At 38.4% G+C, this 144179-nt stretch overlaps 1 protein-coding gene across 1 annotated transcript; it reads right to left on the minus strand.

The window, feature by feature from the left end:
* Positions 1-7335: 7335 nt before the first annotated feature.
* On the minus strand, positions 7336-86570 carry LOC103122510 (protein mono-ADP-ribosyltransferase PARP14-like). Its single transcript, XM_007533125.2, has 15 exons — positions 86328-86570; positions 82900-83136; positions 72321-72775; positions 70362-72149; positions 67545-67781; positions 66555-66773; positions 31756-31834; positions 29885-30034; positions 29494-29556; positions 28656-28823; positions 26479-26685; positions 21025-21618; positions 19084-19217; positions 10209-10383; positions 7336-7695 (listed from the first exon to the last, which is right to left on the minus strand). The coding sequence occupies exons 1-15, from the start codon at positions 86434-86436 to the stop codon at positions 7406-7408; spliced, it is 4905 nt and encodes a 1634-aa protein (XP_007533187.2). The 5' UTR covers positions 86437-86570; the 3' UTR covers positions 7336-7405.
* Positions 86571-144179: the final 57609 nt, after the last annotated feature.

The following is a 144179-nucleotide window of genomic DNA, read 5'->3' on the forward strand; positions in this document are numbered from 1 at the left end:
AACAGAGCATAAAAATAAAAGAAACACATAAATAAAAAAAATGGGTAGATCAAAAACAAATAAAACTGCTATTCCAATGAATGAAGACAAGAGCCCAGAAGAAACTAAAAATAAGCCAGAAGTAACGATAAGAAAAGTATGCAAGCAATAATAAACTTATTCTTCTTCTAGCGTTTGCCCTTCTTCCGTAGCCAGTCAACAGCGTCAGGTTGAGCCTGATGTAAAGTTTCGAGACCTCCTTTGAATCTGGAGAGGTGGCAGTCGTTATCACAGAAATGAAAACAACATTGGAGGAAAGGAATGGCAGTATTAGGGAAACAACAGTTGAGACTCCCAAGGAAAATACTGGTTATCTTAAGGCAATTAGAGAACTGAAAGCTGAAATAGCTGTAATGAAGAAAGAAGCTGAGGCAAGGGAAAACAGACTAACAGAAGCAGAAAACAGAATTAGTCAGAAAGAAGATAAGTTAGAGAAAACTAAGAAAGAGGTGAAAGAGCTCAAAAAGATATTGAGAGACACTGAAAACAACAACAGAGACATATGGGATGATCTCAAAAGAAGTAACATTCATATAATTGGCCTGCCAGTGGAAGAAAGAGAGGAAGGGGAAGCAAACATTTTGGAAATAATAGAAGAAAACTTCCCAGACCTGAGTAACAAAAAGGACATCAAGATTCAAGAGGCCCAGAGAGTTCCAAACAGAATCAATCCAGACCTGAAGACACCAAGACACATCATAGTCACAATAAGAAAAAGAAAGGATCCTAAAGGCTGCAAGGGAGAAACAAAAAGTCACATACAGGGGAAAACCCATAAGATTATCTGCAGACTTCTCCACTCAAACTCTAAAAGCCAGAAGAGAATGGCAAGATATCTATCGAGCCCTGAATGAAAAAAGGTTTCAACCAAGGATAATGTATCCTGCTAGGCTTTCATTCAAACTAGATGGAGGGACTAAAACCTTCTTAGACAAACAACAGTTAAAGGAAGCAACCATCACCAAACCAGCCCTGAAAGAGGTTCTAAAAGACCTCTTATAAACAAGAACATCACTATAATACTTGCAATATATCAGAGCAAACAAAAATTTATTTTGAACAATGGCACTACAGTACATTAAATCCATAATATCAATAAATATCAATGGCTTAAATTCACCCATCAAAAGGCACAGAGTGGGGGGATGGATCAGAAAACATAACCCAACCATATGCTACTTGCAAGAATCCCATCTCTCACAACAAGATAAACACAGACTTAAAGTGAAAGGATGGAAAACTATCATGCAGGCTAACAGACCACAAAAAAGGGCAGGAACAGCCTTATCATCTCAGACATGATAGATTTTAAATTAAATAAAGTAATAAAAGATAGGCAAGGACATTATATAATGATTAGAGGGTCAATCAGCCAAGAAGACTTAACAATTATTAACATCTATGCTCCCAATGAGGGACCATCTAAATATGTCAAGCACTTACTGAAAGAATTCCAAAAATACATCAATAATAGTGGGAGACTTCAATACCCCACTCTCACACTTAGACAGATAAAAAAGGCAGAGAACCAACAATAATACAAGAGAATTGGATGAAGAGATTGACAGACTAGACCTCTTGGATATTTTCAGAGTCCTTCACCCCAAAAAACTGGAATATACCTTCTTTTCAAATCCACATAACACATACTCAAGGATAGACCACATGTTAGGCCACAAAGACAGCATCAATAAATTCAAGAGCATTGAAATCATACCAAGTATCTTCTCAGACCACAGTGGAGTAAAACTAACATTTAACAACAAACAGAAAATTATTAAAAGTCACAGAATTTGGAATCTAAACAACATGCTCCTTAAGAACCAATGGGTCAGAGAGTCACTCAAGCAGGAAATTCAAATGTTCCTGGAAACAAATGAAAATGAAGACACAACCTATCAAAATATTTGGGGCACAGCTAAAGCAGTACTAGAGGGAAACTTATAGACATACAATCATATATTAAACAACAAGAAAAAGCTGAAATGAACGACCTTACTGCACATATAAAGGACTTAGAGGAAGAGGAACAAAGGAACCCTAAAGCAACCAGAAGGACAGAAATCACTAAAATTAGAGCAGAAATAAACTACATTGAAAATAAAAGAACCATACAAAAGATCAATGAAGCCAAATCTTGGTTCTTTGAAAGATTAAATAAAATTGACAAATCCCTAGCCAGTCTCACCAAACAAAAGAGAGAAAAGACTCAAATTAATAGAATTGTAAACGATGGAGGAGATATCACAACTGACACCACAGAAATCCAGAGAATCCTGCGAAACTTCTATAAAGAACTATACGCCACCAAGCTAGAGAATCTGGAAGAAATGGAAAAATTCCTAGAAGCATATGCCCTTCCAAAACTGAACCAAGAAGAACTACAAAATCTAAATGCACCAATCACAGACAAAGAAATTGAAACTGTTGTTAAGAATCTCCCCAACAACAAAAGTCCTGGACCAGATGGCTTCACAAACGATTTCTACAAAACTTTCAGGAAACAGTTAGTACCCATACTTCTTAAGCTTTTCCATAAGATTGAAAACAGGAATACTCCCTTCCACCTCTATGAAGCCAACATCACCCTGATAACAAAAGGTGATAGGGACAGAACAAAAAAGGAAAACTACAGACCAATATCTCTGATGAACATAGATGCCAAAATATTAAACAAGATCTTGCCCAACCCGATACAGCAACATGTCAAAAAGATTGTTCATCACGACCAAGTGGGATTCACCCCAGGTATGCAAGGCTGGTTAAACATCCGTAAGTCAATCAATGTCATTCACCACATCAATAAAAACAAAGCCAAAAACCACATGATTATCTCAATAGATGCAAAGAAAGCCTTTGACAAAATCCAACACCCATTCATGCTCAAAACTCTACAAAAAAAGGGAATAGATGGGAAATTCCTCAAGATAGTGGAGTCTATATATAGCAAACCTACAGCCAACATCATACTCAATGGACAGAAGCTGAAAGCATTCCCCCTCAGATTGGGGACTAGACAGGGCTGTCCACTGTCACCATTACTCTTCAACATAGTATTGGAAGTTCTTGCCATAGCAATCAGGCCAGAGAAAGGAATCAAAGGAATACAGATTGGAAGGGAAGAAGTCAAGCTCTCACTATTTGCAAATGATATGATAGTATACATAGAAAAACCTAAAGAATCCAGCAGAAAACTACTGGAAGTTATTAGGCAATATAGCAAGGTATCAGGCTACAAAATCAATGTACAAAAATCAGTGGCATTTCTTTATGCAAACACTAAATCTGAAGAAGAAGACATCCAGAAATCACTCCCATTTACTGTTTCAGCAAAATCAATCAAATACCTAGCAATAAAGTTGACCAAAGAAGTGAAAGACTTGTATACTGAAAACTATGAGTCCCTACTCAAGGAAATAGAAACTGATACCAAGAAATGGAAAAATATCCCATGCTCATGGATTGGAAGAATAAATATCATCAAAATGAATATTCTCCCCAGAGCCACATACAAATATAATGCAATACCCATCAAAGTTCCATCAAACTTCTTTAAGAGAATAGAACAAACACTACAAGCATTTATCTGGAACCTGAAAACACCTAGAATTGCCAAAACCATCTTGAGGAAAAGAAACAGAAATGGAGGCATCACACTCCAAGACCTTAAACTATATTATAAAGCCATCATCATCAAAACAGCATGGTACTGGAACAAAAATAGGCACACAGACCAGTGGAACAGAATTGAAAGCCCAGAAATAAATCCCCACACCTATGGACATCTAATCTTTGATAATGGTGCCCAAAGCATTAAATGGAAGAAGGAGGTAAATGGTGCTGGGAAAACTGGATTGTAACATGCAGAAGAATGAAACTGAACCACTTATCTCACCAGAAACAACAATCAACTCCAAATGGATCAAAGACCTGGATGTCAGACCAGAAACAATCAAATACTTAGTGGAAAACATTGGTAAAACATTGGAAAGTTCCGACCTACACCTCAAGGACATCTTTGATGAATCAAACCCAATTACAAGGAAGACTAAAGCAGAAACAAACCAATGGGACTATATCAAATTGAAAAGCTTCTGCATAATCCAAAGAAACTATTAAACAAACAAAGAGAGCCCTCACAGAATGGGAGAAGATCTTCACATGCCAGACATCAGACAAGAAACTAATCACCAAAATATATAAAGAGCTCAGCAAACTTAGCACCAAAAAAGCAAATGATCCCATCCAAAAATGGGCAGAGGATATGAACAAAACATTCACTACAGAGGAGATCCAAAAGGCTAACAAACATATGAAAAACTGCTCCAGGTCACTGATTGTCAGAGAAATGCAAATAAAGACAACATTGAGATACCACCTCAGTCCTGTAAGAATGGCATACATCAAAAAGGAAAGCAGCAACAAATGCTGGAGAGGTTGTGGGGACAGAGGAACCCTTTTACATTGCTGGTGGGAATGTAAATTGGTACAGCCTCTGTGGAGAGCAGTTTGGAAAACTCTCACAAACTAGACATGGACCTTCCATATGATCCAGTAATTCCTCTCCTGGGGTTATACCCCAAAGATTCCATAACACCCAACCAAAAAGAGGTATGTACTCCTATGTTCATAGCAGCACAATTCATAATAGCTAAAACCTGGAAGCAACCCAGATACCCAACAACAGATGAGTGGCTGAGAAAGCTGTGGTATATATACACAATGGAATACTATGCAGCTATCAAGAACAATGAACCCACCTTCTCTGACCCATCTTGGACACAGCTAGATGGAATTATTTTAAGTGAGCTAAGTCATAAAGATAAAGATGACTATGGGATGATCTCACTCATCAACATAAGTTGAGGAAGAAGATCTGAAAGGGAAACTAAAAGCAGGACCTGACCAAATTGTAAGTAGGGCACCAAAGTAAAAACCCTGTGGTGAGGGGTAGACATTCAGCTTCCTGGGACAGTGGGGGGTGGGATTGGCTGGGATGGATGGGTCACAGTCTTTTGGTAGTGGGAATGGTGTTTATGTACACTCCTAGTAAAATGTAGTCATATAAAACACTAGTTAATTAATATGAGAGGGGGAAAATTAATTGTATTTCTCGTAGTTTTTTAAAACACAGACTGAATCTTTTTAATATATAGGCTGTGTATTTGATATGCGGACTCTCTCAAAAGCCTAGACCAAGTAGATCAGAAGCAACCAATAGCACAGCTATATACAAGATACTCAGTACTGTACAGCAAACCATAACAAAAGGACTTTTCAAAGTTAACCCAATTACCAAATAATGTAATTAACTATCGATTGTCTTTTTGAACCCTAAGACAGCAGGAACCTCACATCTCCACTATAGAGCATCTACTTCCTCCAGTCCTGGAACCCTTGGATAGGGCCCACTTTCCTGTATGCCTCTCCCAATCCATATAAAATAATATTGCATCTACTGATCACAACCTAATCAACGCAACGATGGCAACCTCAACATGCTTCACTTCAGACTGTGTCCAGAGACTTCACGTGTGGAATGACAACCCTTCAGCTTCATTACTGGAGTGAGACCTTTCCTTTCATAGTATACTCTAATTCCATCTCAGGTGGTTCACTTTCTAACAAAGTCCCAAAACCTAGATATACACCAGTTTCTGTGAGAGAGAGCATATGTTCACACGTATCCATAAACTACTGCAAAATATATACCTGAAAGCAGAAGTACACTAGAGTTTGCAGTGAGTATCCCCCTAACACTTCCTCTCCACTATTCCAATCTTTGGGTCCATGATTGCTCAACAATGTTTGGCTTTGTATGTTAACTCTCCTCTCAGTCACCAGGGTCCAGATGTCATCAGGATGCCGGCCAGGCTTCCCTGGACTGAAGACCCCACCAATGTGTCCTGGAGCTCTGCTTCCCCGGAGACCCATCCTACTAGGGAAAGAGAAAGGCGGACTGGGAGTATGGACCGACCAGTCAACGCCCACGTTCAGCGGGGAAGCAATTACAGAAGCCAGACCTTCCACCTTCTACAACCCACAATGACCCTGGGTTCATGCTCCCAGAGGGATAGAGAGTGGGAAAGCTATCAGGGGAGGGGGTGGGATGTGGAGACTGGGTGGTGGGAATTGTGTGGAATTGTACCCCTCCTACCCTATGGTTTTTTTAATTTATCCTTTCTTAAATAAAAAATATAAAAAAATATTTAGTATTCTATATGTATACTGAGTAAATTGGACTCCTTCATGGAAGAAAGATAAAGAAAACAGACAAGTTACTGCCAAGACTCAGAGTCAAATTTGAATTCTAAGAGAATAAAACATAATGCTTATTTTAAAACAAAAGTCTGAAGGTAAAGAGTGATATATGAGAGGCACCTTTCTACCATCCATATAGTGCCCTTTGTGCTGTCCATGCTGCTCCCATATGGTGCCAGAGATCAAGCCAGTACTTCACACAGTAAGGTGGGCACTATACCCACTGTACCAGCACATAAGCCCCTTTAAAAATAAGTGTTACTCCTGATTTTTATATTTACAGAGTCTCTCTTGAAACTTGTTGGTTAATTTTTCTTATATAGCAGGATTAGTTTATTTTATATGTTATCATTTATGTAGTCTGTGCTTTGTTGGTGAATGTTTGGTGATTTTTCAGGTTTTTTCCTTGAAGGGCATACAGTGGACTCTGGTGATGGCATATAGAGTCTTTTCCTTGACTAGGGACATCAGCAGAATTGTGTTGAGCCTGACCTGCTCTGCCATATGTTGCATATGTTGCATATGTTGTAGTCCCCTTCCACACCATCTGAACTGGAAATGTCTATTTCTTGCTTCCAGTTGTCCTTATTCCTTGATGAAATCTTGGGTCTTGCTTACACATATTTTTATTCACATGCTTATCTGTAAATATTTATTTCTCCTCCTTTTTACAGAAATGGTAAACAATATTGTTAGCACCTTTTAAAAATAACAATAATACTATGAAATTATGTAATGGCACAGATAAATCTTCAGATGAATGAGTGTTATATTTGTTTATATTAAACATAACTATAAAATTTACTGATGAGAACTTTACATTGTCTCTGGTGTGATTCATTCCAGTTATGAAAGAAGCTAAAGATTTCGGTGACAAATATCCTTTGATGTGAAAGAAGAATGTGCTGAAGTTTCCAATACAGGGGGTGGGACATAGAACTCTGATGGTGGGAATTGTATCTTTATTATCTTACAATTTTGTAAAGCATTGTTAATTCTCTCATAAAAATAAAATAAAGTGCTTATAAAGTGAGAAAAAGCTAAAACTTGTTTTTCAACTAGGTATTTTCAGTGGGTTATGCATTCTGCAAAGGATATTGAAATGTTACTGCCTAAATGTGATGAGATACTCTGGGTAAGAGTGACAATCATAAAATACCACAAATAAATTAGGATTTTGTACATTATCTGTGACAGTGTCATACAGGTCAGTAGGATTTTGAGGGTTCTTTGGAGGAGGCACAAGTAATGACTGATGTCCAAGTGTGAACATTCCAGTAAGTACTCGTACATAATACACACGCTTTTTCCCATTTTTGTCTGGTTTGGAGTATATATCACTTGATGAATATCTGGCATTAACAGCAAAATAGGTTCCTTTTCCATACATTGCAGCTGTGAAGAGGAAACAAAATATTTTCACTTAATATTTTTAAGGTAGAGAACTGCTTATCTCTGGCATATGGTAGTGCTGAAGATTGAACCTGGGCTATTTCTTTGCATAACTACACTCTCTCTCCAGCCTGAAAGTGAAATACTTTAAAAAATGGCAATTTCATCTATAATTTAAGCGACTGATCTGATATGTCAAATATTGTTAAAATAATGTTCCTATGGCCACGAGGATGAAATAGATGGAGAGCATGCTTTATATGCCTAAGGCCTCAGGTCAATCACTGGCCGGTCATATGATCCAGTAATGTTCTGGTTTCACGCTCTCTCATAATATGCATCTGTTAAAACTAATGTTCTGTTTTCCTCTCTAAATTCTCATTTAAAATAAAATAAAATATTATTGACTTATCCCTGACTTACAATACCAGAAAATGTTCATGTAAAGCACAGCTTCACACCTCTATATGTAAGTCTGACTGTACCTGCCCTTGCCAATCAAAGTTCTAGTTCTTTATTAGATTGATTTTCCTATACCAGTATATATATCTCATCAGCATTCCTCTCCTCCTCTAGTTTTTTCAAAGCCTAAGGATTATTTTTCTCTGTCTTTTCAGCACATTACTTTGGTTGTTTATAGTCCACATATAAAAGAAAGTATCTAGTCATTGCCATTCACTTTCTGACTTATCTGAATTAGTATAATCACATCAAGCTTTGCCCACACTTTCAAAAGAGAGAAAAGTTTATCTTTCATAATATTTGAGTAGTATTACATTGATTATACATACCACAATTTCTTTAGGCAGTTATCCATGTACGAACATCTAGGTGGTTCTATATTTTCTCTATTGTTAATACTGTTGTTCTGAACATAAGGATGTGTCTATCTTTTTTAATTAATTATTTAATTAATTAATTATTGGATAGAGACAGAGATTGAGAGGGGAGGGGTAGAAAGGGGGACAGAGAAACACCTGCAGCCCTGCTTCACCACCTGTGAAGCTTTCTCCCTGAAGGTGGGGACTGGGGGCTTGAACCCAGGTCCTCGTACACTATAATGTGAGCATTTAACCAGGTGCATCACTGCCTGGACCCCCATTTGCCTTTTTTTTTTTAAATTGGCTCCAGTTGTTACTGGGAGTTGGTGTCTACACAGTGAATTTTTGGTGGCCATTTTAGCAATTTTTTTTACCTATTATTTTATAGGACATAGAAAAATAGTAAGAGGAGGTTGAGAGGGAGAGGGGAAAGAGGAGAGAAAGAGGGACATTGCTTCATTGCTTGTGTAGCTTTCCTCCAGAAGGTGGGGTCCAGAGGCTTGAACCTGGGTGTTAGCACATGGTAACATGTGTGCTTTGACTTAATTTAGTTCCAGGCATGAAGGTCTGGTGAATAGACCGCTATGATATATCCCTGACTCAATTTTCAGTATTTTAAGCAATATTCACATTATTTTCCATAGATACTGAACCAATTTACATTTCCACAAAGTTTACTTTTTTCCATACCATCACCAACACTTTTTCTTTTTTAATATATAACAGTATCACAAGTGTATGGGTTTATTTCCTAGTGGTTTTGATTGCATTTCCTAATAATTAATGACATAATTTTTCTTGTACTTATTAACATGTATGCATTCCTATACATATTCTTTTTGGATGTGTCTATTTCTAATCTTCTGCTTATCTTTTTTAGAGTCATGTAGTGTTCTGTTGTGTGGCTTTTTCAAATATTTTGGCTGCCTTGTTTAATGTATGATGTACAAATAATTTCTTCTAGACAGTGGATTGCTTTTTTGTTTATTGTGGTGTTTTGCTGTATAAAAGCCTTTTAATTTGATGTAGTCCCACTTATTTTATTTTAGTTGTGTTTTCTTTGCCATTGCAGATAACTCCCAACAGACATTTTCACTTGATGTTCATTAGTGTACCACATTCTTTCTTCTACATATTTTTTAATCTCAGGTCTTATAACCTTTAATCTATTTGGAGACCACTTTTGTTAAATAATAACCTAATTTATCTCATTTTTCCTTGCATTTAGCTATACAAGTTTCTCAACAACATTTGTTGCAGAATTCCCTTTTCCCATCTACCTAACTCACCTCCCTCTGCCTTTCTGTGCCTAGATACCCATATTAAAAAATTAAAGTGCATTGACTGAACAAGTAAAATTTGGTAATAAACTAATGACAGTTGCATGAGACATTTAGTAACTTTGTGATTGTTTTAAGGGGTTTCTTTTACCTCTCCGCAGTTTGTGTTTGTGTTGTGTTTTCTCAGTGTATCCTTCTTCAAAACCTCTTATTAATATGACTGTGATTAATTATAAAAAATAATTCATCCACTTCAGAATTCATGCCCTTTGGAACGAAATATGTTGAATGCGACTCTGAATCTGGCTTTAATATGCTCACCAACCACAAGGAAATACAATATAATCCAGTTGCTTCTATTTGGGTGCCCATGATAAATACTTGATTTGAAGCAGGTAGATGATTGCTTCCTTACCATTCCTTCCAGCATAACTGCGGTTAAAGCCGTTTGTGTTGATATATGGCACTGAGTCAGCGTCTGTCCCATGGAAGAGCAGCTTCTCATTTGCCATTTGGCCATTCTTGGCATCCATAGCTCTTTTCTTTACCTGGTAACTGTTCCAGAGAACTGTATTTTGGATTCTCTCGATCTGCAAATCAGTCAGGAGATACAATGTACCAGTGCCAAGATCAGATATAAGAGAAAAATGATTCACTAATGGGGGCCAGGTGGTAGCTCACCGGATTAAGCGCACATGGAGTGGAGCTCAAGGACCACGCTAATGATCCGGGTTTGAGCCCCCTGTAGGGTGGTCCCCACCTGTAGGGTGGTTCCCTCAGGGGCGGTGAAGCAGGTCTGCAGATGTCTATCTTTCTCCCTGTCTTCCCCTTCTCTCTCTATTTCTCTCTGTCCTATCCAGCAATAACGACAAGAGCAATACAATGGAGAAAATGGCCTCCACGAACAGTGAATTTGTAGTGCAGGCACAGAGCCCCAGAAATAATCCTGGAGGCAAAGAAAAAAATCCACTAATTTCATAAAAACAAATTACAATAACTGCATTCTATGCAAAACGGCAGGGTTTTTTTGTATTTAGAAATATTTCAGGTCTACAATTTCATAAAACAGACCCTAGGTAGAATGTTAATCTAACTTTAAATTCCATCTGAAGTAAATTTATGTAATTCCATCTGAAATAAATTTGTTTAGTATGTTTATTACATAAATTTGACTAATAAAGTCTCTCCAGATTCTATTTTCTACTTTAATTCTGAGAACTGTCACTGTTCTTGTCTAGTTCACTTTCTTACTCAAATATCTCCTCCATTCTCCTGGAATACTACCTTGCCTAATCATGTTCTAACAATGGGAGAAGTACTAGGCTGTCTTGGAACGAAAGGGAATTATGTATGAAAATTCATCTCTAGCTCAGTAAGGATTAAATCCTAGTGTGAAAGGATTTAACTACAGACCAGTGTTTACACTCTGACCAGTCCCTAGATAGTGACCTCCAAGGTGTGGAGGAATCTCCTTGGCTCCTGGATCGTAGCACCTAAAACGAATCAGACAAATCTAGAATCTATTAGAAAACTGACTGTTTGCCAATGTTATGAAAGTATATATAGAAAATCCAAAAGAACCTACCAGAAAACTTCTAGAATTTCTTGGGCAATATAGTAAAGTGGCAGGCTACAAATTTAATATACAAAAGTCAGTGACTTTCTTCTATGAAAATAGCAAACCAGAAGAAATACAGAAATCAATCTCTTTTACAATACTCACAAAAGTAATTAGGTATCTAGGATTAAATTTAACAAAGCATGTGAAAGATCTGTACACTGAAAATTATGAATCTCTCTTAAAATAAATAAAAAAACTCACAAATAAATGGAATGTTCATGGATTGGAAGAACTAAAGAACAGGAAAGCCTTCAAGGGAGGGGATTGAATACAGGGTTCTGGCGGTGATAATTGTGTGGAAATGTACCACTTTTTCCTATAGTGTTGTCAATATTTCCTTTTTATAAAAAAAATTTAAAGAGAAAATAAAAAGAAAAGTTTGGAATCACAGTAGAAACAGAATTGTAAAAAACTCATGAAAAATTAATAAGAATGGAAGCATCAAAAAAAAAGAAAGAAACAGAAGGATGAGTATGGGAAGATAGATAAGATCAGAAGAGAAAACACTAAGCTGAACTTTGACTGGAGTTGGTGTGTTGCACCAAAGTAAAAGACTGTGGTGGGTTGGGGGGCAGGGGAGGGAGAGTTCAGGTCCTGGAACAGGATGCCAGAGGACCTAGTGGGGGTTGTATTGTTGTGTGGAAACCTGGGAAATGTTATGCATGTACATACTATTGTATTTACTGTCAACTCTAAAACGTTAATTCCCCAATAAAGAAATAAAAACTTTAAAAAAAAAAAAGAATGGAAGCATCACCTGACTTCAAAGTATATTACAGAACTTTAAGAATCAAATGTGAAGCAGGGGAGACAGCATAATAATTATGCAAAAGACTTTAATTCTTGAAGCTCTGTGATCTTAGGGTAAATCCCCAACACCACCATAAGCCAGAGTTGAGCAGTGCTCTGGTCATTCTCTCTACCTCTCTGTCTCTGTATCTCTCTCCTTCTCTCTTCTCTCTCATTAAAAATAAACATAGTGTATTGAACCAAAGTAAAAGACTCTGAGGGCAGTGGTGGAGGGGAGGGTTCAGGTGCTGGAACATGATGGCAGAGGAGGACCTAGTGGGGGTTGAAATGTTATGTGAAAAACTGGGAAATGCTATGCATGTACAAACTATTGTGTTTTGCTGTTAACTGTAAACCATTATCCCCCAATAAATAAAGTAAATAAAATATTTTAAATAAAGCAATCAAATGTGGTACTAGAACAAAAATAGGCACACAAATAAATGCAATAAAATTGAAATGCCAGTAATAAGTCTTCATACATATGGTCAATTTACAACAAAGTTGCTCAGAACATAAAGTGGAAAAAAGGAGAGTCTTTTAAAAATGGTGTTGAGGAAAGTAGGTGTCTACATGAAGAAGAATGGAACTGGATCACCACATGCACAAAAGTCAACTCAGAATGGATTAATGATTTGCGTAGGATTCAGAAAATATAGAAAAAGATGTTGACTTAATATTCTATGATGTCTGCTTCAGAAATGTCTTTGAAGATTTGAAGTTCACAATAGCAAAAACTTGGAAACAACCAAAATATCCTTCAACAAATGACTGGATAAAAATGTTATGGGATATATACTTAACAGAGTATTATTCAGTGATAAAAAAAATGATATTGTGTCCTTTGGGATAAAGTGGATGGAATTAGAGACTATGCTTAGTGAAGCAAGTAAGGAGGTGAAAGACAACTACAGAATTGTTTCACTCATACACAGAATATAGTGGCAAAAAAACAAACAAACAGACATGGACCTTCCATACTCCTCTCCTGGGGATATACCCCAAGAATTCCATAACACCCAGACAAATGATATGTGTACACCTATGTTCATAGCAGCACAATTCATAATAGCTAAAACTTGGAAGCAACCCAGGTGTCCAACAACAGATGAGTGGCTGAGAAAGCTGTGGTATATACACAATAGAATACTATACAGCTATTAAGAATAATGAACCCACCTTCTCTGGCCCATCTTGGAAATAACTAGAAGGAATTATGTTAAGTGAACTAAGTCAGAAAGATAAAGATGAGTATGGGATGATCCCACTCATCAACAGAAATTGAGAAAGAATAACAGAAAGGGAAACTCAAAGCAGGATTAGACTGAATTTGGAGTAGGGCACCGAAGTAAAAACCCTGGATTGAGGGTGAGGGTGGATGTTCAACTTCATGCAGCAGAGGTGGGGGATGGTATGGGACACAGTCTTTTGGTGGTGGGAATGGTGTTTATGTACATGCCTATTAATTTTTAGCCATATAAGTCACTATTTAATTAATATGAGAGGAAAAAATTGATTGTATGTCTCAAACTTTTAAAAACATAAACTGAGTCTTTTTAATACATAGGCTGAGTCTTTGATATGTTGACTCTCTTAAAAGCCTAGACCAGGGAGAACAGAAGCAACCGGTGGGTGGCACAGCTATATACAAATAATGTCAAAGGACATAAAGTATTGTGATGTTGTATATAATACAGCAAATCCTAACAAAGGGATATTTCAAAGTTAACCCAGTTGCCAAATAATTTAATTATAGCAATAACTGTCTATTGTCTTCTTAAACCCTAAGACAGCAGGAACCTCCTGCTTTCTCTTTAGAGCCTATATTTCCCCCAGTCCTGGAACCTCTAGGGTGGGGCTCACTTTCCTGCATGCTTCTCTCACTTCATACCAAATGATATTCCATCTGCTGATCCCAACCTAATCAATGCAATGAGTACCACTTCAGCATACTTCACTTCAGACTGTGTCCAGAGATGTCAGGCATGGAGTGCCAACCCTTCACCCTCATCACTCAGATGAGACCTTTCCTTTCATAGTATTCTCTAATTCCATTCCAGGTCGTTCAATTCCTAACAAAGTCCCCAAACATAGATAGACCAGGTCCTGTGAGATAGAGCCTATGTTCACATGTATCCATAAAGTAGGGCAAGATATATACCTGAAAGCAAAAGTACAGAATAGTCTGCAGTGAGTCTGTATAAAATTCCTAATGAAATAGTGTCTACTTAGACTTAGATACCCTCCTCACCTACTTCCTATTACACTTCCTTCACTCACTCCAAAGTTAACCTTATCAAAGCAAGGACTGCAAAAGCTGAAAAGGGCAAGAGACTGGCATACTTTAATGATGACTCTTTAGTCACTATCAGGCCACCCCATCAGCTGGGGCCCTAGTCGGAGATTCTGGAGATTCCCATATAGACATGATGGGCCTTGACCTCAAATAAATCCCTCTCTCCATTATTACCGGTCATCTCTATCAGGAACAACAAAATAGACCTCTTTGTGGACCCCCATAGGACCTTGCCCTCAACTTGGATCAACAACAGTAGAGAATGTTCCATCTTCTGAAGGGAGTATGGACAACATAATCTATGCTATACCTGAGGAAGATGGGTCCTGATACCGGGGCAGCTTGGAACATTCCTACTCATGACCACAGAATGTGAGCTCAGATCTATAGGCATGCAGAGGTCACATAGGCTCCTAAGCTGAATATGGGTCCCAGACCACATCAAATCGATGGGGTTTATAGACAACAATATTTATACCCCTTTCCTATATTGGGAAGCTACTCTCTTCCCTGATCCAGCTTTCCGGTCCTTTTTCTAGCCATGACATCATCTACCCAGACCATAACTTGGATCCACCTGCATATCAGATTTCAGGCTCTGGGAAAGAAAAAACACTAGTATAGCCACAGGCCCTTTGGAATATAACTACAATAGGTCTATTAGCTATCTATATTAGAAAGACTCCTCAACTCTTCATCTGCACTATTCCAGCCTTTAGGTTCATGATTGGTTAACAATTTGCTTGGCTTTTTATGTAACTCTCTTTCCAGCCACTAGGTTCCAGATGCTAGCATGATGCCGACCAGACTTCCCTGCACAGACAATCCCACCAATGTGTCCTGGAGCTCCATTTCCCCAGAGCCCTACCCCACTAGGGAAAGAGAGAGACAGGCTATGGATCAAGATGTCAACACCCATGTTCAACAGGGAAGCAATTACAGAAGCCAGACCTTCCACATCCTGCATTCCACAATGACCCTGTGTCCATACTCCCTGAGGTTAAAGAATAGGACAGCTATCAGGGGAGGGGATGGGATACAGAGTTCTGGTGGTGGAAATTGTGTGGAGTTGTACCCCTCTTATCCTATGGTTTAGACAATGTTCCCTTTTTATAAAAAACAGGGGGGGGGAATATCAACCTATTTCTAAGACTATGGGAGAATTATAGTGGTTATCTGTGGGGGTGGAGATTAGGACACAGACCCATGGTGAAGGGTGTGGTAAACAAAAGAAAGAAAAAAATGAAGGAAGGAAGGAAGGAATGAACGAACGAACTTAAGTGAGATAATACAGAAAGAAAAGAACGAATATGAGATGATCTCACTCATAGACTGAATTGAGAAATAAGAACAGAAGGGGAAACACAAAACAGAACTTGGGCTAGGTTTGGGGTATTGCACCCAAGTAAAGGAGAGGTGTGTGCTTTCAGGTCCTGGTTCACAATGATGGAGAAGAACCTCGGCTGGGGGTGAGTGTTTTTTGCAGAGAACTGTATTTACTACTAGCTGTAAACCATCAATCCTTATAGTAGAGAAAGAAAAAAAACTAAACAAAACCAGCTAGTTTAAGAAGAAACATACGATACCGTTAATTTATAATTGATATCACAATGCCATTTTTTTTACTTTCTATATATCTCATTCAATGAGTTTAATATACTATAGAAAACTAAGGTAAAATAATATTTTGTTAATAAAATTACATTCTAAGTTTAAAAGAGAGGGACCTTTGAGTACAGTAACATGGATTTAAAAAAAGCAAACATAAAACAAGACTGAAATAAGCTGAAAAGCTTCTGCAAAGCAAAATAAACCATCACCCATAACAACAACAACAAAAACATGAAGAAGATACTTTACACTATATATCAGATTAAGGATTAGTAGTCATATATATAGAACTCAAAAAATTCAGCAACTAAAAACAACACTATTATTAAATGATTAACAAATATTAGTAAATGAAGAGAGCTAAATTGAGTCTTTACCAGATAAGAGATTTGGCATATGGGAAAGTACTCAGAGATTCTAATCATCAAAGAAGCCAAGTCAAAACAAGTAGATGCCACCTCACCCCTGTGAGAATGCTCCCAGAGGGATAAAGAATAGGAAAGCTTCCAGTGGAGGAGATGAGATGTGTAACTCTGGTGAACGGAATTGTGTAGAATTGTACCCCTCTGATCAAATATACTTGTTTATCATAACTAAATTAATAAAAATATTTAAAAGAAACAAGTGTTTGTGGGCAATCAAGAAAAGGAACCATTTGCACAGTTGACAGGAATGTAAACGATCCAAATCCTGTGGATAACAGTATGGAATTTACACAAAATTTTTAAGAATGTACTCACCATATGATCCATCAATTCCTACTTTCAATATCTAGTAAGATAAAGTGAAAACACCAATCCAAAGAGATTTATGCACATCTATGTTCACTGCAGTGGTATTTGTAATAACCAAAATATGGAAACTGCTAGCACTCAAAGATGACTCGATAAGGAAGCTGTCATATAGACAATTCAGTGGACTACTACTCAACTGTAACAAAAGATTACATCTTCTCTTTTGCTATGACATAGATAAAACTAGATTCAAGTTAACTGAAATAAGGCAGAAGGAGAAGGAATAGATACCAGGTAATCTCACTCATAGGTATAATCTAAGAAAAACAAAATGGAAAATATAGGGTGACACTTTAATAAATAACTAATTTTTAATAAATAAGTTAATAAGTAAATAAACTGGAATATTTCCACACATAGGAAATATGAAACTACTTCTAAGATGGCAATAGCCTTGTAAGTAATCATTTTATTAGTAAAGTAACTGGGGGGATGAAGCATCCAAGCAGTAGTGCACACAAATTAAAAGAGAATATTATTTCAAAAACCAAAATTAATGTTTAACAGTAAATATATTAAAATAAGTGAATTGAACTAGAAAAGCACTGTTGGGTTTATCAAGGAAGTAAAGTCTTCAAGTATGAATTATGAATCAGAATAAATAATCGTAATATCAAGGGTCTTCAAATCTCTTTATAATGGTTGCTTCAAATCCCTATTGTTGGTTTTTTTATTATCTTGCCTCACAAAGCAAATATGTGTCATTGTCATACTAATATTCTATTGCAGTTTAAAAATATGCTATACCATTAACTATAAACCCCATTGATTTGAGCTGGGGCTTATATTCGGTGCAGGACCCTGTGTAACCTCTGCATACCTGTAGGTCTGAGCTCACATTCTTTGTTCATAATTAGGAACATTCTAGGTTGCACCCATTACCAGACTCATCTTCCTCAAATGGTGGAGGATTTTGGTCCAACTTCCATTCCAAGAATGGGGCAGTCCCTACCATTGCTGATCCACAGTGAGTGCAAGGTCCTATAGGGGCTGACATAGGGATCCATTTATGTTGTTCCTGATGGAGATGATCAGTGACAGTGGAGAGAGGGATCTATTAGAGGTCTAGGCCCATCATGACTGTGTGGGAATGCCAGGATTCCCTGACTAGAGTCCCGGGAAATGAGGTGGACTGGTAGTAAGCCAAAGAGCTTACTAAGCTTCAAGTCTGCCAGTCTCTTGCCCTTATCTAGCTTTTGTAACCCTTACTTTGTCTGACAAGGTTAGCCTTAGAGTGATTGAGAGAAGTGATATAAGAAATAGGTATTTATATACATTTCCCAGATTTGGGAGTTTCTCTCTGCCCTGATCCAGCTTTCTAATCCTATTCCCAACCCTGCCACCATCTCCCCAGATAATACCTTTAGCCCACCTGCATGTTAGCTGTTAGGCTCAGGCAAAAATTAGTAAGGCCATGGGCCCTTGGAATATACCTAAAATAGACCTACTAACTTTTTCCAAAATGGAAACCTCAAATCTCATCTGCTATATTCTTGCCTTTAGGTTCCAGATTATTAAACAATTTGTTCTTCTTTATATCTTAATGCTTTTTCAGACACCAAGTTGCAGATGCTACCATGACACCAGTCTGACTCCCCTGGGGCAGATGAACTCACCAGTGTACCCTGGAACCCCATCTCTCAAGATTCCTGCCCCACTAGGCAAAGACAGAAACATCCTGGGAGTATGGATTGACCTGCCAATACCCAGGTCCAGTGGAGAAGCAATTACAGAATCCAGACCTTCCACATTTTTCACCCCATAATGATCTTGGGTCCATACTCCCAGAGAGATAAAGAATAGGAAAGCTTCCAGTGGAGGGGATAGGATATGGAACTCTGAAGCTGGAAAATGTGTGGAATTTTACACCTCTTATCCTATGGTTTTTGTCTATATTTTCTAATTTTTATTTTATAAACAAATTAATGTTATAACAAAAAATTTAAGTGCCCCCCAAAAAACTATGCTATAATAAGTAGCATTAAAATTAAATCTGAATGTCTTAATAATTATGATGATGTGATTAGATTCTACCATCTAATTATCTGTAATATTTTAAATTAAATTTTGTAGTAAATATATGTTGGAGAAAGAATATATATACATATACTGGAAAGTGAATCTGCCCAGGCCCACTGATTTCCACCAGTGAGAATATCCATGGGAGCAGGAGACTTACCTTCTTTATTTTGAAGTTTGCACAGGTCTGGTTAAACTTGTTTGCCACAGCCATGTACTCTGGATCCGAAGGCTGAAGTGCCACCACAAGGACATTCTGCTGCCTCATGTCACTCCAGTGTGCAGGGATTTCAACTGCAAGGCAGACATTTGAGAGATCCTTGCATCTGGGAACTCATCTACACATTCCATGTTACAAGCAAGCTTTGAACAACTGAATACCATTGTGTTCTTAAATAATTCCACGTGCTCAAGAGGTTCTTGTATAAGAAAACGTCTCTAACATACGGACCACAAACAACCCACATCAAAGTCTATCCTAGAGTTTGTTTAAAACAAAACAAAACAAAAACCTGAGCCCAGTCGGTAGCACACTTGGTAGCACACACATTACAGTGCACAAGGAACCAGGTTCAAACCCAGGTCCTGATCTGCAGGGGCAAGGTTTCATGAGTGGTGAAGCAGTGTTCTCTCTTTCTCTCTCCCTCTCCATCTCTTCCTTCCCTATATATTTCTTTCTGACTCTATCCAGTAAGTGAATAAATATATATTGGGCTCAGGCAGTGGTTTACTAGTTGAGTACACACATTACAATGCACAGGACCCAGGTTCAAACCCCTAGAACCCATTTGCAGGGAAGCAGATTCACCAACAGTGAAGCCAGGATACAAATCTCTCTCTCTCCTCTCTCTCTCTCTCCCTCCCTCCCTCCCTCTCTCTCCCCCTCTCCCCATCCCCTCCCCCTCTTCCTCTCCCTCTTACTCTCTTTTTCTCTCTTTCCTTCCTTCCTTCTCCCCTTCCCTTCCCTCACCCTCCTCACCCTCTCTTCCTCTTCCCCTTCCTTTTTCACTCTTCTTCTCCTCCTTCTTTTATGCCTATCTCTCCTTCCCTCTGAATTTATATCCTGTCAAAAAGTAAATAAAATAACCACAAAACTCCATAGATGTACTAAATCAAAATCTCTAAATGATGGAGCCTTTGTTCTTGCATCTTAACAAGATTTCATCATGCTCAGATTTGAGAATTGCCAGTGTAGGTAACTGCTATATAGTCTACTGAGACTCTCACATCCTATTTTAGTAATGTACTAATAAATTGCTTCTCTACAATGCTTTGAATTAGATATTATTGTCTTTGTCCCAAATGTGTGGACTTTGCTAGAACTTATCACCTTCACAAGGTCATTCTTCTCAATAGTGGCCTTCTGAATGGGATAGGTGGCAGCTTTTGCCCTAGATGGTTATGGTGACAGTCTACTTTTCTACTAAATGGAATGTCACATAGATTTGTCATTTCTTCATAGCTGCAAAACTCTGGGGATTAACTCACACTGATCTCACAAGAGATGAAAACACTGCATGAGGAGCCTATTTACTACAATAGTTTTCAGTGGGGACTTCTGTGGCTGGAAGGGGAAATAACTGTCTACGCAGACAAGCATCCCCTTCTCAGGGAGTAGATCCACCAGAGAATCTGAGTGCTGCTTCCTGATGTCTGTGTGTCAAGGAGCATTATGTTCAGGACAGAGGAAGAAATGATTCCAGGAGAAGTCAGAGTCCAGATCTTCTGGGTTATCAGGCACAGAGAGAGCTCAATCACACCAGCCTGTCTTCTACCTTTTGTTGTAGAAAACTTAGACCACTTTTTTCTATAGATTTCATGGTTATTCCTCTTTTACTCAAAGCAACATTAGCTCCCCAACAGAACAGGCTCTGGGACTTTTGAAAACTGTGGGGATGGTCACAAGTTTGGCTATTGTTACATTAAGATGATCTCCTCAGACTGTTTTCTGAGTCCCAGATGTATTTTCCTAGTCCTCATGTAAAGCCTTCAATTTAGGGTTAGTTATTTTATGTATCTATAGCATGTGTATATGCATAAAATGTATTAAACTCAAAGCAGGTATAAAATAACGAATAACAAGTATAACACTTTGACTCACCTTCAGATTTTGTAAGGCGTTTAACCTGCAGTGTGTGTCCCTGTGCATTTGTAGCAGTGTATGTGTTCAAGTCCACTTTGTAGGTCTGATGATTAATTTGAACCTCAATTGCCTTTCTGTTTGCTTTCCTTGCCTCCTCCAACAGCAGATTTGTTATTTTGCCAAAACAATGAAACTTGTTATTTTCATTATATTGCCATTCTATAAATTCACTGATCCAATCTGCTTGTAATTCCTGTTCTTTGGCTCTAACTCTTTTGATCATTTCCTCAATTTTATTTTTAGCATGTGTAACATCTCCAGTTCCCAACACCTCTATTGAAGACTTTTTAGTATCCAAGGAAATAGCAACACTCAAATTCTTCTGCAGCTCATTCAATTCCTGATACTCTTTTTCATCAAAGTTTTTGATACACTCATCTTTATTGGTATAACAGGACTGCTTACTTTCAATCAGTTTCTGTATATAGAAAAGGGCACCTTCCAAAAGTTCTACATTTTCACCATATGCCAGAAAAACCGTTGATTCTTTTTTCTCTTCCAAAACCAAAAGATTCTGTTGCTTAGATGATTGACTTAAAGGGCTCAGAAATGCTAAAAAAAAAAAAAAAAAAAAAAAAAAAAGAAAAGAAAGAAAGAAAGAAAGAAAAAGATTATCTATTTCTCTTCTTTTACCAAGTTGTACATTATCCTAAAGATTGGTTTATTTACAATAGTTTCTGGACAAAACCACTTTCACCCCCCTTTACTCACCATCACACATTTTATGGGATTTTACACTTGGAAGTCATCAATATGTTCATTATGCCTCAGGTTTTTTTTTTAACTTGTCCATATAAGTAAAATAGTACAGTATTTAGTGTTCTCCATTTGACTTATTTCAAGCATCTACCATGTTATCATAATTGGGAGGAGTTCCTCTCTTACAGCTTAATAATATTCCAGAGTGTACATGTGTATATATTAGATTTATGTACATGTGCAGTATATTAGGCTTTTGTTTCCTTGACAACTGTAAATACTTCTCAATTAATATACAGATACAGACATTTTTTTGACAGAGTGATATTGTTTTCCTTTGGGAAAATACTCAGAGTAGGTGGCCCAGCAGTGGAGTAACCGATAAGTGCAAGGACCCAGCTTTGAGCCTATGCTTCCCACCTGCAGCAGGAATACTTCACAAGCAGTGAAGCAGGCATGCAGGTGTTTCTTCTCTCTCTCTCTGCATATATATATATGAAATATATATATGCATATATACATATATATATTTCCTCCTATCTCAATTTCTCTCTGTTCTATATAATAAAATAGAGGGAGAGAAAAAGAACGGCTGCCAGGAGTGGTGGATTCATAGTGTGGGCAGCAAACCCCAGCAGTAACCCTGGAGGAAAAATAAAATACTCAGAGTAGAATTGTGGGATCAACTTTTAACTTTTACAGGCATCATCATAACCATGGATTATAAACATCTATACAATTTACATTCACATGAATTGTACAAGGCCTCTTTTCTCTCCATATTGCCAACACTTTGAATATCTTGTCTGATAATAGCCTTTATATTGGATAGTATGTATCTTCATATGGTTTTTAAAGTATTATTCATTTATGAACTTATTTGTTTATTTTAGATAGAGACAAAGAAATTTAGAGACTAGGGGGAGATAAAGAAGGAGAAGCAAAGAGAAAAACACAACTGCAGCAGTGTCTCACTAGTCATGAAACTTCTTCCCTGCTGCTAGGGACCACCAGGTCTTTAAATCGAGGTACTTATGCACTGTAGTGTGCCCACTCTACCAGGTGCACCACCACCTGACCCCTATCTTCTTATGGTTTTTGACTCATTTCCCTGAAGATTTGTGATGTTGAAATGGTCATGTACCTACTGATCATATATATATTTCATTTGAAAATATATATTCATATTTTCTGCTCAATTTCCAATTGAATTGTTATATCTTGGGGGCTGCAAGAGTTCTTCTATAGTTTGACTATTAACCCCTTACCATTTGTAAATACCTGCCCTCATTTTTAGGTTGCCTTCCCATTTTTTGATGGTTTTCTTTGCTGTGTGGAAATACTTTTTGTTTGATGTATTATCCCCCCTTTTTTGCCTTTGCCTTTGGTGTCACACTAAAAAAAAAAAAGTGAAGGTATAGGTTGTACTTTTTTTTTTTCCAGGGTTATCACTGGAGCTGGGTGCCTGCACTATGAATCCACTGCTCCTGGAGGTCATTCTTCCCATTTTGTTGCCCTGTTGTTGTTATTGTCGCCATTGCTGTTGTTCTTGGATAGGACAGAGAGAAATTGAGATAAAAGGGGAAGATAAAGACACCTACAGACCTGCTTCACCTCCCCCCCCAATAGGTGGGGAGCTGGGGGCTCAAACTGGGATCTTTACCCTGGTCCTTGTGCTTCGCCCCATGTGTGCTTAACCTACTGTGCTACCACCCAGTCCCCAGGTTGTACTTGTTTGTCTTCTTCTAGAGCTTAGTGATTTTAGGACTCATATTCAACTTTTTATTCCATTTTGAGTGACTCAGTTTAATTCTTTTGCATATGAATGTCCAATTTTCACAACACCATTCATTGAAGAGGCTATACAGGAGGGCGGAACTAAGATGGTGACTTGGAGACAACACATGGTGTGAGCTCCAAAGAGAAGCAGCTTACAACCTGGGATTCTCTGGAGAGGGTAGAATATCTGGGCCATCCATGAAAGGGTGAATAAGAGGGGCACAGGGTGACACCAAAAAAAGAGTCCTATAACCCACTTTTGGGCTGGCAAACAGAGGCCAAAAGGACAAAGAAAGGAAAATCTTTGGCTTGACTATTCCTGAACTAACCCTCCCCCCCCCACCACCACCCTAAAACCAGCCCCCATGGGCTGGCCAGATGCTCCTAGCAGGCTTCTTGTGGAGCTATTTTCTTTACCAAGATTCCTGGCTCAGCAGGGGTGTCATTGCAAGCCTTTTCCTTTTCTTTTTTGAAGGGGGCTGGAGTTCTTTTTGAGTGACAGAATACCTGACCAGTCAAGGCTTCTGCCCTGTCTGGGAAAGACTAACTGGAGGTTTTTGTTGTTGTTGTTGTTGTTTTTTATATACTTCTTATAATTAGTTGTCTTTGCTTGGTTTAGGAGGGGGACCAGGCTGAGTGCAGCCAATCTGGAGTGGTCCAAGCAGACTGACTGTTAGGGTTTTTTACTCTATTTTATTTTATTATTACTATTATTATATATGTGTGTCCCTTTTCCCTCCTCTTCAGGTTGACCAAAATTAACTGTTGTTGCTTTTTCCATTGATAAGTGACTGTGTGTCCTATCCATTGTGGAGAAACTTGTTTCTCTCTCCCTCTTCCCTCTACAGTCCTTTTTCTCTCCTTGCTAATTCAAAAACAACAACAACAACAACAACCCTTGCTTTCACTGCTCCTTTTTTTTTCTTCCTTCTTTTGCTTTCTGAATTCACAGACACTCATTTGTGAATTATTTTGTAGGAGAAATCTGACTCAGAGTGGTCTCTCTGTGTGTGTGTGTGTGTGTGTGTGTGTGTAGTTCTCTTTTGTACTTTCCTTTATCCTCTTGCTATCCTTAGAATTTATAGTGACAGTATATTTGCATAATTGTCTATTCTTGCTTTGCCTTTTTTCCTTTCTCTTCTTTTTCTTTTTTTGGACTGGAGGTGTTGTTTGGTTAGCTGGTATTGTTTGAACAGCATCAGTCCTTGCTTCAGCTGCTATTGCAATTTCTGAGGTCTGTGACTGCATTTGTGAAAAGATTTTAGTATATCGTGGCTTGTAGTCAAAACACAACAACTGAAGAATGAAAGTACAGAAAAATACAAACCACATCAATATAAAACATGGTCAAATCAAGAGCAAATAAAACTGCTACCACAATGAATCAGGACAGGAGCCCAGAAGAAACTCCAAGTCAGTCAGAAGTAACCAAAGCTAAGAAAACTATGCAAGCAATAATAAACCTAATAATCACAAACTGAAGACAACTATGGAGGAAAGTGATATCAGAAATAAGGAATCAGGAAGTCAGGCAGTAGCACAGAGTGTTAAGCACACGTGGCGCAAAGTGCAAGGACCAGAATAAGGATCCTGGTTAGAGCCACTGGCTCCCCACCTGCAGGAGGTAAAGCAGGTCTGCAGGTGTCTACATTTCACTTCCCATCTCTTTCTTCCGCTTCTTTTTCCATTTCTCTCTGTCCTAACAATGACATCAATAGCAATAATAACTATAACCACAATAAAAAACGAGGGCAATGACAGGGAAAATAAATAAATTAATTAAATTTAATTAATTAAAAAAAAGAAATATGGAAACAACAGATGATACCCTCAAGGAAAATATGAGGAGGTACCTCAAGGTAATTAGAACTGAAAGCTGAAATAGCTGAGTTAAAAGGCCAATTAGTAGAACAAGCTAATACTATAACTGAGCTGAAGAAGGAGGCTGAGGGAAGGGAATGCAGATTAACAGAAGCAGAAAACAGAATTAGACAGACAGAGGATGAGCTAGAGAAAACTAAGAAAGAGGTAGAAGAGGCTGTCCTTGCTCCATTGTATATTGCTGATATTTTGCTATATATAATTGAGCTTACATGTATGCATTTGTTTCTGTACTACCTCTATTGTTCCACTGATCTATGTGATTTTTTATGCCAATACCATATATTTTATAATGTAGTATGAAGTTTTAAAATGGGTTGATTCAATTTTGTTCTTTCTCAAGACTATTATGCATGTTGAGGAACTTTTATATCCCATAAACTTTTGGACTGTTTATTCTGTTCCTGAAAAAAAAAAAATTCCAATGGAATTTTGACAGTATGGATTGGTTTTGCTAGTATTGACATTTAAAACAATATTAATTCTTCCACATAATTAGAATTGCTGGAAAATTGTGCAGATGCAGTCACATATGCCATGTTGTGCCCTCAGGGCATTGCCAATTCCCCACGATAGTTGGAGTGCTTTGGTTACTCCTCCCCCTTCCCATTCTCATGAGAGATATTCCCATAAAATCCCTCCTTCTTCTGCCCCTCTTTCTCTTGCCCGCCTTTCACTTCAGTGATTAGACGCAGAGAAGGTTGCTGCACGAGGCTACCTCCACATGGCCCAAACTGCTGCTCTCTCACCCAACTCTGAGGTGTCAGTGCAAATAAAAGATTGTGTTCCCTTTCTGCTCCAAACTTCCCGTCGCTGCCGCAAGTGACAAGAATAGAATATCTTTCCATTTATTAGTGTGTTCAGTTTCTTTCTTCACTCTCTCACATGTTTCAGGGCGTATCTTTCCCATCCTCATATTTATTCCTAAGTATTTGTATGCACTATGTGTAGATAATTTTCTTAGTTTCTCTTACTGATAGTTTGGGAAGATTATCTATTTCTCTTGTGGCACTTATATTAGAAATGTGCATTTCATAAAAATGAATAACTCACATGGAGTTTCTGATATCAAAGACTGTTGGTGAGAATCATGTGAACCTTCTCTTTTTTTCATTTTCTCATAAAACACACTTAGTAATTGATGCTGAAAGATAACAACTTTGACTGTTCTCACAGACTGGATGCATCCTTTCTGGATAAAATCTTCAATAGCATTAATTATGGCATCAGCAACTTTATGTGGATTTTGTCTGGCATGTCCTAGAAATTCAAATAATGCAAATCACTAGAAATGAAACACCAGATGGAAGAGCTTGAAATGCATGAAAATTCTAATGTTAAGAAAATAAATAACTCCTCTACAAATCTTTCATAGCCACAGATTTTAAGGATTTATTTTAAATTTATTCCATATGAGAGGGAGTATTTCCCTTGAGATAAACATACTGAGAGATATATAGAAAGATGAAGAGACACAGGTAGAGGTACAAGTAGAGATACAGATAGGGAGAGAAGTCAGAACACTATTCTGGTATATGTGGTACCAGGGATCAACTCAGTAACCACCAGCACACAAGTCCTGTGATCTGTCAGTAGAGATACATTTTGGCTGCACTGTGAACTTGTCTAAAACTACATCAACAAATACTTTTAAAATTCTAGGTTCAATAGCAAGTTTTTTGTTCCAAGATATAAAAAAGTAACAATTCTACAATGAACAAAGAATCCCAGAAAAAAATACCATTTAGTGTCTGATATTCATATTCGCTTTCTTCAACTGATTCTAAGTTACTGTAACCATGAGATTTATTAAGTATAAGAAACCTTTCATGTTTCACTAGTGTCCTCAAAATACATGTAGAGAACAAAAGATGCTAATTTATGTTGGAACATCATATTTCACAGAGGAAAAAAATTTGGTCCCTGTTATCACTTGATTTTATGCAGGTATCTATATTTCCCCATTATCTTGTAGGACTAAGCTAAATTTAAGATGACAAGAGCTATCAGATGTCTATTATAGTCTGTAATTTTTGCAAATAATTTATCCCAAGCCCTCTAAGAGCTTGTCTTGGCACTTTAAGAGATTTTAATGGACTAACTATAAGGTTCAAGTTTGCTGCCTGAAGTGATTTTACTTTTTTCAGCATGCACCATAGCTTATTTCAAAGCTAATTCCTAGGGAGAAACTTCTGGAGGTGTGTCCAGGGAGTAGCAGCTGCTTCAAAGCTAATTCCAAGTAGGATCATAAAAACCCCCATGATGTTAGCATGGTCAAATACGGGGGTGTAGATAAAAAGGAAACAAGAAACTCAAAAAAGAGACATTGTGACTGAAAACGAAGAATTTCTGACCAATTAGAACACATTGTTCTGGTAACTGAGAAGTTCTTTTACAGAGAGGTCCTAAGGTCCACTCACACAGCCTCCTGTTGAAGAGGTGAGAAAAGAAGGTTAAGAAAGCCCTTGGGTTGGGTGCATAAAAGTTATGCAAACAGGCAGTCATGTCTGAAGCTACAAGGTCCTAGGTTCAATCCCCCACACCACCATAAACCGGAGCTGAGCAGTGCTCTAGTAAAAGAAAGAAAGAAAGGGAGGAAGGAAGAAAAGAAGAAATAAAGGACAGAAGAAAGAAACAAATCAAGAAAAAGAGAGAGAGAGAGAGAGAGAGAGAAAGGAAGGAAGAAAGAAAGAAAGAAAGAAAGAAAGAAAGAAAGAAAGAAAGAAAGAAAGAAAGAAAGAAAGAGAAAGTCCTTGGGTCTATGGCTATACCACCCTGAACACATCCAATCTTATATGGGAAAGTTCTGGGAATCAGCTACAGGAATGTAGAAGCTCTTCACTAATGTTTTCCATGGAAAAACTGAGAACAAGAGGGGGCTGACATGGAAAGAAATTGAAGAAGGAAGAGAAGGAGGAGGAGGAGGAGGACTGATTAATTGATGGACTTCATTTCTCCTTTTTAGGTTCCTCCCTCCCTTTTTATCCCCTACTCACTTCACCCTTTTCATTACCCTATTTTTTATCTTCCATTACATATAAGAAAGCAAATATCACTCTAGGTTTCAACACTGTATTCATCATTCATTTCAGGTTCATTCCCTTGGGGGCTATATTGAGGATAAAAAAAGCTGTCTCACTTAGGCCCATCTCCCTACATAAACAGTCAGCTCCAATATAAGGGAATGTGGGAGTCTTGGGATTTGACTTAATCATGAAGATTCTACAGACCTGTCCCAATGGCTGGAAGACAAATGGAAGAATAATTGCGGTTTTCACACTCTTGTAAAACACTGGTAACTGATTTCTTGACATCATTATCACCAATGACATGAATAATCTTCTTAGACTTCAATAATCCACTGTCAGTAACAATATAACCACTGTTACCCTGCTGAGCTGGGAAACACAAGAAAAAGGACATAAAAGTAAGTGTAGCTCTCTCTCACTCTTTATTTACAAAGAAACACACTTACTTTGGTAAGTAAAACGTGAATATGAGACTACAGACATGCTACCTTTGTAGAATCTTTGATTAACTTTTCTGTTTTTCTATGAAGTTACTATTCAGTTATAAATATCTACAATAAAATTTGTTTTTAGATTAATATTTTGTCTCTCCTACCTACATTCTTTCTTCTGCCTTTATGTAGCCTCCAATAGTCAGCATCCTTTCACTTTTTTTCCCTTTATTTATTTATTTATTTATTTATTTATTTATTTATTTTTCCACCAAAGTTATTGCTGGGGCTCAATGCCTGCATTAGTGCATCATTGTTTCCCATTGGTCATTTTCCTTTCTTTCTTCCTTCCTTCCTTCCTTCCTACCTTCCTTGCTTCCTTCCTTTCTTTCTTGATAGAAGGTGAGAGGCAGAGAGATAGAGAAGGAAAGAGAAAGAAAGAGACACTTGCAGCACTGCTTCATCACTCATGAAATGTTCTTCCTATAGGGCTAGATAGGGGGCTCGAACCCAGGTCTTCACCCATGGTAACATCTACTGGATGCACCACAACCTACACAGATTAAAAAAAAAAAAAAAAAGGATTAAAAAACAGCACTATCCCTTACCTAGAAGAGAAAATTGCTTTTTTATGTTTTTCCCAGCACCTTCTAAAATGGCTTTGGAAAGTCCTATATGAAAAAGTCAAAAAAGTTACAAACATGAGTAAAAAATCAGTAGATTTTTACATACAAATCCCAATGAGTTCTCATTATTTCAATTTACCTATCATCAAAGAAATTCTGTATTATGGTATATATAATACTTTTACAATTTCATAAAATAACTGATACCAATTATTAAGACAAAGACAAAATTTAAATTGCTAATCAGCATCAATAAGCCAAAGTTGCAAATATCACATTGACTATAGCAACTATAATGCAACATGACTAGAGAAACCTCCTCATAGGATCTACTATGATGATTTTACTAGTTGAAATTCTATGAGTAACATACCTGTTTTAAAATCAAATGTATTTGATGTTGAATTCACAATCACATCTGCCACTTCATTAGTGATATCTCCAATAGATACCTGGAAGGTGATGGGACCAATCTTCATTTCATACACATTAATGGTAGGACTAGAAACAGCTCCATAGACTCCTGAAAAGTAAAGAAAATGAGACAAAGTCATGCTGATAATAGCAAGAATGACTCAGATCAGAAGTTCCTCACAAGTGCCCTATCATTAATAAGTCTTCCTTCTCTGTGGTATATGGCCTTGAGTCTAGTGATACTCTTTCTGATAGTAGTATAAAATATAATACATATTAAATGTGGGTTTCTAGTGCTGATCAAGAGAGATCTAGGCTACTCAAGCGTGTTTCATCCAATGATTAAAACTAGCACATGTAAAAAAAACACCAAAAAAAGTCATTAACTGAGACAAAATGTATAAAATAACACACAAAATTGGGAAGAGGATCAAAATATGAAGTAACAACCTGTACTTGGGGGCATATCCCATTTTGTTTAGTTTTGAAATGTGTCTTCTTTTTCTCCAGTTTTGACCTAATGTGGTCTAGATGAACAGTACTCAGTGAATACAGTATTGCATCAGAGCAAAAGACTGGGAAAGAAGGGGAGAGGAAGAGGTGAAGAGTGTTAGGGTCCTGGTGTATGATAGTGGGAAAGGACCTATGTTAGGGGGGTGGCTGGTTAGAGTGTTCTTCAAACACATTTAGCGGGGGGCATGATAAGATTGTATCCATGTCCCAACAACACTACTGTGAATTAACCCTTCAATAAAATGAAAAAAAGAAAAGGATCAAGAGACCCAACATATAATCCAAAATTGTTTGTCACACAAAAAACCAAGGAAAATAAGGTCAATTTTCATGGATGAAGACAATCAGCAGGTATTAACTCAAAATTATCCAGAATTTAGAATTATCAAATGCTTTAAGATACCTTCTATAATTACATTACTGAAGTGAAGGTGCCCATTTGAATAACAGGAATAATTCGGGGTGAATAGGAATTTACAGTTTTTCCTCAGAAAAGTGTAAATGATAAAATAAGTATCAAATGGGCATTCAATAATTAAAGAATGGATTACTTGAAATTTTAGAAATTACTAGATAGACAAGCATTATTATAGACAAGTTGAGCTTGGAGAAAATCAGTAAAATTACCAATTTGAAACAGGAAAGAAAGAGAAAAAAATAACTGATACTAGGGGACTTCATATACTATCAAAAACTTAACATTCAAGTCAGAAGAAATGAACAGTGCCTAAAATATATTTGTAGAAATGACTAGAAACCACCAATTTGGTGGTAGACAAATATTTATATCCAAGCAGTTGTACCAAACTTCTAATAAAATTAACTTGGATATAGCAACAGCAAATCAGACAGGAAAGTAATGTTTCATTTGAATAATTTCTTTAAATGTTTTTAATCTGAAAACATGTTTGTATAACTCCTATAAAGTAGTAGCTCATCTGAGATGGAAATAGCATAATGGCCATGGAAAAAGGCTTCCATGCCATGGGTTCTGAGTCCAATTTCAATTCCTAGTACCATAATAAGCCAATGCTTAGTAGTGCTTTAGTAAAGAAAAAAAAAAAGGTAATCACTCATCACTATTTAAATACACCTGTATAAATTGACAACTTCTCAAGGTCCTCTTTTGCTCCAGATCATGTTAATATGATCAGCTTCTTCTGTGTTCACATGGAATATAATTTAATATACATCTAATAGTATAATGGAATGTGATTTAATATATATAATCCTAAATTGCTTTTTTTAAATAAAATGAGAACTTCCATTTTTCACTTGTCAACTAAAAAGAACTACAATTTAAAACCATTACTTAACCTTGTGTATCTACAAGCTGGGAAATTTTGTCCCTGGAGAAATTTCCATTAGTCCTTTGGGCAAATTCATCTGAGAATGCCTGAAAATACAAAGACAGTTGTGACCACCAATAGGTTAAGTGAGTGAATTTTATTTACTAGGGTTTGATCCAACAAGCAAAAACACACTTAAAAGTAAAAGTCCAGATGGCACTTGAGTTTTGGGAGGGTTACTGACTCTCTCCATTCTGCGTTACTAGAATACTGCTTCATAGAAACACCTTTTCTTTTAATATTAGAAAGAGAATATGGAAATAAGGGACTAAGAGCAGCAGCAGATGTGTTTCTCTCCTCTCCTCTCCCGGATCAACTAGGAATACCAAAGGAGACCATCTGGGACCTAAACAAGACAGGTCTAGCACAACTTCAGGAACCCACCAAATCACCGGTGAGTGCAAACACGTGTGGCTGGTGGGCAGAGAGAAGCCTAGGTAAAGAATAAGTGGATGGTAACAGTCTGGCAGTTTATCAATTGAGAAACCACCTCCAGTCTGTTTCACCAACAAGGGGACAGCTGAAGGGAGGAGAGGACTCCCCTGAGACTCACAAAGTGCGACTAACTGTGACTCTCCATTGCTACTGCCCTCAGAATCTGGAGTAGCAGCAGGGAGGCTGTGTGCTGACACCAGGGAACAGAGAACTAACCAGGAAACCCAGGAGAAGACTTGTACCTCCTTGGCATAGCTGTGGGGCTGTGAAAGTCTCTTTGCATAACCACTGGATTATCTCTGCCCCACACTGCTTCTTCTCTTGGTCAGCAGTCAGTGATTAAGCTAAGAAGCCTACTTATAGTTTAAAATACCTCAGGCTCCAATAGCCTACAGGGAATAAAAATCACAAAAGAGGCTTTTAAGCCACTGAGCTCCAACACAAGGATTAAATTAATATTGAAACAACTGTTAATTCCCTTTAATTACTTTACTTAGACACAAGTCAATCCAGGAAATAGTGATCAGTAATTTGAAAAGTACTGAGAGAGGGACTTCATAACATTATTATGGTTAAACCAACAAGAAGAAATATTGGAGAAATGAACCAGGACAAGAGTCCAGATAAAAGCCCCCCAGAGGTTGAAGCACAAAATAATGGGGTCAACATCCAAACACTAGCTAAGGAAATAATCACAGAAGTGAGTAAAGAGTTTGAAAGAATTGTCATCAGAAATGCAGAAACAACAAATGAGACTCTGGAAGAAAACACTATCTCAAGGTTATTAGAGAACTGAAAACTGAAATAGCTGAGCTAAGAACACAACTAGCTGAACAAAATAAAACAGTATCAGAACAGGGTAACCAAATAGATGACTGCAGAAAACAGTAGAGGGGAGAGAGAATAGAATAAATGAGGCTGAAGACAGAATTAGCAAGATTGAGGACAAATTAGAAACAACTAAAAAAGAAGTAAGAGATCTCAAAAAGAGATTAAGAGATACTGAAAACAACAACAGAGACCTATGGGATGACTTCAAAAGAAACAATATACGCATTATTGGCTTACCAGAGGAATAAAGAGAGGGAGAGGAAGAAAGCATTCTTCAGGCCATAATAGCTGAAAACTTCTCTAGTCTAGACAACATCAGAGACATAAAGCTTCAAGAAGTCCAGAGAGTCCCAAACAGAATTAACCCAGACTTAAAGACACCAAGACACATAATATTTAGAATGGAAAGGAATAAGGATAAAGAAAGGATCCTGAAGGCTGCAAGAAAAAAACAGAGTCACCTACAGAGGAAAACCCATAAGACTAGCAGCAGACTTCTTCACACAAACACTACAGGCCAGAAGAGAATGGCAAGATATCTATCAAGTGCTCAATGAGAAAGACTTTCAACCAAGAACATTGTATCCTGCTAGAATGTCATTCAGACTAGATGGAAGCATCAAAACCTTCTCAGACAAGCAACAGTTGAAGGAAGCAACCATCACCAAGCCTGCCCTTGAAAAAGTTCTGAAAGGTCTCCTATAAACAGTCAGATAACCATAAATAGGCCATATATCAAACACTCTAAAACTCTACAAGAATGTCATTAAAATATCTTCAATCTTTGATATCAATAAATGTCAATGGCCTGAATTCATCTATTAAAAGGCACAGAGTAGAAAGATGGATCAGAAAACACAACCCAACAATAAGCTGTTTACAGGAGACCCACCTAACTCAACAAGACAAACACAGACTCAAACTGAAAGGATGGAAAATTATCATACTAGTCAATGGATCACAAAAAGGGGCAGGAACAGCTATTCTCATATCCAACATGATAGACATTAAAATAAATAAAATTTTAAAAGATAGGGATTGACATTACTTAATGATCAGAGGATCCTTCAATTAAGAGGTCTTAACAATTCTTAAAATCTATGCACCCAATGAGTAGCCCTCTAAATACATCAAACATCTACTGAAAGAGATACAACAATATATTAACAGAAACACAGTCATAGTAGGGGACTTCAACACCCCATTCTCTCAACTTGACAGATCATCCAGGCAGAAAATCAATAAAGACATAAGGGAGCTAAATGACGAGATAAATAAACTATAACTATTGGACATTTTCAGAGTCATTCATCCCAAGAAACTGGAATACACATTTTACTCAAGTCCACAAGGGTCATTCTCAAGGATAGACCATATGTTAGGCCACAAAGAAAGCATCAGAAAATTCAAAAGCATTGAAATCATCCCAAACATCTTGTCAGACCACAATGTAATTAAATTAACACTGAACAATCAGCAAAAGATTAATAATATTCCCAAAATGTGCAAGAACAACAGTATACTACTTAACAACTACTGAGTCAAAGAGGAAATAAAGGAAGAAATTAAAATATTTTGAGAGTTCAATGAAAATGAAGACACAAACTACCAAAATATTTGGGACACTGCTAAGGCAGTACTGAGAGGGAAGTTCATAGTTATAAAAGTACACATTAGGAAACAAGAAAAAGCACAAGTAAACAAGCTGACTTCACACATTAAAGACCTAGTAGAAGACAAAGGAACTCTAAAGCAACCAGAAGGACAGAAATCACTAAAGTGAGGGCAGAAATAAATAACATTGAAAATAAGAAAACAATACAAAATATCAATGAAAGTAAAAGCTGGTTCTTCGAAAAAGTGAACAAAATCAATAAACCTTTAGGCAGACTCACAAAACAAAAAAGGAAGAACCAAATAAATCAGATAGTAAATGAAAGAGGAGCTATCACAACAGACACCACAGAAATTCAACATAACATGCGAGGCTTCTATGAACAACTATATGCCACCAAGCTAGAGAACCTGGAAGAAATGGACAATGTCCTAGATACCTACCAACTTCCAAAACTAAGTAAAGAGGAACTAGATAACATGAACAGGCCAATCACAACTAATGAAATTGAAACAGTTATCAAAAATCTTCCCCAAAATAAAATTCCTGGACCAGATGGTTTTACAAATGAATTCTACAAAACCTTAAAAGAAGAACTAATACCTCTACTTTTAAAACCAGAAAAGACCTAGAATTGCCAAAACAATCTTGGAAGAAAGAACAAAACTGGAGGTATCACACTCCCAGATCTCAAATTGTATTATAGGGCCATTGTCATCAAAACTGCTTAGTACTGGAACATGAGTAGGCACACTGACCTTTGGAATAGAATTGAAAGCCCAGAAGTAAGCCCCCACACCTAGGGACATCTAATCTTTGACAGAGGTTCCCAGACTATTAAATAGGTAAAGCAGAGTCTCTTCTACAAATGGTGTTTGTTGTATGCTTTACATTGGGTTCTAGTTCTCCCCTGCCAAGAGAATTGCATCAGTCCTGTTAATTTCACGGGCCCGCTTGGCCCCGCCCCAAGGGACCCTGGGAGAGGGTTCCTGAGTTCGAGAGTGCCAGAGTTTCAGAGGGTTCCCCAGTAAGAGAGTTCCAGAGTTCTAGAGTGAGAGAGTTTGAGGGTTCCTGAGTTCGAGAGTAAAAGAAAGAGTGCTTGCGCCGCCGCAAAGAGACAGCAGAGTTCTGTTTGGTGATTAGTTTGTCTTAGTTTATGAATCGTTGTTCCTGAATAAAGAAATACAGCTTCCCTGCCCAGCCGTTGTCTCCGCGTCTCTGTTACCCGCCGTGAAGCTAGACCGGCCGGCAAGAGCCTCCGAAATTTTAACAACAGGTGTTGGAAAAAAATGGGTTGAAACATGCATATGAATGAAACTGAACCACTATATTTCACCAAATACAAAAGTAAATTCCAAGTGGATCAAAGATTTGGATGTTAGACCAGAAACTATCAGATACTTAGAGGAAAATATAGGCAGAACTCTTTTCCACAACAATTTCAAAGACATCTTCAATGAAACAAATCTAATTACAAAGAAGACTAAGGCAAGCATAATCTTATGGGACTACATCAAATTAAAAAGCTTCTGCACAGCTAAAGAAACTACTACAAACCAAGAGACCCCTCACAGAATGGGAGAATATTCACATGCCATACATCAGACAAGAGGCTAATAACCAGAATATACAAAGAACTTGCAAATGTCAGCAACAAGAAAATAAATAACCCCATCAAAAAATGGGGGGAGAACACGGACAGAATATTTACCACAGAAGAGATCCAAAAGGCCAAGAAACACATGAAAAGTGTTCCAAGTCTCTGATTGTCAGATAAATGCAAATAAAGGCAACAACAAGATATCACATCACTCCTGTGAGAATGTCATACATTAGAAAAGGTAACAGCAGCAAATGCTGGAGAGGTTGTGGGGTCAAAGAACCCTCCTGCACTGCTGATGGGAATGTAAAATGGTCCAACCTCTGTGGAGAACAGTCTGGAGAACTCTCAGAAGGCTAGAAATGGATCTACCCTATGATCCTGCAATTCCTCTCCTGGGGAGATATCCTAAGGAAACCAACACACCCATCCAAAAATATCTGTGTACACATTTGTTCTTAGCAGCACAATTTGTAATAACCAAAACCTGGAAGTAACCCAGGTGTCCATCAACAGATGAGTGGCTCATCAAGTTGTGGTATATATACACAATGGAATACTTCTCAGCTATTAAAAATGGTGACTTCACTGTTTTCAGCCGATCTTGGATGGACCTTGAAAATTTCATGTTAAGTGAAATAAGTCAGAAACAGGAGGATGAATATGGGATGATCTCACTCTCAGGCAGAAGTTGAAAAACAAGATCAGAAAAGAAAACACAAGTAGAACCTGAAATGGAGTTAGTGTATTGCACCAAAGTAAAAGACTCTGGGGTGGCTAGGTGGATAGAATACATATCCAAGAAGGATGACAGAGGACCTAGTGATGGTTGTAATTTTTTATGGAAAACTGGGAAATGTTATGCAAGTATAAACTATTGTATTTACTGTTGGATGTAATGTTGGTATGCTTCTAAATTCTGCTTATAAGACCTTCTGTTTTGATCATCACATTAGATTCACTTGTATTGCTTAACTCTGTGGTCTATTTACATAATCATTGTTTTCATTGTTTTAATCCCCACTGGTTCATGCACTTTTTCCTTCTCCCCAACCCCTATCCTACGTACTTCCTCTTCCTGACACTTCCGCCTCAGGAGATATATATAGGACAAGATTGTGATTAGAGACAGCTAGATCGAACTGCATTCCTACTCAATAAAGATCGAACTGCATTCCCAGATCAGCCATGAGTCCCTGGCCGTCTCCCGCCCGCGAACCTAGCCCAGTATCTGGCACCTCGAACTGGCACCGGCAATGTAAAACATTAATACCCCAATAAAGAATTTTTTTTAAAGTAAAAAATGCAGCTTTTCCCCTGGTGGGCTGAGTCAAGATGGCTGCATAAAGATAGCACCTATCATACACTAGAGTTTGCAGTGAGTACCTCCCTAACACTTCCTCTCCACTATTCCAAGCTTGGGATCCATGATTGCTCAACAAATTGTTTGGCTTCATATGTTAACTCTCTTTTCAATCACCAGGTTCCAGATGCCACCAGGATGCTGGCCAGGCTTCCCTGGATTGAAGACCCCACCAATGTGTCCTGGAGCTCAGCTTCCCCAGAGACACACCTTACTAGGGAAAGAGAGAGGCAGACTGGGAGTATGGACCGACCAGTCAACGCCCATGTTCAGCAGGGAAGCAATTACAGAAGCCAGACCTTCTACCTTCTGCAACCCTCAATGACCCTGGGTCCATGCTCCCAGAGGGCTAGAGAATGGGAAAGCTATCATGGGAGGGGGTGGGTTATGGGGATTGGGTGGTGGGAATTGTGTGGAGTTGTACCCCTCCTACCTTATGTTTTGTTCATTAATCCTTTCTTAAATAAAAATTTTTTTAAAAAAGTAAAAAATGCAGCTTTTCCCCTGGTGGGTTGAGTCAAGATGGCTGCATGAAGATAGCACCTAGGCTGACTCTCCCCCCCCCCACAAAAAAATGCATCAAATCCTTGGGATTCTGAGTAGGAGCAGGATTTCCAGGCCAGTAAGAGAGAAACTAGAGAAAGAGACAATAAAAGAACCATGGTAGAATATTATAACTCATCTACAAATTGACAAAAAGGTGCTGAAAAGGAGAGCTGAGTGGTGAATTTCCTATTGCACCCCCCCCAAACTCATCCCCTAGGCCAGAAGTGACTTATTTGGAAAATATTGATCCAGAGACTAAGAATCCCCCCTTTGTCAAGTCAAAACCATCAAATAAGATTCCAAGGTTGAACCTTTTATCAGAATTCCAGGGGCAACCATCTGAGCCTGCCTGACTGGTTCTGAGCTCCAGACAATCCCAAGCAAGGTGACAGGCTTTTAAGTCTGCCCTCTGAAAAAAAAAAAAGAGCATATATCTATTCTGTTAATCTTTCTGTACTTCTATATTTACTCCCTCTGTTGACTGTGGCTGGCTGTTCTTTTCCTTTTTCTTCTTTCTTTTTTCTTCTATCTCTCTAGTGTATGTTTGATAGTTGCTGTTTTTAAAAAATTCTCTTTATTGTGGGATTAATGTTTTACATTTGACAGTAAATACAATAGTTTGTACATAACATTTCTCAGTTTTCCACATAACAATACAACCCCTACTAGGTCCTCTGTCATTTGGACCTGTACTCCACCCCCCCAACCCACCCCTAGAGTCTTTTACTTTGGTGCAATACACCAACTCCAGTTTAGGTTCTACTTGTGCATAGTTGCTTTTTGCAACTGTTTGTTTTATCTTTGTTTGGGGGGGGGGGTGAGTTTCTTGTTTGGTTGATTTGATGGACAAGCTGTTTATCTATTAGGTGTTTTTTGTTTGTTTTTTAACCTAGTTATTTCTGGCTTCTATTCCCCACTTCAACATTAATCTATACTATGGACAGCCACAATTTGTCAGGCTGGTAGGTCTGCTCACTGAAGCAAACAGACAAACCTTCAAGTCTGTTAATTTCTTCTCTGGCTCTCAGTCTGTACTCCTTATGTTGGCTACAGCTGACTGGTTTTTTGTTTGTTTGTTGTTTTTCTTTTCTCTGGTTTGATCAATCTTTGGCTTTGTTGTTGTATTTCCTGGTATTTGTCTGTGTTTTCTTTTGTGGGAGGAGTTTGGTTTGGATAGGTTTTGCTGCCTCCCCCTTTATTTTTGAGGATGTTTTAGTCATCTATCCACTACTTCAGTTTGAACACAAAAGACACTTCATCTCATCATCTAAAGACAGTGGTAGTGGTGTCACATTAGAACAATAGCTACAGCCACTCCAGAAACAGACCATAAGGTGACTGGCTTCAGTTGTCTAGAGACAGACCAAAGGTCACCCCACAGCATATCAGTATTCAAATTACAAAAGACACTAAAAATAATTGTTAAAAAAATAATAATGATCTAGGGAGTTGGGCAGTAGTGCAGCAGATTAAGTGCACATGGCACAAAGCTCAAGGACTGGCATAAGGATCCTGGTTTGAGCCCCCAGCTCCCCATCTGCAGGGGAGTCACTTCACTAGCAATGAAGCAGGTCTGCAGGTCTCTCTCTCTCTCTCTCTCCCTATTTTCCCCTCCTTGCTCCATTTCTCTCTGTTCTATCCAATGACAACAACAACAATAGCAACAACAACAACAATAAGAACAACAAGGGGAACAAAAGGGAAAATAAATAAATAGTCAAAAAATAATGATGATGCTCCACTACAACAATGAACCATAACAGGAGCCCAGAAAAAAAGACCCAGTAAGCCAGAAGCAACTAAGAATGAGGTAAGTATTCAAACATTAACTGATGCCTTTAATCACAAGAGTGAGGAAAGTTTTTGAGGGATATAATATCAGAAATATAGAAATAACAAATGAGACCCTGAAAGAAAACAGGAGCTATCTCAAGGTAGTCAGAGAACTGAAAGCTGAAATAGCTGAGCTAAGAGACCAACTAGCAGAACAACCTAATATTATAACTGAACATGGAGAAAAAATATATAGCTGAACTGAAGAATGAAGCTGAGGGAAGGGCGAGTAGAATAAGAAAAACAAAAAACAGAATTAGCCTGATCAAGGATGAGTTAGAGAAAACTAAGAAAGAACTAAAAGAGCTAAAAGAGTGAGAGAGAGATTTAGAGACACCAAAAACAATAACTACAAGAATCCAAAGTATCTTGCAAAGCTTCTTTGAACAACTATATGCCACCAAGCTAGAGAACCCAGAAGAAATAGAATAATTCCTAGAAACATATTACCTTCCAAAGCTGAACCAGGAGGAACTACAAGACATAAACAGACCAATCACAGCCAAAGAAATTGAAATAGTTATCAAGAACCTTTCCAACAATAAAAGTCCAGAGCCAGATGGTTTTACAAATGAATTCTATAAAACCTTCAGGAAAAAGCTAATACCTATATTTTTAAAACTCTTCCATAAACTTGATGACACAGTAATATTACCTACCACCTTCTATAAAGCCAACATCATTCTAATACCAAGAGCAGATAGGGACACAGCAAAAAAGGAAAACTACAGGCCAATATCTCTGATGAACATAGATGCTAAAATACTGAACAAAATTCTAGACAACTTGGTACAGTAGTATATTAAAAATATTGTTCATCATGACCAAATGGGATGTATCCCAGGAATGAAAGGCTGGTTCAATATAAATAAATAAATCAATTTTATCCACAATATCAATAAAAGCAAAACCAAAAATCACATGATTACTTCGATAGATGCAAAGAAATCCTTTCACAAAACCCAACATCTGTTCATGATCAAAACACTGCAAAAAAATGGGAATAGATAGTGAAATCCATATAGAGCAAATGCTGCAGTTTGTGGGGACAAAGGATTCCTCTGCACTGTTGGTGGAAATGTAAATTGGTTCAACAGCTGTAGAGGGAAGCCTGGAAAACCATCACAAGCCTAGAAATGGACCTACCTTATGACCCAGTAATTCCTTTCCTGGAGATATAGCCTAAGGAACCCAACACACCCATCCAAAAAGATATGTGTATACCTATGTTTATAGCAGCAAAATTTGTAATATCCAAATGCTGAAAGCAACCTAACTGTCCAAACAGATGAGTGGCTGATAAATTTGTGAAATATATATATTCTGAATTTTGTATTTAAAAAAAAATACTGCTGAAAGAGGAGAGAATTCCCTAAGGCTCACCAACTGCATCTGTGAATGTCCATTGATACCACCCCTCAGAGGCTGGAACAGCAGCAGGGAGGCCCTTTGCTGACATCTAGGGGGCAGAAAACTGACCATGTGGTCAGCCATATTTGCACAAATGGCCCACTTGTTTCTCTTGTGCAATCCTTTTCCTTTTCTGATTAAAAGTTTAAAATATCCAAGGGGTATGAAGGAACCTTGTGAGGAATACTTAGAGTTAGGAGGGAAAAAACAATGGAATAAATGTCACTTAATAAGGAAAATAAAAAGCCCTAAGAAGTACCTAACCTGATCGACAGTTCTGCCTCCACAAAAGATCTGGCCCCAGAGACAAGACAAAGATACATACATGGCTTAATGTGGTAACCCCTTCTCTTTAACTAATTATAACCTTTGTTTCTGTAAGCATGCTTCCTGCTAAGCCCAAAAACTCTCCTGTGATTAATGGCCTAGCTATTTTTTGCTTTTGTATTTCCTCCTTTTTGTGTCTGTTCCTACTGTAGATTTAAAAATTCTAACCCTGCATTTAGGAGGTAATCAAGCACTAATTAGAAGGGACATATATATGCTAAACAACCACAACATCACTATAAACATTCCATATATCAGAACATTCTAAAAATTTTAAATAATGGCAGTAAAATAACTTAAATCTATAATATAAATAAATGTCAATGACCTGAATTCACCCATTAAAAGGCATAGAGTAGGAAGATGGATCAGAAAACACAATCCAACCATATACTGTCTGCAGGAAATCCACCTAACTCAACAAGACAAACACAGACTCCAAGTGAAAGGATGGGAAACTATCATACAAGCCAATGTCCCACAAAAAAGGGCAGGGACAACTATTCTCATATCTGACACAATAGACTTTAAAATAAATAAAATTTAAAAGATAGGGGTGAACATTACTTAATGCTCAGAGGATTAGTCAATCAAGAGGACTTAATGATCATTAACATCTATGCACAAAGTTGAGAGGCTATCTAAATACATCAAACATCTACTGAAGGACCTACAGCAATATATTAACAGCAACATAGTAATAGTAGGGGACTTCAACACCACTCTCTCATTTTGACAGATCATCTTAGCAGAAAATCAATAAAGAAATGAGGGAGCTAAAGGAAGATATAAATAAACTAGAACTATTGGACATTATTTTCAGAGTCATTTGTCTTAAGAAACTAGAATATACAGAAATAATTATAGGCATAAAAATTTTTGATGCTCTGAGAACTTTCAGAGGTGTGCCTATAAAGTAACAGCTGTCTCATTTTGCTTCCCTGATAACTAGAAAAAGCAACAACAGAAAAATCACCTGAAGAGTCAACAAAATATAACCGTGATTTCTTCAGAAACTCACTAAGCCGCAGGTGCGTGCAGACATATGTGGTTAGTGGATAGAAAATATATACCTGAAAGCAAAAGTGCACAATAGTCTGCAGTGAATCAGTATATTCAGCAAGCAAGTAGAAAGCCCTAAAAAGACACCTTAAAGTACCTAATGAAATAGTGTCTACTTAGACTTAGATACCCTCCTCACCTACTTCCTATTACACTTCCTTCAGTCACTCCAAAACTAACCTTATCAAAATAAGGACTACAAAAACTGAATAAGGGCAAGAGACTGACATACTTTAATGATGACTCCTTAGTCACTCTCAGGACACCCCATCAGCTGGGGCCCTAGTCCTGAGATTTCCAAACAGACATGATGGGCCTAGACCTCGAATAGATCCCTCTCTCCATTGTTATTGGTCATCTCTATCAGGATCAACAACATAGACCCCTCTGTGGGCCCCCATAGAACCTTGCCCCCAACGTGGATCAACAACGAAGAGAGGTTGGACAACATACTCTATGTTCCACCTGAGGAAAATGGGTCCTGAAGTTGGGGCAGCTTGTAACATTCCTACTCATGACCACAGAATGTGAGCTCAGATCTATAGGCATGCAGAGGTCACATAGGCTCCTAAGCTGAATATAGGGCCCAGATCACATCAAATTGATGGGGTTTATAGTCAACAGTATTTATACACCTTTCTCATATTTGGGAGCTACTCTCTTCCCTGATCCAGCTTTTTGATCCTTTTTATAGCCATGACATCATCTCCTCAGACAATAACTTGGATCTACCTGCATATAAGATGTCAATCTCAGGGAAAAAAATAAATAAATAAGAAAGAAAAAGAAAAAAACTAGAATAGTCATGGGCTTTTTGTAATATAGCTAAAGTAGGACTACTAACTACCTATAAAATGGAGACTCCCCCAACTTTTCATATGAACTCTTCATGATGAGTCAATAATTTGTTTGGCCCTATATGTTCACTCTTTTTTCAGCCACCAGGTTCCCGATGCTAACATGACATTAATCTGACTTCCCTAGACAGATGACTCCACCAATGTGTCCTGGAGCCCCACATCCCCAGAACCCCACCCCACTAGGGAAAGAGAGAGGCAGGCTGGGAGCATGGACCAACCAGCAATGCCCATGTTCAGTGGGAAAGCAATTACAGAAGCCAGACCTTCCACCATCCGCACCCCATAATGACCCTGGGTCCATATTCCTAGAGGGATAAAGAATAGGAAAGTTATCAGGGGGAGGGGATGTGATATGGAGTTCTGGTGGTGGGAATTGTGTGAAGTTGTACCCCTCTTATCCTATGGTTTTTGTCAGTGTTTCCTTTTTATAAATACAATTTTAAAAAAATTACCAAATTCACCAACTAACAACTATGACTTCTTAGTTAGCTCATTTAGCCACAAGTGGGTGCAGGCAAACATGGTTAGGAGTGAGAAAGAGGTTCTTAAATCTTTTTTTTTCCTTTTTTTTTTTATTTAAGAAAGGACCAATCAACAAAACCATAGGGTAGGAGGGGTACAACTCCACACAATACCCACCACCCAATCTCCACATCCCACCCCCTCCCCTGATATCCCTCCCACTCTCCATCCCTCTGGAAGCATGGACCCAGGGTTATTGTGGGTTGCAGAAGGTAGAAGATCTGGCTTCTGTAATTGCTTCCACGCTGAACATGGGCATTGACTGGTCAGTGCATACTCCCAGTCCGCCTCTCTCTTTCCCTAGTAGGATGGGTCTCTGGGGAAACTGAGCTCCAGGACACTTCTGTCCGTTGAGTATAATGTTGGCTGTAGGTTTGCTATATATAGATTCCACTATCTTGAGGAATTTCTCATCTATTCCCATTTTCTGTAGTTTTGAGCATGAATGGGTGTTGGATTTTGTCAAAGGCTTTCTCTGCATCTATTGGGATAATCATGTGGTTTTTGGCTTTGCTTTTATTGATGTGGTGAATGATATTGATTAACTTATGGATGTAGAACCAGCCTTGCATTCCTGGGATGAATCCCACTTGGTCATGATGAACAATCTTTTTGATGTGCTGCTGTATCCGGTTGGCCAAGATCTTGTTTAATATTTTGGCATCTATGTTCATCAGAGATATTGGTCTGTAGTTTTTCTTTTTTGTTGTGTCCCTATCTGCTTTTGGTATCAGGCTGATGTTGGCTTCATAGAAGGTGGAAGGGAGTATTCCTGTTTCTTCAATCTTATGAAAAAGCTTAAGAAGTATAGATACTGTTTCCTGAAAGTTTTGTAGAATTCATTTGTGAAGCCATCTGGTCCAGGACTTTTGTTGTTGGGGAGGTGCTTAATAACGGTTTCAATTTCTTTATCTGTGGTTGGTGCACTTAGATTTTGTAGTTCTTCTTGGTTCAGTTTTGGAAGGGCATATGATTCTAGGAATTGTTCCATTTCTTCCAGATTCTCTAGCTTGGTGGCATATAGTTCTTTATAGAAGTTTTGCAGGATTCTCTGGATTTCTGTGGTGTCAGTTGTGATGTCTCCTCCATCGTTTACAATTCTATTAATTTGAATCTTCTCTCTTTTTTGTTTGGTGAGTCTGGCTAGGGGTTTGTCAATTTTGTTTAATCTTTCAAACAACCAACATTTGGCTTCATTGATCTTTTGTATGGTTCTTTTATTTTCGATGTTGTTTATTTCTGCTTGAACTTTAGTGATTTCTGTCCTTCTGGATGCTTTAGGGTTCCTTTGTTCCTCTTCCTCTAAGTCATTGAGGTGTGCAGTAAGGCCGTTCATTTAAGCTTCTTCTTGGTGTTTAATATGTGATTGTATGGCTATAAGTTTCCCTCTCAGTACTGCTTTAGCTGTGCCCCAAATATTTTGATAGGTTGTGTCTTCATTTTCATTTGTTTCCAGGAACATTTGAATTTCCTGCTTGAGTGAATCTCTGACTAACTGGTTCTTAAGGAGTATGTTGTTTAGTTTCCAAATTCTGTGACTTTTAATAATTGTCTGTCTGTTGTTAAATGTTAGTTTTACTCCACTGTGGTCTGAGAAGATACTTGGGATGATTTCAATGTTCATTAATTTTTTGATGCTGTCTTTGTGGCTTAACATGTGGTCTATCCTTGTGTATGTGTTATGTGGATTTGAAAAGAAGGTCTATTCCAGTTTTTTGGGGTGAAGGAATCTGAAAACGTCCAATGCTCTAGTGTGTTGATCTCTTCATTCAATTTTCTTGTATCTTTATTGGTTCTCTGCTTTGTTGATCTGTCTAAGTGTGAGAGTGGTGTATTGAAGTCTCCCACTATTATTGTATTACTATTGATGTATTTTTTAAATTCTTTCAGTAAGTGCTTGACGTATTTAGATGGTCCCTAATTGGGTGCATAGATGTTCATGATTGTTAAGTCTTCATGGCTGATTGATCCTCTAATTATTATGTAATGTCCTTGCCTATCTTTTATTACTTTATTTACTTTAAAATCTATCGTGTCTGAGATGAGAATGGCTGTTCCTGCCCTTTTTTGTGGTCCGTTAGCCTGTATGATAGTTTTCCACCCTTTCACTTTAAGTCTGTGTTTATCTTGTTGTGACAAATGGGATTCTTGCAAGCAGCATATGGTTGGATTATGTTTTCTGATCCACCCCCCCACTCTGTGCCTTTTGATGGGTGAGTTTAAGCCATTGACAGTTACCGATATTATGGATTTAATGTATTGTAGTGCCATTGTTCAAAACAATTTTTTTTTGTTTGCTCTGATATATTGTCAGTATTGTAGTGATGTTCTTGTTTATAAGAGGTCTTTCAGAACCTCTTTCAGGGCCGGTTTGGTGATGGTTGCCTCCTTTTACTGTTGTTTGTCTAAGAAGGTTTTGATCCCTCCATCTAGTTTGAATGAAAGTATAGCAGGATATATTATCCTTGGTTGAAACCCTTTTTCATTCAGGGCTCGATAGATATCTTGCCATTCTCTTATGGCTTTTAGAGTTTGAGTGGAGAAGTCTGCAGATAATCTTATGGGTTTTCCCTTGTATGTGACTTTTTGTTTCTCTCTTGCTGCCTTTAGGATCCTTTCTTTATCCTTACTTTTTCTTATTGTGACTATGATGTGTCTTGGTGTCTTCAGGTCTGGGTTGATTCTGTTTGGTACTCTCTGGGCCTCTTGAATCTTGATGTCCTTTCTGTTATTCAGGCCTGGGAAGTTTTCTTCTATTATTTCCTCTAGAATGTTTGCTTCCCCTTCCTGTCTTTCTTCCGCTAGCAGGCCAATTATGCTAATGTTACTTCTTTTGAGATCATCCTATATGTCTCTGTTGTTGTTTTCAGTGTCTCTCAATATCTTTTTAAGCTCTTTCACCTCTTTCTTTGTTTTCTCTAACTCATCCTCTGTCTGACTAATTCTGTTTTCTGCTTCTGTTAGTCTGCTTTCCCTTCCCTCAGCTTCTTTCCTCAGTTCAGCTATTTCAGCTTTCAGTTCTCTAATTGCCTCAAGGTAATCAGTATTTTCCTTGGGGGTCTCAACTGTTGTTTCCCTAATACTGCCATTCCTTTCCTCCAATGTTGTTTTCATTTCTGTGATTTTAAGTTTATTATTGCTTGCATACTTTTCTTATCTGTGGTTACTTCTGGCTGATTTGTAGTTTCTTCTGGGCTCTTGTCTTCATTCATTGGAGTAGCAGTTTTATTTGTTTATGATCTACCCATTTTTTTTATTTATGTGTTTTTTTTTTTTTTGCTCTCTTGTTCCTCAGCTGTTGTGTCTTTAGTACAAGCAACACTGTACTAAATACCTTTATGAGAATTGCACTCACCAACCTCAGGAATTACAGTAGCAACTGAAGCAAATATTGAAGCAGTTTAATCACTACCAGTTAGCCAAACAATTTCTCCAGTCTGTGAAAAAATAGTAACCAAATCCCAGTGAAGAAGAAAGAGAGAAGAAAGAAAGGATAGCAAGAATAGACAGTTATGCAAATCTACTATCCACTGTATATTCTAGGGGTAGCAAGAGGGGAAAGGGAACTAGAGCAGAGATACACACATAGAGAGTCCACTCTGAGTCAGATTTCTTCCCCAAAATAATTCACAAATTCAGAAAGGCAAAGAAGAAGGAAGAAGTGTATGACAAGATAAAAAAAAAACAGCAAACTTAGCTGCAAAAAAGCAAATGACCCCATCCAAAAATGGGCAGAGGAAATGAACAAAACATTCACCACAGAGGAGATCCAAAAGGCTAACAAACATATGAAAAACTGCTCTAGGTCACTGATTGTCAGAGAAATGAAAATTAAGACAACACTAAGATACCACCTCACTCCTGTAAGAATGGCATACATCAAAAAGGACAGCACCAACAAATGCTGGAGAGGATGTGGAGACAGAGGAACCCTTTTACATTGCTGGTGGGAATGTAAATTGGTACAGCCTCTGTGGAGAGCAGTCTGGAAAACTCTCAGAATGCTAGACATGGACCTTCCATATGATCCGGTAATTCCTCTCCTGGGGTTATACCCCAAGGACTCCATAGCACCCAAACAAAAAGAGGTGTGTACTCCTATGTTCATAGCAGCACAATTCATAATAGCTAAAACCTGGAAGCAACCCAGGTGCCCAACAACAGATGAGTGGCTGAGAAAACTGTGGTATATATACACAATGGAATACTATGCAGCTATCAAGAACAATGAACCCACCTTCTCTGACCCATCTTGGACAGAGCTAGAAGGAATTATGTTAAGTGAACTAAGTCAGAAAGATAAAGATGAGTATGGGATGATCCCACTCATCAACAGAAGCTGACTAAGAAGATCTGAAAGGGAAACTAAAAGCAGGACCTGATCAAATTGTAAGTAGGGCACCAAAGTAAAAACCCAGTGGTGAGGGGTAGACATGTAGCTTCCTGGGCCAGTGGGGGGTGGGAGTGGGCGGGAGGGATGGGTCACAGTCATTTGGTGGTGGGAATGGTGTTTATGTACACTCCTAGCAAAATGTAGACATATAAATCTGTAGTTAATTAATATGAGAGGGGGAAATCAATTGTATGTCTCAAAGTTTCTCAAAAGACAAACTGAATCTTTTTAATATATAGGCTATGTATTTGATATGCGGACTCTCTCAAAAGCCTAGACCAAGTAGATTAGAAGCATCCAATAGCACAGCTATATACAAGATACCAGCAACTGTACAGCAAACCATAACAAAGGGACTTTTCAAAGTTAACCCAATTAACAAATAATGTGATGATAATATTAACTATCGATTGTATTTTTGAACCCTAAGACAGCAGGAACCTCACATCTTCACTATAGAGCCCCTACTTCCCCCAGTCCTGGAACCCTTGGATAGGGCCCACTTTCCCGTATGCATCTCCCAATCCAAACCAAATAATATTGCATCCGCCGATCACAACCTAACCAAAGCAATGATTGCCACCTCAACATGCTTCACCTCAGACTGTATCCAGAGACTTCACGTGTGGAATGACAACCCTTCAACTTCATTACTCGGGTGAGACCTTTCCTTTTATAGTACACTCTAATTTCATCTCAGGTAGTTCACTTTCTAACAAAGTACCATAATCTAGATATATAAACCAGTTTTTGTGAGAGACAGCTTATGTGCACACGTATCCATAAACTACTGCAAAATATATACCTGAAAGCAGTAGTACACTAGAGTTTGCAGTGAGTACCTCCCTAACACTTCCTCTCCACTATTCCAAGCTTGGGATCCATGATTGCTCAACAAATTGTTTGGCTTCATATGTTAACTCTCTTTTCAATCACCAGGTTCCAGATGCCACCAGGATGCTGGCTAGGCTTCCCTGGATTGAAGACCCCACCAATGTGTCCTGGAGCTCTGCTTCCCCAGAGACACACCTTACTAGGGAAAGAGAGAGGCAGACTGGGGGTATGGACTGACCAGTCAATGCCCATGTTCAGCGGGGAAGCAATTACAGAAGCCAGACCTTCTACCTTCTGCAACCCTCAACGACCCTGGGTCCATGCTCCCAGAGGGCTAGAGAATGGGAAAGCTACCATGGGAGGGGGTGGGTTATGGGGATTGGGTGTTGGGAATTGTGTGGAGTTGTACCCCTCCTACCTTATGTTTTTGTTCACTACTCCTCTCTTAAATAAAAAATTAAAAAAAAAAGAAAAAGAAAAAAGAGACAAGTGGGAGAAAAGGGAAAAGATAAGAAAAAGAGCTGTAATTAAAGAGCAGTGAAAGGAAAGGGTTTTTTTATTACTTTATTTTTAATTTAATTTAATTTAATTTTTTTTATTATCTAGGAGGCAGAGGGAGGGGAGAGCCAGTAGATAAGATGCCCACTACCCTAGCAATGATGCCCACTACCCTAACAATGAAATATACCCTAAGAGTTAATTCTGATCAACGTAAAGGGTGAGAAGATATATGTCTTTATATAATATTAATAATAAAATAGAGCAGGGTAAAAAAAAAAAAACCCTTTCCCAGATTACCTTAAACCTTGTGATCAGAGGCAGCTGATTGTTAAGAATGAGAAAAAAAAAGAAACACCTCAGGACTAGACAAGGATAGCTGAAATAGACAGTTATGCAAATCTACTATTGACTGTATATTCTAGGGGTGGCTAAAGGAGGAAGGGAATTTGAGCAGAGATACTTGCAGTGAGAGTCCACACTGAGTCAGAATTCTTCCCCAAAATAATTCCCAAATATGTATCAGTGAATTCAAAAAAGCACACTGTTTGGTGGTGTGGGGACTGGGGCCTGTAGCTTTGGAAGCTGTAGGATTAAGGAAGAAAGGATGACAAGAATAAGAAAAGGAAAAAAAAGAAAGAGAGAAAAAAGAAAAAGATAAGAAAAAAAACAGTCATAAAAGAGCGGTGAAAGGAAAGAGTTTTTATTTATTTATTTATTTTTAGTTATTTAATTAGCTATGTGGGGTGGGGTGGGGGGGTTGGCTACTTAGAAAGAAAAAAGGCCAGAGGTTTCAGAAGGGTATAGACTTAGAATGAATGATACTCCCTGGTGGGACAGGAATCCTGGTAAAGAAAGAAGCTCAGCAGGGGAGCCTGCTAGGAGCTGGTCCCCAGGGACTGGTTAAGAGGGGGGAAGGGGGAGGAATTGTGATTTATAATTAAATGGAAAAAAAATTTCCCCCTTTTTTTCTACTCTAATTTTTAACCCAAATTAATTTATAGTCACCTCCTTGGTGTCACCGCTAGGACCCCTTATTGACTGGCCTACTAAAGGCAGAAAATCCTACCGTTTCCAGAAGATGTGATCAGAGCTCAAGCCACTAGCAGTTTCTCAGTCCGCCATCTTCTGGGAACCTCAAGGTTCTTAAATCTTAAGAAGTCCTGCTCAGTGGTAGCTGGCACCATTTTGGTACTTACAAAATGGAACACATGATCAGAGGAAGGAAGGGAGGGAATTGGGGGGATGGTAAACTCAAAACTCAGGCATATTGACTACTTATAAGGATCACCAGGATTTAAGGCAAAAAATATGACTGATAATTAATCCTGCATGGGCTACACAGACACTGACAGCAAGCATGATAAATAAATCCTGTTTTTTCTTTGAACACTCAGGAGAAAGGAATTCACATATGCTGTTACACCCCAGAGGCTGAACTCCAGAAGGGAGACTCTATATTGACATCATAGACACTAAACTAGCCTGGTGACACAGGACATAATTCCCACCATCACCACCACCACCAAGATATATAAACAGGAAAATCCAACACCTTAGCCACAATGCCTCATGCTAGCACAAGAACAATAGCCCCACTAAGTGCAGAAACTGAGAAATGCATGAACAGCAATGAAAGAAGCTCCAAATGACCAGACAGACTCGTATATAGAAAAAAAAACAGAGTTCAGAAAAGTCATTATAAAATCAATTCAAAAAACTAAACAACATACAGACACAAATTCAAGAACTCAGAGACCATTTTACAAATAATTGTAAAAGAGAGAAAAAAGCTCCAAATAGAGCTGCAGGATATGATGGATACTTGATCTGATGTTCCAGTTGAGGAAAAAGGCCCAAAAAGTAAAGTAAATCAGGTAGAGGAGAGAATATCAATGCTAGAAAATATAACCACTGTGCTCTGTGAATTTAAAGCTGTTGTAAAGGAAAAGATTGGGGAAAATGAATCACTTTTTCATGAAATACCATACTCCACCATAAATACAAATGTGAGAGCTATATGGATCCCTAAGAAAAATGAGAGGAGAGAACATATTCAAAGAATTTATAGCAGAAAAATTTCCACACTGAAAATACAGGAAGCTGAATGCACATCTAAATTTCTGAATCCAAAATTGCACACAAGACACATCATAGTAAAACTGTACAAAACAAAGGACAAAGAAAAATATTGCAGGCTTCTAGGGAAAGGAAGATAGTCACATACAGAAGCAGAACCATCAGTTTCTCATCATAAATCTTAGAAGCAAAGAGAGAGTAGAATGGCATGTCATATCCAAAGTGTTAGAGGATAATAATTACCTGTCATGAATACTGTATCCTGTCAAATTATCTTTCAAGTATAAGGGAGAAGTAAATATTATTTTTCAAACATTCAGAAACTGAAAGAATTTTCCAGTATTGACCCTGGCTTACAATAATTACTGAGATGAGTTCCACATGAAAAAGAAGAAGCAAAGTTATTCCAAATTTTAATTAGATGATCAGTTTTAGAAGAGAAGCAGAAACACAACAGGGATAAACAGACACAGGAAAAGAGAGCAAAATAGACTGAATGATATAGTCCAATGTTGGTGAGCCATGGTCAACTTAAAAAAGAATGTAATAATGTTGTTTTAACCGAGCTGGCTTCATAGGCGGGTAACAGAGATGACACGCGGCTGGACCGGGAAGCTGTATTTCTTTATTCATGAACAACGATTCATAAACTAACCCAAACTAGAAATGGTACTGGGAAGATGGCGGACTGAGAAGCTGCTATCAGCGTGTGCTCTGATCACATCTGGAAAAGGTAGGATTTTCTGCCTTTAGAAGGCCAGTCAATAATTATAGTCACCAGAGAGGTGACTATAATTTAATTTGGGTTGGTTAAGAATTAGAGTAAAGGTGGCACAGACTAGCGGGCGGCCTGCTCCAGACTTCCCAGGCGGTGACGGGCAAGGCGGGTGCGCCAGGAAGGCGGCTCCTCTGCCGGTTACAGAGCGCTGCTGGGCGGCCGGCAGAGGAGTCCGGAGGGAACACTGTAGCTTGGGGGCTTTTTCTTGGGAGTCTCCAGGGACCACTGCGACCCTGAGGGCGGATCCAAAGACCTCTTAAGTACAGCTCTCATTGGATCAAAGGACTTGGAGCTAGTTTTCATTTTCGAGAAATCCTTTAAAAAAGTCTGGGGGGGGGGTTTCCCGGAAGATGGCGGACTGAGAAGCTGCTAGCTGCTGAGTTCCGAACACATCCCCTGGAAACAATAGGATTTTCTGCCTTTAGCAGGCCAGCCAATAAGGTGTCATAGCGGTGACAAGGAGATGACTATAACTTAATTTGGGTTAAGAATTAGAGTAGGGGAAAAATTCTTTTTTCTTCCATTTAATTTTCAAGCATACCTCCTCCCCCCCACTCCCCACCATAAACAGTCCCTGGGGACCAGCTCCTAGCAGGATACCCCACACCACCAAACAGGGTGCTTTTTTGAATTCACTGATACATATTTGGGAAGTTCCTAGCAATGCTCTTTAATTACAACTCTTTTTCTTATCTTCTCCCTTTTCTCTCTCTTGTCTCTCTCTCTCTCTCTTTTTTTTTTTAATCTTGTCATACACTTCTTCCTTCTTCTTTGCCTTTCTGAATTTGTGAATTACTTTGGGGAAGAAATCTGACTCAGAGCGGAATCTCTATGTGTGTATCTCTGCTCTAGTTCCCTTTCCCCTCATGTTACCCCTAGAATATACGGTGGATAGTAGATTTGCATAACCGTCTATTCTTGCTATCCTCTCTTTCTTTTCTCTTTCTTCACTGGGATTTGGTTACTATTTTTTCACGGACTGGAGAAATTGTTTGGCTAACTGGTAATGATTAAACTACTTCAATACTTATTTCAGTTGCTACTGTAATTCCTGAGGTTGGTGAGTGCAATTGTCATAAAGGTATTTAGTACAGTGTTACTTGTACTCAAGACACAACAAATGAGGAACAACAGAGCATAAAAAAAAGAAGAAACACATAAATAAAAAAATGGGTAGATCAAAAACAAATAAAACTGCTACGCCAATGAATGAAGACAAGAGCCCAGAAGAAACTACAAATCAGCCAGAAGTAACCATAGATAAGAAAAGTATGCAAGCAATAATAAACTTATTAATCACAGAAATGAACACAACATTGGAGGAAAGGAATGGCAGTATTAGGGAAACAACAGTTGAGACCCCCCAAGGAAAATACTGATTATCTTGAGGCAAATAGAGAAATGAAAGCTGAAATAGCTGTAATGAAGAAAGAAGCTGAGGCAAGGGAAAGCAGACTAACAGAAGCAGAAAACAGAATTAGTCAGACAGAGGATGAGTTAGAAAAAACAAAGGAAGAGGTGAAAGAGCTTAAAAAGAGATTGAGAGACACTGAAAACAACAACAGAGACATATGGGATGATCTCAAAAGAAGTAACATTCGTATAATTGGTCTGCCAGAGGAAGAAAGAGAGGAAGGGGAAGCAAACATTCTAGAGGAAATAATAGAATAAAACTTCCCAGGCCTGAATAACAGAAAGGATATCAAGGTTCAAGAGGCCCAGAGAGTACCAAACAGAATCAACCCAGACCTGAAGACACCAAGACACATCATAGTCACAATAAGAAAAAGTAAGGATAAAGAAAGGATCCTAAAGGCTGCAAGAGAGAAACAAAAAGTCACATACAAGGGAAAACCCATAAGATTATCTGCAGACTTCTCCACTCAAACTCTAAAAGCCAGAAGGGAGTGGCAAGATATCTATCGAGCGCTGAATTAAAAAGGGTTTCAACCAAGGATAATATATCCTGCTAGACTTTCATTCAAACTAGATGGAGGGATCAAAACCTTCTTAGATAAACAACAGATAAAGGAGGCAACCATCACCAAGCCGGCCCTGAAAGAGGTACTAAAAGACCTCTTATAAACAAGAACATCACTATAATACTTAAAATATATCAGAGCAAACAAATTCTTTTTTAGAACAATGGCACTACAATACATTAAATCCATAATATCGGTAACTGTCAATGGCTTAAACTCACCCATCAAAAGGCACAGGGTGGGGGGATTGATCAGAAAACATAATCCAACCATATGCTGCTTGCAAGAATCCCAGCTGTCACAACAAGATAAACACAGACTTAAAGTGAAAGGATGGAAAACTATCATACAGGCTAACGGACCACAAAAAAGGGCAGGAACAGCCATTCTCATCTCAGACATGATAGATTTTAAATTAAATAAAGTAATAAAAGATAGGCAAGGACATTACATAATGATTAGAGGATCAATCAGCCAAGAAGACGTAACAATTATTAACATCTATGCACCCAACGAGGGACCATCTAAATACATTAAGCACCTACTGAAAGAATTTCAAAAATACATCAATAGTAATACAATAATAGTGGGAGACTTCAATACACCACTCTCACACTTAGACAGATCAACAAAGCAGAGAACCAATAAAGATACAAGAGAATTAAATGAAGAGATCGACACACTAGACCTCTTGGACATTTTCAGACTCCTCTACCCCAAAAAACTGGAATACACCTTCTTTTCAAATCCACATAACACATACTCAAGGATAGACCACATGTTAGGCCACAAAGACAGCATCAATAAATTCAAGAGCATTGATATAATCCCAAGTATCTTCTCAGACCACAGTGGAGTAAAACTAACATTTAACAACAAACAGAAAATTATTAAAAGACACAGAATTTGGAAACTAAACAACATGCTCCTTAAGAACCACTGGGTCAGAGACTCACTCAAGCAGGAAATTCAAATGTTCCTGGAAACAAATGAAAATGAAGACACAACCTATCAAAATATTTGGGACACAGCTAAAGCAGTACTGAGAGGGAAACTTATAGCCATACAATCACATATTAAACAACAAGAAAAAGCTCAAATGAACAACCTTACTGCACACCTCAAGGACTTAGAGGAAGAGAAACAAAGGAACCCTAAAACAATCAGAAGGACAGAAATCACTAAAGTTCGAGCAGAAATAAACAACATCGAAAATAAAAGAACCATACAAAAGATCAATGAAGCCAAATGTTGGTTGTTTGAAACATTAAACAAAATTGACAAACCCCTAGCCAGACTCACCAAACAAAAAAGAGAGAAGACTCAAATTAATAGAATTGTAAACGATAGAGGAGACATCACAACTGACACCACAGAAATCCAGAGAATCCTGCGAAACTTCTATAAAGAACTATATGCCACCAAGCTAGAGAATCTGGAAGAAATGGAACAATTCCTAGAAACCTATGCACTTCCAAAACTGAACCAAGAAGAACTACAAAATCTAAATGCACCAATCACAGACAAAGAAATTGAAACCGTTATTAAGAATCTCCCCAACAACAAAAGTCCTGGACCAGATGGCTTCACAAACGAATTCTACAAAACTTTCAGGAAATAGTTAATACCCATACTTCTTAAGCTTTTCCATAAGATTGAAGAAACAGGAATACTCCCTTCCACCTTTTAGGAAGCCAACATCACTCTGATACCAAAAGCTGATAGGGACAGAACAAAAAAGGAAAACTACAGACCAATATCTCTGATGAACATAGATGCCAAAATATTAAACAAGATCTTGGCCAACCAGATATAGCAACACATCAAAAAGATTGTTCATCATGACCAAGTGGGATTCATCCCAGGAATGCAAGGCTGGTTCAACATCCATAAGTCAATCAATGTCATTCACCACATCAATAAAAGCAAAGCCAAAAACCACATGATTATCTCAATAGATGCAGAGAAAGCCTTTGACAAAATCCAACACCCGTTCATGCTCAAAACTCTACAAAAAATGGGAATAGATGGGAAATTCCTCAAGATAGTGGAGTCTATATATAGCAAACCTACAGCCAACATCATACTCAATGGACAGAAGCTGAAAGCATTCCCCCTCAGATCGGGGACTAGACAGGGCTGTCCACTGTCACCATTACTATTCAACATAGTATTGGAAGTTCTTGCCATAGCAATCAGGCAAGAGAAAGAAATCAAAGGAATACAGATTGGAAGGGAAGAAGTCAAGCTCTCACTATTTGCAGATGATATTATAGTATACATAGAAAGACCTAAAGAATCCAGTAGAAAATTACTGGAAGTTATTAGGCAATATAGCAAGGTATCAGGCTACAAAATCAATGTACAAAAATCAGTGGCATTTCTTTATGCAAACACTAAATCTGAAGAAGACATCCAGAAATCACTCCCATTTACTGTTTCAGCAAAATCAATCAAATACCTAGGAATAAAGTTTACCAAATAAGTGAAAGACTTGTATGCTGGAAAGAATGAGTCACTACTCAAGGAAATAGAAACTGATACCAAGAAATGGAAAGATATCCCATGCTCATGGATTGGAAGAATAAATATCATCAAAATGAATATTCTCACCAGAGCCATATACAAATTTAATGCAATACCCATCAAAGTTCCACCAAGCTTCTTTAAGAGAATAGAACAAACACTACAATCATTTATCTGGAACCTGAAAACACCTAGAATTGCCAAAACCATCTTAAGGAAAAGAAACTAACCCAAACTAATCACCAAACAGAACTCTCCTGCATCCTTCTCACATGGCGGCACCAAGAAGTCTCAAACTCTGTCAGGGTTCTTTGGGGCGGGGACAAGCGGGCTGCAAAACTAGCAGGACTAAACCAATTTTCCTGGCAGGGGGAGAGCTAGACCAAACCAATGTAAAGCAAACAACATAATAATATAATATCTATATTGTAAGGTAGATGTGATGCTAACAGTAAAGTAACAGGATAAAAAATCAACTCACATAAATTTTTGGCATTTTTTATACAAATAAGGAGTCAGATGAAAGAGAAATAAGACTCAATCACATTTACAATTTAGACTTTTTGGTGAATCTCATGAAGGAGGTCCTTTACAATGAAAACTATAGAACATTGTTAAAAAATAAAAAAGGACATACAGATATGGAATAGTATGCTTTGATCCTAGATTGGAAGAATAAATGATACTGAAGTGGCCATTCAGCCAAAAGCAATCTACAATTTCAGTGCAATAATATTCCACTGGCATTTTCCATGCAAACTGAACAATTGTCAAAAAATTTGTGGGGGACCACAAAGAGCCATGAATAGCCAAAGTGCTTCTGAGAAAAAGGAAAAATATGAAGGTACCATGCTCTCCAACTTCAGTTTATACTACAAAGCAATAGTAGTCAAAACAGCATAGTACTGGGATAAAAATGGACAGTTGGATCATTGAAGCAGAGTCAAAAGCCCAGAAATTAACCCACAAATCTAGAACCACCTTATATATGACAAAGGGGCCAAATACATTAAATGGGATAATGAAGGTCTTTTCAACATATGTTACTGGGAAAGTTGAACAGCCACATGTATAAAAGTAAAATTAGACCACCACTTAACACCTATACATCAAAGTCAAGTCAAAATGAGTCAAAGACATGTATATTATATCAAGAACTCTAAAATTCATAGAAGAAAACAATGGTGAAACTTTGCAGGATTTTTACATCAAAGATACATTTGGACCCAACCCTATGAGAATGGGAAGTGAAAAGAAGAGTAAACAAATTACATGAAACTTAAAAGCTTTTACACATTGAAAGCAAACTACAGAAGAATAGTCAGCAACCTATTAAATGGGAGAAAATATTTACATATCACACAACTGACAAGTGACTGGTAACATATATACAGAATTGGTACAGATATACAAAAGAAAAATAGGCCAAATAATGGAATGGTTCTCTAAGGAAGATATACACATGACCACAGACACTTGAATAACTGCTCCAGTTCACTTATCTTTAGAGAAATGAAAATTAAAATTACACTGAGATAACATCTCACACCTGTGAAAATAGCTTACTTAAATAAAATGTGAAATGACAGGTGTTGGAAAGTTATGGAGGAAAAGGAACTCTTTTTTACTGCTGGTGGGAATGCAAACTAGTATAGCCCCTCTGGAAGACTGTGTGGAAAGTCCTTAAACAATTGTAAATGGAATTTCATTAGCAACAACAACAAAATGACCCCATACAAAAATGGGGAGAGAATATGAACAGAATATTCACTACAGAAGAGATATAAAAGGCCAACAAACATTAAAAAAATATTCCAAGTCACTGATTATCAGAGAAATTTAAATGCAGACAACAATGAGATACCAACAGCCCATATTCATCCTACTATTTCTAATATAACTCACTTAACAGGATTCATTCAAGCTCCATTCAAAATGAGGTCAAGAAAGTGAATTCATCATTTTAATAGCTGAGTTAGTAGTCCACTGTGTATATATGGCACAATTTACTCAACCACTCATATATTGTTTGACACCTGGGTTACTTCCAGGTTTTGGTTATTACAAATTGTGCTGCTATGAACACAGGCATACACAAATCTTTTTAGCAAATCAGTCTTCCAAAGGGGCTATACTAGTTTGCATTCCCACCAGCAGTGAAGAAGAGTTCCTTTTCCTCCACAACTCTCCAACACCTGTCATTTCATATTTTATTTAAAACACAAAACATTTTTATGTAAATATTTTCTCCCATTTAATAGACTGCTGGCTGTAAGAATGCCATACATCAGAAAACAGCAGCAACAAATGTTGGAGAGGTTGTAGGGACAAAGAAATGCTCCTGCAATGTTAGTGGGAATGTAAATTGATCCAAACCCTGTGAAGAACAGTTTGGATACTCTCAGAAAGCTAGAAGTGTCCCAGACCTGAATAATAGAAAGGACATTAAGATTCAAGAGGCCCAGAGAGTTCCAAACAGAATCAACCCAGACCTGAAGACACCAAGACACATCATAGTCACAATGAGAAGAAGTAAGGACAAAGAAAGGATCCTAAAGGCTGCAAGAGAGAAACAAAAAGTCACATAAAGGGGGAAACCCATAAGACTATTAGTAGACTTCTCCACTCAAACTCTAAAAGCCAGAAGAGAATGGCAAGATATCTATCAAGCCCTGAATGAAAAAGGGTTTCAACCAAGGATAATATATCCTGCTAGACTTTCATTCAAACTAGATCAAAACCTTCTTAGACAAACAATAGTTAAAGGAGGCAACCATCACCAAACCGGCCCTGAAAGAGGTTCTAAAAGACCTCCTATAAACAAGAACATCACTATAATACTTGAAATATATCAGAGCAAACAAAAATTTGTTGAACAATAGCACTAAAATATATTAAATACATAATATCAATAAATGTCAATGGCTTAAACTCACCCATCAAAAGGCACAGAGTGGGGGGATGGATCAGAAAACATAATCCAACCATATGCTGCTTGCAAGAATCCCATCTGATACAAAAAGATAAACACAGACTTAGAGTGAAAGAATGGAAAACTATCGTACAGGCTAACGGACCACAAAAAAGGGCAGGAACAGCCATTCTCATCTCAGACACAATAGATTTTCAATTAAATAAAGTAATAAAAGATAGGCAAGGACATTACATAATGATTAGAGGATCAATCAGCCAAGAGGACTGAACATGCACCCAATGAGGGATCATCTAAATACATCAAGCACCTACCGAAAAAACTTCAAAAATACATCAATAGTAATACAGTAATAGTGGGAGACTTTAACACACCACTCTCACACTTTGACAGATCAACAAAGCAGAGAATCAACAAAGATACAAGAGAAATGAATGAAGAGATTGACAGACTAGACCTCTTGGGCATTTTCAGAGTCCTTCACCCCAAAAAACTGGAATACACCTTCTTTTCAAATCCACATAACACATACTCAAGGATAGACCACATGTTAGGCCACAAAGACAACATCAATAAATTCAAGTGCACTTAAATCATCCCAAGTATCATCTCAGACCACAGTGGAGTAAAACTAAGATTTAACAACAAACAGAAAATTATTAAAAGTCACAGAATTTGGAAACTAAACAACATACTACTTAAGAACCACTGGGTCAGAGAGTCACTCAAGGAGGAAATTCAAATGTTCCTGGAAACAAATGAAAATGAAGACACAACCTATCAAAATATTTGGGACACAGCTAAAGCAGTACTGAGAGTCAAATTTATAGCCATACAATCACATATTAAACAACAAGAAAAAGCTCAAATGAAGGACCTTACTGCACACCTCAAGAACTTAGATGAAGAGGAACAAAGGAACCCTAAAGCAACCAGAAGGACAGAAATCAATAAAATTAGAGCAGAAATGAACAACATCAAAAATAAGAGAACCATACAAAAGATCAATGAAGCCAAATGTTGGTCCTTTGAAAGATTAAACAGAATTGACAAACCCCTAGCCAGAATCATTAAACAAAAAAGAGAGAAGACTCAAATTAATATAATTATAAACAATAGAGGAGATATCACAACTGACACCACAGAAATCCAGAAAATCATGCGAAACTTCTATAAAGAACTATACGCCACCAAGCTAGAGAATCTGGAAGAAATGGAACAATTCCTAGAAACTTGCCCTTCCAAAACTGAACCAAGAAGAACTACAAAATCTAAATGCACCAATCACAGACAAAGAAATTAAAACCATTATGAAGAATCTCCCCAACAACAAAAGTCCTGGACCAGATGGCTTCACAAACGATTTCTACAAAACTTTCAGCAAACAGTTAGTACCCATACTTCTTAAGCTTTTCCATAAGATTGAAGAAACAGGAATACTCCCTTCCACCTTCTATGAAGCCAACATCAGCCTGATACCAAAAGCAGATAGGGACACAAATAAAAAGGAAAACTATGGCAGTCGGGCTGTAACACAGCAGGTTAAGCGCAGGTGGCGCAAAGCACAAGGACCAGCATAAGGATCCCGGTTCGAACCCCGGCTCCCCACTTGCAGGGGAGTCGCTTCACAGGTGGTGAGGGAGGTCTTCAGGTGTCTATCTTTCTCTCCTCCTCTCTGTCTTCCCTTCCTCTCTCCATTTCTCTCTGTCCTATCCAACAACGACAACAACAATAATAACTACAACAATAAAACAACAAGGGCAACAAAAGGGAATAAATAAATAAATAAAATAAATATTTTAAAAAAAGGAAAACTACAGACCAATATCTCTGATGAACATAGATGCCAAAATATTAAACAAGATCTTGGCCAACCGGATACAGCAACACATCAAAAAGATTGTTCATCATGATAAAGTGGGATTCATCCCAGGAATGCAAGGCTGGTTCAACATCCATAAGTCAATCAATGTCATTCACCATATCAATAAAAGCAAAGCCAAAAACCACATGATTATCTCAATAGATGCAGAGAAAGCCTTTGACAAAATCCAACACCCATTCATGCTCAAAACTCTACAAAAAATGGGAATAGATGGGAAATTCCTCAAGATAGTGGAGTCTATATATAGCAAACCTACAGCCAACATCATACTCAATGGACAGAAGCTGAAAGCATCCCCCCTCAGATCGGGGACTAGACAGGGCTGTCCACTGTCACCGTTACTATTCAACATAGTATTGGAAGTTCTTGCCATAGCAATCAGGCAAGAGAAAGAAATCAAAGGAATACAGATTGGAAGGGAAGAAGTCAAGCTCTCACTATTTGCAGATGATATTATAGTATACATAGAAAAACCTAAAGAATCCAGCAGAAAACTACTGGAAGTTATTAGGAAATATAGCAAGGTTTTAGGCAAGTTATTAGGCAATATAGCAAAGTCAGGCTACAAAATCAATGTACAAAAATCAGTGGCATTTCTTTATGCAAACACTAAATCTGAAGAAGAAGACATCCAGAAATCACTCCCATTTACTGTTTCAGCAAAGTCAATAAAATACCTAGGAATAAAGTTTACCAAATAAGTGAAAGACTTGTATGCTGGAAAGAATGAGTCACTACTCAAGGAAATAGAAACTGATACCAAGAAATGGACAGACATCCCATGCTCATGGATTGGAAGAATAAATATCATCAAAATGAATATTCTCCCCAGAGCCATATACAAATTTAATGCAGTACCCATCAAAGTTCCACCAAACTTCTTTAAGAGAATAGAACAAATACTACAATCATTTATCTGGAACCTGAAAACACCTAGAATTGCCAAAACAATCTTGAGGAAAAGAAACATAAGTGGAGGCATCACACTTCCAGATCTCAAACTATATTACAAAGCCAGCATCATCAAAACAGTGTGATAGTGGAACAAAAATAGGCACATAGACCAGTAGAACAGAATTGAAAGCCCAGAAATAAATCCCCACACCTATGGACATCTAATCTTTGATAAGGGTGCTCAAAGCATTAAATGGAAGAAGGAGGCTCTCTTCAATAAATGGTGCTGGGGAAACTGGATTGTAACATGCAGAAGAATGAAACTGAACCACTTTATCTCACCAGAAACTAAAATCAACTCCAAATGGATCAAAGACCTGGATGTTAGACCAGAAACAATCAAATACTTAGAGGAAAACATTGGTAAAACACTTTCCCACATACACCTCAAGGACATCTTTGATGAAATAAACCCAATTGCAAGAAAGACTAAAGCAGAAACAAACCAATGGCACTACATCAAATTGAAAAGCTTCTGCACAGCCAAAGAAACTATTAAACAAACAAAGAGACCCCTCACAGAAATGGAGAAGATATTCACATGCCATACATCAGACAAGAAACTAATCACCAAAATATATAAAGAGCTCAGCAAACTTAGCACCAAAAAAGCAAATGACCACATCAAAAAATGGGCAGAGAATATGAACAGAACATTCACCTCAGAGGAGATCCAAAAGGCTAAAAAACATATGAAAAACTGCTCCAGGTCACTGATTGTCAGAGAAATGCAAATTAAGACAACATTGAGATACCACCTCACTCCTGTAAGAATGGCATACATCAAAAATGACAGCAGCAACAAATTTTGGAGAGGCTGTGGGGACAGAACCGTTTTGCATTGCTGGTGGGAATGTAAATTGGCCTAGCCTCTGTGGAAAGCAGTCTGGAAAACGCTCACAAGGCTAGACATGGACCTTCCATATGATCCAGTAATTTCTCTCCTGGGGTTATACTCCAAGGACTCCATAACATCCAACAAAAAAGAGGTGTGTACTCCTATGTTCATAGCAGCACAATTCATAATAGCTAAAACCTGGAAGCAATCCAGGTGCCCAACAACAGATGAGTGGCTGAGAAAGCTGTGTATACAATGGAATACTATACAGCTATCAAGAACAATGAACTCACCTTCTGTGACCCATCTTGGACAGAGCTAGAAGGAATTATTTTAAGTGAGCTAAGTCAGAAAGATAAAGATGAGTATGGGATGATCCCACTCATCAACATAAGTTGAGCAAGAAGATCAGAAAGGGAAACTAAAAGCAGGATTTGACTAAATTGAAAGTAGGGCACCAAAGTAAAAACCCTGTGGTGAAGGGTAGACATGCGGCTTCCTGGGCTGGTGGGGGTTGGGGGGGTGGGTGGGATGGGACATAGTCTTTGGGTTGTGGGAATGGTGTTTATGTACACTCCTAGTAAAGTGTAGTCATATAAATCACTAGTTAATTAATATGAGAGGGGGAAAATTAATTGTATGTCTTGAAGTTTTTAAAACATAGAATGAGTCTTCTTAATATATAGGCTGTGTATTTGATAGGCGGACTCGCTCAAAAGCCTAGACCAAGTAGATCAGAAGCAACCAATAGCACAGCTATATACAAGATACTGGGTACTATACAGCAAACCCTAACAAAAGGACTTTTCAAAGTTAACCCAATTACCAAATAATGTGATGATAACATTAACTATCCATTGTCTTTTTGAACCCTAAGACAGCAGGAACTATCTCCACTATAGAGCCTATATTTCCCCCAGTCCTGGAACCTTAGGATAGGGCCCACTTTCCCTCATGCCTCCCCCAATCCATATCAAACCATATTGCATCAGCCGATTACAACCTAATCAACGCAACGAATGCCACCTCAACATGCTTCAGCTTAGACTGTGTCCAGAGACTTCACGTGTGGAATGACAACCCTTCAGCTTCATTACTGGGGTGAGACCTTTCCTTTCATAGTATACTCTAATTCCATCTCAGGTGGTTCACTTTCTAACAAAGACCCAAAACCTAGATATACACCAGTTTCTGTGAGAGAGAACATATCTTCACACGTATCCATAAACTAGTGCAAAATATATACCTGAAAGCAGATATACACTAGAGTTTGCAGTGAGTACCCCCTCCCAACACTTCCTCTCCACTATTCCAACCTTTGGGTCCATGATTGCTCAACAATTTGTTTGGCTTTGTATGTTAACTCTCTTTTCAGCTACCAGGTTCCAGATGCCATCAGGATGCCGGCCAGGCTTCCCTGGACTGAAGACCCCCACCAATGTGTCCTGGAGCTCTGCTTCCCCAGAGACCTACCCTACTAGGGAAAGAAAGAGGCAGACTGGGAGTATGGACTGACCAGTCAACGTCCATGTTCAGCGGGGAAGCAATTACAGAAGCCAGAACTTCCACCTTCTGCAACCCACAACCTTCCCCCTTCTGCAACCCACAACCTTCTCCCTTCTGCAACCCTGGGTCCATGCTCCCAGAGGAATAGAGAATGGGAAAGCTATTGGGGAGGGGATGAGATATGGAGATTGGGTGGTAGGAATTGTGTGGAGTTGTACCCCTCCTACCCTATGGTTTTGTTAATTTATCCTTTCTTAAATAAAAAATAAATTAAAAAAAAAAAGCTAGAAGTGGACCTATTCTATGACCTTGCAATTCTTCTCCTGGAGATATATCCCAAAGAACCAAACATACCTATCCAAAAAGATTTTTGTATACCTATGTATGTAGCACAATTTGTAATAGCCAAATCCTGGAAGTAACCCAGGTGTCAAACAACATATGAGTGGTTGAGTAAGTTGTGCTATATACACACAATAGACTACTACTCAACTTCTAAAATGGTGAATTCACCTTCTTGACCTCATTTTGGATGGACCTTGAATGAATCTGTTAAGTGAGATAAATTAGAAATTGTAGGATGAATATGGAATGATCTCACTCATAGACAAAAGTTGAAAATTAAGAACCAAAGAGAAAACACAAAGCAGAACTTGGACTGGATTTGGATTATTGCACTAAAGTAAAAGCCTCTGGGTGGGGGAGGAAAGGGCTCAGTTCCTGGAACATGATGGCAGATGAGGACCTAGTGGGGGTTGAATAGAAATGTGGAATGCTGAGAAATATTGCACATGTATAAATTATTGTATTTTACTATTGACTGTAAACCATTAATCCCCCAATAAAGGAATTTAAAAAATGAAATTACCTTATGATCCAGAAATGCCACTCTTAGGCATTTATCCAAAGGATACTCAATGAACATTCATTATACTATTTTGTCTATATTCCCTTGTTCAATTTTTAATAGAAGTTTGGATATTATTCCATATCCACAAATTTGCTTGAAATTTTCCATGCTGTAACTAGTCTATACTTTATACCTTTACTTTTTCTATATGATAAATACATGAGATAATCAACTCATTAGTCAAAAAATACATTTGAACACATAGGACCCAGCTAACAACATAACCAGAATTAAGTGAAGCTGTGTACCTGGATAGTCCCATGATCATCTGGGTGCAGCACAAGTTGAACTTCTTGTATATTTGTTTGACACTCACTACTGAATTTGAACACCTGTGAAATTATTAATCCAGCAAAAATAGATTTTGGAAATTGCAAAGTTCCTGTTCCAATTGCTGGAAATGTAACTGACTTTAAAGATAAACTCTCAGTGATGTCCAGACATTCTCTGATTATGGCTTCCATGATCTGAAAAGCACACAAAACATATCTTTACACATGTTAGACGTAGTTTAAATAATAAGCACAAATATTTAGAATTTCTGTAATATATGCTTATTCCTTTTTAATTTCAACCAAAATTAAAGGCCATCAAATGGAGAATAACAAATATAGAAGTAGATGAGGAAAAGGAGAAAAAAATATCAAAGATCTTCCAGGAGTTTTAAACTCACTAAGCAATGAAAGGAGAAAAAAAAAAAAAAAAAGGAAAGCAGTTACTATTCTAATACTATACCCATTCTCTTTTACTTTTCAGGACTTTATCTGATTTTCTCATTGAAATATATACTGTCTTTGAGGGAAACTCAATTCAGAATATGACTGACTTTGGAGTATTGCACCAAAGTAAAAAAATCTTTGGGTAGAGGGTGAGGGTAGATGTTCAGCTTCACTGAGTTTATGTGGGGGAGGGGGGTGGGAAGGATGACACAGACCTTTAGTGGTGGGAATGATGTTAATATACATGCCTACTAACCTATAGTCTCACAAATCACACACACACACACACACACACACACACACATATACTACCTTCAGTAACTCTTCTCAGAGCTGCAATAATGATTTGGTACATCAACTACAATATGAAATAGTCCTTAGCTATAGTTTAAAGAAATGGTCATAAAGATGTGACTAGCAATAATGTTATTATAGATAAGAGACAGGACCAATCTAGATTAGATGGAAAGGAGAGCCCAAAAGTGTACCCACTTTCCTGGAGAATATGTCAGGTCGCACCTGGTATGCAGATGTGCTGTTCTTATTCCAGTCTGGAGCTACCACATGAAACACATAGCTGCAGTGCAGATTGTAACCACTGGTGAGGAAAATGGTTCCTGCATTAATAGTCATTGCCCGTCCAATTGTGTTCAATTCTTCCTGAAGTTTTGGCCCAGCTTTGTTCAAGAGGGCTTGAGAAAGGGGCCCTTTGTTAAGTGCAAGATCCCAGGGAACAGAGTTGACAACAACATCCGTCTTAAAGACAAAACCAAAAGTTTGCTTCAAATATTAACAAAAGGCATAAAGCAAGTACTTATATGGCAGCTACTGGTCTGGTATAAGAGGAAACCATGTAGATGATTAAGTTTTCAGACACTGAGATATCACTTCAGCATAAAGTGTTATTAGATACTTATTTCAGTAACACACCTGAACACAGATGGACAGGTAGAATGAAACAAGGACACGTTTTGGAGGATAACAGCAAGAACATAAGCATGGTAGGTTAAGAGCTATGAGCAGGTAATTTAGATATGGATACAGAGTTTCTACAAGTCAGGTTAGAAATGTTTCTGACCTGTGAAGCAGATGTGAGTGCCAGACCAGTTAAAGTTTCCAACAGACATTAACCAAGGAAGCATTTCAAATAGCTTCATCAGGAAAATAAAGGCAGTAAGAGATCAGAAAAAGAAGCTGTGAACCAAGAGATTTTCAATCTCACAATATGGGTCACCAAGGGGCAGTGCTCAGCACATACTGTGGCATCAGAGCCACATAAGATGAAGTAAAGGAATGGAAGCAACGTTCCACATTTTAATGTTCTCAGAGGACGAATAGAACTCATTGTGATTACTGGATCTTGGTAGAAAAGGTATGTTTGTTTACATTTTAAATGGGAAACACACCATTATTTTCATTTTTAAAACACTCCAGTGCTTAAAATCCTGGACAAATTCAATATCTGATTCTATTATGGGATTTAAGCAAATTACCAAAATCACTTAAGTCTTCATGTGTGATATGGAAAAAGATAATAATCCTAGACTTTATCCAGTTGAGTGAGAAAATACATATCAAGTGTTTATTATAGTATCTTGGATATAGTAAATAATACCAACTACCATTTTGTAATTACCCAATATATTTAAGTTTACTTTAAGATAAAACTAATTTGAAATATCTCTCTAGGATTTTTAACTAAAAATGTATTTTTATGCCATGACTTTTATTTTGATTGCCACCAGGGTTATCACTGGTGATTCATGCCTACACAATGAATCTACCTCACCTGACAGCCATTTTTCCCTTCCTTCCTTCTTTCTTTCCTTCCTTCCTTCCTTCCTTTCTTTCTTCCTTCCTTCCTTCCTTTTCCTTATTTCCTTCCTTCCTTCTCAACCTAACACATCACACCTGGCTGCCTAAAAATATATCTTAAACAAAGGAACAACTGAAGAAAAAAGTGATGACCCGCAGATAGGAGAATAGATTTGAAATAATATATTTTATGAAGGACCTGTATACTCAAAGAATTTCTTAAAATCTATAATTTAAAATGGCAGGTGTTGACAGACCAGGTTAAGCACCCACATTACCATATACAAGGACCTGGTTTTGAATTCCCATTCCCCACCTTCAGGGGAGGAGCTTCATGAATAGAGAAGCGTCTCTGCAGGTGTTTCTCTTTCTCTCTCTCCCTTCTCAATTTCTGACCTACCTATAATATAAAGGGGGGGAGGAAAATATGGTTGACAGGAGCATTAGATTTATCATGCAGGCACTGAGCCCTATCAATAACACTGATGGCATAAAAATAGATAAAAATCAATAAATAAAAAACCAAATAAGTGGGAGTTGGGCGGTAGCACAGCGGGTTAAGTGCACGCGGCATGAAGTGCAAGCACCATCTTAAGGATCCTGGTTCGAGCCTCCCACTCCCCACCTGCAGGGAAGTCGCTTCACAAGCGTAGAAGCTGGTCTGCTGGTGTCTATCTTTCTCTCCCCCTCTCTGTCTTCTCCTCCTCTCCTAGCAGACCTACCAAAATTGCCCCTGCATTATCCCCAGACATTCTTCAACTACACTTCTATTTTATTTTCCACATGTTCTAACTGGTGTCTGTGTTAATGTAGCTCTAACCTGGGTCCTCTGCTCACTCTGGTTTAACATCACTGATAGGTTCCTTTCCTCTATACTCATCCTATGTATTAACATTTTGTGTCTATTATTAGTATAGTTGATTGGAAATGAATGTAAGGATGCCAATGTAAAGGAGTTTAGTGCACATGATACTAAATGCAAGGACCCACATAAGGATCCAGGTTTGGGCCCACAGCTTCCCACCTGCAGAGGGATGCTTCACAAGTGGCAAAGCATGTCTGCATATGTCTACCTTTCTCTCTCTCCCTCTCTAACTTCCCCTCCCTTCTCAATTTCTGTCGTATTCAATAAAATGGAGGGGAAAAATGACCACCAGGTGCAGTGGATTTGTAGTGCCAGCACCAAGTCCCAGCAACAACCTTGGAGGAAAAAAAATCAACATAGGTGATAATTAAGATACTCAATTAGTATAGAAGCTTTGAAAAGATAAGGTCTAGAGCTAGATTTTATTATTAGAAATCTAATGACATGAATGAGTTTTAGCTCCTATAAATACCTAATCACTCTATTAGTAAATGTTTTAGTGGTCTATTAGTAATGCATTAGTCTAAGCATGTATTTCTAGGCAGAGTTGGAGGGCCTATGATTCTCTGTATTGACTCCATAGTTCTAATCTTCATTTAATAATTCACTACTTTGTGATGTGTTGCTGTGCTATAATCGGTAGTAGGGACACTCACCTGAGCATTCTGCACATCTCCTTTTACCAGCAGAATCCTTAGGCCTTCCGGTGTCCACAGAATTCCTTTGTTTCCATCATCTCTTCCTTTGTTGGGCTGGATTGTTGTTGGTGAACTGGGCAGGAAAGGTGAGTCAAGCAGGGCATCCTTAAATAGTGTTTGCACAACTGCAGCAAAGACCCTAAGAGTCTTCTCAGCTGTATCCACAAGATAGATCTCTTTCAATGTGTGTGTATCTGACTTTTGTTGGAGGTTTTTCCTGAGAGCCATGACAGTGGCCACCACACACTGGGGTAAGGGGAAGCCATAGTTTCCAGAACTAATGGCAGGAATGGCAATGGAACGGTACTTGTGCTCCTCTGCCAAATGGAGGCTTTCCTTCACGGCTTTCATTAACTGGTCCTCACACTTCTGAGCCTCATGTTGCTTCCACTGTGGCCCCACTGCATGGATCACATGGCGGTATGGGAGTTTGCCTGCTTTGGAAATGGTAGCACTGCCAGGGAGGATCTTGCCCTTTGTCTTCACTATCTGGTCACAGTCTGCTTGGAGCTCAGGACCTGCTGCTTTTAAAAGAGCAGCAGCAAGGCCTTCATCATGTTTGAGATTCTCATTAGCCCAAAAAACCACTATTTCCACGGGAAACTGAGTCAAGTTGCCTTGCTGTACAATCAGTGAGATTCCAGAGGGCAAGGTTATCCTAGAGAAGCACTTCTGGCCATCAGAGACACCACCTGCTTTTGCTTCATTCTCTAGGAGTTGAACAAAACAACCAAACAGGTTTTTAACCTCAGTTCTATAAAAGTGTGCATTATTCTGGAAGAACTGCCTGGCTCCTGGTTTATCAATCTGAATGGTTCTAAAACAGACAGAGTCACATGCTTGTGTGACAAGATTTGTTGCCTCTAGGACCTCAGTTTTTGGACCAGTTAGTAAAATGCAGTTTTCTTTGTGCTCAGGATTAAAAAATACTTGCACGTGTGTTTTGTTAATCTCTTGCCATAATAGTTTCATTTCATCTTTTAAATAATGAAAAACAAAGGAATTATTTAGTTCAATCAGCTTTTCTGTTTTCTTGTGTTTTTCCAAAAAGTCAGAAAGTGATCCATGGACTTCATTTACTGCTCTAACACAGCCTACTATGATGACCTTGCTGGTAGATCCTGAAGTTAACTCATTGATGAGGACAGTCTTTGAAGAAGAGTTATATTTCTTCCACAAACTGCTGCTGAGTGCTTTCCATTTCTTGTCACTGAGGACTTTATTGTCCTCAACATCTATGTGCTTAGAAATTAATGCACTAACCATTTTCTTTTCAGCTTCAATGAGGGTTTCAGGAGAACAGCTAGTTAAGAGAACAGTTGTAGCATTTAGCTCATAAACTGCAAAAATTTTCTGTGCTATGAAAAGAGACTTAGATAACTCTGCACAGTCTGCCTCCTGCAAAAACTGAAAGACCTCAGGAGAAACCTGAAGGCTTTTCTGAGCCATAGCAAGGACCTTCTCCAAGATGTCACACTTTATTTTATACACATCAGCAAGGAGTCCTTTTAAGCACATGTGTTGAGTGTCTTCATCATAAAACATCTCCACCTCTGGACATTCAGTGCAGAGATGCTTCAGCACACCACTGTGGCACAAAAGAGAATACTTTCCTGATGAAATGGTCACTTTTTCCTTAACAATTGGCTGTTCTCTCTCAAGTTTTTGACTGGTGATTTCTATTAATTCCTTGATTTTTTTCTCAGAGTGTTGTACCTCCTCTGATTCCCCCACCACATTTAGGAACTTCATAGCTTCATTGTGGCACACAAGAGAACAATTTTCTGGTGAAATGGGCACTTCTTCATTCGCATGTGGCTGCTCTCTCTCAACTTTTTGACTGGTGGGTCCTATTAAATTTCTGACTTCTTGCACAAAGTTTTGTAACTCGTCTGATTTCCCCACCACATTTAGAACCTTCAGAACTGCATTGAACTCGACAAAAAACCCTCTGTCATGTAAATCATTTTTTATTCTACTCCACACTGTTTTATCCAATTCAAATGAGGTGACTTTGTATCTGGACATGATTTTAGTGAATGCTGTGGAAGTGTCTTTCTGCCAGGTCTGGATTTTGTTTCTCTCTTGACGGAGTAGGGAAGTCACTGGTCTGATGGTAACTTCCCCATAGAATTTGGACCAGGTTAGCTCACAGTGATATTGTCTCATTTCTTCATTTATCTCCTCAATTAGGTGTTTCCTTTTCTGTAAGAACTTCCATACTGGAAGAGCCAATATTTCTTTGAATGGTGCTGGAAGCTTGATATGAGGCTTCTTTCTATACAAGGCAGTGCCCAAAGAAGTATAATATGGAAACACAGAGAGAGGCATATTATTGAGTTCAAGTTTCTTGGTCATGATGTTGTCTAGGACTAAGGAGGAAGAAATAAAAATAAGGATTCCATTTTAATATACTTCACTTGGGAAAGATAAAACTTATCTATAGAAAAAATCCTAAAGCTATGTAACAGTAATGATATGTTATTTAAAATCATCTCTGGTCTCAACATGCTCGGATACAATTGTGTATGCGTTAGCACTGTACAGGTACCTCTTGTATAATGGAATGATCCAAGAATGATCATTTGGCATTGAGATTCTGCTAAGCAAATTATATCTCCTCCCCTAACATATTACCAGCACCACATAAGGAAAATAGAGGTGAGTTTAGTTACAAGCCCAGGGGTAACATTTGACACTGATATAAAGAAAATTTATGTCAAAAGATTATGTCATCTATTTATATACCAATTCTGACACCATCTCCCTAGGTAATACCTTTGACCCACCAGCATGTTAGCTGTTAGGCTCAGACAAAAATTAGTAAAGCCATGCGCCCTTGGAATATACCTAAAATAGACCTAACTTTTTCCAAAATATTAACCCCAAATCTCATCTGCTATATTCTTGCCTTTAGGTTCCAGATTATTAAACAACTTGTTCTGGTTTATATCTTAATGCTTTTTCAGACACCAAGTTGCAGATTTTACCATGACACCAGTCTGACTCCCCTGGGGCAGACGAACTCACCAATGTACCCTGGAACCCCATCTCTCCAGATCCCTGCCCCACTAGGCAAAGACAGAAACATCCTGGGAGTATGGATTGCCAACACCCATATCCAGTGAGGAGGCAATTACAGAAGCTAGACCTTCCTCCTTTTGTACCCCATAATGATCCTGGGTCCATACTCCCAGAGAGATAAAGTATAGGAAAGCTTCCAGTGGAGGGGATGAGATGCAGAATTCTGGTGGTGGGAAATGTGTGGAATTTTACCCCTCTTATCCTGTGGTTTTGTTAATACATTTTCTTTTATAAATAAATTAAATTTTAAAATATTATGTCATCTAAAGTCATGTTATAAGTTTTTTCTGTATAATAACAAAATTTAGTCTTCATATATTATTTATACGCCACTCATGCCTTTAAAGGAAAAAAAGAGGAAAAAGAATGATTATTGGGAGTCAGTGGTAGCGCAGTGGGTTAAGTGCACATGGGGCAAAGTGCAAGGACTGGCATAAGGATCCCGGTTCGAGCTCCCTGGCCCTCCACCTGCAGGGGAGTCAAAAATGGAGGAGGAGATATTAAAACAGATGAGGTAGAGATTCAAAAGAATATTATGGACACCGGTATAAAACCAAATTTGACAACTTAGAAGAAATGGACACATTCTTAGAGTCATACCCACTACCAACCTTGACACAAGAGGAAGTAGATAAACTTAACAGGCCAATCACTAGTAAAGAAATTGAAACAGTGATAAAAAGCCTACCGAAGAACAAAAGCCCGGGTTCTGATGACTAATGAATTTTATAAAACATTCAAAGAAGAATACCCATCCTTCTCAAACTCCTCCAGAAAATAAAAGGGAACACTCCCAAATGCATTCTATGAGGCTAATATCACCCTGATCCCCAAAGCAGGAAAGGACCCCACCCAAAAGGTAAGCTGTAGACCTATATCCCTGATGAATATCAATGCAAAGATCCTCAACAAAATCTTGGCTAATCGAATACAACAACATATTAAGAGAATAATCCACCAAGATCAAGTGGGATTCATCCCTGAGAAACAGGAATGGTTCAACATCCATAAGTCAATAATAGTAATAATAGTAATCCACTATATCAGCAAAAGGAAAGATAAAAATCACATGATTCTATCAATCAATGCAGAAAAAGCATAAGACAAGGTACAACACCCATTTATGATAAAGGCCCTCGAGAAACTGGGAGTGGAAGGAAAATTCCTTAACATAATAAAGGCTATATATGATAAACCCACAGCTAAAGTCATAGTCAATGGGGAAAAATTGAAAGCTTTTCCCCTAAAATTGGGAACTAGACAAGGGTGCCCACTCTCACCATTTTTATTCAACATGGTCCTAGAAGTCCTTGCCATAGCAATCAGACAAGAAATATATAACAAAAGAATCCAAATTAGAAAATTATTTGCAGGTGATATGTTGGTATACCTAGAAGACCCAAGAAACTACTGGAAAATCATCAATAAATTCAGTAAAGTAGCACACTAAAAAATCAATACCCATAAATCTGTGGCATTTCTTTATGCAAAAGATAGGTCAGAAGAAACGAAACTGAAGGAAGCAATACCATTCACAATTAAACCCAAGAATATCAAATATCTAGGAATAAATCTAACAAATGATATACAGGACCTTTTCAAGGAAAACTATAAGACACTATTAAAAGAAATAGAGGATGACAAAAAGAAATGGAAGAACATCCCCTGTTCATGGACTGGAAGAATAAATATCATTTAAATGGCAATTTTGTCAAAAGCAATCTACAGATTCAATGCAGTCCCTATTAAAATCCCAATGATATATTTCAAGAAAATTGAACAGATCATTCAAAAATTTGTGTGGAACTCTAAAACACCACGAATAGCAAAACACTCCTAAGGAAAAATAAGAAAAATGGAGGGATCACAATACCCAACTTTAGGTTATACAACAAAGCAGTAGTAATAAAAACAGTGTGGTACTGGAACAAAAATGATGATATGGACCAATGGAATAGGATAGACAGCTCAGAACATAATCCATACATATATAGACACCTCATATATGACAAAGGGGCCAAATCTGCCCATTGGGGAAAAGAAAGTCTCTTTAGCAAATGGTGTTGGCAGAATCGGACAGCCACATGTGGAAAAATGAAACTAGAGCAACAATTAACACCATACACCAAAATTAACTCAAAATGGATCAAAGATCTGGATATCAGACCTGAAAGTATAAAATACATAGAAGGACATATTGGTGTTCATAGCCGCATTATCCACAATAGCAAAAAATTGGAAGCAACCAAACTGTCCCTCCACAGATGACTGGTTAAAAAATGCATGGGACATATACTCAATGGAATACTACTCAGCAATAAAAAAGATGATTTTACTTCCCAACAACAAAAGTCCTGGACCAGATGGCTTCACAAACGAATTCTACAAAACTTTCAGGAAACAGTTAATACCCATACTTCTTAAGCTATTCCATAAGATTGAAGAAACAGGAATACTCCCTCCCACCTTTTATGAAGCCAACATCACTCTGATACCAAAAGCTGATAGGGACAGAACAAAAAAGGAAAACTACAGACCAATATCTCTGATGAACATAGATGCCAAAATATTAAACAAGATCTTGGCCAACCGGATACAGCAACACATCAAAAAGATTGTTTATCATGATCAAGTGGGATTCATCCCAGGAATGCAAGGCTGGTTCAACATCCATAAGTCAATCAATGTCATTCACCATATCAATAAAAGCAAAGTCAAAAACCACATGATTATCTCAATAGATGCAGAGAAAACCTTTGACAAAATCCAACACCCATTCATGCTCAAAACTCTACAAAAAAAGGGAATAGATGGGAAATTCCTCAAGATAGTGGAGTCTATATATAGCAAACCTACAGCCAACATCATACTCAATGGACAGAAGCTGAAAGCATTCCCCCTCAGATCGGGGACTAGACAGGGCTGTCCACTGTCACCGTTCCTCTTCAACATAGTATTGGAAGTTCTTGCCATAGCAATCAGGCAAGAGAAAGAAATCAAAGGAATACAGATTGGAAGGGAAGAAGTCAAACTCTCACTATTTGCAGATGATATGATAGTATACATAGAAAGACCTAAAGAATCCAGTAGAAAATTACTGGAAGTTATTAGGCAATATAGCAAGGTATCAGGCTACAAAATCAATGTACAAAAATCAGTGGCATTTCTTTATGCAAACACTAAATCTGAAGAAGAAGACATCCAGAAATCATACACATTTACTGTTTCAGCAAAATCAATCAAATACCTAGGAATAAAGTTGACAAAAAAAGTGAAAGACTTGTATGCTGAAAACTATGAGTCGCTACTCAAGGAAATAGAAACTGATACCAAGAAATGGAAAGACATCCCATGCTCATGGATTGGAAGAATAAATATCATCAAAATGAATATTCTCCCCAGAGCCATATACAAATTTAATGCAATACCCATCAAAGTTCCACCAAGCTTCATTAAGAGAATAGAACAAACATTACAATCACTTATCTGGAACCTGAAAACACCTAGAATTGCCAAAACCATCTTGACGGAAAGAAACAGAAATGGAGGCATCACACTCCCAGACCTTAAACTATATTATAAAGCCATCATCATCAAAACAGCATGGTACTGGAACAAAAATAGGCACACAGACCAGTGGAACAGAATTGAAAGCCCAGAAGTAAATCCCAACACCTATGGGCATCTAATCTTTGATAAGGGGGCCCAAAGGATTAAATGGAAAAAGGAGGCTCTCTTCAATAAATGGTGCTGGGAAAACTGGGTTGTAACATGCAGAAGAATGAAATTGAACCACTTAATCTCACCGGAAACAAAAGTCAACTCCAAATGGATCAAAGACCTAGATGTCAGACCAGAAACAATAAAATACTTAGAGGAAAACATTGGTAAAACACTTTCCCACCTACACCTCAAGGACATCTTTGATGAATCAAACCCAATTGCAAGGAAGACTAAAGCAGAAACAAACCAATGGGACTACATCAAATTGAAAGCTTCTGCACATCCAAAGAAACTATTAAACAAACAGAGAGACCCCTCACAGAATGGGAGAAGATCTTCACATGCCATACATCAGACAAGAAACTAATCACCAAAATATATAAAGAGCTCAGCAAACTTAGCACCAAAAAAGCAAATGACCCCATCCAAAAATGGGCAGAGGATATGAACAAAACATTCACCTCAGAGGAGATCCAAAAGGCTAACAAACATATGAAAAACTGCTCTAGGTCACTGATTGTCAGAGAAATGCAAATTAAGACAACACTAAGATACCACCTCACTCCTGTAAGAATGGCATACATCAAAAAGGACAGCAGCAACAAATGCTGGAGAGGCTGTGGGGACAGAGGAACCCTTTTACATTGCTGGTGGGAATGTAAATTGGCCCAGCCTCTGTGGAGAGCAGTCTGGAAAACTCTCAGAAGGCTAGACATGGACCTTCCATATGATCCAGTAATTCCTCTCCTGGGGTTATACCCCAAGGACTCCATAACACCCAACCAAAAAGAGGTGTATACTCCTATGTTCATAGCAGCAAAATTCATAATAGCTAAAACCTGGAAGCAACCCAGGTGCCCAACAACAGATGAGTGGCTGAGAAAGCTGTGGTATATATACACAATGGAATACTATGCAGCTATCAAAAACAATGAACCCACCTTCTCTGACCCATCTTGGACAGAGCTAGAAGGAATTATGTTAAGTGAACTAAGTCAGAAAGATAAAGATGAGTATGGGATGATCCCACTCATCAACAGAAGTTGAGTAAGAAGATCTGAAAGGGAAACTAAAAGCAGGACCTGATCAAATTACAGCAGGAACCTCACATCTCCACTATAGAGCCCCTACTTCCCCCAGTCCTGGAACCCTTGGACAGGGCCCACTTTCCCGTATGCATCTCCCAATCCAAACCAAATAATATTGCATCTGCCGATCACAACCTAACCAACGCAACGATTGCCACCTCAACATGCTTCACCTCAGACTGTGTCCAGAGACTTCATGTGTGGAATGACAACCCTTCAGCTTCATTACTCCGGTGAGACCTTTCCTTTTATAGTACACTCTAATTTCATCTCAGGTAGTTCACTTTCTAACAAAGTCCCATAACCTAGATATAAACCAGTTTCTGTGAGAGAGAGCTTATATGCACACGTATCCATAAACTACTGCAAAATATATACCTGAAAGCAGTAGTACACTAGAGTTTGCAGTGAGTACCTCCCTAATACTTCCTCTCCACTATTCCAAGCTTGGGATCCATGATTGCTCAACAAATTGTTTGGCTTCATATGTTAACTCTCTTTTCAGTCACCAGGTTCCAGATGCCACCAGGATGCTGGCCAGGCTTCCCTGGATTGAAGACCCCACCAATATGTCCTGGAGCTCAGCTTCCCTAGAGACACGCCTTACTAGGGAAAGAGAGAGGCAGACTGGGAGTATGGACCGACCAGTCAACGCCCATGTTCAGCGGGGAAGCAATTACAGAAGCCAGACCTTCTACCTTCTGCAACCCTCAACGACCCTGGGTCCATGCTCCCAGAGGGCTAGAGAATGGGAAAGCTATCATGGGAGGGGGTGGGTTATGGGGATTGGGTGGTGGGAATTGTGTGGAGTTGTACCCCTCCTACCTTATGTTTTGTTCATTAATCCTTTCTTAAATAAAAAATTTTTAAAAATAGAAAAAAAAAGATGATTTTACATCCTTTGGATTAAATAGATGAAACCTGAGAACATTATGCTTAGTGAAAACATTATACTTAGTGAGAACATTATGCTTAGTGAAATAAGCAAGGAGGTAAAGGAAAACTACAGGATGGTCTCACAGGTGGAATTTAGAGAACTGAACACACATGCATAAACAACCAGACACAACCCATATTTAAACTGAGAAAACTACAGTGGTTAGCTAGGGGGAGAGGGGTAGGCACAGACTTTCGGTGGCGGGAAAGATGTGAAACTCTAGTCCTGTCACTATTTAGTCCTATCAATAGTAATATGACATGTGGGGAGTGGGGTGGACAGTTTTAATATCTCAAGTTCCCAACTGCCTAGACTGAAGCCCCAAGCACAAATACTAGCTTTTGCTAATATTTATCTTAGAGTTGCAAAATAATCAAATTCTGATAAGGGGATTAATTGTTTATGGATCTCTAAAAATGTATCTGAAAATCTAACTCTGCAAACATCTAAATCAACTATAGCTTTAGACCAGACAGGTCAAGAACTTTTGACCTTGTAAGTATTTAAAATACAAAGAGGTTCAGATACCACTAAAAACATTCAAATCATAGTGAAGTCAAGCATACTAATATAGATACTGAACTCCCCAATTAACCTGGCTATAATAATTAATTATTGATATTTTAACTCTCTCTAAGACTACAAGAAACCCCATGCATCCTCTTTAAGACCCACATTTCTCCTAGTCCTGGTACCTCTAGGATATGCCCATACTTCTTGAAATTCCTTTTCTATGATTATTTACCACCATACCAACTTTGTCAGCTTCAACCAAATCGCTACTGGTGCTGCCAACCCACATTATGCTGCTACTGAAATCCTACTGTGGACTGCAACCAGAGATACCAGCCTGAGAAGTCGAACTTGCAGCTCTTCAAATCTGGTGAGACCTTTCCTAACACATGGGACTACCTATATCCAAGTTAGATGGCACACCATTTAACTAAGTAACAGATGATGGATTAGGCTAGGGTTTAGGGTAATGGATATAGGTGTACACCTATCCATAAACAAGGGACAATCATATACAACTCAAAGTGCTGAGACAGACACAAAAGCTGGAAACTAAGCTGTGTTTCTCTCCTCTCCTCACCAGGTCAACTAAGAATACCAAAGGAGGTCATCTGGAACTGCAACAAAGCATAACTAGAATGACTTCAGGAACCCACCAAATCACCGGTGAGTACAAATACATGTGGCTCATGGACAGAGAAGAGTCTAGAGAAAGACTAAGTGGCTGGTAACAGTCTGGCAGCTTACCAGTTCAGAAACCACCTCCAGTCTGTTTCACCAACAAAAAGACGGCTGAAGGGAGGAGAGGACTCCCCTATGACTCACCAAATGCAATTGTGAGTTTCCATTGCTACTGCCCTCCAGAAGCTGGAGCCGCGGGGTGAGGCCCTGTCCTGAATCCCAACTTCCCCAGAGCTCTGTCCCACTAGGGAAAGAGAGAGACAGGCTGGGAGTATGGATCGACCTGTCAATGCCTGTGTTCAGTGGGGAAGCAATTACAGAAGCCAGACCTTCCACCTTCTGCATTATGGAATGACCCTGGGTCCATACTCCCAAAGGGTTAAAGAATAGGAAAGCTAGGAGGGGAATGGAGGGGATACGGAGGTCTGATGGTGGGAATTGTGCCAAGTTGTACCCCTCTTATCCTATAGTTTTGTCAATGTTTCCTTTTTATAAATAAAAAATTTAAAATTTTTTTTTAAATTTAAAAAAAGAATAGGAAAGCTATCAGGGGAGGGGATGGGATACAGAGTTCTGGTGGTGGGAACTGTGTAGAGTTGTACCCCTCTTATCCTATGATTTTGTCAGTGTTTCCTTTTTATAAAAAAAAAACTTGTCTGTGACTAGCTTCTAGAGTAAGAAACAGGATGAATGAAAAATATGTGTCTTCAGAGGCCCACACCTATAGCATCCACTGGCTTATATGGCTTCAAATATGTGCTGAGTCTGTGTACTACAGTGGGCAAACACAAGTCATGAGCATTGTATGTCAAGCACTGTTTAACAGGTATACTTTCATTTAGTCCTCACATCTTTCCTCTTAGGTAAGTAGTATTATGAGATCCATTTTAAAGATAAGAAAGCAGAGTCTTCGGTGAAAAAAAAAAACACAACTTTCCTGGAGCCATGTGATAGCACAGTGGGTTAAATGCACATGGCACAAAGCTCAAGGACTGGCATAAGGATCCTGGTTCAAGCCCCTGGCTTCCCACCTGCAGGGGGGGTCACTTCACAAGCAGTGAGGCAGGTCTGCAGGTGTCTATCTTTCTCTCCTGCCTCAGTCTTCCTCTCCTGTCTCGATTTCTTTCTGTCCTATCCAACAACAACAATGGTAACAAAATGGAAAAAAATAGCCTCCAGGAGCAGTGGATTTGTAGTGCAGGCACTGAGCCCCAGCAATAACCTTGAAAAAAAAAAAAAACTTTCCAGGCTCACAGTGTTCATATGTACCAAAACTAGTATCTGACCTGAAAACGATCATAAATGTCAACTTGATATGCTGTATATTCCAAATTGTCTCCTCTTCTGTATATAAAGAGTAATTATATCTAAGCATATAGTTATTGTAAAACTTCAATGAAACACTGGCAAAAAACACAGGAAAAGATATCATATTCAATAGGTGTTTCATAAGTTTCCTTCCTTAGTATTTGTGAATCAAGTCTTGTGAAATTGAGCCATGAAATACCAAGAAAAGAATGTAGTTGATTTTTCTCAAGTAAAATATAATATCTCTAGATAATTTCTGGTTTTATTCAATTTTATCTACACTATTCCTTGTTATCTCACTCCACATAGTGAAATAGCCAATAATATGTGGTCTGTAAGGTGGCACAGTGGTAAGCACAGGACTCTTAAGTATGAACTCCTGAGTTCATCCCTCAGAATCTCATATACCAGAGTGATGCTCTACTTCTTTCTCTGTCTTATTAATAAAGAAACCAACATTACAAATTTCATAGGCAAATTAATATGATAGATGTACAGGAGACTAAAGGAAAGATGCTAATATTTGTAGATCTTTGATGCCACAAGATGTTATTTTTTTTATTAAACTTAGACATGCATACGTAAAACTTACCTAATGTGCTACTAAACTTCCTGTGCCACTTCTCTGTGCAACTATTACAGTTTCTACAAAGAATTATTACTACTTTTTTTTATAGTTCATTTGCTTTCATGGGTGAAACTGTCTGGTTGTTATCTGTCTCCTCTTTGTTTATTTCACTTAGCATAATCACATTCACTTCCTTTTGTTTGTCCAGAACAATGCATTATAAGCTTTTCTAATTGTACAGTGGTATTTCATTGAATATATACCCCAAACCTTTATTCATTTGTCTATTTATGGGCATTTAGGCTACTTCCATATTTTGGCTATTGTGAATATGCAACTGTGAACATGTCTATGATATATCTTTTCAAATTAATGTGTTCATGTCCTTTGAATAACTGTTTTCAGAAATAAGCTTTAAAGTTTGAACTTCACACTCCTTAAGTGTCATATACTTGGTGAAGAGAAATATAAATTCAAATGAAACAAATGGAAAAAATGAAATATATCAGAATCTTACTGAAACCCACCAAGCTCTGCTAAAATAGGAGAGAGTATGCTAGGAAATATGTATACAGTCAGGCTGATCAACATTACCTTTTTTGTCAAAAAATTCAACCAAAGCTGAACTCTCATCAGGAAAACATTCAACATTTACAACTCTTCCCCATCCATTCTGAGGATTTTCAAAGAAAATTTTTAGATGATGTTCATCTACACTAGGTGGCAGGTTTTCAACCCTGATTGTTTTTGTCATTTCCAGAAGTCTTGCAGACAACGTCAGCTGCTTCACTCTCGAGTCCTTGGCACAATCATCCACAAATTTCATGACATCTACAAATAATATAAATGAATGAATGTGAACATTATGGTTGAAGCTTGTCAATGTTAAGTGAGATGAAGTGGAACAAAGAACTCATATTTTAGATATAAGATGCCAGTTTCTATATGAGAAATTGCATGCCTAAACTTTATTGAATGATGCATATATAAATGGATTGCCTAAATTACTGTCCTTATCTGTGTCCCTGCATCTAGACACAGACCTCTGCAAGCCTCCTTGATTGACCCTTTAATGCTTCTCTACAAGTTTTCTCCCTTACCTCCTTTCTCACTTGCTTCCCTAGTCTGCTCCCCATAACCTGCTTGCGGGAGTTAGTTTTTTTAAATTGTTTTTTAATTTATTTTCCCTTTTGGTGCCCTTGCTGTTTTTTTATTGTTGTTGTAGTTATTTTTTTTGTTGTTATTGATGTCGTCATTGTTAGGACAGAGAGAGGTGGAGAGAGGAGGGGAAAACAGCAAAAGGAGAGAAAGATAGATACCTACAGACCTGCTTCACCGCCTGTGAAGCGACTCCTCTGCAGGTGGGGAGCTGGGGGCTTGAACTGGAATCCTTACGCTGGTCCTGGAGCTTCATACCAGGTGCTCTTAACCCACTGCCACTATTGCCCTATTCCCGCAGGAGTTCATTTTATCTTTTTTTTTAAATTTTGTAACATTTTTATTAGTGACTGAATAATGATTTACAAGATTATAAGGTAATATGGGTATAGTTCTAGAGCAATTTCACCCTCACAGCTCTGTTCTCTATCAAAGTATTCCTGATAGGGTTTTTTGTATTTTTTTTCAGATATTTTAAACTTTTAATCAGGAAAATGAGATGAAAAAGCATGCACCAGAGAAACACATGGGACTTTCTAGTAAAAATGGCTGACCCCATCTGGAAGTTGATGGCTGTTTGGCCCACTAGGTCCTGTTCTGCTTTAGATATTAATGCTTTTCAGTCACCAAGTTGCAGATGATACCATGACACCAAGCAGATTTACCTGGGCAGACGACAATATGTCCTAGAACCCCCACCTCTCCAGAGCCCTGTATCACTAGGAAAAGATAGAAATGGTGGGGTGGGGGGAACCTGGATTGACCGGCTCAACCACCATGTCCAGTGAAGAAGCAATTACAGAAGCCAAACCTTATACCTTCTGCATCCCATAATGATCCTGGGTCCACACTCCATGAGGGATAAAAAATAGGAAAGCTTCCAAAAGGGGGACAGCTGGTAGCAGGTTAAGTGCATGTGGCATGAAGCGCAAGGACCAGCTCAATTATCCCAGTTCGAGCCTCAACTCCCCCCTTGCATGGGGTTAATTTCACAAGTGGTAAAGGAGGTCTGCTCTCCCGTCTCTGTCTTCCCCTCCTCTCAATTTTTCTCTGTCCCATGCAACAACAGCAATAACAACAGCAATAAACAACAGTACAAAATGGGGAAAAAATAACCTCCAGGAGCAGTGGATTCATAGTGCAGGCACCGTGTGAGCCCCAGCAATAAACCTGGAGGCAAAAAAAATAAATAAATAAAGGAACGCTTCCAATGGAGGAGATGGAATATGGAACTCTGGCAGTGGGAATTGTACCCCTCTTATCCTATGGTTTTGTTGAACATTATTAAATCAATTTAAAAAATAATACTGTATCATTTGGGACAAACAGATGAATTTAGAGGTGATTATGCTTATTTAAATCAGTAAAAGGATGAAAGACAGCTACCAGATGGTTTCACTTATATGTGGAATCTAAAGATCTGATTTACATGAACTTACCAAAAAAAAAAATTCAATCAAGCAAGCAAACTGTCAGACTTATTGAAACTATGGTAGCTATCTTTGGGTGGTAGGAGAGTGGGGATATGGGACTTTGGTGGTAGGTGTGGTATAGAACTATGCACTGTAATCTTACAATCTTGTAACAAACTAAAAATGTTTAATAACAAAGCAAATGAATATCTGTTTTGGAAACATGTAGTGATAATGTGTATACTGAAAATCAGGCATAGGTCCCCAGAGAAAATGATCTGGGTTTTGAAGGATAAAGAGATATTTACCAGACAGATAAGGGGAAGAAACATTTGAGGCAGAAAAATGCAGTGGCATGAAGCATCATAGTGCTTTTGTAATCTGATCATCTAGTGCTGCTAGAATATAAATGTCAAAGAAGGGAGCAGGCATAGGTTGTACCCATGTGTCAACAACTGTCCTGTACATCATTATTTCCCCCCAATAAAATAGAAACATGGAGAGACTAGAGAGGACAAGTCACCTGTGGGGTCCCTTTCTTTTCATTTCCCAAGCCTGCTGATCTCAAATAGGGCAGAAACTTCTCTTTTGATTCATTTACATATGAGCTCACAGGAGCAGGAACCTGGCATCATTCATCTAATTTGTAGAGTAAGGTTTCTTGAAGTCAAATTCAGTTCTTCCATTTACTATTTCATTCTTGTCTCCTCCCCTAATCTTTAGGAGTAATAACAGTGACTACAAGACTACTAGTAAGAAAAAATAGACGTATATCAAGAATGCAGCCTAGATAAAATCTTTTTTTTTTTTTTTAAATGTGGTCCGGGAGGTGGCACAGTGGTAAAGCTTTGGCCTCTCAAGCATGAGGTCCCGAGTTCGATCCCCGGCAGCACATGTGCCAGAGTGATGTCTGGTTCTCTCTCTACTATCTTTCTCATAAATAAATAAAATCTTTTAAAAAAAAAAAAGAATGCAGCCTAGAACATAATTTACATTAAAACTATGCAAGTATTGTTATTATTACCATGATCTTTCAAGGGGTCTAATTTGCTAACTCAGATCACTATTAACTTCTTCAAATATATAACAAAGGTAAATACTAACTCTTCTATCTGAGATCACTTTTGCAATCTTAAGCTTTAAATCTTTGTTACCAGGTGATATTTCCCCTTCACCTCCTCTCAAACAAACATATACAGGACTCCTGTAATTTCAGTCTGTTAAATACACCATAATTGGGTTTCAAAACAAAATTACTTTTCTCTCATTTGGAAAAACATATAGTACCTTGTTATTTTCTCTTACCAATTTCTAAATGAGTCACACTTTCAGAGGCATTCCCTCAGCAGAATGACTCATATCCCAAGGATGATATATAGAGTGCTCACTTTAGCCGATATATCAGTAAAGCTGATATACAGAAAACTATCATGAAATATCACTTGGTCTTACCCATATATTTTTTAAATTTAACCACAGCAACACCAAAATCTCGTATTACTTCTACTTCAAAGTCATCACTGGAGAGGCAACTTATGTTTTTCACTAACAAAGTTAACATATCATCAGTCACATCATCCTTGAGATTTTCAAAAGCAACCAAAGAGGAAAGACTTCCACATTTGTCTAGAGTATCTTCCACTTCTTCTGATCTCCTGTTGACACATAGTGTTGCATCTAGTTCTTCTGATACATCTAATTTTTAGGAGAGAAAGTAGAATCAGATGTTATGTTCATCTACCACAGTCTAGAAAAGATAATTCTTTAAGACACTGACTTCTTTCCTTCTCAACCTTTTTTCTTGTTGAGATTCAAAGAAATCTTTGAAGGCTATTCCCCTAATTTAATCAAAAATAAAATGTAGTTAACTATTATTATTAAGTTCAGTTTATTATACTCTTTTCTGCTTTGCTTTTCTGGGAAAACCACTTTATCTTTCAAATCACTTGAAATCAATTTTAACTAACTACCACATTAAAGATTTTCAGTATAGCTTCTCAAAAATATGGGGAATGCTTGTTTATTCTTATATTTCTTGGACATGGTGTGTGGTTCATAATTACATAACTGCTTGCTGAATTAAAACTTCTAGGACCAGTGGAAAAAAGTGAGGATAGTCGATGGTACCTATATGTGGTATCATGTACACACTATACTCTGAATACGAGTAAGTTCCTCTCACTGCAGAGGGAAATGGGTACTTGCAGTGAGTAATACACACAGAAGGTGAAACAGCTTAGAGGATTATTGCTTTCCATCAAACTCACTGATTGGCTGTCACCTCAGTCAGAACATTACAATTTATTGGTTATCAAAGTGACTTTCAGGTATACATATAGTCAGCCTATCTGTGTTTGTTCAATGAAGTATGATGAACATGATTAACTCTTTCTACATTATGTAATTAACTGTTCTATTGGGACCCTTGTTATGATCAAGGAGCTAAATGTGGAGAGGCTGCACATAAAATGTTAGACAAAGAACATACATATTTTCTGATGAAGGCACACAAAAAAGAAATGTTTTTATTATGATAATGTAAAAGATTTATGCTTGATATATTCATTTTGTGGTTTTTTTTCAGATGGCATTTTCCAGAGTTGCTACAGTAAAATTCCTTTATTAGAGTTCATGTGATTAAAGAAACATGGGTTGAGAAAGGGAATCCCATTTGCATTCCTGACCAATACAAATCTTCTGTATAGGAATCTCCATTCTTCCTAAAAATACCTAGGAAGCCATATATCAAATATAGTGGAGGCATAGGAGGTCATGCAGTGGATAAAGCATCAGACCATAGGCATGAGGTCCTGAGTTCAATGACTGACATAATATGTGCCAGAATGATGCTCCCTCTTTATCTCTATTCTTTCACACCCTCACAAATAACTTAAATTTATAAAATATAATGATATAAAAGATGGAAGGAGCTGGGATGCTCCTTCCAGGAATGCAAAAGCAACAGTATGATATGATGTGGACTCCCCTAACCCTATGTTGACCACACTTCTTCTTCTTCTAGCGTTTGCCCTTCTTCTGTAGCCAGTCAACAGCGTCAGGTTGAGCCTGATGTAAAGTTCAAGACCTCCTTTGAATCTGGAGAGGTGGCAGTCGTTGACTATGCGGTTTGTTATAAAAATTTTATCATCCAGTAAATGCATATGCATGTGCTGAATAAAACATCACACAATCATGCAAATTAAAAATTACATAATTATTAAACAGCAACATAAAATAGTATTTATTGGTACAGATGTGAGAAAACAGGATGGCTTATAGATTGGATGGAAGTTTCATGATCTCAAACCACACTATCACTCTTTAATCATTGGCATTAGACAAGCATCTTAATTATATTATGGGCCCCAGATCAAATTGGGGCCCATAATATAATTAAGGGGTTTATAGCCAATAATATTTATATACCTTTCCCATATTTCCCATATTTGGGAGCTACTCCTTTTCCTGATCTAGTTTTCTAGCCCTTTTTCCAAACATGACATCATCTTCCAAGACAATAACTTGGGTTTGCCTGCATATCAGATGACAGACTCAGGAAAAAACTAGTATAGTCATGGGCCCTTCGGAATATAACTAGAATAGGCCTACTAGCTGCCTTCAAAACAGAAACCCCAAATCTTCATCTGTAATACTCCAACCTTTAGGTTCATGATTAGTCAACAATTTGTTCTACTTTATATCTTAAATCTTTTTTTAGCCACCAGGTTCCAGATGCTACCAGGATGCCAACCTGACTTCCCTGGGCAGACAACCCCACCAATGTGTCCTGGACCTCCGCTTCCCTAGATCCCTGCCTGACTAGGGAAAGAGAGAGACAGGCTGGGAGTATGGATCGACCTGCCAATACCTATGGTCAGCAGGGAAGCAATTACAGAGAGCCAGACCTTCCACCTTCTACACTCCATAATGGCCCTGGGTCCATACTCCCAGAGGGTTAAAGAATAGGAAAGCTATCAGGGGAGGGGACGTGATATGACATTCTGGTGGTGAGAATTGTGTGGAGTTGTACCCCTCTTACCCTATGGGTTTTTCAGTCTTTCCTTTTTAAATAAAATTTTTTTAAAAAGAAAGTAACTAAGATAGACTAAGTAAACAGAAAGATCTTTTCTAAAATGTAGGTTTATAATCCACAATTAGCAGACATTTCATAGATTAAAAAAAAAAAAAGCTTGGTTAACATCTCATTTAGATGCATCACAAATCAAGTCAGGAATATAAGTAAAAGTATAAATAGGAGGCCATGCAGTGGATAAAGCACTGGACCATAGGCATGAGGTCCTGAGTTCAATCACTGAAATAATAATGTGTGATTTGTAACAACCTCAGAGAAAGGAGAAAACTGAATACATATTAAACAGTTACAGACCTTAGGTAGTGATAAATCAATAGTAGATATTGTGAATGACAGGCAGAGTACTGTTGAATGAACTAAATAATTCAGGACATACATCATTTGAATGGGGCGCTTACATGTACAGATGAAAGTAATTAGACCAAGAAATAAAACTACATAAAATTTGAAATTTAAATGACAATATTTACACATTGTAAGACATTTTGCTTCCCTAAGGTTGAACAAGTCAAACACTTTCTCTCCTTTGTTCAACATGCACACAAAAAATTTCCTCCTCTTTCTCTGCATGTTTTGGTCAAGAGCATGCTCCACACCCAGAGCACAGAAGCTGGCTTAGCCACAAGAACAGAAATACATCCTGTCCTTGTTCCTCAATGGCCAGTGGAGCATAAGTGGGCTCTAAGGATCAGATCACACACCTCCCAGGAACTGTTTTGTCTCCCCTCCCTAACACCAACACCAACTATAAGATGTCTCCCAGTCCCCACAAACAGAGCTGCTCCCATCCTCTGATCTGAGCTCTAAAAGTTCAAAGAGCAACCTCACACTTTGTCCTCTGCACAGATGTTAGAGGGTGTAGATGACATAAGCAGAGAATGTGTGTAGTTGATGCAACCTGAAGCTTTCTCAAGCTAAGAAAACCCACCTTTTAAGTCAAAAAAGGAGAAGCACCTCCTTAATACTTTCTTGAATAAAAGTAAGCTGTTGGTTGAAAGAGACCTTACCTGATTTTTGAACATGGCCTTTGGATTCCTGAAACCAAAAAAAAAAAAAAAAGTGACCATTAAGTAGTTACTAATAATTCCCTTAAGAAAGTGTCCCCAGAGCAAGTCTGGAATGTGAAAAGCTATGGTGATGATGCTGGTTCTGCATTTGACATATGTATCAGATCCATTTACTGAACTTAACTCACCAGAATAAGAGAATCTCAAAGAGTAGAAACCTCTATGAATACTAGGTGTTGAAGGTGTGGGGGAATCTCTAAATCAGAAAAGTAAGTAACTGCTGGTGTCTGACCCATATATATGTGTGTGTGTGTGTGTGTGTGTGTGTGTGTGTAAGTATATATATACACATACACACATATATATATATGATTTTTTTAATCAGAGCACTATTCAGCTCTACCTTATAATGATAAGGGGTTTGAACCTGAACTTCGGAGCCTCAGGCATGAGAGTCTCTTTGCATAGCCATTATACTATCTTCTGAGATCAAACAAGATTGGGCATGTTCAGTATGCCGTAGACAACTATTATACTATCTAATGCACTCACTTTATGTTCTTGAGACCCTATATTTGGTCCATGCCCAACATTAAAAAAATGAGAAGTAAATAAATGAATATTATAAATGATGATGTGCACTCTGTTTTGTTTCTTTCACACACAAGCTCACTAAAAAAACATTAAATCATACTCATTTACTAATACTTTCATCTTTAAAGAATTATTTATTTATTGTTTTACTAGGCAGAGACAGAAAAGACAGTTTCTCTGTCACTATTCAATTACTTAATTAGTTAATTAAGTAAGTAAGTAAGCAGAGAAAGGAGAGAAAAAGTTTGTGAAGTTTCCCCTCTTCAGGTAGGGGTTGGAGACTTAAATCCCGGTCCTTGCATATATTCACTCAACTGGGTGAACCACTACCTGATCCCCTTTCCCATTTAACATTTACTGAATATTTTCTATTAATAAGACTATGGCTTGTACTTTCTGGGATCTTCTCTTTAATCCTTACAATCACCCAGGAATCTAAATGTGGATGCTGTTACTATCCCATGTCACAATTGAGCAAATACTTCATATATGTGGTATGAATCATTGTTCCTTTCAAATTATATATAAAGTAAATGCAGCACACTCAAGATCATAAAGCTCCAAGAATAAATGGACCTGAATTTCTTTTCTTTTTTTTTTGTTTTTTGTTTTGTTTTGTTACTGTTTTTTAATTTTATTAGGGGATTAATCATTTATAGTCAACAGTAAATGCAATAGTTTGTACATGCATAAATGCATAACATTTATCAGATTTCCATATAACAATACAATACCCACTAGGTCCTCTGCCATCCTTTTTGGACCACCACCCCAGAATCTTTTACTTTGGTGCAATACACCAGCTCCAGTCCAGATTCTGCTTAGTGTTTTCTCTTCTGATCTTCTTTTTCAACTTCTGTCTGTAACTGAGATCATCCCATATTCATCCTTCTGTTTCTGACTTATTTAACTTAATTAACATTGTTTCTTCAAGCTCCATCCAAGGTGGGCTGAAAATGGTGACATCACCATTTTTAATACCTGAGTAGTATTCCATTGTGTATATATACCACAACTTGCTCAAACACTCATCTGTTCTTGGACACCTGGGTTTTGGCTATTACAAACTTTATTATTAGACTATATTATGACTATAGATAGGTATACACAAATCGTTTTGGATGGATGTGTTTGGTCCCTTAGGGTATATCCCCAGGAGAGAATTTCAGGGTCATAGAGTATGGATCTAAATTTCTATATCACAGTTAAACAAATTTGTCTAAAAGTAGTTTTCTCTCCCTTGTTATTCTGTAGCTATCCTCTCACCAACATCATTCCTTCCACACTGGTAAATTTCTTTTCTCCCTCCAGTCTGACTTCCAGGTATCATTCCATGTGTTTTCCTCACTGGAGCTCCCACACCACACCATGAAGAACACCCCAGCACTTCACTTACATGTGTTGGAATTTCACTCTCAGCAACTTCATTGATTTGTCTGGGTTCTGTGGGCAGTTCTCCAGTCACCTTTAATGATCTTTTCTTTGGCAACACAAACTCATGATTCTCTAACTCCAGAACTCTCTGCCTAACTGAAATGACAACAAAGAAGGCAAAAAGTCAACTGTCAAATAATCTTTATTCACAGTATACTTCTATTATTTCCATGAAATTCATCATCATTATCATCAGTCATACCTGGGTCAGTTTTCTCTGTAGAGGCAGTGTGAATAACTGTGAGTAACTCTTATCTAGAGCAAGTTTCTTTTTCCTTTCTTTCTCTCTTTCTTTCTTTTCATTTTATTGTTGGGAAGAGGCTGGTTAACTGTTTACAGTGCAGTTATTGCCACATAGGTGCAGTTTCTCATCTCCTTGTGAAAGTTCTCTGCAGATACACTCACCCACAACTTAAGTCCTTTTACACCATCATGCAACAATACCCTAAAGTTCCCTTCACCTCGTCTGTCTCTCAAGTCTTTTGTTTTGGTGCAATACACCACATCCAGTCAGAATTTTACTTTGTGTTTTTCCTCTCTGCCTTATTTCTTATTGATTAAGCAATAATTTTTCAGTATTTGTCCTCCTTTCATTTCATGTAGCATGTTGTCTTCAAGGTCTATTCAAGATGGGACAAAGGTGATGATTTTGTCATTTTTAATACTGAGTAGTGAAGATTTCTTTGGCCATCTTCTGGCCAGTGATGCATAGAAGATCCAGGAGAGAAGAGGACAGCATGAAATAAAGGTTCTAAGGAGTTTCTTGGAATAAATAAATAAAGTAAAATAGCAGCAATAACAATAAAATATCTAGGGATAAACCTAACTAAAGAAGTGAAAGACTTACATACTGAAAACTATGAGTCACAAATCAAAGATAAGTAAATGATCCAGAGAGCTGCTTAAAACCTCAGAACTCCTCCTCTCCCCAATAAACTAAAAATATCAAAGGAGATAACCTGGGACCACAAAAAGACAGGATGGGAACTACTTTGAGAACCCACCAAATCACCAGTGAGTGCAAACATGTGAGGCTCATAGACAACGAGAAGCCCGAGGAGAGAATCCTGGGGTGAAAAATTGTATCTACTCCCAAGCCACTGGTAACAGTCTGGCAGTTTGCCAATTGAGGAGCTACCTCCAGTCTTTTTTACCAACAAAAGACTGCAAGGAAAGGAGAGGATTCCCTAAGGCTCACCAAATACAACTGTGAGTCTCTATTGCTACTGCCTCTCAGAGACTGGAGTAGCAGTTGGGAGGGCCAGTGCTGACACTAGGGGGCAGAGAACAGGCCAGGAAACTCAGGAGAAGATCTATGTTCTGGTGGGTTAGAGGTGGGACTGTATAGTGGGAGCTCTTCCACATTGTTCTCCTGATGAATTGTGAGACACAGTGAATAATTGCTGCAGAAGACACAGAATATAAATGGGGATTTGTTTGGGAACTCACAGGGGGAAGTAGTGTTGCCCATTTTGGTTCTGGCCTCAGGCAGAGCAGCTGAATTGATCTCAAGGCTTTGGATCCTCAGGGCATGGGAGCCTCTTTGAATAACCACTGTGTTATCTCTACACCATAATGCTTTATCTCTTGGTCAGGAGTGAGTGATTAAGCTAAAAAATTAATTTATAGGTAAAAAGCCCTCAGGCTCCCATATCCTACAGGGGAAAAAAAAAAAAGCTGAAGAGGCTTTAACAGCCACTGTGCTTCAACTCAGGGACTGAAATAACAGCGTAACAACTGTTAATTTTCACAACTGTGAACTTTTTAAGTACCTTACTTAGACAAAGTCAATCCAGGCAAGAGTGATCAGTATATGAAAAAGTACAGAGAGGAGGACCTTATAACACAGCACATACAATGGTTAAACAAGAAAAAACACTAGAGAAATGAACCAGGAAAAAAAAACTCAGATAAAAACCCCCAAATGTAGAAGCAAGTAAGAATGAGGTCAACATCCAAATGCTAGCCAATGGATCACAAAAAGGGGCAGGAACAGCTAGCTATTCTCATATCCAACATGATAGACATTAAAATAAATAAAATTTTAGAAGATAGGGATTGACATTACTTAATGATCAGAGGATCCACCAATTAAGAGGTCTTAACAATTATTAACATCTATGCACCCAATGAGAAGTCATCTAAATACATCAAACAGCTACTGAAAGAGCTACATCAATATATTAACAGTAACATAGTAATAGTAGGGCACTTCAACACCCCACTCTCACAACTTGACAGATAATCCAGGCAGAAGATCAATAAATAAACAAGGGAGCTAAATGAAAAGATAAACTGGAAGTATTGAACATTTTTAGAGTCACTCACCCCAAGAAACTGAATACAGATTCTATTCAAGTTCTCATGGGTCAGTTCTCAAGGATAGACCACAAAAATAGTGTCAAAAAATTCAAGAGCATTGAAATCATCTGAAGCATCTTCTCAGCCCACAGTGGAACTAAGTTAACAATCATAAAAATATATATATTAAAAGTCCCAAAATGTAAAAACTCAACAGTGCATTACTTAACAACTACTAAGTCAAAGAGAAAATTAAGGGAGATATCAAAATGTTTCAAAAGTTCAATAAAAATGAGGACATGAGCTATCAAAATATTTGGGACACATCTATGGCAGTACTGAGAGGGAAGTTCATAGCCTTACAAGCACACATTAGGACCCAGAAAAAGCTCAAGTAAACAACCTGACTGCACACCTTAATGACTTAGAAGAAGAACAAATGAATCCTAAAGTAACCAGAAGGATTGACATAAATAAAGTTAAGGCAGAAATAATTAACATTGAAAATAAGAAAACCACACAAAAGATCAATGAAAGTAGGGTGGGGGAGACAGCATAATGGTTATGCAAACAGACTTTCATGCCTGAGGCTCCTAAGTCCCAGGTTCAATCCCCCACACCACCATAAGCCTGAGCTCAGCAGTGCTCTGGTGCTTCTCTCTCTCTCCCTCTCTCTCTCTCTCTCTCTCTGCATCTCTCTCAAAAATAAAATTAATAATAAAAAAAGATCAACGAAAGTAAGTGTAGGTTCTTTGAAAGAGTGAACAAAATCGACAAACCTTTAGCCAGACTCACAAAACAAAAAGAAGACACAAATAAATTGGATTCTTAATGAAAGAGGATATATCACAACAGATAACACAGAAATTCAAGATGTCATTCAAAGCTTCTATGAACAACTATATGCCACCAAGCTAGAGAACCTGGAAGAAGGGTGGGGTTGATAGCATAATGCTTATGCAAAGAAACTTTGATGGCTGAGACTCCAACGTCCAAGGTTCAATCCCCCCACTACCACCATAAACCAGAGCAAAGTGGTGCTCTTGTAAAAACAAAACAACAACAACAATATATATATGACTGTTAGAGAACCTGGAAGAAATGGATGAGTTCCTAGATACCTATGAACTTCCAAATTTAAATAAAGAGGAGCTAGAAAATATGAACAGGCCAATCACAAAGAAATTCAAACATATATCAAAAACCTTCCCAAGAATAAAAGTCTAGAACCAGACAGTTTTACAAATGAATTCTACAAAACCTTCAAGGAAGAGTTAATACTTTTTCTTTTAAAAATCTTCCAAAAGATTGAAGACACAGGAATTCTCCCTTCCAGCTTCTATGAAGCCAATGTCACTTTGATACCAAAAGCAGACAGGGACACAACCAAAAAAGAAAACTACAAACTGATATCTCTGATGAACATAGATGCTAAAATATTGAACAAAATTCTAGCCAACCAGATACAGCAGTATATTAAAAAGATTGTTCATCATGATCAAGTGAGCTTTATCCCAGGGATGCGAGGTTGGTTTAATATATGTAAATCAATCAATGTGCTCTACCACATCAGTAAATGTAAGACCAAAAACCACATGGTTATATCAATAGATGCAGAGACAGCATTTAACAAAATCCAACATCCCTTTATGATCAAAACACTACAAAAAATGGAATAGATGGAAAAACTCTCAAAATAGTGGAGTCCATATATAGCAAACCTAAAGTCAACATCATACTCAATGGTGAAAAACTGGAAGCATTTCCCCTCACATCAGGTACTAGACAGGGCTTCCCACTATTATCATTACTATTTTTTTGTCCCCTGACACTCCCCCACCACCATTACTATTAAGTATAGTGTTGGAAGTTCTTGCCATAGCAATCAGGCAGGAGGAAGAAATTAAAGGGATACAGATTAGAAGAGAAGAAGTCAACTTCTCCCTATTTGCAGTTGATATGGTAGTATACATAGGAAAACCTAAAGAATCCAGCAGGAAGCTTTTGGAAATTATCAGGCAACATAGTAAAGTGTCAGGTTACAAAATTAACATACAAAAGTCAGTAGCATTCTTTTATTCAAACACCAATTTGGAAGAAGAAGAAATCCAATTTAGGCCAACTGTTAAAATTCAATCAGACTACCAATTTGAACTTTTAATTGCTTAGACTAAAGAAACATATACTCAGTCTATACATCAAAAAGTCTGAGACATTCAATCCATTTTTCCCCTCTCATATAAATTGAGTAATGATTTGTCAGACTATAAGTTAATAGGAATATATATTAACAGCATTCCCACCACCAATGTCTGTTCCCTTCCCCCCTACACAATCACCCACCCCCACCAATGAAGCTGAACGTCTACTCTCATCCTCCACCCAGAGACTTTTAGTTTGGTGCCATACTCAAAACTCAGTCAGATTCTGTTTTTAATTTCCCTTCTGTTCTTCTGTTTCCCTTCAACTTCTGTTTATGAGTTAGATCATCCCCTACTCATCTTTGTCTTTCTGACTTAGCTCACTTAACATAATTTCACATAGCTCCATCCAAGATGGGTCAGAGAAGGTGGGCTCATTGTTCTTAATAGCTGCTTAGTTTGGCTGTGCTTTTAAGTCTAACTCCTTAACTCCATTTCAAGTGGCCCAGTTCTTAACAAAACCTCAAAGCCTAGATATAGAACAGGGCACATGAGATATGTACAAGTATCCGTACGTTAGGGGGGAAATACATACCTTAAACCAAAATGCACAACAATTTGCAGTGAGTCAATAAATGAAACAAGCAAGTAGAAAGACCTAAAAAGACAGCTTAAAGTACCTAATGAAACAGTTTCTACCTAGCCCTAGATGCCCTCCTCACCTACCTTATAATAACTCGTCCACCAATCACTCCAAAGCTAACCATGTCAGATAACTCCAAAGCTAATCATGTCAGACAAAGTAAGGACTACAAAATCTGAATAAGGACAAGAGACTGGCATAATTTAACATTGACTCTTAGTCACTACCAGGCCACCCCATCATGTGGGGCTCTAGCCAGAGAGCCCTGGGGTTCAAACACAGACATGATGGGCATAGACCTCTAACAGATCCTTCTTGCCATTGTCACTGATCATCTTCATTAGGAACAACACAATGGACCCCTTTGTGGGCCCCCATAGGATCCACATAGGCCCTCAATGTGGATCAATAATGGTAGGGAATATCCCATTCTCTGAAGGGATGTTGGACAACATACTCTACCTACTATCTGATGAAGATGGGTCCCAAAATCAGTACAGCCTGGAATGTTCCTAGCTGTGACCACAGAATGTGAGCACAAACCTACAGTGATGAAGTAGTTACATAGACTCCTGTGCTGAATATGGGCCCCAAATGAAACTGGTGGGGTTTACAGTTAATAATATTGATTTACTTTCCCTATATTTGGGAGCTACTCTCTTTCCATATCCAGCTTTCTAGTCCTTTTTCCAACTATGACACCATCTACCCAGACAATTACTTGAGTCCACCTGAATATTAAGTGTCAGGTGAAGGCAAGGACTAGTGGAGTCATGGGCCCTCTGGAATATACCTAGAACAGGCCTACTCACTTTTTCTAAGACAGAGATGCCAAATCTTCAATTTTTTGCGTTATATTTTAACTCTTTTTCAGCCACCAGGTTCCAGATGATACCATGATGCCAACCTGACTTCCCTGGGAAGAGGACCCCACCATGTGTCTTAGAACCATGCCTCCCCAGATCCCTGCCCCACTAGGGAAAGAGAAAGACAGGCTGGGAGTAGGGTCAACCTGTCAATGTCCATGTTCAGTGGAGAAGCAGCTACAGAAGCCAGGTCTTCCACCTTCTGCACCCCACAATGATCCTGGGTCCATACTCCCAGAGGGATAAATAATAGGGAAGCTATCAAGGGAGGGGATTGGATATCGAGCTCTGGGGGTGAGCACTGTGTGGAAATGTACCCCTCTTATCCTGTAGTATTGTCAATATTTCCATTTTATTAAAAAAATAAATTAAAAATGGAAAAGAAAGATATAAGGCAGAACAAATCATTAAATAATCAGGAATCTAAAGGCAAGAATATTGCAGATGAAGATTTGGGGACTCCATTTTGAAGAGAGCTAGTGGGTCTGTTTTGGGTTTATTCCAGGAGGCCCATGACTTTACTAGATTTTGCCTGAACCTGTCAGCTAGCATGCAGGTGGACCAAAGGTATTCTCTGAGGGTGTGGTGGTGGTGAATTTTTCAACATTCCTTCCCTGGACCTTTGTATGTAGCTCCTTATACCCCTGAATAATGTAACTCTGTAGATACTACAAGTACATATTTATCTGTGGCATAAAACATGGATAGTGGGTGAGTATGTATAATTTCTTCTATGTTCTCAAGGTTTAGTCCATATTACCACTTTTTCAAAAATACTTGTTGTGAAGAAAATAACTGAATGAATTAGAAAAAAAAAATGCCCAGCCAGCCAGAAGCCCACACTTTTTGACTGCTGCTTCTTCTCCTGGTTAGATGTATCTCAACTGAGGTACTCAATGTATCTGTAATGGCTGCCACTCCTGGGAAATGAACATGTGTGACTCAGCTGGCCGGTGAACTCTAAGACTTCTCTACAGCCATAAGCACCCTATACTTTGGCTGATAATTGTTTACCTCATCAGGCTGAACTTATAAATAGTTACTCATGGACTTTAGAATCCTAGCATATTCTTAACCCCTGATTATAAATGCTTATTTTGCAGAGCCTAAAATAATGTCCCATACCTTTGTACTATGCTAATAAAATCTTTATTCCTTTAAACCTTCTCCCAGCCAGCACTCAGCCAAGATCCATTATGCAGCCAAAGCCTCATTTATTTGTTACAGCAAAAAACAATAAAATATCTAAGAATACACCTAACCAAAGAAAGACTTGTATACTGAAAATTATAAGTCACTATTCAAAGAAATAGAAAAAGACACAAAGAAGTGGAAAGATATTCCATGCTCATGGGTTGAAAGAATTAGCATCACTAAAATGAGTATACTACTCAGAGCCATATAAAAAATTTAATTCAATCTCCATCAAAATCCCAACCACATTTTTAGGAGAATAGAACAAATGCTACAAATGTTTATCTGGAACCAGATATATTCTTATATATATTCTTATATATATTATTACATATACTCTACAAATGTTTATCTGGAACCAGATTTATTCTTGATCTAGAATTGCTGAAACAATCTTGAGAAGAAAGAACAGAACTGGAGGCATCACAATCCCAGATCTCAAATCATCAAAACTGCTTGGTACTGGAACATGAATAGACACCAGTGGAATAGAATTGAGAGCCTGGAAGTAAGCCCCCACACCTAGGGACATCTAATCTTTGACAAAGGTGCCCAGACTATTAAATGGGGAAAGCAGAGTCTCTTCAACAAATGGTGTTGGCAAAAATGGGTTGAAACATACAGAAGAATGAAACTGAACCACTATATTTAACCAAACACAAAAGTAAATTCCAGGTGGATCAAGGACTTGGATAATAGACCAGAAACTGTCAGATACTTAGAGGAAAATATTGGTAGAACTCTTTTTCATATAAATTTTAAAGATGTCTTCAATGAAACAAATGCAATTACAAAGAAGAATACAACAAAAACAAACCAATGGGACTACATCAAAGTAAAAAACTTCTGCACAGCAAAGAAACCACTACTGAAACAAAGAGATCCCTCACAGAATGGGAGAAGATATTTAAATGCCATATATCAGACAAGAGGCTAATAACCAAAATATATAATGAGCTTGACAAACCCAACAAGAAAACAAATGATCCCATTCAAAACTGGGAAGAGTTTATGGACAGAATATTCACCACAGAAGAGATCTGAAAGGTCATGAAATATGAAAAAAAATTTCCAACTCATTGATTGTCAGAAAATTGAAAATAAAGACAACAATGAGATACCAAGCACTTGACTCTTGTGAGAATGTCATACACCAGAAAATATATCAGCAACAATTGTTGGAGGGGTTGTGGGGACAAAGGAACTCTCCTGCACTTCTGGTGGGAATGTAAGTTAGTTCAACCCCTGTGGTGAGCAATCTGGAGAACTCTCAGAAAGCTAGAAATGGACCTACCCTATGACCCTGCAATTCCTCTCCTGAGGTTATTTCCTAAGGAACCAAACAACCATCTATAAATATTTGTGTGTACTTATGTTCATAGAAGCACAATTTGTAATAGCCAAAACCTGGAAACAACCCAGGTATCCAACAACAGATGAGTGGCTGAGCAAGTTGTGGTATATATATACAATGGAATACTACTCAGCTATTAAAAATGGTGATTTTTCCATTTCCAGCCCACCTTGGATGGAGCTTGAAAAAATAATGTTAAGTGAAATATGTCTGAAACAGAATGATGAATGTGGGATGATCTCACTCACAAGCAGAAGTTGAAAAACAAGATCAGAAGATAAAACACTAAGCAGAACTTGGAATGAAGTTGATGTATTGCACTAAAGTAAAAGTATCTGGTGTGTGTGTGGGGGGTCAGGTCCTAAAATATGATGGCAGAGGACCTAATGGGGGTTGAATAGAAATGTGGAAAACTGAGAAATGTTATGCATGTACAAACTACCGTATTTGTTGTTGACTATGTAACATTAACCCCCTAATAAAGAAAAGATGTTTAAATATTAAAAAAAAAAAAAAAACCTGAGAATTCCAAGGAAGGATAAGAGTTCCAGTCCAGTGGCAAAGGAAGAATACAGAAGGAGTCAAAGTGGATCTAAGGAGGAGAGCCACAGATCACATATAGGATGGAATAGGCTACAGAAAGGACAATGCACATTGAGCAGAGTTGTTCTACCAGGTTCCAGATGACAGCCTGATTTCCCTGGGCAGATGACCAGCAATGTGAGCTGGAATCCCACTTCCCCAGAGCTCCGCCCCCCCCCACTAGGTAAAGAGAGACAAGCTGGGAGTATGGAATGACCTGTTAATGCCAATGTTCAAAGGGGAAACAATTGCAGAAGCCAGACCTTCTACCTTCTGTACCCCATAATGATCCTGGGTCCATACTCTCAGAGGAGTGCACTGCAAGAATAAGAAAGCTTTCAAGGGAGGAGATGGGATACAGAGTTCTGGTGGTGGAAGTTGTGTAGAACTGAACCTTTCTTATCCTATGGTCTTGTCAATATTTCCATATCATAAATAAATTTTTTAAATAAATATATACAAGAAAATGATACAAAGAAATGAAAATCTATCCCACACTCATGGATTGGAATAACTAACATCATAAAAATTAATGTTCTACCCAGAGTCATATACAAATTTTATGTTATACCTCATATAACATTGGCCCACCAATTTTCTTTAAGAAAATAGAAAAAAATTATTACAAGTATCTGGAACCACAGAACACCTAGAATTGCCAAAACAATCTTTTAAAAAAGAAACAGAAAAGGAAGCAGCATGCTCCCAGATCTCAAATTATATTATAAGGCCATTGTAATCAAAACAGCCTGGTACTGGAAGAAAAATAGATAATACACACAGATGAAAAGAACTGAAGGCCCAGAAGTAGCGCACCCCCAACACCAATCAACATTCAATTTTTGATAGGGAACCCCCAAACAATTAAATGGAGAGAAAAAAAGTCACTTTAATAAATGGTGCTGGAAAAATAGGGTTGAAACATCCAGAAGAATAAAACTGAACCACTATATATCTCACCAGAAACAAAAGTAAATTCCAAGTGGATCAAGAATCTGATGTTATGTGAAAATATTGAACAAAATTCTAGTCAACCGGATACAGCAGTATATCAAAAAGATTGCTCATCATTACCAAGTGGGGTTTATCCCAGGCATGCAAGGTTGGCTTAATATACGTAAATAAATCTATGTGATCCACCACATCAACAAAAGCAAAACCAAAAACCACATGGTAATATCAGTATATGCAGAGAAAGCCTTTGACAAAATACAACATTCCTTTATGATCAAAACACTACAAAAAATGGGAATAGATGGAAAATTCCTGAAAATAGTGGAGTCTATATATAGCAAACCTACAGTCAACATCATACTCAATGGTGAAAAACTGGAAGCATTTCCCCTCAGATCAGGTACTAGACAGGGCTGCCCACTATCACCATTACTATTCAACATAGTGTTGGAAGTTCTTGCCATAGCAATCAAGCAGGAGCAAGGAATTCAAGGGATACAGATTGGAAGAGAAGAAGTCAAACTCTCCTTATTTGCAAATGACATGATAGTATACATGGAAAAACCTAAGGAATCCAACAAGAAGCTTTTGGAAATCATCAGGCAATACAGTAAGGTGTCAGGCTATAAAATTAACATTCAAAAGTCAGTGGCATTCCTCTATGCAAACACTAAGAAGAAATTGAAATTTAGAAATCAATTCCTTTTACTATAGCAACAAAAAATCAATAAAATATCTAGGACTAAATCTAACCAAAGAAGTGAAGGACTTGTATACTGAAAATTATGAGTCACTACTCAAAGAAATTGAAAAAGACAAAAAGAAGTGGAAAGATATTCCATGTTCATGGGTTGGAAGAATTAACATCATCAAAATGAATATACTACCCAGAGCCATCTACAAATTTAATGCTATCCCCATCAAGATCCCAACCACAATTTTTAGGAGAATAGAACAAATGCTACAAATGTTTATCTGGAACCAGAAAAGACCTAGAATTTCCAAAACAATCTTGAGAAAAAAGAACAGAACCGGAGGCATCACACTCCCAGATCTCAAATTGTATTATAGGGCATTGTCATCAAAACTGCTTAGTACCAGAACATGAATAGACACACTGACCAGTGGAATAGAATTAAGAGCCCAGAAATGAGGCCCCACACCTACTGCCATCTAATCTTTGGCAAAGGTGCCCAGACTATTAAATGGGGAAAGCAAAGTCTCTTCAACAAATGATGTTGGAAACAATGGGTTGAAACATGCAGAAGAATGATACTGAATCACTGTATTTCACCAGATACAAAAGAAAATTCCAAGTGGATCAAGGACTTGGATGTTATACCACAAACTATCAGATACTTAGAGGAAAATATTGGCAGAACCCTTTTCCACATAAATTTTAAAGACATTTTCAATGAAACAAATGCAATTACAAAGAAGACTAAGGCAAGTATAAACCTATGGGACTACATCAAATTAAAAAGCATCTGTACAGCAAAAGAATCCATTAGCCAAACCAAGAGACCCCTCACAGAATGGGAGAAGATCTTTAAATGCCACACATCAGATAAGAGTTTAATAACCAGTTCCCGGAAGATGGTGGACTGAGAAGCTGCTAGTGGCTTGAGCTCTGACCACATCTTCTGGAAACAGTAGGATTTTCTGCCTTTAGAAGGCCAGTCAATAAGGGGTCCTAGCGGTAACACCAAAGAGGTGACTATAACTTAATTTGGGTTAAAAAAGAGTAGAAAAAAGGTGGAAAAATTTTTTTCTTTCTTTTAAATTATTAAGCACACATCCTCCCCCTTCCCCACCATAACGAGTCCCTGGGGACCAGCTCCTAGCAGGCTCCCCTGCTGAGCCTCTTTCTTTACCAAGATTCCTGTCCCACCAGGGAGTATCATTCATTCTAAGTCTATACCCTTCTGAAACCTCTGGCCTTTTTTCTTTCTAAGTAGCCAACCCCCCCACCTCACCCCACATAGCTAATTAAATAACTAAAAATAAATAAATAAATAAAAATTCTTTTCACCACTCCTTTATGACTGTTCTTTTTCTTATCTTTTTCTTTTTTCTCTCACTCTTTCTTTTTTTTTCTTTTTCTCATTCTTGTCATCCTTTCTTCTTTAGTCCTATAGCTTCCAAAGCCACAGGCCCCATCCCCCACACCACCAAACAGTGTGATTTTTTGAATTCACTGATACACATTTGGGAATTATTTTGGGGAAGAATTCTGACTCAGAGTTAGACTCTCACTGCGAGTATCTCTGCTCAACTTCTCTTCCTCCTTTAGCTACCCCTAGAATATACAGTGGATAGTAGATTTGCATAACTGTCTATTACAGCTATCCTTGTCTAGTCCTGAGGTTTTTTTTTTTTCTCTTTCTTAACAATCAGCTGCCTCTGATCACGAGGTTTGGGGTAATCTGGGACAGGGATATTTTTGTACCCTGCTCTATTTTATTATTAATATTATATAAAGGCATATATCTTCCCCCCCCTTTAGGTTGATCAGAATTAACTCTTAGGGTATCTTTCATTGCTAGGGTAGTGGGCATCTTATCTATTTTGGGAGGAACTTGTCTCATTACTCCTACCTCCTCTACAGACTCTCCCCTCCCTCCTCCTCCTAGCTAATTAAAAAAATTAAATTAAATTAAATTAAAAATAAAGTAATCAAAAAAACTTTCCTTTTTAATTACAGCTCTTTTTCTTATCTTTTCTCTTTTCTCTCTCTTATCTCTTTTTTCTGTTTTTTCTTTTTTCTTTCTTGTCATACACTTCTTCCTTCTTCTTTGCCTTTCTGAATTTGTGAATTATTATGGGAAGGAATCTGACTCAGAGTGGACTCTCTATGTGTGTATCTCTGCTCTACTTCCCTTTCCCTCTTGTTACCCATAGAATATACTGTGGATAGTAGATTCCCATAACTGTCTATTCTTGCTATCCCTTCTTTCTTTTCTATTTCTCCTTCACTGGGATTTGGTTACTATTTCTTTCACAGACTGTAGGAATTGTTTGGCTAACTGGTAATGATACAACTGCTTGAATACTTGCTTCAGTCGCTATTGTAATTCCTGAGGTTGGTGAGTGCAATTATCATAAAGGTATTTAGTACAGTGTTGCTAGTGCTCAAGACACAACAACTGAGGAACACCAGAGCATAAAAAAAGAAACACATAAATCAAAAAAATGGGTAGATCAAAAACAAATAAAACTGCTACTCCAATGAATGAAGACAAGAGCCCAGAAGAAACTACAAATCAGCCAGAAGTAACCATAGATAAGAAAAATATGCAAGCAATAATAAACTTATTAATCACAGAAATGAAAACAACATTGGAGGAAAGGAATGGCAGTATTAGGGAAACAACAGGTGAGACCACCAAGGAAAATACTGATTATCTTGAGGCAATTAGAGAACTGAAAGCTGAAATAGCAGTAATGAATAAAGAAGCTGAGGCAAAGGAAAGCAGACTAACAGAAGCAGAAAACAGAATTAGTCAGACAGAGGATGAGTTAGAGAAAACTAAGAAAGAGGTGAAAGAGCTTAAAAAGAGATTGAGAGACACTGAAAACAACAACAGAGACATATGGGATGATCTCAAAAGAAGCAACATTCACATAATTGGCCTGCCAGTGGAAGAAAGAGAGGAAGGGGAAGCAAACATTCTAGAGGAAATGATAGAATAAAACTTCCCAGATCTGAATAACAGAAAGGACATCAAGATTCAAGAGGCCCAGAGAGTTCCAAACAGAATCAACCCAGACCTGAAGACACCAAGACACATCATAGTCACAATGAGAAGAAGTAAGGATAAAGAAAAGATCCTAAAGGCTGCAAGAGAGAAACAAAAAGTCACATACAAGGGAAAACCCATAGGATTATCTGCAGACTTCTCCACTCAAACTCTAAAATCCAGAAAGAATGGCAAGATATCTATCGAGTCCTGAATGAAAAAGGGTTTCAACCAAGGATAATATATCCTGCTATACTTTCATTCAAACTAGATGGAGGGATCAAAACCTTCTTAGACAAACAACAGTTAAAGGAGGGAACCATCACCAAACCGGCCCTGAAAGAGGTTCTAAAAGACCTCTTAAAAACAAGAACATCACTACAATACTGGCAATATATCAGAGCAAACAAAAAAATTTTTTGAACAATGGCACTACAATACATTAAATCCAAAATATCAATAAATGTCAATGGCTTAAACTCACCCATCAAAAGGCACAGAGTTGGGGGATGGATCAGAAAACATAATCCAACCATATGCTGCTTGCAAGAATCCCATCTCTCACAACAAGATAAACACAGACTTAAAGTGAAAGGATGGAAAACAATCATACAGGATAACAGACCACAAAAAAGGGCAGGAACAGCCATTCTCATCTCAGACATGATAGATTTTAAATTAAATAAAGTAATAAAAGATAGGCAAGGAAATTACATAATGATTAGAGGATCAATCAGCCAAGAAGACTTAACAATTATTAACATCTATGCATCCAATGAGGGACCATCTAAATATGTCAAGCACTTACTGAAAGAATTTCAAAAATACATCAATAGTAATACAATAATGGTGGGAGACTTCAATACACCACTCTCACACTAAGACAGATCAACAAAGCAGAGAACCAACAAAGATACAAGAGAATTGAATGAAGAGATTGACAGACTAGACCTCTTGGACATTTTCAGAGTCCTTCACCCCAAAAAACTGGAATACACCTTCTTTTCAAATCCACATAACACATACTCAAGGATAGACCACATGTTAGGACACAAAGACAGCATCAATAAATTCAAGAACATCGAAATCATCCCAAGTATATTCTCAGACCACAGTGGAGTAAAACTAACATTTAACAACAAACAGAAAATTATTAAAAGTCACAGAATTTGGAATCTAAACAACATACTCCTTAAGAACCACTGGGTCAGAGATTCACTCAAGAAGGATATTCAAATGTTCCTGGAAACAAATGAAAATAAAGACAAGACCTATCAAATATTTGGGACACAGCTAAAGCAGTACTGAGAGGGAAACTTATAGCCATACAATCACATATTAAACACCAAGAAGAAGCTCAGTTGAACGGCCTTACTGCACATCTCAAGGACTTAGAGGAAGAGGAACAAAGGAACCCTAAAGCAACCAGAAGGACAGAAATCACTAAAGTTAGAGCAGAAATAAACAACATCAAAAATAAAAGAACCATACAAAAGATCAATGAAGCCAAATTGTGGTACTTTGAAAGATTAAACAAAATTGACAAACCCCCAGCCAGACTCACCAAATAAAAAAGAGAGAAGACTCAAATTAATAGAATTGTAAACGATGGAGGAGATATCACAACTGACACCACAGAAATCCAGAGAATCCTGCGAAACTTCTATTAAGAACTATATGCCACCAAGCTAGACAATCTGGAAGAAATGGAACAATTTTTAGAAGAATATGCCCTTCCAAAACTGAACCAACAAGAACTACAAAATCTAAATGCACCAATCAAAGACAAAGAAATTGAAACCATTATTAAGAACTTCCCCAACAACAAAAGTCCTGGACCAGATGGCTTCACAAATGAATTCTACAAAACTTTCAGGAAACAGTTAGTACCCATACTTCTTAAGCTTTTTCATAAGATTGAATAAACAGGAATACTCACTTCCACCTTCTATGAAGCCAACATCACCCTGATACCAAAAGCTGATAGTGACAGAACAAAAACGGAAAACTACAGACCAATATCTCTAATGAACATAGATGCCAAAATATAAAAAAGATGATGCCCAACCCGATACAGCAACATGTCAAAAAGATTGTTCCTCAGGACGAAGTGGGATTCATCCCATAAATGCAAGGATGGTTCAACATCCGTAAGTCAATCAATATCATTCACCACATCAATAAAAGCAAAGCCAAAACCACATGATTATCCCAATAGATGCAGAGAAAGCCTTTGACAAAATCCAACACCCATTCATGCTCAAAACTCTACAAAAAATTGGAATAGATGGGAAATTCTGCAAGATAGTGGAGTCTATATATAGCAAACCTACAGCCAACATCATACTCAATGAACAGAAGCTAAAAGCATTTCCCGTCAGATCGGGGACTAGACAGGGCTGTCCACTGTCACCGTTACTCTTCAACATAGTATTGGAAGTTCTTGCCATAGCAATCAGGCAAGAGAAAGGAATCAAAGGAATACAGATTGGAAGGGAAGAAGTCTAGCTCTCACTATTTGCAGATGATGATAGTATACATAGAGAAACCTAAAGAATCCAGCAGAAAACTACTGGAAGTTATTAGGCAATATAGCAAGGTATCAGGCTACAAAATCAATGTACAAAAATCAGTGGCATTTCTTTATGCAAACACTAAATCTGAAGAAGAAGATATCTAGAAATCACTCGCATTTACTGTTTCAGCAAAATCAATCAAATACCTAGGAATAAAGTTGACCAAAGAAGTGAAAGACTTGTATGCTGAAAACTATGAGTTGCTACTCAAGGAAATAGAAACAGATACCAAGAAATGGAAAAATATACCATGCTCATGTATTGGAAGAATAAATATCATCAAAATGAATATTCTCCCCAGAGCCATATACAAATTTAATGCAATACCCATCAAAGTTCCACCAAGCTTCTTTAAGAGAATAGAACAACACTAAATCATTTATCTGGAACCTGAAAACACCTAGAATTGCCAAAACCATCTTGAGGAAAAGAAACAGAAATGGAGGCATCACACTCCCAGATCTCAAACTATATTATAAAGCCATCATCATCAAAACAGCATGGTACTGGAACAAAAATAGGCACACAGACCAGTGGAAGAGAATTGAAAGCCCAGAAATTAATCCCCACACCTATGGGCATCTAATCTTTGATAAGGGGACTCAAAGGATTAAATGGAAAAAGGAGGTTCTCTTCAATAAATAGTGCTGGGAAAACTGGGTTGAAACATGCAGAAGATCAAATTGAACCACTTTATCTCACCAGAAACAAAAATCAACTCCAAATGGATCAAAGACCTAGATGTCAGACCAGAAACAATCAAATACTTAGAGGAAAACATTGGTAAAACACTTTCCCACCTACATCTCAGGACATCTTTGATGAATCAAACCCAATTGCAAGGAAGACTAAAGCAGAAACAAACCAATGGGACTACATCAAATAGAAAAGCTTCTGCACAGCCAAAGAAACTATTATACAGAGAGACCCCTCACAGAATGGGAGAAGATCTTCACATGCCTTACATCAGAGAAGAAACTAATCACCAAAATATATAAAGAGCTCAGCAAACTTAGCACCAAAAAAGCAAATGACCACATCCAAAAATGGGCAGAGGATATGAAAAAAACATTCACCTCAGAGGAGATCCAAAAGGCTAACAAACATATGAAAAACTGCTCTAGGTCACTGATTGTCAGAGAAATGAAAATTAAGACAACACTAAGATACCACCTCACTCCTGTAAGAATGGCATACATCAAAAAGGACAGCAGCAACAAATGCTGGAGAGGCTGTGGGGACAGAGGAACCCTTTTACATTGCTGGTGGGAATGTAAATTGGCCCAGCCTCTGTGGAGAGCAGTCTGGAAAACTCTCACAAGGCTAGACATGTACCTTCCATATGATCCAGTAATTCCTCTCCTGGGCTATACCCCAAGGACTCCATAACACCCAACCAAAAAGAGGTGTGTACTCCTATGTTCATACCAGCACAATTCATAATAGCTAAAACCTGGAAGCAACCCAGGTACCCAACAACAGATGAGTGGCTGAGAAAGCTGTGGTATATATACACAATGGAATACTATGCAGCTATCAAGAACAATGAACCCACCTTCTCTGACCCATCTTGGACAGAGATAGAAGAAATTATGTTAAGTCAGCTAAGTCAGAAAGATAAAGATGAGTATGGGGTGGTCCCACTCATCAACAGAAGTTGAGTAAGAAGATCTGAAAGGGAAACTAAAAGCATGACCTGACCAAATTGTAAGTAGGGCACCAAAGTAAAAACCCTGTGGTGAGGGGTAGACATGCAGCTTCCTGGGCCAGTGGGGGGTGGGAGTGGGTGGGAGGGATGGGTCATAGTCCTTCGGTGGTGGGAATGGTGTTTATGTACACTCCTAGTAAAAGGTAGTCATATAAATCACTAGTTAATTAATATGAGAGGGGGAACATTAATTGTATATCTCGAAGTTTTTCAAAACACTAACTGAATCTTTTTAGTATATAGGCTGTGTAATTGATATGCAGACTCTCTCAAAAGCCTAGACCAAGTAGATCAGAAGCAACCAATAGCACAGCTATATACAAGATACTGGGTACTGTACAGCAAACCCTAACAAAAGGACTTTTCTAAGTTAACCCAATTACCAAATAATGTGATGATAACAATAACTACCGATTGTCTTTTTGAATCCTAAGACAGCAGGAACCTCACATCTCCACTATAGAGCCTCTACTTCCCCCAGTCCTGGAACCCTTCGATAGGGCCCACTTTTCGTATGCCTCTCCCAATCCATATCAAATAATATTGCATCTGCCGATCACAACCTAACCAACACAGCAATTGCCACCTCAACATGCTTCACTTCAGACTGTGTCCAGAGACTTCACGTATGGAATAACAACCTTCAGCTTCATTACTCAGGTGAGGCCTTTCCTTTCATAGTATACTCTAATTCCATCTCAGGTGGTTCACTTTCTAACAAAGTCCCAAAACCTAGATATACACCAGTTTCTGTGAGCGAGAGCATATGTTCACATGTATCCATAAACTACTGCAAAATATATACCTGAAAGGAGAAGTACACTAGAGTTTGCAGTGAGTACCCCCCTAACACTTCCTCTCCACTATTCTAAGCTTTGGGTCCATGATTGCTCAACAATTTGTTTGGCTTCATATGTTAACTCTCTTTTTAGTCACCAGGTTCCAGATGCCACCAGGATGCTGGCCAGGCTTCCCTGGACTGAAGATCCCACCAATGTGTCCTGGAGCTCTGCTTCCCCAGAGACCCACCCTACTAGGGAAAGAGAGAGGCAGACTGGGAGTATGGACTGACCGGTCAACGCCCATGTTCAGCAGGGAAGCAATTTTAGAAGCCAGACCTTCTACCTTCTGCAACCCAGAATGACCCTGGGTCCATGCTCCCAGGGGGATAGAGAGTCGGAAAGCTATCAGGGGAGGGGGTGGTATATGGAGATTGGGTGGTGGGAATTGTGTGGAATTGTACCCCTCCTACCCTATGGTTTTGTTAATTAATCCTTTCTTAAATAAAAAAAAGAAGAAAAAATATTTAATAACCAACATATATAAAGAGCTTGCCAAACTCAACAATAATTCAATAAATAACCCCATCCAAAAATGGGGGGAGGACTTGGACAGAATATTCACCACAGAAGAGATCCAAAAGGCCGTGAAACACATGAAAAAATGCTCCAAGTCTCTGATTGTCAGAGAAATGCAAATAAAGACAACAATGAGATACCACTTCACTCCTGTGAGAATGTCATACATCAGAAAAGGTAACAGCAGCAAATGCTGGAGAGGGTTTGGGGTCAAAGGTACCCTCCTACACTGCTGGTGGAAATGTCAGTTGGTCCAACCTCTGTGGAGAACAGTCTGGAGAACTCTTAGAAGGCTAGAAATGGACCTACCCTATGACCCTTCAATTCCTCTCCTGGGGATACATCCTAAGGAACCCAACACATCCATCCAAAAAGATCTGTGTACACATATGTTCTTGGCAGCACAATTTGTAATAGCCAAAACCTGGAAGCAACCAGGTGTCCAACAACAGATGAGTGGCTGAGCTTGTTTTGGTATATATATACAATGGAATACTACTCAGCTGAAAAAATGGTGACTTCACAATTTTCAGCTGATCCTGGATGGACCTTGAAAAATTCATGTTAAGTGAAATAAGTCAGAAACAGAAGGATGAATATGGGATGATCTCACTCTCAGGCAGAAGTTGAAAAACAAGATCAGAAAAGAAAACACAGTAGAACCTGAAATGGATTTGGCATATCGCACCAAAGTAAAAAACTCTTGGGTGGGTGGGTGGGTGGGGAGAATACAGGTCTATGAAGGATGATAGATGACATAGTGGGAGTTGTATTGTTAAATGGGAAACTGGGGAATGTTATACATGAACAAACTATTATATTTACTGTTGAATGTAAAACATTAATTCCCCAATAAAGAAATAAAAAAAAAAGAATCTGATGTTAGACCAGAAACTATCAAATATTTTGAGGAAAATATTGGTGTACTTTCCCATCTAATTCTCAAGGGGATCATTGACAAACCCAATTTGCAAGGGAAACTAAAATAAAAATATACCGGTGGGACTAAGTCAAATTTAAAAGCTTCTGCACAGCAAAAATAAACCATGACACAAACAAAGAGACCAATTACAGAGTGGGAGATCTTCACTTGCCATACATCAGACAAGAGGTTAATAACCAAAATATGTAAAAATCTCACCAAACCTATCAACGAAAAAGCAAATGACTCAGTTCAAAAATGGGGAGAGAATATGAACAGAATATTCACTACAGAAGAGATACAAAAGGGAAACAGACATAAAAAATCATTCCAAGTCACTGGTTGTCAGAGAAATGCAGTTAAAGACAACAATGAGATACCACTTCACCACTGTGAGAATAGCATACATAAAAAATGACAACAACAACAAATGCTGCAGAGGTTGTGGGGACAAAGGAACCCTTCTGCACTGCTGGTGGGAATGTAAATCGGTCCAATATCTGTGGAGAACAGTGTAGAGAGCATTCATAAGGCTAGAAATGGACCTTCATTATGACCCAGTAATTCTCTCCTAGGGATATATCCTAGTGGTCAAAAACACCTATCCAAAAAGATCTGTGTACACCTATGTTTGTAGCAGCACAATTTGTAATACCCAAAACCTGGAAACAACCCAGTTGTCCAACAACAGACAAATAGCTGAGATAGTTGTGATATATATATATTACTTAGTGTTAGCGAGCATAAATCAAACCACCATCCACTGCAAGGAAGCAAAAGATGTTTATTAACGAATTGCAATCCGGGCAGAGATGGAGACTGGCCGCAGTCTACCAAGCTCGACCCCAAACAGGGCTCAAACCACACAATTTATAGGAATTCAGAACACACTTGAAGAGGGGGTCCACTCCATCTTACAATCTATATCCAATTATATATTACAAAAATGCGGAATACAATCACTTTAAACCAAGCAAAAAGCGGGGTCCATACAAAGTGAAGCGCGGGCTAATTTCAAACCTTGCAAGACCAGACAACCAATAAGGCTTGACCAGGTATTAGGTCCTCACATCCCCCTACCATCATACCAGGCCATCTGGCGACCAGTATACCGCTGGGGCTGTGCAGAGGTCCTGATAAGGCTGGCCCTCACACAGAACTTCTGCAAAACACCTGATGGCCTTCACTGATTAGTCTTGTTTCTCAACAGGGAAAGGGCAAGGGGTTTTCACAAACAGGAATAAGAAGGGGAACTTATAGGGGAAAAAAGGAACTTAACACTAAACACTCAAAAACTTAACATCTAAACTCAAAAATGAAAAAAGGGGGGGGGGACTTAAAGTTAGCTTGAATGCAAGGGGATTTTAAAGTAACAGCTAGTTACTGCCTGTCACACTTAGCTATTAAGAATAATGAATCCACCTTTTCAACCCCATCTTGGGTGTAGCTAGAAGGAATTATGTTAAGTGAGCTAAGTCAGAAAGAGAAAGATGAGTATGGGATGATCCCACCCATAAACAGAAGTTGAGAAAGAACAGAAAGGGAAATGCAAAACAGAATTTGACAGTTTGGAGTTTGGAGTATTGCACCAAAGTAAAAATCTCTGGGGGTGTAAGGGAGAGATTTTCAGCTCTACTGTAGTAGGGTGGGGTAAGACATAGACCTTTGGTGTCAGGAATGATGTTAGTATATACTCCTATTAGCTTATAGCCTTATAGATGACTATTTAATAAATATGAGAGGGAAATTAGATTGAATGTCTTGAGCTGTTTTGTGCATAGACTTCAGTTTGAGTATGTATTCCTTTAGTATAAGCACTTAAGGTTTCAAATTAGTAAACTGAATTTTAACACTGGGCTTAAATTGTTTTTAAGATCTTTTGTATTATTTACTTATTTATTACTGGATAGAGACAGAGAGAAAATGTGAGAGGAAGGAGAGATAAAGAGGGAGCAAAACAGAGGAACCTAAAGTCCTGCTTCACCATTCATGGAGCTTTTTCCCTGCCGGTGGGGACCAGGGGCTTGAACCCAGGTTCTCATGTAATGTAACGTGTGTGCTTAACCAGGTGCACCACCACCTGGTGACTGGGATTAAATTGTTAATGCATTTCTAATAATAACTTTTTTTGAAATATTAAATCACCTATACTCTTAGACCAGGGAGATCAGAAGCAACTAGTCCTGCCAGTATGTAAGATATAGTTATTGGGAGTTGGGCTGTAGCGCAGCGGGTTAAGTGCAGGTGGCGCAAAGCACAAGGACTGGCATAAGGATTCCGGTTCGAACCCCGGCTCCCCACCTGCAGGGGAGTCGCTTCACAGGCAGTGAAGCAGGTCTGCAGATGTCTATCTTTCTCTCATCCTCTCTGTCTTCCCCTCCTGACTCCATTTCTCTCTGTCCTATCCAACAATGGCGACAACAACAATAATAACTACAACAATAAAAAACAACAAGGGCAACAAAAGGGAATAAATAAATAAATAAAATAAAATTCGAAAGATATAGTTATTTATAAATAGCATTAAATGGCATAAATCATTGTAAGGTCTTGAATAGTACAGCAAATCCTAACCATGAGATTTTCAAAGTAAACCATGTTCCCAACTAACTTGGCTATAATAATAATTATCTATTGCCTTATTAAACTCTATGATAGCAAGAAACTTTCCTCATTCTCTATGAAACCCATATTTCTCAGGTCCAGGTGTTGGTGTACCTGGTTGAGCACACATTACAATGTGCAATGATCTGGATTCAAGTCCCTGGTCTCCACCTGCAGGGGGAAAGCTTTGCAAGTGGTGAAGCAGGGCTGCAGGTTTCTCTCTGTCTCTTTCCCTCTTTATCTCCCCTTCCTCTCCATTTCTGGCTGTCTCTATCCAATACATAAAGATAGTAAAAACCAATGGGGTTTACAGTAAACAATATTTATATACTTTTCCTGTATTTGAGAGCTACTTTCTTCCCTGGATCCAGCTTTCTGGTCCTTTTTGCAACTATGATACCATCCCCCCAGACAATAACTTAGGTCACCTGCATATTAGATGTCAGGTGCAGGCAAAAACTAACAGGGACATGGGTCCCTTGGATTATACCTAAAATAGACCTATTAGATTTCTCCAAACTGGAGACCCCAAATCTTTATCCGCAATATTCCAGCCTTTTAAGTTCATGATTAGTCAACAATTTGTTCTGCTATATATCTTTTTAAATTTTTGTTTATAAAAGGAAACACTGAAAAAAACATAGGATGAGAGAGGCACAACTCCACAAAATTACCACCACCAAATTCTGTATCCCATCCCCTCCCCTGATAGCTTTCATATTCTGTTTCAGCCACCAAGTTCCAGATGTTATCATTATGCCAACCTGACTTCACTGGACAGACAGCCCTACCTATGTGTCTTGGAGCCCCACCTCCGCAGAGCCCTATCCTACTAGGGAAAGAGAGAGACATACTGGGAGTATGGATCAACCTGCCAATGCCCATTTTCAGTGGGGAAGCAATTACAGAAGCCAGACCTCCCACCTTCTGTGCCTCATAATGGCCCTGGGTTCATACTCTCAGAGGGTTAAAGAATAGGAAAGCTATAAAGGGAAGGGACTGGATACAGAGTTCTGGTGGTGGGAACTGTGTAGAGTAGTGCCCCTCTTATCCTACAGTCTTGTCAATATTTCCATTTTATAAATAAAATTTAAAAAAAGAAAATACACTTCTCCCAGTCCTGGAAACTTGGGGCATAGCTTGTTTTCCTGCGTGCTTCTCTCGATCTGTACCATTTGATACTGCGTCTGTTGATCTCAACCAAATCAATGCAACCTCTGCCACCTCAACATGTTTCACTTCAGACTATATCCACAGAAGCCAGGCCTGGGTTGTCAACCCTCTAGCTTCAACTCTAGTGAGACCTTTCCTGGTTTATAGGATGCCTTAGTTCCATTTTGGGTGACGCACTTCCTAACAAAGTTACAGAACCTAGATATAGTCTAGGGCCCTTGAGATAGAGAACATGTGCACATGTATCCATAAACAAGGAAAAATATATATACCTTAAAGTAGAAGTGCACAATAGTCTACAGTTACTCAATAGGTGCAGGGAGGAAGTAGAAAGACCTAGAAATGACACCATAAAGTACTTAATCCAATAGTTTCTACTTAGACCTACATACCCTCCTCACCTACCTCTTATGTCACCTACCTCAATCATTCTAAGTCTAAGAAAACATAAGAACAACAAAAGCTTGGTAAGGGCAAGATATCAGCATACTTTAATGAGAACCCTTTTGGTCACTACCAGGCCACCACATCATCTGGAGCCCTAGTCATGGAATTCTGGGATTCCCACATAGACATGATGGCCTAGACCTCTAACAGATCCTTCCCTCCACCATCACTGGTGATCTCCATCTGGAACAACATCATAAACCCTCTTGTGGGCCTCTCAAGGACCTTCCCCTCAATGTAGAACAATTGCAGAAACTGTCCCACTCTCCAAAGGGAGACCAGGCTACCATACTCTGCCCCTTGAGGAAGACTGGTCCTGAAGTGACTGCAGCCTAGAATGTTTCAGGCTCTGAACATGGAATGTGAGATCAGACAGACAGGGAGAGGGACACAGAGGTCACACATGTTCCTGTGCTAAATATGAATAGACATGGGTCAAATCAATGGAGTTTACAGTTAATGGTATTTATAAAATTTTCCCATGTTTGGAAGCTATTCTCTGCCCTGCTTTAGCTTTCTATCTTCCCAGACAATACTATTAGTCTACCAACATGTTATTTGTGTCACATAGACAAAAATTAGTAAAGCGATGGGCCTCTTGGAATATACCTAAAATAGACTTCCTAGCTTCTTCCAACATGAAGACCCCAAATCCCATCCTCTATATTCTGACCTTTAGGTTCCTGATTATTAAACAATTTGTTTTGTTTTATATCTTAGTACTTTTCAGCCACCAAGTTGCAGATGCTACCATGATGCCAACCTGACTTTCTTGGGCAGATGACATCATCAATGTATCCTGGAACCCCACCTCCCAAGAGCCCTACCCATCTAGGGAAAGACAGAAACAGGCTGGAGGTATGGATCAACCTGCCAATTCCAAAGTCTTACAGAGAAGCAATTACAGAAGCCAGATCTCCCCATAAAGGTCTTTGGTTCAGACTCCCAGAGGGATGAAAAATAGGGAAGTTTCCAATGAATGGAATAGGACAAGGAAGTTTGGTAATGGAAATTGTATGGAATTGTACCTCTCTTATCCTACAATCTTGTTAATAATTATTAAATCACTAATTTAAAAAAATCTTACTAACTACATAAATAAAATAATGTTCTCCTATTTTTCAATCTCCTTTGTTCAAAATACACACAAAAAAATTCCTCCTCTTTTTCAGCATGTTTTGGTCAAGAGGTCAGCATGCTCCACACCCAGAGCACAGAAGCTGGCTTAGCCACAAGAACAGAAATACATCCTGTCCTTGTTCCTCAATGGCCAGTGGAGCGTAAGTGGGCTCTAAGGATCAGATCACACACCTCCCAGGAACCGTTTTGTCTCCCCTCCCCAACACCAACACCAACTATAAGATGTCTCCCAGTCCCCACAAACAGAGCTGCTCCCATCCTCTAATCTGAGCTCTAAAAGTTCAAAGAGGAACCTCACACTTTGTCCTCTGCACAGATGTTAGAGGGTGTAGATGACATAAGCAGAGAATGTGTGTAGTTGATGCAACCTGAAGCTTTCTCAAGCTAAGAAAACCCACCTTTTAAGTCAAAAAAGGAGAAGCACCTCCTTAATACTTTCTTGAATAAAAGTAAGCTGTTGGTTGAAAGAGACCTTACCTGATTTTTGAACATGGCCTTTGGATTCCTGAAACCCAAAAAAAAAAAAAAGTGACCATTAAGTAGTTACTAATAATTCTCTTAAGAAAGTGTCCCCAGAGCAAGTCTGGAATGTGAAAAGCTATGGTGATGATGCTGGTTCTGCATTTGACATATGTATCAGATCCATTTACTGAACTTAACTCACCAGTATAAGAGAATCTCAAAGAGTAGAAACCTCTATGAATACTAGGTGTTGAAGGTGTGGGGGAATCTCTAAATCAGAAAAGTAAATAACTGCTGGTGTCTGACCCATATGTGTGTGTGTGTGTGTGTGTGTGTGTGTGTGTGTAAGTATATATATACACATACACATATATATATATGATTTTTTTAATCAGAGCACTATTCAGCTCTACCTATAATGATAAGGGGTTTGAACCTGAACTTTGGAGCCTCAGGCATGAGAGTCTCTTTGCATAGCCATTATACTATCTTCTGAGATCAAACAAGATTGGGCATGTTCAGTATGCCGTAGACAACTATTATACTATCTAATGCACTCACTTTATGTTCTTGAGACCCTATATTTGGTCCATGCCCAACATTAAAAAAATGAGAAGTAAATAAATGAATATTATAAATGATGATGTGCACTCTGTTTTGTTTCTTTCACACACAAGCTCACTAAAAAAACATTAAATCATACTCATTTACTAATACTTTCATCTTTAAAGAATTATTTATTTATTGTTTTACTAGGCAGAGACAGAAAAGACAGTTTCTCTGTCACTATTCAATTACTTAATTAGTTAATTAAGTAAGTAAGTAAGTAAGTAAGCAGGAGAGAAAAAGTTTGTGAAGTTTCCCCTCTTCAGGTGGGGGTTGGAGACTTAAATCCCGGTCCTTGCATATATTCACTCAAATGGGTGAACCACTACCTGATCCCCTTTCCCATTTAACATTTACTGAATGTTTTCTATTAATAAGACTATGGCTTGTACTTTCTGGGATCTTCTCTTTAATCCTCACAATCACCCAGGAATCTAAATGTGGATGCTGTTACTATCCCATGTCACAATTGAGCAAATACTTCATATATGTAGTATGAATCATTGTTCCTTCAAAATTTTATATAAATAAAGTAAATGCAGCACACTCAAGATTATAAAACTCCAAGAATAAATGGACATAAACTTTTGTATCTCAAATTACCACTATCACAACAAAGAAAAAAATTTGTCTAAAATCAGTTTTCTCTCCCTTGTTATTCCGTAGCTATCCTCTCACCAACATCATTCCCTCCACACTAGTAAGTTTCTATTCTCCCTCCAGTCTGACTTCCAGGTATCATTCCATCCATCATTGGGGTTCCCACACCACACCTTGGAAAACACCCCAGCCATTCACTTACATGTGTTGGAATTTCACTCTCAGCAGCTTCATTGACTTGTCTTGGTTCTGTGGGCAGCTTGACGGTTAACTTAAATCTTTCTTTTCCTGGCAACACCAACTCATGATTCTCTTTCTCCAGAACTCTCTGCCGTACTGAAATAACAAGAAACCAGAGTCAACTGTCAAACAATCTTCATTAAGAGCATTATTCTATGATTTCCATAAAATTCATCATAGTCAGTCATGGCTGGGTCAGTTTCCTCTACATATATATATATGGAGAGACAGAAAAAAATGGCTCATATCAAAGATGTGGATTATAACTCTGTATTATCTAGAGCATGTTTCTCTTTCTTTCTTCCTTTCTTTCTTTTCATTTTACTGGTGGGAGAAGCCTGGTTAACTTTTGCAGTGCAGTTATTACCAAATGGGTGCAGTTTGTCATCTCCTTGTCAAAGTTCTCTGCAGACATAATCACCCACAACTTAAGTCCTTTTATACCATAATGCAACAAGACCCTAAAGTTCCCTTAACCTCTTCTGTTTCTCAAGTCTTTTGTTTTAGTGCACTACACCACATCCAGTCAGAGTTTTACTTTGTGTTTTTCCTCTCTGCCTTATTTCTTAATTATTAAGCAATAATTTTTCGGTCTTTGTCTTTCTCTTTTCATTTCATGTAGTATGATATCTTCGAGGTCTATTCAAGATGGGGCAAGGGTGATGATTTTGTATTTTTTAACACTGAGTGTGGGGGCAGAGGGAAGATGGCAGAATGAGAAGCTGCTAGTGGCTTGAGCTCCAACCATATCTACTAGAAACGGTAGGGTTTTTTGCCTTTGGTACACCAGTCAATAAGGGGTCCTAGCGGTGACACCAAGGAGGTGACTATAACTCAATTTGGGTTAGAAAATAGAGTAAAAAGAAAGAGATAAATTTTTTTCTTTTAAATTATTATTCCTGAGTGCACCACCTCCCCTCTCCCCCTCCCCATAACTAATCCCTGGGGACCAGAGATCTGCTCCTAGCAGGCTCCCCTGCTGAGCTTCTTTCTTTAACAAGATTCCTGTCCCACAAGGGGGTGTCATTCATTCTAATTCTATTCCCTTCTGAAACCTTTGGCCTTTTTTCTTTCTATGTAGCCAATCAGCTCCCTCTGTGCAGGGGGCCTGAGGCAATCTGGAGCCATCCAAGCTGAAGACAGGACAGATTTTTTTACTCTGTTCTATTTTATTATCAATACAAGATAAATGCGTACCCCTTTCCCCCTCTCCTTCAGGTTGACCAGAATTAACTCTTAGTGTATTTTCCATTGCTAGGGGACTAGATGTCTTATTCACTGCTAAAATAACTTGTTTCACTTTTCCTACCGCCCCTACCCATTCTCTCCCTCCCCCCCCGCATAGCAAATTAAATGATAAAAATAAATAAATAAATAACTCTTTCCTTTCATTGCTCTTTTATTACTGTTCTTTTTCTTATCTTTTTCTTTTTTTCTCTCTTTTTTTTCTTCTTTTTCTCATTCTTGTCATCCTTTCTTCCTTCCTCCTTCAGCTTTCTGAATTCACTGATACATGTTTGGGAAAGAAATTTGACTCAGAGTGGATTCTCTCTGCATGTATCTCTGCTCTACTTCCCTTTCTCCTTTAGCTACCCCTAGAATATACAGTGGATAGTAGATTTACATAACTGTCTATTCCTGCTATTCTTGTCTAGTCCTGAGGGTTTTTTCTTTCTTTCTTAACAATCAGCTGCCTCTGCTCAGGAGGCTTGAGGCAATCTGGGACAGGTTTGTTACACTGCTATATTTTATTATTAATATTATATAAAGGTGTATCTCTTTCCCCACCCTCCTTTAAGTTGACCAGAATTAACTCTTAGGGTATCTTTCATTGCTAGGGGACTGTGCATCATATCCATTGCGAGAGGAACTTGTCTCACTACGCCTATCTCCTCTACAGACTTTCCCCTTCTCCCTCCTCTTAACTAATTAAGAAAATAAAATAAAAAATAAATTAATCAATTAAAAATTTTCCTTTCACTGCTCTTTTATTACAGCTCTTTTTCTTATCTTTTCTCTTTTCTCTCTCTTGTTTCTCTTTTTTATCTTGTCTTCCATTTCTTCCTTCCTTATTCTTTGTCTTTCTGAATTCACTGATATTGATTTGTGAATTGTTTTGGGGAAGAAATCTGACTCAGAGTGGACTCTCTATGTGTGTATCTCTGCTCTACTTCACTTTCTCTTCTTGCTACCCCGTAGAATAAACAGTGGATAGTAGATTTGCATAATTGTCTACTCATGCTAGCCCTTCTTTCCTTTCTCTTTCTTCTTCACTTGGACTCAGTTGCTATTTTTTCACGGACCAGAGACATTGTTTGGCTAAATGGTAGTGATTAAATTGCTTCAATCCATGCTTTAGTTGCTACTGTAATTCCTGAGGTTGGTGATTGCATTTTTCATAAAGATATTTAGTACAGTGTTACTTGTACTCAAAACACAACAAATGAGGAACAACAGAACATAAAAATAAGAAACACATAAATCAAAAAAATGCGTAGATCAAAAACAAATAAAACTGCTACTCCAATGAATGAAGACAAGAGCCCAGAAGAAACTACAAATCAGCCAGAAGTAACCATAGATAAGAAAAATATGCAAGCAATAATAAACTTATTAATCACAGAAATGAAAACAACATTGGAGGAAAGGAATGGCAGTATTAGGGAAACAACAGTTGAGACCCCCAAGGAAAATACTGATTATCTTGAGGCAATTAGAGAACTGAAAGCTGAAATAGCTGAACTGAGGAAAGAAGCTGAGGCAAAGGAAAGCAGACCAACAGAAGAAGAAAACAGAATTAGTCAGACAGAGGATGAGTTAGAAAAAACTAAGAAAGAGGTGAAAGAGCTCAAAAAGAAATTGAGAGACACTGAAAACAACAACAGAGACATACAGGATGATCTCAAAAGAAGTAACATTCATATAATTGGCCTGCCAGAGGAAGAAAGAGAGGAAGGGGAAGGAAACATTCTAGAGGAAATTATAGAAGAAATCTTCCCAGACCTGAATAACAGTAAGGACATTAAGATTCAAGAGGCCCAGAGAGTTCCAAACAGAATCAACCCGGACCTGAAGACACCAAGACACATCATAGTCACAATGAGAAGAAGTAAGGATAAAGAAAGGATCCCAAAGGCTGCAAGAGAGAAACAAAAAGTCACATACAAGTGAAAACCCATAAGACTATCAGCAGACTTCTCCACTCAAAATCTAAAAGCCAGAAGAGAATGGCAAGATATCTATCAAGCCCTGAATGAAAAAGGGTTTCAACCAAGGATAATATATCCTACTAGACTTTCATTCAAACTAGGCCAAACCTTCTTAGACAAACAACAGTTAAAGGAGGCAACCATCACCAAACCGGCCCTGAAAGAGGTTCTAAAAGACCTCTTATAAACAAGAACATCACTATAATACTTGCAATATATCAGAGCAAACAAAAATTTGTTAAACAATGGCACTACAATACATTAAATCCATAATATCAATAAATGTCAATGGCTTAAACAAACCCATCAAAAGGCACAGAGTTGGGGGATGGATCAGAAAACATAACCCAACCATATGCTGCTTGCAAGAATCCAATCTCTCACAACAAGATAAACACAGACTTAAAGTGAAAGGATGGAAAACTACCATACAGGCAAACAGACCAGGAACAGCCATTCTCATCTCAGACACAATAGGTTTTAAATTAAATAAAGTAATAAAAAATAGGCAAGGACATTACATAATTATTAGAGGATCAATCAGCCAAGGAGACTTAACAATTATTAACATCTATGCACCCAATGAGAGACCATATAAATACATCAAGCACCTACTCAAAAAGCTTCAAAAATACATCAATAGTATTACAATAATAGTGGGAGACTTTAATACCCCACTCTCACACTTTGACAAATCAACAAATAGAGAATCAAAAAAATACAAGAGAATTAAATGAAGAGATTGACAGACTAGACCTCTTGGATATTTTCAGAGACCTTAACCCCAAAAAACTGGAATACACATTCTTTTCAAATACACATAACACATACTCAAGGATAGACCACATCAATAAATTCAAGAGCATTGAAATCATTCCAAGTATCTTCACAGACCACAGTGGAGTAAAACTAACATTTAACAACAAACAGAAAATTATTGAAAGTCACAGAATTTGGAATCTAAAAAACACACTCCTTAAGAACCACTGGGTCATAGAGTCACTCAAGCAGGAAATTCAAATGTTCCTGGAAACAAATGAAAATGAAAAATATCATAATATTCGGGACACAGCTAAAACAGTACTGAGAGGGAAACTTATAGCCATACAATCACATATTAAACAACAAGAAAAAGCTCAATTGAACGACCTTACTGCGCACCTCAAGGATTTAGAGGGAGAGGAACAAACGAACCCTAAAGCAACCAGAAGGACAGAAATCAATAAAATTAGAGCAGAAATAAACAACATCAAAAATAAAAGAACCATACAAAAGATCAATGAAGCCAAATGTTGGTTCTTTGAACGATTAAACAAAATTCACAAACCCCAAGACAGACTCACCAAACAAAAAAGAGAGAAGATTCAAATTCATAGAATTGTAAAGGATGGAGGAGATTTTACAACTGACATCACAGAAATCCAGAAAATCATGTGAAACTTCTATGAAGAACTATACGCCACCAAGCTAGACAATCTGGAAGAAATGGAACAATTTTTAGAAGAATATGCCCTTCCAAAACTGAACCAACAAGAACTACAAAACCTAAATGCATCAATCACAGACAAAGAAATTGAAACCGTTATTAAGAATCTCCCCAACAACAAAAGTCCTGGACCAGATGGCTTCACAAATGAATTCTACAAAACTTTCAGCAAACAGTTAGTACCCACACTTCTGAAGCTTTTCCATAAGATTAAAGAAACCGGAATACTCCCTTTCACCTTCTATGAAGCCAACATCACCCTGATACCAAAAGCTGATAGGGACACAACAAAAAGGAAAACTACAGACGAATGTCTCTGATGAGCATAGATGCCAAAATATTAAACAAGATCTTGCCCAACCGGATACAGCAGCACATCAAAAAGATTGTTCATCACGACCAAGTGGGATTCATCCCAGAAATGCAAGGATGGTTCAACATTCATAAGTCAATCAATGTCATTCACCACATCAATAAAAGCAAAGGTAAAACCCATGATTATCCCAATAGATGCAGAGAAAGCCTTTGACAAAATCCAACACCCATTCATGCTCAAAACTCTACAAAAAATGGGAATAGATGGGAAATTCCTCAAGATAGTGGAATTTATATACAGCAGACCTACAGCCAACATCATACTCAATGGACAGAAGCTGAAAGCATTCCCCCTCAGATCGGGGACTAGACAGGGCTGTCCACTGTCACCATTACTCTTCAACATATTATTGGAAGTTCTTGCCATAGCAATCAGGCAAGAGAAAGGAATCAAAGGAATACAGATTGGAAAGGAAGAACTCAAGCTCTCACAATTAGCAGATGATATGATAGTATACATAGAAAAACCTAAGAATCAAGCAGAAACCTACTGGAAGTTATTAGGCAATATAGCAAGGTGTCAGGCTACAAAATCAATGTACAAAAATCAGTGGCATTTCTTTATTAAAAAACATGAAATATGAAGAAGAAGACATCCAGAAATCACTCCCATTTACTGTTTCAGCAAAATCAATCAAATATTAAGGAATCAGGTTGACCAAAGAAGTGAAAGACTTTATACTGAAAACTATGAGTCGCTACTCAAGGAAATAGAAACTGATACCAAGAAATGGAAAGATATCCCATGCTTATGGATTGGAAGAATAAATATCATCAAAATGAATATTCTACCCAGAGCCATATACATATTTAATGCAATACCCATCAAAGTTCCACCAAGCTTCTTTAAGAGAATGGAACAACACTAAATCATTTATCTGGAACCTGAAAACACCTAGAATTGCCAAAACAATCTTGAGGAAAAGAAACATAAATGGAGGCATCACACTCCCAGATCTCAAACTATATTATAAAGCCAGCATCATCAAAACAGCATGATACTGGAACAAAAATAGGCACACAGACCAGTGGAACAGAATTTAAAGCCCAGAAATAAATCCCCACACCTATGGACATCTAATCTTTGATAAGGGGGCCCAAAGCTAAATGGAAGAAGGAGGCTCTCTTCAATAAATGGTGCTGGGAAAACTGGGTTGTAACATGCAGAAGAATGAACTTGAACCACTTTATCTCACCAGAAACAAAAATCAACTCCAAATGGATCAAAGACCTAGATGTCAGACCAGAAACAATCAAATACTTAGAGGAAAACATTGGTAAAACACTTTCCCACCTACACCTCAGGACATCTTTGATGAAATAAACCCAATTGCAAGAAAGACTAAAGCAGAAACAAACCAATGGGACTACATCAAATTGAAAAGCTTCTGCACATCCAAAGAAACTATTAAACAAACAGAGAGGCCCCTCACAGAATGGGAGAAGATCTTCACATGCCAGACATCAGACAAGAAACTAATCACCAAAATATATAAAGAGCTCAGCAAACTTAGCACCAAAAAAGCAAATGACCACATCCAAAAATGGGCAGAGGATATGAACAAAACATTCACCTCAGAGGAGATCCAAAAGGCTAACAAACATATGAAAAACTGCTCTAGGTCACTGATTGTCAGAGAAATGCAAATTAAGACAACACTAAGATACCACCTCACTCCTGTAAGAATGGCATACATCAAAAAGGACAGCAGCAACAAATGCTGGAGAGGCTGTGGGGACAGAGGAACCCTTTTGCACTGCTGGTGGGAATGTAAATTGGCCCAGCCTCTGTGGAGAGCAGTCTGGAAAACTCTCACAAGGCTAGACATGGACCTTCCATATGATCCAGTAATTCCACTCCTGAGCTTATACCCCAAGGACTCCATAACACCCAACCAAAAAGAGATGTGTACTCCTATGTTCATACCAGCACAATTCATAATAGCTAAAACCTGGAAGCAACCCAGGTACCCAACAACAGATGAGTGGTTGAGAAAGCTGTGGTATATATACACAATGGAACAATATACAACTATCAAGAACAATGAACCCACCTTCTCTGACCCATCTTGGACAGAGCTAGAAGGAATTATATTAAGTGAACTAAGTCAGAAAGATAAAGATGAGTATGGGATGATCCCACTCATCAACATAATTTGAGCAAGAAGATCAGAAAGGGAAACTAAAAGCAGGATCTGACTAAATTGAAAGTAGGGCACCACTGTGGTAAGTGGGATGGTGGACATGAGGCTTCCTGGGCCGGTGGAGGGTAAGGGTGGGGCTGGGTGTGGGGGGTGGGATAGGACACAGTCTTGTGGTGGTGGGAATGGTGTTTATGTACACTCCTATTAAAGTGTAGTCATATAAATCACTAGTTAATATGAGAGGGGGAAAATTGATTGTATGTCTCGAACTTTTTAAAACATAGACTGAGTCTTTTTAATATATAGGCTGAGTCTTTGATATGCGGACTCTCTCAAAAGCCTAGACCAGGCAGATCAGAAGCAACTGGGGCACCGCTATATACAAGATACTGGGTATTAAACAGCAAACCCTAACAAAGGGACTTTTCAAATTTAACCCAATTACCAAATAATGTTATGATAACAATAACTATCCATTGTCTTCTTGAACCCTAAGACAGCAGGAACCTCACATTTACACTATAAAGCCTATATATTCCCCCATCCTGGAACCTTAGAGTAGGGCCCACTTTCTTGCATGCTTCTCCCAATTCGTATCAAATAATATTGCATCCACCAATAGCAACCTAATCAACGAAACAAGTGCCACCTCAACATGCTTCAGCTCAGACTGTGTCAAGGGACTTCATATGTGGGATGACAACCCTTCAGCTTCATTACTCGGGTGAGACCTTTCCTTTCATAGTATGCTCTAATTCCATCCCAAGTGGTTCACTTCCTAACAAAGTCCCAAAACCTAGATATAGACCAGGTTCCGTGAGAGAGATATGTTCACATGTATCCATAAACTAGGGCAAAATATATACCTGAAAGCAGAAGTACACTAGAGTTTGCAGTGAAACTTTCTCTAAATTTTTCCCTAAAACTTTCTCTCCACTATTCCAACCTTTGGGTTCATGATTGCTCAACAATTTGTTTGGCTTTGTATGTTAACTCTCTTTTCAGCCACCGGGTTCCAGATGCCATCAGGATGCCAGCCAGGATTCCCTGGACTAAAGACCCCACCAATGTGTCCTGGAGCTCTACTTCCCGAGAGACCCACCCCACTAGGGAAAAAAAGGGGCAGACTAAGAGTATGTATCAACCAGTCAATGCCCATGTTCGGCAGCGAAGCAATTACAGAAGCCAGACCTTCCACCTACTGTAACCCACAACGACCCTGGGTCCATGCTTCCCGAGGGATATAGAATGGGAAAGCTATTGGGGAGGGGATGGGATATGGATATTGGGTGGCAGGAATTGTGTGGAGTTGTACCCCTCCTATCTTATGGTATTGTTAATGTCTCCTTTGTCAAATAAATAAATAAATAAATAACAAAAGATAAATAAATAAATAAAAACGGTCAGAGTTGGGCAGGTGACTCACATAGTGGAGTGTACATGGTGTCATGTGTGAGGAACCAGACCTGACACCTATGCCACCACATGGTAGAATCTGCATTGGGTTAGCTTTACAATCAGTGCAGTGTTACTGCAGTGTCTCCCTCCTATTTTGTATCTCTCTATCTCTCACACTGTATTTTGAAAAAAAGAAAAGGAGAAAATATGACCACCATAAATGGTGAAGTCTTTTATAGGCACTGACACTGCCCCCCTCCTGTGATAAGTCTGATAGAATAAAAAGGCCCAACTCAGAATTATATACTTGGCAATTATATCTTTATGAATGAAAGCAAAGTACTGATTAAAAAATATATATCCAGAGAAGAAAACAAAAATTTTCATGTTAATTCTGCTTTAAGAGAATGATAGAGCAAATACTTACCAAAAAACCCATTTCAGATAATTGGTTAGCCTGTGATCACTAGAATTTTGTATCTTATCATAAAAGGAGTAGAAAAACTGGAAGGGAAATGTTTGGGTTTTTTAATTGCCAAATCATGCTACTGAGCCACAGGGAACAAACTGGACACTGAAGACAGGTGTCCAAAACATAGATTTGAATATTAACTCTCCCCTGGCCTTGTTGAGTAACATAGAAAAAATATCCTCCTTTTTCTTGAGTCTGTTTCCTCACTTAAAGCAGTACTTTGGAGTGAGCTTTGTAATACCACTAAAACTATTCAAATATGAATCATTATAATAATTTGGAGCAGTCAACAATAGAAAAGGAATATTCATGTACCTTGATAACAGAGAAGAGGGAATGAGTGGGTGTAGAGGTCGAAGTGAAGTCAAAATAGACAGATGGCTCAAAGAGATCAGGAGGAAGAAAAACTTTCCAGAGTACTCAAGTGCTCATTCTACCATGATTCTTGTGTTCCATATTATATTCTACAATGACTGGTTTGACAGAGTCAAGGATATGGTGAGAATCTTTCATCAAAAGGCACTTGAATAGCTTTCTTATCTCAACCACCCACGAAGGGGTGGACAAATGAGATCTTAACGTGAAGCCAGAGTCCTGTTTCACTCTTTCTGAGGAGAATGGATATTTAAGTTGAACTCCTGAGGGGCAGTGCCATATTAGAATGAATACTGAGAGCTGATCAGAGTCCTGAAGCCTGAGAGCAAGATATATCGTCTAAGCTCAAGTTGTTTCAAGTCATGGATTCTGTGCTGCATTCCTTGTATAATTACACAGCTTTGGTATCATTGTATACAGGTATCTAAATGTGCCCTGTTCTGGCAGTGTGTGCAATATTGCTATTTCAAGAGAATAGTTGTAATAATATCATGAGTAATTTCCAGCAAGTAGAATCTTTGAGCCAAAGACTGGAAACCAAGGGTCGGGTAGTAGGGCAGCAGATTAAGCACACATGACATACAGCACAAAGACTGGCATAATTCAAGCACCATGCTCCCAACCTGCTGGAGGGTCACTTCACAAGCAGTGAAGCAGGTCTACAGGTGTCTGTCTTTCTCTCCCCCTCTCTGTCTTCTCCTCCTCTGTCCATTTCTCTCTGTCCTATCCAAAACCAACAAAAGCAATAATGACAAAAACAACAAGAGCAACAGGGGCAACAAAAATGTGAGGGTGACTGACAGGATCAGTGGATTTTAATGTAGGCACAAAGCCCCAACAGTAACCCTGGAGGCAAAAAAGGAGGAGGTGGAGGAGAAGGAGAAGGAAGAAGAAGAAGGACGAGGAGGAGGAGGAGAAGGGGGACTTCCAGAGGCGGGGCTATGAAGCAGCAGCAGATTTATTTCTCTCCTCTCCTCTACCAGGTCAATTAAGAATACCAAGGAGACCACCTGGGACTGCTGAAGACAGAACTAGAATGACTACAGGAGGCCACCAAATCACCAGAGTCATTGATTAAGATAAGAAGCCTACATATAGTTTAAAAGCCCATAGGCTCCCATACCCTACAGGGAAGAAAAAGAACAAAAGAGGTTTGTAAGCCACTAAGCTCCAACAAAAGGACTAAAATAATATTGAAACAACTGTCAATTTCCACAACTGTGAACCCATTAATTACCTTACTTAGACACAAGTCAATCCAGGCAAGACTGATCAGTAATTTGAAATGTACAGAGAGAGGGACCTCATAACATAATATATAAATGGATAAACCAACAAGAAGAAATATTGGAGATTCAATGAACCAGGACAAGAGTCCAGATAAAAGCCCCCCAAATGTTGAACCACAAAATAATGAGGTCAACATCCAAACACTAGTTATGGAAATAATCACAGGAGTGAGTAAAGAGTTTGAGAGAAATGTCATCAGAAATGCAGAAACAGCAAATGAGACTCTAGAAGGAAACACTAATTATCTCAAGGTTATTAGAGAGCTGAAAAATGAAATAGCTGAGCTAAGAACACAACTAGCTGAATAAACTAAAACAGTATCAGAACAGGGTAAAAAAATAGATGAATTCCAAAAAACAGTAGAGGGGAGAGAGAATAGAATCAATGATGCTGAAGACAGAATTAGCAAGATTGAGGGTGAATTAAAGACAACTAAAAAAGAAGTAAGAGATCTTAAAAAGAGATTAAGAGATACTGAAAACAAAAACATAGACATATGGGATGATTTCAAAAGAAATAATATATGCATTATTATCTTACCAGAGGAAGAAAGAAAGGGAGGGGAAGAAAGCATTCATCAGGACATAATAGCTGAAAACTTCTCTAGTCTGGACAACATCAAAAACATAAAGGTTCAAGAAGCCCAGAGGGTCCCAAACAGAATTAACCCACACTTAAAGACACCAAGACACATCATATTTAAAATGAAAAGAATAAGGATAAAGAAAGGATCCTGAATGCTGCAAGAGAAAAACAAAGAGTCACCTACAAAGGAAAACCCTTATGTTTAGCAGCAGACTTCTCCATACAAACACTACAGGCCAGAAGAGAATGGCAAGATATCTATCGAGTGCTCAATGAGAAAGGCTGTCAACCAAGAATACTGTATCCTGCTAAACTATCAAAGATAGAGGCATAAAAACCTTCTCAGACAAGCAACAGCTGAAAGAATCCACTATCACCAAGCCTGTCCTGAAAGAGGTTCTGAAAGGTCTCCTCTAAACAGTCATAACACCAAAAATATGCCATATATCAGAACACTCTAAAACTATATAAGAATGACATTAAAATATCTTCAATCTTTGATATCAATAAGTGTCAATGGCCTGAATTCATCTATTAAAAGGCATAGAGTAGGAAGATAGATCAGAAAACACTACCCAACAATATGCTGTCTACAGGAAACCCACCTAGCTCAACAAGACAAACACAGACTCAAACTGAAAGGATGGAAAATTATCATACTAGCCAATAGATCACAAAATTAAGAGCAGGAACATATATTCTCATATCTGACATGATAGTCTTTAAAATAAATAAAATTTAAAACTATAGGGATGGACACTACCTAATGCTAGAGGATCAGCCAATCAAGAGGACTTAACAATTATTAACATCTATGCACCCTATGAGAAGCCATCTAAATACATCAAACAGCTACTGAAAGAGCTTCAGAAATACATTAACAACAACACAATCATAGTAGGGGACTTCAACACCCCACTCTCTCAACTTGACAGATCATCCAGGCAGAACATCAATAAAGACATGAGGGAGCTAAATGAGGAGATAGATAAACTATAACTATTGGACATTTTCAGAGTCATTCATCCCAAGAAACTGGAATACACATTTTACTCAAGTCCACATGGGTCATTCTCAAGGATAAACCATATGTGATGCCACAAAGACAGCATCAACAAATTGAAGAGCATTGAAATCATCCCAAGCATCTTCTCAGACCACAGTGGAATTAAACTAACACTTAACAATCAACAAAAGGTTAGTAAGAGTCCCAAAATGTGGAAGCTCAACAGTACATTCTTTAAAAACTACTGGGTCAAAGAGGAAGTCAAGGAAGAAATCAAAATGTTTTGAGAGTTCAATGAAAATGAAGACACAAGCTATCAAAATATTTGGGACACAGCTAAGGTAGTATTGAGAGAGAAGTACATAGCCATACAAGCACACATTAGAAAACAAGAAGAAGCACAAATAAACAGCCTTATTGCACACCTTAAAGACCTAGAAGAAGAACAAAGGATCCTTAAAGCAACCAGAAGGACATAAATCACTAAAGTGAGAGCAGAAATAAATAACACTGAAAATAAGAAAACCATACAAAAGATCAACAAAAGTAAATGTTGGTTCTTCAAAAGAGTGAACAAAATCGACAAACCTTTAGCCAGACTCACGGATTTAAAAAGGCAGAAGGCCCAAACAAATCATATCATAAATGAAAGAGAAGATATCACAACAGACACCATGGAAATTCAGCATATCATGCGAGACTTCTATGAACAACTATATGCCACCAACCTAGAGAACCTGGAAGAAATGGATGATTTCCTAGGTACATTCAAAATTAAGCAAAAAGGAACATTCAAAATTAAGCAAAAAGGAACTAGTTAATATGAACAGGTCCATCACCGTTAATGAAATTAAAACAGTTATCAAAAACCTTCCCAAGAACAAAAGTCCTGGACCAGATGGTTTTACAAATGAATTCTACAAAACCTTCAAAGAAGAAATAATACCTCTACTTTTAAAAGTCTTCCAGAAGATTGAAGACACTGAAATACTCCCTTCCAGCTTCTATGAAGCCCACATCACTCTGATACCAAAAACAGACTGGGACACAACCAAAAAAGAAAACTACAGACCAATATCTCTGATGAACATAGATGCTAGAATACTGAACAAAATTCTAGCCAACCAGATACAGCAGTATATTAAAAAGATTGTTCATCATGACCAGAGATGCAAGGTTGGTTTAATGTACATAAATCAATCAACGTGAACCACCACATCAACAAAAGCAAGACCAAAAACCATATGGTCATATCAATAGATGCAGAGAAAGCCTCTGACAAAATACAACATCCCTTTATGATCAAAACACTATAAAAAATGGGAATAGATGGAAAAGTCCTCAAGATAGTGGAGTCTATATATAGCAAACCTACAGCCGACATTTTATTCAAAGGTGAAAAACTGGAAGCATTTCCCCTTAGATCAGGTACCAGACAGAGATGCCCACTATCACCATTACTATTCAACATAGTGTTGGAAGTTCTTGCCATAGCAATCAAGCAGGAGCAAGGAATTAAAGGCATACAGATTGGAATAAAATAAGTCAAACTCTCCCTATTTGTAGACAACATGATAGTATACATGAAAAATCTAAAGAATCCAGCAAGAATCTTTTGGATATTATCAGGCAAAACAGTAAGGTGTCAGGCTATAAAATTAACATTCAAAAGTCAGTGACACTCCCCTATGCAAACACTAAGTTAGAAGAAATTGAAATCCAGAAATCAATTCCTTTTACTATAGCAACAAAAACAATAAAATATCTAGGTGTAAACCTAACCAAAGAAGTGAAAGACTTGTATACTGAAAATTTTGAGTCACTACTTAGGGAAATTGAAAAAGAAACAAAGAAGTAGAAAGATATTCCATGTTCATGGGTTGGAAGAATTAGCATCACTGAAATGAATATACTACCCAGAGCCATCTACAAATTTAATGCTGTCCCCATCAAGATCCCAACCACATTTTTAGGAGAATAGAACAAATGATACAAATGTTATTCTGGAATCAGAAAAGACCTAGAATTGCCAAAAACAATCTTGAGAAGAAAAAATAGAACTGGAGGCATCACACTCCCAGATCTCAAATTGTATTATAGGGCCATTGTCATCACACCTGCTTGGTATTAGAACATGAATAGACACATTGACCAGTGGAATAGAATTGAGAGCCCAGAAATAAGCCCCCACACCTATGGACACCTAATCTTTGACAAAGGTGCCTAGACTATTGAATGGGGAAACATGAGTCTCTTCGACAAATGGTGTTGGGATAAATGGGTTGAAACATGCAGAAGAATGAAACTGAACCACTATATTTCACCATTACAAAAGTAAATTCCAAATGGATCAGGGACTTGGATGTTAAACCACAAACTATCAGATACTTAGAAGAAAATATTGACAGAATTCTTTTCCACATCAATTTTAAAGACATATTTAATGAGATGAATCCAATAACAAACAAGACTAAAGCAAACATAAGCCTATGGGACTACATCAAATTAAAAGGCTTCTGCATGGCAAAAGAAACCACTACCCAAACCAAGAGACCCCTCACAGAATAGGAGAAGATCTTTACATGCCATAAAACAGACAAGAGGCTAATAACCAGAATATATAAATAACTTGCAAGTCTCAAAAACAAGACAACAAATAACCCCATCCAAAAATGGGGAGAGAACGTGGACAGAATATTCACCACAGAAGAGTTCCAAATTGGTGAGAAACACATGAAAAAATGCTCCAAGTCTTTGATTGTCAGAGAAGTGCAAATAACGACAACAATGAGATACTTCACTCCTGTGAGAATGTCATTCATCAGAAAAGGTAACAGCAGCAAATGCTGGAGAGGCTGTGGAGTTAAAGGACCCTCCTGTGCTGCTGGTGGGAATGTCAGTTGGTCCATCCTCTGTGGAGAACAGTCTAGAAAACTCTCAGAAGGCTAGAAATGGACCTACCCTATGATCCTGCAATTCCTCTCCTGAGGATATATCCTAAGGAACCCAACACACCCATCCAAAAAAATATGTGTACACATATGTTCTTAGCAGCACAATTTGTAATAGCCAAAACCTGGAAGCAACCCAGGTTTCCAACACCAGATGAGTGGCTCAGCAAGTTGTGGTATATATACATAACGGAATACTACTCAGCTATTAAAAATGGTGACTTCACCATTTTCAGCTCATCTTGGATGGAATTTGAAAAATCCTTGTTCAGTGAAATAAGTCATAGACAGAAGAATGAATATGGGTTGATCTGATTCTCAAGCAAAAGTTGAAAAACAAGAACAGAAGAGAAAATGCAAGCAGAACCTGAACTGGAGTTTGTGTATTTCACCAAAGTAAAAGACTCTGTGATGGGTGTGTGTGTGGGGGGGGGAATACAGGTCCTAAAAGGATTACAGAGGACCTAGTGGGGGTTGTATTGTTATATGGAAAACTGAGAAATATTATGCATGTACAAACTATTGTATTTACTGCCGAATGTAAAACATTATTCCCCAATAAATAAATTAAAAAGAAGAAGAAGAAAAAGGGATGAAGTGAAACTAGGGACCAAGTAGTTTTGCATCTGGTTGAAAGCACATGTCACAATGCACAAGAAACCAGGTTCAAGTCCCTGGTCCCCACCTGCCAGGAGAAAGCTTTTTGAGTGGTAAAGCAGTGTTGCCGGTGTCTCTCTGTCTCACTCCCTTTCTACCTCCCCCTACCCTATTGATTTCTGGCTGCCTCCATCCAATTAACAAAGATAATAAAAAAATTTTAAAGACTATACTATAAACCTAGTGGCCTCTACCAAAAATTTAATCTTAAAAAGAAAACACTGAAACTCTGATTCAGTTTTACTTTCCCTTGTGCACAATCACACTCTGCATCAACCACACACATTTTAATTTACTTAAAGAAAAGATGAGTTTCTTTGCCTTGAAGAGGCAATAATCAGAAACCAAATAAATATGTTATAGCAAAGCCAGCAAAATAGCTAACTTGGATAGAGCACCTGTCTGACAATCCATACAACTCAGGTTCAAGGCCAACCTCAACTAAATTGGAAGGTTTAGTGCATTGGTATACTTACCTCTTTCCCTCTCTGTCTCTATATGTTTCTGTCTCTCTCTTTATATCTGGGGGGAGCCCAACATTTACAAAAAAAAGCTCATGTCAATTTGCACTCAATTTTTCAAAATTTCAGTGAGCAGTATAAAAGTAATACAGAACTCCTTAGCTCTTATTTCTTTAAAAAATTAAATTATTTAATTTTATAAGACAAATAAATTGAGGGGGTAGTGAGGGAGAAAGAAAGACATCTATAACACTGCTTCACTGCTTGTGAAGCTTCTCCTTGCAGGTGGAGACTGGGAGCTTGAACCTGGGTCCTTATGCATGATGATGTGTGCACTTAGTCAGGTGTGCCACTGCCCAGTTTCTACTAGCTCCTGTTTCTAACACTAATTTTTATATACCAGGCTTGTCAGTTTGGTTTTTATTATGTGAATTTTATGACTATGACTTTATTATACTAGGGGATGTACCTGTTGAGGCTAGTTCCTGGTATGCACCTGCCCAAGCATTACTGTGACAGGTCACTCAGGGTTAGAAAATTCCCAGAAACTGGCTACAGTGAAAACTTCCTCTTGGAGAAACTAAAACTACACCCTGAAACTTTGACCAGAAAAGGATTTGAGTTGTGATAAGATTTGAAGTGTCTGTTCTGCTTTGATGGCTAGAACAGAATGTTATCCAAATAAGAGAAAGAGAGAGAGAGAGAGAGAGATTTTTTGCACTATTTGTATGTTTGTGCTATTTTTATATGGTACAGTTATATTTATTCCCTATTTTTTTATTCAGAGTCATCATCACACAAAGAAATGTTCACAGGTCAGCACATCAGGGTCACCTAGTTGGTTGCTTGCTAAATGGGAAGTTCTCCAGGCTCCACTCTCAGAGCTCCTAAAGCACCAGGTTGGAGCTGGGCTGCCTCTGTTTAACCAGCAGTGTTTCAGATGCAGGAGGTCTGCAGCCCTAATTCAAGAAGTGCTCCTAGGGAAGACAGAATTTTACAGGAAGAAGTGTCCTGGAGGCCGGGAAGCACACCTGGTTAAGTGCACATAGTACAAAGTTCAAGCGAGAATCCAGGTTCGAGCCCCCACACCCTACCGGCAGGGAACTGCTTCAAAAGCAGTGAAGCAGGTCAACAGGTGTCTGTCTCTCTCCTGATCTTTCCCTCCCCTCTGAATTTCTTTCTGTCCTATCAAAATAAATAAATAAATAAATATCCCCAAGCACCAAGGTCATGAGGAGCCTGACAGTCTGGAAATGACACACACTGCACAGCCTTCCCTCAAACAATAAAAAGAGAAATAGAGACCCAGTAGGATCTTTTTACCTTAATAACTTTGACTAGAAAATGATATGGTTTGTATATTTTGTTGGTATCTCTGGAGGATTAAGGAATGAAACAACAGGAGCCACTGTACAGCCTGGTGGTATACAAAGTGGTTAGTGCCTTCCAGCTCCATTACTCTGGTGAGACCTTTCCTAGCTCATAGAAGTCCTTAGTTCCATTTCAGTTAGTGCATTTCCGAACAAACCTGCAGAACATAGACATAGACCAGAGCCCATGAAATAGGACACATGTGCACATGTATCCATATTGGGGGAAAATATATACTGTTGTATGCTTTACATTGGGTTGTTCTAGATCTCCCCCACCAAGAGAATTGGATCAGTCCAGTTAGTTTCGCAGGCCCGCTTGGCCCCGCCCCTAGGAACCCTGCCTGAGTTCGAGAGTTCTAGAGTTCTAGAGTTCGAGAGTTGCAGAGTTGCAGAGTTCCAGAGTAAGAGAGAGGGCCAGAGTTCCAGAGTTGAAGAGTTCCAGAGTTCCAGAGTTCCAGAGTAAGAGAGAGGGCCAGAGTTCCAGAGTTGAAGGGTTGCAGAGTTACAGAGTAAGGGAGAGGGTTCCTGAGTTGCAGAGTAAGAGAGAGTGCTTGCGCCGCCGCAAAGAGACAGCAGAGTTCTGTTTGGTTATTAGTTTGGTTTAGTTTATGAATCGTTGTTCCTGAATGAAGAAATACAGCTTCCCTGCCCAGCCATTGTCTCCGCGTCTCTGTTACCCGCCCGTGAAGCTAGCCCGGCCAGCAAGAGCCGCCGAAATTTTAACAACAAATGGCACCCACGTGGACCTGACCTGCGCATCTCTCAGATAAGTAAAGACAATTTGGCTACCTATGCACTATGGCCTTCTCTTCTGCTTGTGAAGAGATCTCCAAAGGCCTCTGCTCTTTCTTCACGAGACTGTTTTGCTGTTTCTGGAACATTTATCTCTGGACCACTCTGTGGTTTCCACTCGCTCGGGCGAACTCAGAACAGCCAGCGGGAATAGCCAGCGGGCGGGAGGCGAGGCACGGAGCTGCTGTTTCCACCTGGTTAAACAGCCAGCCAGCTGGCTGCGCCCAGACAACCCCACGCACTGTGCCCACAGCCCCGCAGCCCGCAGCCGGCAGGAGGCTGACGCCAGCACACAGGAGCCCGATGCCAGCATGCAGGAGCCCAATGCCAACACGCTGGAGCCCAATGCCACCATGCAGGAGCCCGATGCCAACACACAGGAGCCCGATGCCACCACGCAGGAGCCCGATGCCACCACGCAGGAGCCCAATGCCAGCACGCAGGCCAGCCCACAGGAGCTGGCTTTCCACCGCGTGACGCAGGGCACTGGATGCGTGATCCCTCCACGCTGCTCGGCCACTGTGAGCAGGGCAGCAGACATGGCAGGGCCATGGGGCAGGGCCGCGGCGGCCTATCATGGCCGCCACCCCTGGGCACCTAGGCCCACGCCTTCTACAAAACTGGCCCACCTGCCCTCTTGCTATGAATTCTGGAACGATCCCGGACCTCCCAGACCCCCGGGCTCCCTGCCAAAACGGGGCACACGAGATCTCCAGCCGCCGGTCCAGTCTGAAGGCAGACAAGCTGGAGTACGCAAAGATTTGTACAGAGATTGCAACCTGCTATTCCTAGAAGTAAAGCTGCGCGGGAAGCCACCTCCGGATGGTGAACCCCCCCCAACAACTAAGACAGTACATATCTAAATTCGTGTTTAAAATGACATGTCTTCGTAACAAAGGTTTCTCTCCTTGTGTATTAATGACCATGTTTATGTGTATGTTTAAAGTTTGATAAACAGTAACTTTAAGGCTAAATTCTTACTAGACAAAGTTAAATGAAAAAGGTTTTCAACATAATTCTCATAAAGATAAAATTAACTTACATTTAAAGTCTAAGGTAAAAATTAGTTAGCAATCAATATATTTTAACTAAGTTGGTCTAAACAAAAGGTTAAATAGACTTGTTGATATGTAAAACTCTCCATTACCTTCTCTATTAGAAATGGTAGATCGAACAATGGCTATGCTAATTATTCTCATGCCTGAGGTTTCCTTTCCTGCACAACTAGGGTGTGACTCCATTTGAATGGGTGTAACAAAAGGTTAAAAGATGTTGTTGATATGTAAAAGTCTCAAATTCCTTCTCTATTAGAAATATGCTAATAACAAGTTTTGTTTCATAGTAAGTAAATTGCAGCCAGCTGCCTTTGGGACTCTAGGCCGTTCCCTGCCCCCATGCAAATGCCCGTCGACGCAAGTACGCCCCCCAGAGGCAAGAAATGTTTTTTTTAAGCTGATAAAGTTTTGCCCACAGAGAAAAAAAAATGGCCCCCTCAGGCCTTCCCTTGGCAGCACACTGGTTCTTGTTACTTACTTACATGTTTCTTCATGTTTGTGCCAGTTTCTTTTTTAAAAATGCCTGTACGTATTCGACTTCTGGAGGCGGAGCTACGAGCAGCAGATCGCTTTCTCTCCTCTCCTCTCCTCTCCCGGATCAACTAAGAATACCAAAGGAGACCACCCGGACCGAAACAAGACAGGACTAGAATGACCACAGAAACCCAGTAAATCACCCGTGAGTACAAACACGCGTGGCTGGTGACAGAGAGGAGAGAGGGGCCTAAGGAGAGATTAAGTGACTGCTAACAGTTCGACAGTTTGTCAGTGGAGACACCACCTCCAGTCTGCTCCACCAACAAGGGGACAGCTGAAGGGAGGAAAGGACTCCCCAGAGACTCACCAAGTACAACTCTGAGTCTCCATTGCTACTACCCTCAGAATCTGGAGCAGAAACAGGGAGGGACACCAGGGTACAGAGATCTAACCGGGAAACTCAGAAGAACTATACCACGGTGGCATAGCTGAGGGGCTGTGAAAGTCTCTTTGCATAACCACTGGATTATCTCTGCCACACCCTGCTTTATCTCTTGGTCAGGAGTCAGTGATTAAGCTAAGAAGCCTATTGATAGTTTAAAAGCCCTCAGGCTCCCATAGCCTACAGGGGAAAAAAAAAAAAAAAGGCTTTTACACCACTGAACTCCAACTCAGGGATTGAAAAAATTGTTAACTTATTTAAAATGGTTAAAACAACAAGAAAAAATATTGGAGACTCGAACCAGGACAAGAGTCCAGCTAAAAGTCCTCCAGAGGGTGAAGCACAAAACAACGAGTTCAACATCCAAACATTAGCTAAGGAAATAATAACAGGAGTGAGTAAAGAATTTGAAAAAATTGTAATCAGAAATGCAGGAACAACAAATGAGAATATGGAAGAAAATTCTAATTATCTCATGGTTATTAGAGAGCTGAAAGCTGAAATCGCTGAGCTAAGAAGGCAACTAGCTGAACAAGCTAAAACAGTATCACAGCAGGGCAACAAAATAGATGAACTCCAGAAAGCAGTAGAGGGCAGAAAGAATAGAATCAATGAGGCTGAAGACAGAATTAGCAAGATTGAGGATGAATTAGAGACAACTAAAAAAGAAGTAAGAGATCTCAAAAAGAGATTAAGAGATGCTGAAAACAACAACAGAGTCCTATGGGATGACTTCAAAAGAAACAATATACGCATTATTGGCTTACCAGAGGAAGAAAGAGAAGGGGAGGAAGAAAGCGTTCTCCAGGCCATAATAGCTGAAAATTTCTCTAGTCTAGACAACACCAAAGACATAAAGATTCAAGAATCCCAGAGGGTCCCAAACAGAATTAACCCAGACCTAAAGACACCAAGACATATCATACTTAGATTGGAAAGGAATAAGGATAAAGAAAGGATCCTCAAGGCTGCAAGAGAAAAACAAAGAGTCACCTACAAAGGAAAATCCATAAGATTAGCAGCAGACTTCTCCATACAAACACTACAGGCCAGAAGAGAATGGCAAGATATCTATCGAGTGCTCAATGAGAAAGGCTTTCAACCAAGAATACTATATCCTGCTAGACTGTCATTCAGACTAGATGGAAGCATCAAAACTTTCTCAGACAAGCAACAGTTGAAGGAAGCAACCATCACCAAGCCTGCCCTGAAAGAAGTTCTGAAAGGTCTCCTATAAACAGTCAGACCACCACAAATAGGACATATATCAAAACACTCTAAAACTCGTCAAGAATGGCGTTAAAATATCTTCAATCTTTGATATCAATAAATGTCAATGGCCTGAATTCACCTATTAAAAGACACAGAGTAGGAAGATGGATCAGAAAACACAACCCAACAATATGTTGTCTACAGGAAACTCACCTAACTCAACAAGACAAACACAGACTTAAAGTGAAAGGATGGAAAACTATCATTCAAGCCAATGGCCCACAAAAAAGGGCAGGAACAGCTATTCTCATATCTGACATGATAGACTTTAAAATAGATAAGATTAAAAAAGATAGGAATGGACACTACTTAATGCTCAGAGGATCAGTCAATCAAGAGGACTTAACAATTATTAATATCTATGCACCCAATGAGAAGCCATCTAAATACATCAAACTTCTACTGAAAGAGCTACAGCAATATATTAACAGTAACACAATCATAGTAGGGGACTTCAACACCCCACTATCTCAACTTGACAGATCATCCAGGCAAAAAATCAGTAAAGACATAAGGGAGCTAAATGAAGAGATAGATAAACTAGAACTATTGGACATTTTCAGAGTCATTCATCCCAAGAAACTGGAATACACATTTTACTCAAATCCACATGGATCATTATCAAGGATAGACCATATGTTAGGCCACAAAGACAGCATCAGCCTATTCAAGAGCACTGAAATCATCCCAAGCATCTTCTCAGACCACAGTGGAATTAAACTAACATTTAACAATCAACAAAAGATTGGTAACAGTGCCAAAATGTGGAAGCTCAACAGTACACTTCTTAACAACTTCTGGGTCAAAGAGGAAATCAAGGAAGAAATCAAAATGTTTCGAGAGTTCAATGAAAATGAAGACACAAGCTATCAAAATATTTGGGACACAGCTAAAGCAGTCCTAAGAGGGAAGTTCATAGCTATACAAGCACACATTAGGAAACAAGAAAAGGCACAAATAAACAGCCTGATTGCACATCTTAAAGACCTAGAAGAAGAACAACAAAGGAATCCTAAAGCAACCAGAAGGACAGAAATTACTAAAGTTAGGGCAGAAATAAATAACATTGAGAATAGGAAAACCATACAAAAGATCAATGAAAGTAAATGTTGGTTCTTCGAAAGAGTAAACAAAATCGACAAACCTTTAGCCAGACTCACAAAACAAAAAAGGGAGAAGACCCAAATAAATCGGATAGTAAACGAAAGAGGAGAAATCACAAAAGACACTGCAGAAATTCAACATATCATGCGAGGCTTCTATGAACAACTGTATGCCACCAAGCTAGAGAACCTGGAAGAAATGAATGATTTCCTAGATACCTACCAACTTCCAAAACTAAGTAAAGAGGAAGTGGATAACATGAACAGGCCCATCACAGCTAATGAAATTGAAACAGTTATCAAAAATCTTCCCAAAAATAAAAGTCCTGGACCAGATGGTTTTACAAATGAATTCTACAAAACTTTCAAAGAAGAACTAATACCTCTACTTTTTAAAGTCTTCCAGAAGATTGAAGACACTGGAATACTCCCTGCCAGCTTCTATGAAGCCAACATCACCCTGATACCAAAAGCAGACAGGGACACAACCAAAAAAGAAAACTACAGACCAATATCTCTGATGAACATAGATGCGAAAATATTGAACAAAATTCTAGCCAACCGGATACAGCAGTATATCAAAAAAATTGTTCATCATGACCAAGTGGGGTTTATCCCAGGCATGCAAGGTTGGTTTAATATACGTAAGTCAATCAATGTGATCCACCACATCAACAAAAGCAAGACCAAAAACCACATAGTCATATCAATAGATGCAGAGAAAGCCTTTGACAAAATACAACATCCCTTTATGATCAAAACACTACAAAAAATAGGAATAGATGGAAAATTCCTGAAGATAGTGGAGTCTATATATAGCAAACCTACAGCCAACATCATACTCAATGGTGAAAAACTGGAAGCATTTCCCCTCAGATCAGGTACTAGACAGGGCTGCCCACTATCACCATTACTATTCAACATAGTGTTGGAAGTTCTTGCCATAGCAATCAGGCAGGAGCAAGGAATTAAAGGCATACAGATTGGAAGAGAAGAAGTCAAACTGTCCTTATTTGCAGATGACATGATAGTATACATGGAAAAACCTAAGGAATCCAGCAAGAAGCTTTTGGAAATCATCAGGCAATACAGTAATGTGTCAGGCTATAAAATTAACATTCAAAAGTCAGTGGCATTCCTCTATGCAAACACTAAGTTAGAAGAAATTGAAATCCAGAAATCAGTTCCTTTTTCTATAGCAACAAAAACTATAAAATATCTAGGAATAAACCTAACCAAAGAAGTGAAAGACTTGTATACTGAAAATTATGAGTCACTACTCAAAGAAATTGAAAAAGACACAAAGAAGTGGAAACATATTCCATGTTCATGGGTTGGAAGAATTAACATCATCAAAATGAATATATTACCCAGAGCCATCTACAAATTTAATGCTATTCCCATCAAGATCCCAAGCACATTTTTTAGGAGAATAGAAAAAATGCTACAAATGTTTATCTGGAACCAGAAAAAACCTAGAATTGCCAAAACGATCTTGAGAAAAAAGAACAGAACCGGAGGCATCACACTGCCAGATCTCAAACTGTATTATAGGGCCATTGTCATCAAAACTGCTTGGTACTGGAACATGAACAGACACACTGACCAGTGGAATAGAATTGAGAGCCCAGAAATGAGGCCC

This window comes from Erinaceus europaeus, chromosome 9 (genome assembly GCF_950295315.1).
Source record: "Erinaceus europaeus chromosome 9, mEriEur2.1, whole genome shotgun sequence".
NCBI classification, from domain to species: domain Eukaryota; kingdom Metazoa; phylum Chordata; class Mammalia; order Eulipotyphla; family Erinaceidae; genus Erinaceus; species Erinaceus europaeus.

What these genes read in the sequence shown, in the direction of transcription:
- LOC103122510 (XM_007533125.2), bottom strand. Translation starts at nt 86,436, where the DNA reads ATGTTAACTTTGTTAGTGAAAAACATAAGTTGCCTCTCCAGTGATGAC. An exon ending in ACAGCACATCTGCATACCAG is followed by an intron (nt 66,774 to 67,544) that starts GTGCGACCTGAC and finishes TGTGCTTTTCAG; the next exon opens with ATCATGGAAGCCATAATCAG. An exon ending in CCAGCTTGTAGATACACAAG is followed by an intron (nt 30,035 to 31,755) that starts GTTAAGTAATGG and finishes TTTACTTTTCAG; the next exon opens with GAGTCTATGGAGCTGTTTCT.